Source organism: Taurulus bubalis (assembly GCF_910589615.1).
Source record: "Taurulus bubalis genome assembly, chromosome: 14".
NCBI lineage: Eukaryota > Metazoa > Chordata > Actinopteri > Perciformes > Cottidae > Taurulus > Taurulus bubalis.
In genome coordinates, this window is record NC_136602.1 from 26,163,882 (window position 1) to 26,308,060 (window position 144,179).

At 43.4% G+C, this 144,179-nt stretch overlaps 3 protein-coding genes across 5 annotated transcripts in view; 2 read left to right on the forward strand and 1 right to left on the reverse strand.

Annotated features, from left to right (window-relative positions):
• LOC306746858 (sodium- and chloride-dependent GABA transporter 3-like) overlaps positions 1-6,537 on the forward strand; it is a gene marked incomplete at both ends in the record, with an annotated part of 18,165 nt that extends 11,628 nt beyond the window's left edge. The window contains 7 exons of the mRNA XM_079229837.1: positions 1,132-1,256; positions 1,373-1,485; positions 2,516-2,653; positions 2,732-2,834; positions 4,562-4,662; positions 6,134-6,304; positions 6,427-6,537. Of these exons, the coding sequence (XP_079085963.1) occupies positions 1,132-1,256; positions 1,373-1,485; positions 2,516-2,653; positions 2,732-2,834; positions 4,562-4,662; positions 6,134-6,304; positions 6,427-6,537 (862 nt within the window). The remainder of the gene's footprint in view (positions 1-1,131; positions 1,257-1,372; positions 1,486-2,515; positions 2,654-2,731; positions 2,835-4,561; positions 4,663-6,133; positions 6,305-6,426) is intronic.
• Positions 6,538-28,241: 21,704 nt separating this feature from the next.
• On the reverse strand, positions 28,242-112,789 carry rims1a (regulating synaptic membrane exocytosis 1a; the record flags this gene model as incomplete). Of its 3 annotated transcripts, none has more annotated exons than XM_079229580.1 (33): positions 28,242-28,454; positions 28,842-28,981; positions 29,662-29,763; positions 29,998-30,110; positions 31,173-31,338; positions 34,851-34,883; positions 35,663-35,874; positions 35,992-36,152; positions 36,525-36,643; positions 38,152-38,261; positions 40,846-40,911; positions 41,191-41,247; positions 42,723-42,806; positions 44,124-44,213; positions 47,287-47,343; positions 47,885-47,989; positions 48,518-48,683; positions 51,134-51,190; positions 51,496-51,643; positions 52,524-52,695; positions 54,865-54,995; positions 55,082-55,197; positions 56,091-56,137; positions 57,516-57,533; positions 58,788-58,911; positions 59,713-59,812; positions 59,897-60,010; positions 60,592-60,632; positions 66,950-67,635; positions 69,122-69,393; positions 87,131-87,341; positions 108,024-108,098; positions 112,629-112,789. In XM_079229580.1, 33 exons carry the CDS (start codon positions 112,787-112,789, stop codon positions 28,242-28,244), a joined length of 4,467 nt encoding a protein of 1,488 aa, XP_079085706.1. The 3 variants fall into 3 exon arrangements, with proteins under 3 accessions (XP_079085706.1, XP_079085704.1, XP_079085705.1); XM_079229578.1 differs by lacking the exons at positions 51,134-51,190; positions 57,516-57,533 and adding exons at positions 44,578-44,697; positions 46,022-46,099 and having other exon boundaries at positions 87,119-87,341; XM_079229579.1 differs by lacking the exon at positions 41,191-41,247 and adding an exon at positions 46,022-46,099 and having other exon boundaries at positions 87,119-87,341.
• Positions 112,790-136,648: 23,859 nt separating this feature from the next.
• The window catches only part of asrgl1 (asparaginase and isoaspartyl peptidase 1), a 15,936-nt gene continuing 8,405 nt past the window's right edge, over positions 136,649-144,179 (forward strand). Inside the window, exons 1-2 of the mRNA XM_079230086.1 lie at positions 136,649-136,721; positions 139,024-139,219. Of these exons, the coding sequence (XP_079086212.1) occupies positions 139,033-139,219 (187 nt within the window). The 5' untranslated portion in view covers positions 136,649-136,721; positions 139,024-139,032. The remainder of the gene's footprint in view (positions 136,722-139,023; positions 139,220-144,179) is intronic.

Below are 144,179 nucleotides of genomic sequence, written 5' to 3' on the forward strand. Positions count from 1 at the left end.
TTGGTACATGAGAAAATTAAAATGTCACAGATGTGCGTAAATGTGCCCAGATGGAAATTTTGGAGTTGTTCTCCAAATGTTCTCTGTTCTAAACCCTCTCTAACTTTGTTCTGCTTCACTTTATCAAAGTCAACCTTTACAGAGAGAATGTTCACATATTGAGCTATGATTTGGGTTAGAGAATGTTCACATATTGTGTTATGATTTGGGTTAGAGAATGTTCACATATTGTGTTATGATTTGGGTGAGAGAATGTTCACATATTGAGTTATGATTTGGGTTAGAGAATGTTCACATATTGAGCTATGATTTGGGTTAGAGAATGTTCACATATTGTGTTATGATTTGGGTTAGAGAATGTTTACATATTGAGCTATGATTTGGGTTAGAGTTGGACCTTGCAGATGCATCATTTCAAAGAAATAATCATCCTGAAAGTGCCTTTTAATTCTAGCTGTGTGTCATCTTCATTTACTCTTAACCAGTAACATATAGACTGATATTTACACATCTGAACAAAATCTCACATGTGTACCTTTTTATTATAACCAACATTATTCAAATAGCCCTAGTGGTGGCAGAGATACACTCTTTAGTTTGGGTATGCACTTTTTGAGCAGAGGCCTAAAAATAGGTTTGTTTTCAAAGTGTTTTAAACCTGCATTCTCTCTATTGGCAAACAGGGGGCAACTCTTCTGATTGCAAAAATAAGTCAGATTGTATAGAAGTCTATGAGAAAATTACTCTACTTCTCACCTGATGTAATCCCTCAGTAAACATCAAAAACATGAGTTTATGTCTCAATCTCTAGTTTCAAGTCTTCTCGATAGAGCATGAAGCAGGAAGACGTTCATGGCCTTGCACTCGGTTGATCACATGAAAGATGACGGCAATAGTTTCATCAATAAAGAAATGGGGCAAGGGAGTTCAACCGCTGCTTTCTTTCTGAGCTCCACACAGCAGGACAATACCTGTGTGGAGTGGGTGCATGTCAGATTGTCGGGTTGGGAAAGTGACAGAATCGGTCAGACACAGCCTCCCAATTCGAACCTGCCGTCCACCAGCTGGACGGCCGGGTCTCCGTCCTGTAGTCCTGTCGTCCTCTGTGTGCTAAGCTCTGTGTGTCTGCAGGGACAGTCTGTGGCTGTGTGCGCTCAACAGCGCCACCAGCTTCATCTCCGGCTTCGCCGTCTTCTCGGCTCTGGGCTTCATGGCCGAGAAACAGAGAATTCCCATCGACATGGTGGCTGATTCAGGTATGATTTGAATCCCACAGTGTCCATCTCAGACAGACACGGAACCCTCGCACATTTCCTGGAAAAGGACACAAATCAAACGCAAGACCGTTTAAATGTCTCTTCTGTGCCCCCAGGCCCTGGGCTTGCGTTCATTGTGTTTCCTCAGGCTGTGGCCATGATGCCCCTGCCTCAGCTGTGGGCCGCCTGCTTCTTCATGATGCTCATTCTGCTGGGACTGGACACACTGGTAAGACCAAGACAGAGTCTTATAGAAAGGAGAAAGACTACTGCAACTGTTTATGCTCAATCAGTGAAGACTTAAAGTTGACTGCAATATCTCAACAATTGGATGGATTGCCATGCATTTTGTACAGACAGTTGGCTGTACAAAATGGCTGAGTTGGCCCCGGATTTTTCCTCTTTTTAGTGAATGTCTTGACAACTATAAGATAGATTGTCATACAATGTGGTAAAGATATCCATGGTGCCTGCAGCATTATAATGACTTTTCTGATCCTCTGACTTTTCATCCAGCGTCACCATCAAGTCCAAATTGTTATTAAAAAGCCAGTAGATGCATTTAAGCCCCATAAAGAATAATGTGGTTAAAAGTAGGTGACCGTCTTTCAATCAGTCTGCATTTACCTTTAAATGAATAGTAGAGGGTATTTATCTATCACCCAACCCTTTCCTTATCAGAAATGATATGCTGTGTTATGACTTGTTCTGCTTTTCATTTCGTGTTTGTATTCAAGTTCTATTGCTGGGAAAAATACTTTTTAGCCTTTTTCTTGAAGTAAATATATATGGGTCGAAATTGACCCGTAACACCATAGATGTTACTATAGTTAATAATATTTAAATGAAAAAATAAAAACAAATCTATTTAAGAGATGTTCTAATACCCCTCAGTAATAGTCAGGGAACACAACAACCTTTTATTTATGTATATGATTCTCTTGAGGTTCATTTTACCATTTTTTTTTTTTTAATTGAAATCGAGGGAAGAAAAGGCCCAGATGCCCACACCAAAGAAATATTAAAAACTATATGTTCATGGATAAGGAAGCCTAACAAGGTAACCAAGAGATGATAAACAAATTGGATGATAGATAATTGTTTATAGTGTATTGTACAGCTGATTTAAGACATGGGTCAAAACCGACCCGTTAACACAAGAGATGCTAACAGAAAGCTAACACAAGAGATGCTAACACAAGAGATGCTGATAGAAAGCTAACACTTTCTTGTTTGTTGTCTGTTTGTTGGTGTGTTAGTTTGCAGGTCTGGAAACTATCACATCGTCACTGATCGACATGTTCCCGGGACAGTTGCGCAGACCCTGGCGCAGAGAAATCTTCCTCCTCTGCTTCTGCTCCATCAGCTTCATCATACAGATCTGTCTCACCACTCGGGTATGACACACAGGCCCACACACGCCAAGACATTCTGGAGGCGACGCCACATTAATGTACCTCTTCTGTGTTGTCCAGGGAGGAGTGTACGTCTTCCAGCTGATTGACTACTATGGTGCCAATGGAATATGCATCTTATTTGTGTCTGCTGTCCAGTGTGTGGCGGTCGGCTGGGCCTTTGGTAAGTGTGTTTAAATGAACCTGTAGCTCACAGGATGTAATGTCACTGCCCATGTAGAGAGCTATTCAAACCACAGGAACGTTGTGCGTTTTCACCAAAGGAACAAAAGGGCCACGTGAATCATTTTCATATTTGACGACTCCACACCTCACAGTTTACGACCAGTGCCAACACTTAGTGTCAATGCTTGAAGTAATCAAAGCAGCGCGGTAAGAGCGGTTACATGTTGACATCCAGGAATCTTGGCTGATTGCCCGGCAGCCTCAAAGTGACATAGATAGAGTCTACACACCTTGCCAAGTAATAGGCCCCATAATGTTTTCATTGAACATAAATCAGGATTTTGCAGAATCATCTTATATCAGCGTTTATGTATGTGGATAGAGTTGATCATTTTAAGATCCTTGATCATAGTTCCTGAACCCCAAAAATGTCCTCTTGTAGGTGAACACACAGTACGTTATGGCTGTGAGTTGTTTCACCGCTTTGTTGATGCATATAAGTGTTTAAACGAGGCAAACATTTGGAAAAACTTGTTCATAAAATATTTTAACAGACGTCAGTCAGGGCCATAATTACAATGCACCTCATTTCTGTGTTGGGATCAAATCTATGGAGCCTCAAAACTGAAAAAACATTGGAAAAGTTCATCAGAAACAGTGTTCAATTATTAGAGTTGTGTATTTAAGCAATAAGGTATGAGAGGCACTACTGTGTCTACAATAATGTACTGTTCAAGGGTTTGAACAAACATTATTGTAGACACAGTACTGCCTGGAGTGCCTTATTGCTTTTATTATACGGGTACCTGCGACTTTATAAATAGTAATAGTAAGCTCCAAACACAAGCTCAGCACAAAATAGTTGTAGCCACCAAACGTTGTGTATCGCATTTCAGCGACAGAGAAAATAGTCGCACATATGGGACTATAAAACTGACTGGTTGGAAGCAGGTGGAGGATGACACGCAGCCACCGATGTAAAGAAGTGCTCTCGCTGCTTCTGTCCGTCTTTTCTCCGTCATTTTTCTCCTCCATGATGTTTACAGAACTTGCCTCGCGTTGGGAAATTACCGACGTAATTATCTCTCACTAGAAATTATCACGATTTTGTGGTCAAACCCTTTTCATTCCTCATCTCATTTTAGGGAGGAAGTGACGTTGTGTTGTCGTTCGTTATGCTAGTGTGAGGGATGCTAAGTGAGCTTGCTAGCTGTTCCATTTGAGCTAACGTTGCTGTTAGCGAAGAGCCCCGTTGCAATACTGTGAACACTCAAGCAATACACCTGCAAGTTAAGGAAACCAACGTCTGAGTCGTTACTGCGGACGTTACAATATCAAAGTTTACACCAACATGTTTTAACTGTCAAGCTTGAAATGACAACTATCGGTCGCGCAATTTAAATCTAGCTGTTATTTTAAGTGCACTGATATGGAACGCTCTGAATGTAAACAGGCTGTACAGTACTTTATGGCTGAATAAACTACACCTCGTGACTCACTCTCAACCAATCAGAATGCTGGATTTGATCTACCCGTATTATAAAAAGATTTATACAATGATTTATAATTTCTTTCACATCAAATCTCTTTAAAAATAAATACATTTGGGACTCATATTTCAACAAGTGGTTCCAGGCCAATCTATGAGTGACATGCATCACGCTTGTACATCAGGAGTTCCTGTCATTTTGAATATTATTATATTATATATTATTAATCATACAGGAGCTGACCGCATGTGTGACGCGGTGGAAGTTATGACCGGACAGAGGCCGTGTGCTTTCTTCAAGCTGTGCTGGCGCTACTTCACCCCTCTGATCTGCACGGTGAGTTACACACCGCTGCAAGGGAAGCGACACGAGGATCAAGACACGCCGACAACGAGGTGCCAAGAGTCTACTGAAAGAGCTTTAGACACTAAAGCTCTTTTAGGACGACGCGGAAATGCAGTGATTTACCTGTTAGGAGACAATAGGAGACGTCTGGCTTATTACGATTGTTTTGACAAAAAATGAATCGCTAGCACTTTATAATAACTGCACATTTATAATTAGTAAAGCATGAGTAAACACTTAATTCAGCATTTATAAAGCATTGTTCCAACATGAACACTCATTACTCATTAGTATCCAATTCATAAACACAGTTATAAATGTTTTATTCTTTTTTTATTTTTTATAAAATGTTCAGGTTATGCTTTCAAACTTGTATCAAAAACGTTCATTTATGGGAGACGGAACATACAAAAATGTAACATGAAACAAAAAACAACTGATGGCAACACCCACGTCCCAATCCCCAAATAGATCTCGATATAATACACAAGGGAACATCTGTTTGGATCAGACGCCACCTTAAACCTGCATTCTCTATACTGACCAGTAGGGGAGAATTATTGATTTATTACCACATTGTAAACATGAGTTTATGGTCTCCATCTCTAGTTGCAAGTCTTCTTCAATACAGCATGATGTTCATTTAGTAAGTTATGGTCATTTAGAGTCAGACAGACCATAAAGCAAAGTATGCTTTAAGGCCTGTCTACCTTTTGATTGACAGTTCGATATTGCTACCAGCGCCATAGACGTCTCTACGTCACTCCACAGCGGTCCAAATATAAACACCTTCGTTCACTGGTTGCATAAAAACAAGATGGCGACGGCCAAAAAGCTAAATTGAGGCTTCAAAGCTGCAGTCCACAAACCAATGGGTGACGTCACGACGACTACGTCCACTTCTCATAAACAATCTATGTTTCAGATGACGAAGAGAAGAACAAAAACAAAATGGCAAGAATCATATTTGAGTGGGATGCAGAGAACACGAGCTTTAATGGAGGCTATTTCATACACTACTGGGGCTACAGACACATGTTTGACAGAAGAGTAAAATCCCGTACCGCCCTCTTTAAGACTGCATGCGCATTTATTTTCATTACTCAACTTTCATTTTATGCCAATATTGGCTCTGAAAACACAGACACTATGCTATCATATGCAAGAATATTGTGTTTTTTTATCATAATAGGCTAGTTGTGGTCTACTTTACTGGCAGATATCGGCTCAGAACTGGTTTTCATGGGGAAGTTTCCTGCTGCAAAATGTTGCAGCTGAGTACGACTACAGCTCCCTTTCACACAGAGATTCATGCCGGTTTTGCTTTTTCACACCGAACAGGAAAAACGGCAACGGCATGATGTGTGATTTCAGATGGCACGCCGGCATCACGGGGGGGAATCAGGCATGACGTTTACCGCGTGTTCACCGTATGAGTTTGCCGCTCTGTTTTTCCCTCAAGGTTTGCCTCTTCTGCTTCTTCCTGGACCACCAGACCCTGACGACCAGTGGCGGCTATCTGTACCCGGACTGGGCTTACGGGCTGGGCTGGCTCATGGCCCTCTCCTCCGTGGTTGCAATACCCATCTGGGCTGTCGTCAAGATCTGCCTCACAGAGGGCACCCTCAGACAGGCAAGAGCAGCGACATATCCTGCTTGCTTTTTTAAATTCTGCTGGACTTTTGTAATATGTCATTGCCCCCAATAGACGGTGTATTGATGTGACTAACCTCGTGGTTTTCCTGTCCTCAACAGCGCCTGCTGGTCCTGTGGCGTCCGGTCGTTGATCCTGTTTGTCCAGAGACAACCGAAGGACAAGAAGCGGAGATGAAACCAATGTCAGCACATTTACCCGGCATGTTATGAGGCAGTGACATGCACATGGATATGTGGAGGGCTATTACTGACTCTTTATAATATTCAGTGTAACTCAGTATTTCTAGTATACATTAAACATTATGAATGTAATGTTAAAAGTGTCTGCCGAATGAATGTGTGTACATTTACAAAGCATTCCACAGGGTATAGCTTTAATATTCAGATTTCAAAACTGCAGGAAACATTTTTTGAACCATGTCTGTCAGAACATGTCTCCTCCGTTTCCGTGCTAAGATGCACTGCAACACACAGACTGCGCTGCATGCTCTGCCAAGCCGAGGTCACATAATCGTTTTGTTTTTCTTTTTTTCTACTGATACATGAAGCTTAAACAGAGGACGCAAAAAGTACCACTTTAGGGGTCGTTCAAATTACACTTTTATAAACAGTTGTACATATTTTATAGAAAAGAAATGATGTACCTGTCAAGTCCAAGTGCCAAAGAGTTCCTGTTCAGACGTCATGTAATAAACCGTTTTAACTCATTCTCTCCTTGTCGCATTGCTGAACAATTATTTCAGCTTTAGAGAAGTTGGTGTGAGGGAAAAAAATCTTGTCAGTTAGGTCCAACCTCACGTCTACCTCCAGAATGTCAACCCAACAGGTTCATCCTGGGAACAACACACACTGCACTGTGTACATGTTGAACAGGTTTGATTGGAAAGTGCATGTTTTTTTTATTTTATAAACAGTGTCTTTTCTTTTTTTTATGTAATAGTCCTACACAGACTAGTCTAAATTAGTGAAAGTGAAAAAAAAAAAGTTTAAAAAAAAAGCAATTTATTGCTTTGGTGGACATGGATCCTGATCCGATGTGAGGTCCCGGGACAGGGGATGTCTATGCGTTCAGATTGGAAAGCCCTCCGAGGCAAATTTGTGATTTTGGGCTATACAAAATGAACTTTGAATTGAAAATGTTTTTTCTCTCACTCAGCACAAAAGCAGTGCTGATGGGACGTTTTCCACTAAAACCAAACTTAACTGGTTTTGTTCCCAAACCCAACTGTACGTCCAACCATGATGCTTTTCTCCTAAACTTAACCAAGTAACTTTTGTTTTGTAACTTAATGTTGACAACAACAAAAAGGTGTGCCAAGCTATGTCAAAAAAAAAACACTGACAAATGGTGTCCCTGTACACATGAGACTGTTTTGCTAAAGTAGACCAGGGCCCTATTTCTCATCTCTGGCTCTACAAAGTCGAGCAAATGTCCTATTATTCATCTTAAATTAGCGAGATGCTTGACGTCAGGCTAACTCTGTTCCTCCACACTGCGGTCAAGTGAGCCCACATCCGCCGAGTGAGCCGCAGTTGCAATTCTAAATGCACCTCTATTCAAGGTGTTACGGTACGGGGGTCAGCTCAATTCCCCAATATTCAAACAGCTATGAAAACAGATCCATAGACTTGTATATAAGTATTTCACTGCAGTCTTGTTCAGGATGACCTCTGCTATGCCCATGTACATGGCCTCCAAACATTACTGTACAGTTTTGGAGAAAATTTAATTCAAAGTCTGCTTAAATTTCATAATGATATTCACAATTTCACAATATCACAATATTCAAACAGCTATAAAAACAGATCCATAGACTTGTTTATACAAATTCCACTGCAGTCTTGTTCAAGGGGACCTCTGCTATGCCCATGTACATGGCCTCCAAACATTACTGTACAGTTTTGGAGAAAATTTAATTCAAAGTCTGCTTAAATTTCATAATGATATTCATAATTCCCCAATATTCAAACAGCTATAAAAACAGATCCATAGACTTGTATATAAAAATTACACTGCAGTCTTGTTCAGTCTTGTCTATTGTAATATTTTTTTTAATCAATCTGCTCGGAGTGCAAAACTCCTCGTTTAAAAAACTAGAATAAAAAGAAGACCCTTGGGCCCTACGTGATGCATGCCTGCGCGTAGGGCCGCCTCCCTCCCATCTCTCACGGTGCTAGGACACCTGTCACACTGAACTGGTGCTATACAGTGAACAATTCAGAGGAGTACCAATCACAGGTTCGAACCCGGCTAAGGACTAGAACCCGGAGTGTCCGTGTGACAGGCGAACGCCTAAACCTTCAGGCCACCGTGTTAGACAATATATGTTCATGTCAGTTTACTTTTATCTTAGCTGTATTGCTTTTGTTATGTATTAGTTGCTATGGGGACCTCCTCAGACACCTGGTGGAACATGACTGCCTCAGAAAAGTCAAAGGGAAGTTACAACTGTCATTTCTCTCTAATTTGTTTTAAGCATTCATCATAAATAAGACTGTCAAACTATCAACATACGTACCTTGTACATTTATTCAAATGATAGCAGTGAAGGATGTAGTCAACTCGGCTATGAAGATAATGAGGAAAACTAATTGTTGTCAGAACTGATGACGATGAACTAATAGTGAAAGCAGCACATGTCAATTGTTGATCAACTTTTACATAAAGGCACAACAGCAATGAAAACAACTGTCGTTTGACATTGCCTACATACAGGCCTACATTTACAATATAATAAAGGACAATGTAGTGAAATGTACTTCCTAAAGTACCTGATAGTATCGATATGCCATCTCTGAACAAATCGGCGCATTTATCCAGATACCTGACGTCTGGCTAGAATTAACGAGACGTTTCAGCGCGGATCAGCCGTGAAGAAACTGCGGTCAAGTGAGCCCACATCCGCCGAGTGAGCCGCAGTTGCAATTCTAAATGCACCTCTATTCAAGGTGTTACGGTACGGGGGCCAGCTCAATTCCCCAATATTCAAACAGCTATGAAAACAGATTCATAGACTTGTATATAAGTATTTCACTGCAGTCTTGTTCAGGATGACCTCTGCTATGCCCATGTGCATGGCCCCAAAACATTACTGTACAGTTTTGGAGAAAAGTGAATTCAAAGTCTGCTTGAATTTCATAATGATATTCACAATTTCACAATATCACAATATTCAAACAGCTATAAAAACAGATCCATAGACTTGTATACACAAATTCCACTGCAGTCTTGTTCAAGGGGACCTCTGCTATGCCCATGTACATGGCCTCCAAATATTAGTGTACAGTTTTGGAGAAAATTGAATTCAAAGTCTGCTTAAATTTCATAATGATATTCATAATTCCCCAATATTCAAATAGCTATGAAAACAGATCCATAGACTTGTATATAAGTATTTCACTGCAGTCTTGTTCAGGATGACCTCTGCTATGTCCATGTAAATGGCCTCCAAATAGCACTGTACAGTTTTGGGGAGAATTGAATTCAAAGTCTGCTTAAATTTCATAATGATATTCATAATTCCCCAATATTCAAATAGCTATAAAAACAGTTCCATAGACTTGTATATAAAAAATACACTGCAGTCTTGTTCAGTCTTGTCTATTGTAATATTTTTTTTAATCAATCTGCTCGGAGTGCAAAACTCCTCGTTTAAAAAACTAGAATAAAAAGAAGACCCTTGGGCCCTACGTGATGCATGCCTGCGCGTAGGGCCGCCTCCCTCCCATCTCTCACGGTGCTAGGACACCTGTCACACTGAACTGGTGCTATACAGTGAACAATTCAGAGGAGTACCAATCACAGGTTCGAACCCGGCTAAGGACTAGAACCCGGAGTGTCCGTGTGACAGGCGAACGCCTAAACCTTCAGGCCACCGTGTTAGACAATATATATCTATGTCAGTTTACTTTTATCTTAGCTGTATTGGTTTTGTTGTGTATTAGTTGCTATGGGAACCTCCTCAGACACCTGGTGGAACATGACTGCCTCAGAAAAGTCAAAGGGAAGTTGCAACTGTCATTTCTCTCTAATTTGTTTTAAGCATTCATCATAAATAAGACTGTCAAACTATCAACATACGTACCTTGTACATTTATTCAAATGATAGCAGTGAAGGACGTAGTCAACTCGGCTATGAAGATAATGAGGAAAACTAATTGTTGTCAGAACTGATGACGATGAACTAATAGTGAAAGCAGCACATGTCAATTGTTGATCAACTTTTACATAAAGACACAACAGCAATGAAAACAACTCTCGTTTGACATTGCCTACATACAGGCCTACATTTACAATATAATAAAGGACAATATAGTGAAATGTACTTCCTAAAGTACCTGATAGTATCGATATGCCATCTCTGAACAAATCACAGACCCAAGAAGTCAAGCAGCAGATGTTTATTTTTTGGTTGAGGAAATCAGGTGGCCTAGCTTAAGTGATCAATATACATTTATTAGTTATTATTTTTTTATGAAAATGTTTCTGATTGTTTGTTTTGTTTGCTCCATTGTCTTTACTGCGGTCAAGTGAGCCCACATCCGCCGAGTGAGCCGCAGTTGCAATTCTAAATGCACCTCTATTCAAGGTGTTACGGTACGGGGGCCAGCTCAATTCCCCAATATTCAAACAGCTATGGAAACAGATCCATATACTTGTATATAAATATTTCACTGCAGTCTTGTTCAGGATGACCTCTGCTATGTCCATGTACATGGCCTCCAAATAGTACTGTACAGTTTTGGAGAAAATTGAATTCAAAGTCTGCTTAAATTTCATAATGATATTCATAATTCCCCAATATTCAAACAGCTATAAAAACAGATCCATAGACTTGTATATAAAAAATTACACTGCAGTCTTGTTCAAGGGGACCTCTGCTTTGCCCATGTGCATGGCCCCAAAACATTACTGTACAGTTTTGGAGAAAAGTGAATTCAAAGTCTGCTTGAATTTCATAATGATATTCACAATTTCACAATATCACAATATTCAAACAGCTATAAAAACAGATCCATAGACTTGTATATACAAATTCCACTGCAGTCTTGTTCAAGGGGACCTCTGCTATGTCCATGTGCATGGCCTCCAAATAGTACTGTACAGTTTTGGAGAGAATTGAATTCAAAGTCTGCTTAAATTTCATAATGATATTCATAATTCCCCAATATTCAAACAGCTATAAAAACAGTTCCATAGACTTGTATATAAAAATTACACTGCAGTTTTGTTCAGTCTTGTCTATTGTAATATTTTTTTTAATCAATCTGCTCGGAGTGCAAAACTCCTCGTTTAAAAAACTAGAATAAAAAGAAGACCCTTGGGCCCTACGTGATGCATGCCTGCGCGTAGGGCCGCCTCCCTCCCATCTCTCACGGTGCTAGGACACCTGTCACACTGAACTGGTGCTATACAGTGAACAATTCAGAGGAGTACCAATCACAGGTTCGAACCCGGCTAAGGACTAGAACCCGGAGTGTCCGTGTGACAGGCGAACGCCTAAACCTTCAGGCCACCGTGTTAGACAATATATGTTCATGTCAGTTTACTTTTATCTTAGCTGTATTGGTTTTGTTATGTATTAGTTGCTATGGGAACCTCCTCAGACACCTGGTGGAACATGACTGCCTCAGAAAAGTCAAAGGGAAGTTACAACTGTCATTTCTCTCTAATTTGTTTTAAGCATTCATCATAAATAAGACTGTCAAACTATCAACATACGTACCTTGTACATTTATTTAAATGATAGCAGTGAAGGATGTAGTCAACTCGGCTATGAAGATAATGAGGAAAACTAATTGTTGTCAGAACTGATGACGATGAACTAATAGTGAAAGCAGCACATGTCAATTGTTGATCAACTTTTACATAAAGACACAACAGCAATGAAAACAACTGTCGTTTGACATTGCCTACATACAGGCCTACATTTACAACATAATAAAGGACAATATAGTGAAATGTACTTCCTAAAGTACCTGATAGTATCGATATGCCATCTCTGAACAAATCACAGACCCAAGAAGTCAAGCAGCAGATGTTTATTTTTTGGTTGAGGAAATCAGGTGGCCTAGCTTAAGTGATCAATATACATTTGTTAGTTTTATTTTTTATGAAAATGTTTCTGATTGTTTGTTTTGTTTGCTCCATTGTCTTTACTGCGGTCAAGTGAGCCCACATCCGCCGAGTGAGCCGCAGTTGCCATTCTAAATGCACCTCTATTCAAGGTGTTACGGTACGGGGGCCAGCTCAATTCCCCAATATTCAAACAGCTATGGAAACAGATCCATATACTTGTATATAAATATTTCACTGCAGTCTTGTTCAGGATGACCTCTGCTATGTCCATGTACATGGCCTCCAAATAGTACTGTACAGTTTTGGAGAAAATTGAATTCAAAGTCTGCTTAAATTTCATAATGATATTCATAATTCCCCAATATTCAAACAGCTATAAAAACAGATCCATAGACTTGTATATAAAAAATTACACTGCAGTCTTGTTCAAGGGGACCTCTGCTTTGCCCATGTGCATGGCCCCAAAACATTACTGTACAGTTTTGGAGAAAAGTGAATTCAAAGTCTGCTTGAATTTCATAATGATATTCACAATTTCACAATATCACAATATTCAAACAGCTATGGAAACAGATCCATATACTTGTATATAAATATTTCACTGCAGTCTTGTTCAGGATGACCTCTGCTATGTCCATGTGCATGGCCTCAAAACATCACTGTACAGTTTTGGAGAACATTGAATTCAAAGTCTGCTTAAACTTCATAATGATATTCATAATTCCCCAATATTCAAACAGCTAGAAAAACAGTTCCATAGACTTGTATATAAAAATTACACTGCAGTCTTGTTCAGGGTGATCTCTGCTATGCCCATGTACATGGCCTCCAAATAGTACTGTACAGTTTTGGAGAAAAGTGAATTCAAAGTCTGCTTGAATTTCATAATGATATTCATAATTCCCCAATATTTAAACAGCTATAAAAACAGTTCCATAGACTTGTATATAAAAATTACACTGCAGTCTTGTTCAAGGGGACCTCTGCTATGTCCATGTACATGGCCTCCAAATAGTACTGTACAGTTTTGGAGAGAATTGAATTCAAAGTCTGCTTAAATTTCATAATGATATTCATAATTCCCCAATATTTAAACAGCTATAAAAACAGTTCCATAGACTTGTATATAAAAATTACACTGCAGTCTTGTTCAGGATGACCTCTGCTATGTCCATGTACATGGCCTCCAAATAGTACTGTACAGTTTTGGAGAGAATTGAATTCAAAGTCTGCTTGAATTTCATAATGATATTCACAATTTCACAATATCACAATATTCAAAGAGCTATAAAAACAGATCCATAGACTTGTATGTAAAAATTACACTGCAGTCTTGTTCAGTCTTGTCTATTGTAATATTTTTTTTAATCAATCTGCTCGGAGTGCAAAACTCCTCGTTTAAAAAACTAGAATAAAAAGAAGACCCTTGGGCCCTACGTGATGCATGCCTGCGCGTAGGGCCGCCTCCCTCCCATCTCTCACGGTGCTAGGACACCTGTCACACTGAACTGGTGCTATACAGTGAACAATTCAGAGGAGTACCAATCACAGGTTCGAACCCGGCTAAGGACTAGAACCCGGAGTGTCCGTGTGACAGGCGAACGCCTAAACCTCCAGGCCACCGTGTTAGACAATATATGTCTATGTCAGTTTACTTTTATCTTAGCTGTATTGGTTTTGTTATGTATTAGTTGCTATGGGAACCTCCTCAGACACCTGGTGGAACATGACTGGCTCAGAAAAGTCAAAGGGAAGTTACAACTGTCATTTCTCTCTAATTTGTTTCAAGCATTCATCATAAATAAGACTGTCAAACTATCAACATACGTACCTTTTACATTTATTCAAATAATAGCAGTGAAGGATGTAGTCAACTCGGCTATGAAGATAATGAGGAAAACTAATTGTTGTCAGAACTGATGACGATGAACTAATAGTGAAAGCAGCACATGTCAATTGTTGATCAACTTTTACATAAAGACACAACAGCAATGAAAACAACTGTCGTTTGACATTGCCTACATACAGGCCTACATTTACAATATAATAAAGGACAATGTAGTGAAATGTACTTCCTAAAGTACCTGATAGTATCGATATGCCATCTCTGAACAAATCACAGACCCAAGAAGTCAAGCAGCAGATGTTTATTTTTTGGTTGAGGAAATCAGGTGGCCTAGCTTAAGTGATCAATATACATTTATTAGTTATTATTTTTTTATGAAAATGTTTCTGATTGTTTGTTTTGTTTGCTCCATTGTCTTTACTGCGGTCAAGTGAGCCCACATCCGCCGAGTGAGCCGCAGTTGCAATTCTAAATGCACCTCTATTCAAGATGTTACGGTACGGGGGCCAGCTCAATTCCCCAATATTCAAACAGCTATGGAAACAGATCCATATACTTGTATATAAGTATTTCACTGCAGTCTTGTTCAGGATGACCTCTGCTATGTCCATGTACATGGCCTCCAAATAGTACTGTACAGTTTTGGAGAAAATTGAATTCAAAGTCTGCTTAAATTTCATAATGATATTCATAATTCCCCAATATTCAAACAGCTATAAAAACAGATCCATAGACTTGTATATAAAAAATTACACTGCAGTCTTGTTCAAGGGGACCTCTGCTTTGCCCATGTGCATGGCCCCAAAACATTACTGTACAGTTTTGGAGAAAAGTGAATTCAAAGTCTGCTTGAATTTCATAATGATATTCACAATTTCACAATATCACAATATTCAAACAGCTATAAAAACAGATCCATAGACTTGTATATACAAATTCCACTGCAGTCTTGTTCAAGGGGACCTCTGCTATGTCCATGTACATGGCCTCCAAATAGTACTGTACAGTTTTGGAGAGAATTGAATTCAAAGTCTGCTTAAATTTCATAATGATATTCATAATTCCCCAATATTCAAACAGCTATAAAAACAGTTCCATAGACTTGTATGTAAAAATTACACTGCAGTCTTGTTCAGTCTTGTCTATTGTAATATTTTTTTTAATCAATCTGCTCGGACTGCAAAACTCCTCGTTTAAAAAACTAGAATAAAAAGAAGACCCTTGGGCCCTACGTGATGCATGCCTGCGCGTAGGGCCGCCTCCCTCCCATCTCTCACGGTGCTAGGACACCTGTCACACTGAACTGGTGCTATACAGTGAACAATTCAGAGGAGTACCAATCACAGGTTCGAACCCGGCTAAGGACTAGAACCCGGAGTGTCCGTGTGACAGGCGAACGCCTAAACCTTCAGGCCACCGTGTTAGACAATATATGTTCATGTCAGTTTACTTTTATCTTAGCTGTATTGCTTTTGTTATGTATTAGTTGCTATGGGGACCTCCTCAGACACCTGGTGGAACATGACTGCCTCAGAAAAGTCAAAGGTAAGTTACAACTGTCATTTCTCTCTAATTTGTTTTAAGCATTCATCATAAATAAGACTGTCAAACTATCAACATACGTACCTTGTACATTTATTCAAATGATAGCAGTGAAGGATGTAGTCAACTCGGCTATGAAGATAATGAGGAAAACTAATTGTTGTCAGAACTGATGACGATGAACTAATAGTGAAAGCAGCACATGTCAATTGTTGAACAACTTTTACATAAAGGCACAACAGCAATGAAAACAACTGTCGTTTGACATTGCCTACATACAGGCCTACATTTACAATATAATAAAGGACAATATAGTGAAATGTACTTCCTAAAGTACCTGATAGTATCGATATGCCATCTCTGAACAAATCACAGACCCAAGAAGTCAAGCAGCAGATGTTTATTTTTTGGTCGAGGAAATCAGGTGGCCTAGCTAAGTGATCAATATACATTTATTAGTTTTATTTTTTATGAAAATGTTTCTGATTGTTTGTTTTGTTTGCTCCATTGTCTTTACTGCGGTCAAGTGAGCCCACATCCGCCGAGTGAGCCGCAGTTGCAATTCTAAATGCACCTCTATTCAAGGTGTTACGGTACGGGGGCCAGCTCAATTTCCCAATATTCAAACAGCTATAAAAACAGATCCATATACTTGTATATAAGTATTTCACTGCAGTCTTGTTCAGGATGACCTCTGCTATGCCCATGTACATGGCCTCCAAATAGTACTGTACAGTTTTGGAGAAAAGTGAATTCAAAGTCTGCTTGAATTTCATAATGATTTTCACAATTTCACAATATCACAATATTCAAACAGCTATAAAAACAGATCCATAGACTTGTATATAAAAATTACACTGCAGTCTTGTTCAGGATGACCTCTGCTATGTCCATGTGCATGGCCTCAAAACATTACTGTACAGTTTTGGAGAACATTGAATTCAAAGTCTGCTTAAACTTCATAATGATATTCATAATTCCCCAATATTCAAACAGCTATAAAAACAGTTCCATAGACTTGTATATAAAAATTACACTGCAGTCTTGTTCAAGGTGACCTCTGCTATGTCCATGTACATGGCCTCCAAATAGTACTGTACAGTTTTGGAGAAAATTGAATTCAAAGTCTGCTTAAATTTCATAATGATATTCATAATTCCCCAATATTCAAACAGCTATAAAAACAGATCCATAGACTTGTATATACAAATTCCACTGCAGTCTTGTTCAAGGGGACCTCTGCTTTGCCCATGTAAATGGCCTCAAAACATTACTGTACAGTTTTGGAGAAAAGTGAATTCAAAGTCTGCTTGAATTTCATAATGATATTCACAATTTCACAATATCACAATATTCAAACAGCTATAAAAACAGATCCATAGACTTGTATATACAAATTCCACTGCAGTCTTGTTCAGGATGACCTCTGCTATGCCCATGTGCATAGCCTCCAAATAGTACTGTACAGTTTTGGAGAGAATTGAATTCAAAGTCTGCTTAAATTTCATAATGATATTCATAATTTCACAATATTCAAACAGCTATAAAAACAGTTCCATAGACTTGTATATAAAAAATACACTGCAGTCTTGTTCAGGATGACCTCTGCTATGTCCATGTACATGGCCTCCAAATATAACTGTACAGTTTTGGAGAAAAGTGAATTCAAAGTCTGCTTGAATTTCATAATGATATTCACAATTTCACAATATCACAGTATTCAAACAGCTATAAAAACAGATCCATAGACTTGTATATACACATTCCACTGCAGTCTTGTTCAGGGTGACCTCTGCTATGTCCATGTACATGGCCTCCAAATAGTACTGTACAGTTTTGGAGAAAATTGAATTCAAAGTCTGCTTAAATTTCATGATATTCATAATTCCCCAATATTCAAACAGCTATAAAAACAGATCCATAGACTTGTATACACAAATTCCACTGCAGTCTTGTTCAAGGGGACCTCTGCTTTGCCCATGTAAATGGCCTCAAAACATTACTGTACAGTTTTGGAGAAAAGTGAATTCAAAGTCTGCTTGAATTTCATAATGATATTCACAATTTCACAATATCACAATATTCAAACAGCTATAAAAAACAGATCCATAGACTTGTATATAAGTATTCCACTGCAGTCTTGTTCAGGATGACCTCTGCTTTGCCCATGTAAATGGCCTCAAAACATTACTGTACAGTTTTGGAGAAAAGTGAATTCAAAGTCTGCTTGAATTTCATAATGATATTCACAATTTCACAATATCACAATATTCAAACAGCTATAAAAACAGATCCATAGACTTGTATATACAAATTCCACTGCAGTCTTGTTCAGGATGACCTCTGCTATGCCCATGTGCATGGCCTCCAAATAGTACTGTACAGTTTTGGAGAGAATTGAATTCAAAGTCTGCTTAAATTTCATAATGATATTCATAATTTCACAATATTCAAAGAGCTATAAAAACAGTTCCATAGACTTGTATATAAAAAATACACTGCAGTCTTGTTCAGGATGACCTCTGCTATGTCCATGTACATGGCCTCCAAATATAACTGTACAGTTTTGGAGAAAAGTGAATTCAAAGTCTGCTTGAATTTCATAATGATATTCACAATTTCACAATATCACAATATTCAAACAGCTATAAAAACAGATCCGTAGACTTGTATATACACATTCCACTGCAGTCTTGTTCAAGGGGACCTCTGCTATGCCCATGTACATGGCCTCCAAAAATAACTGTACAGTTTTGGAGAAAATTGAATTCAAAGTCTGCTTAAATTTCATAATGATATTCATAATTCCCCAATATTTAAACAGCTATAAAAACAGTTCCATAGACTTGTATATAAAAATTACACTGCAGTCTTGTTCAGGATGACCTCTGCTATGTCCATGTACATGGCCTCCAAATAGTACTGTACAGTTTTGGAGAAAAGTGAATTCAAAGTCTGCTTGAATTTCATAATGATATTCACAATTTCACAATATCACAATATTCAAACAGCTATAAAAACAGATCCATAGACTTGTATATACACATTCCACTGCAGACTTGTTCAAGGGGACCTCTACTATGTCCATGTACATGGCCTCCAAAAATAACTGTACAGTTTTGGAGAAAATGTAATTCAAAGTCTGCTTAAATTTCATAATGATATTCATAATTCCCCAATATTTAAACAGCTATAAAAACAGTTCCATAGACTTGTATATAAAAATTACACTGCAGTCTTGTTCAGGATGACCTCTGCTATGCCCATGTACATGGCCTCCAAATAGTACTGTACAGTTTTGGAGAGAATTGAATTCAAAGTCTGCTTGAATTTCATAATGATATTCACAATTTCACAATATCACAATATTCAAAGAGCTATAAAAACAGATCCATAGACTTGTATGTAAAAATTCCACTGCAGTCTTGTTCAGTCTTGTCTATTGTAATATTTTTTTTAATCAATCTGCTCGGAGTGCAAAACTCCTCGTTTAAAAAACTAGAATAAAAAGAAGACCCTTGGGCCCTACGTGATGCATGCCTGCGCGTAGGGCCGCCTCCCTCCCATCTCTCACGGTGCTAGGACACCTGTCACACTGAACTGGTGCTATACAGTGAACAATTCAGAGGAGTACCAATCACAGGTTCGAACCCGGCTAAGGACTAGAACCCGGAGTGTCCGTGTGACAGGCGAACGCCTAAACCTTCAGGCCACCGTGTTAGACAATATATGTTCATGTCAGTTTACTTTTATCTTAGCTGTATTGGTTTTGTTATGTATTAGTTGCTATGGGAACCTCCTCAGACACCTGGTGGAACATGACTGCCTCAGAAAAGTCAAAGGGAAGTTACAACTGTCATTTCTCTCTAATTTGTTTTAAGCATTCATCATAAATAAGACTGTCAAACTATCAACATACGTACCTTGTACATTTATTCAAATGATAGCAGTGAAGGATGTAGTCAACTCGGCTATGAAGATAATGAGGAAAACTAATTGTTGTCAGAACTGATGACGATGAACTAATAGTGAAAGCAGCACATGTCAATTGTTGATCAACTTTTACATAAAGGCACAACAGCAATGAAAACAACTCTCGTTTGACATTGCCTACATACAGGCCTACATTTACAATATAATAAAGGACAATATAGTGAAATGTACTTCCTAAAGTACCTGATAGTATCGATATGCCATCTCTGAACAAATCACAGACCCAAGAAGTCAAGCAGCAGATGTTTATTTTTTGGTTGAGGAAATCAGGTGGCCTAGCTTAAGTGATCAATATACATTTATTAGTTTTATTTTTTATGAAAATGTTTCTGATTGTTTGTTTTGTTTGCTCCATTGTCTTTACTGCGGTCAAGTGAGCCCACATCCGCCGAGTGAGCCGCAGTTGCCATTCTAAATGCACCTCTATTCAAGGTGTTACGGTACGGGGGCCAGCTCAATTCCCCAATATTCAAACAGCTATGGAAACAGATCCATATACTTGTATATAAATATTTCACTGCAGTCTTGTTCAGGGTGACCTCTGCTATGTCCATGTGCATGGCCTCCAAATAGTACTGTACAGTTTTGGAGAAAATTGAATTCAAAGTCTGCTTAAATTTCATAATGATATTCATAATTCCCCAATATTCAAACAGCTATAAAAACAGATCCATAGACTTGTATATACAAATTCCACTGCAGTCTTGTTCAAGGGGACCTCTGCTTTGCCCATGTAAATGGCCTCAAAACATTACTGTACAGTTTTGGAGAAAAGTGAATTCAAAGTCTGCTTGAATTTCATAATGATATTCACAATTTCACAATATCACAATATTCAAACAGCTATAAAAACAGATCCATAGACTTGTATATACAAATTCCACTGCAGTCTTGTTCAGGATGACCTCTGCTATGCCCATGTGCATGGCCTCCAAATAGTACTGTACAGTTTTGGAGAGAATTGAATTCAAAGTCTGCTTAAATTTCATAATGATATTCATAATTCCCCAATATTCAAACAGCTATAAAAACAGTTCCATAGACTTGTATATAAAAATTACACTGCAGTCTTGTTCAGGGTGACCTCTGCTATGTCCATGTCCATGGCCTCCAAATAGTACTGTACAGTTTTGGAGAAAATTGAATTCAAAGTCTGCTTAAATTTCATAATGATATTCATAATTCCCCAATATTCAAACAGCTATAAAAACAGATCCATAGACTTGTATATACAAATTCCACTGCAGTCTTGTTCAAGGGGACCTCTGCTTTGCCCATGTAAATGGCCTCAAAACATTAGTGTACAGTTTTGGAGAAAAGTGAATTCAAAGTCTGCTTGAATTTCATAATGATATTCACAATTTCACAATATCACAATATTCAAACAGCTATAAAAACAGATCCATAGACTTGTATATACAAATTCCACTGCAGTCTTGTTCAGGATGACCTCTGCTATGCCCATGTGCATGGCCTCCAAATAGTACTGTACAGTTTTGGAGAGAATTGAATTCAAAGTCTGCTTAAATTTCCTAATGATATTCATAATTCCCCAATATTTAAACAGCTATAAAAACAGTTCCATAGACTTGCATATAAAAATTACACTGCAGTCTTGTTCAGGATGACCTCTGCTATGTCCATGTACATGGCCCCAAAATATTACTGTACAGTTTTGGAGAAAAGTGAATTAGTGAACTAACAAATGTATATTGATCACTTAAGCTAGGCCACCTGATTTCCTCAACCAAAAAATAAACATCTGCTGCTTGACTTCTTGGGTCTGTGATTTGTTCAGAGATGGCATATCGATACTATCAGGTACTTTAGGAAGTACATTTCACTATATTGTCCTTTATTATATTGTAAATGTAGGCCTGTATGTAGGCAATGTCAAACGAGAGTTGTTTTCATTGCTGTTGTGCCTTTATGTAAAAGTTGATCAACAATTGACATGTGCTGCTTTCACTATTAGTTCATCGTCATCAGTTCTGACAACAATTAGTTTTCCTCATTATCTTCATAGCCGAGTTGACTACATCCTTCACTGCTATCATTTGAATAAATGTAAAAGGTGCGTATGTTGATAGTTTGACAGTCTTATTTATGATGAATGCTTAAAACAAATTAGAGAGAAATGACAGTTGTAACTTCCCTTTGACTTTTCTGAGGCAGTCATGTTCCACCAGGTGTCTGAGGAGGTCCCCATAGCAACTAATACATAACAAAACCAATACAGCTAAGATAAAAGTAAACTGACATGAACATATATTGTCTAACACGGTGGCCTGAAGGTTTAGGTGTTCGCCTGTCACACGGACACTCCGGGTTCTAGTCCTTAGCCGGGTTCGAACCTGTGATTGGTACTCCTCTGAATTGTTCACTGTATAGCACCAGTTCAGTGTGACAGGTGTCCTAGCACCGTGAGAGATGGGAGGGAGGCGGCCCTACGCGCAGGCATGCATCACGTAGGGCCCAAGGGTCTTCTTTTTATTCTATTTTTAAACAAGGAGTTTTGCACTCCGAGCAGATTGATTAAAAAAAATATTACAATAGACAAGACTGAACAAGACTGCAGTGTAATTCTTATATACAAGTCTATGGAACTGTTTTTATAGCTGTTTGAATATTGGGGAACTATGAATATCATTATGAAATTTAAGCAGACTTTGAATTCAATTTTCTCCAAAACTGCACAGTAATGTTTTGAGGCCATGCACATAGAGGTGCATTTAGAATTGCAACTGCGGCTCACTCGGCGGATGTGGGCTCACTTGACCGCAGTTTCTTCACGGCTGATCCGCGCTGAAACGTCTCGTTAATTCTAGCCAGACGTCAGTTATCTGGATAAATGCGCCGCTCCTCTTCAGAAGGATAATAATGGAGCACTGACACCACCATGTTCTAACAGTACAATGGACAATAAACTCAGAGGAACCTCTTTTTTTTTCTCCGCTGAGAAGCAGGAGATGATCATGAAGTCATATGAGGAAGTCAGTACCGTAGTCATTCACAGCAAACGCATTGCAAATATTCCAACGTTTTTGCAACATTGTTGCCGTGAACGCAACTTTAACTCCGCCCCCTCTGAGAGACATAAGCGTCGCAAATATATCAGACAAGTTAAATGCGTCAGTGTTGGGAAAATGTATCGGCACATTTTAAGTGTTTCATCACCCAAATCAATCAGATTATATTAATCTAAATGTGTAGTAAACAAATTAATATATACTTATACTTATATATACTATATATGAGGATACACAGTGAAATCCACAGTGTTGAATATGCAGTGTCAAAGTCCATTGTCTTTGTCTGAATAACAGAACCAAATCTGAGTTTTTGGCTGCAGGTAAGAAATTGAAAATGTTTGGCTATTGTAGATTTGGGTTTCTAGTGACTTCAAGTCAACTATGAAGTACAATCGATATATTCCTAACATAATGAATTGTTTATTATTGTGTTTAAGTTGGTGGAATCCATTCTTACTAAGACATCTGGTGGGGAACTGATAATAAATGAAAACAACAAGTCCTTTGTGGAAGAAAGCAGAAGGAGAATGGTGAACTTTCAGCTGACGTGACAGAGAAACATGGGTCATTTACTAATTGTTTTTTAGTTGGCTTTTGTGTTCTCAATCTCTTATTAAATCCTGGAAATATGACTGAAACATAATTTCTTCTTTAATCTTTAATCACCGCCCAGACAGGTGAAAGAAATGTATGCCAGAGGAATTGTGGCCTTATTCCCCCACCTCAGTGACCCGTAATCTAAGAATGGCTATGTGAGTTAAACACAGTCATGGTTGTGGTTATGTGAAATGCTGTTTTGAAAAAGTATTCTACCAGAGCATGTTTTTCCAATTTTAAATGTTACTAATAAAGTGTTTTGTTATCCTCCAAGGAGCATTATCATGAAGAGAGTGGGACAGGGTACCTTGCCTGGAGGATTAAAACTATTGATCGATGCACTGCCAAAGACAGACGACCATCATTTGGAGGTAATTCTGTAGTAATACTGGAAGAATGTATGCAGAACAAAGCCGTCACGAGATCAGTGATTGCCTTTTGCTGCACATTTTTCTCCAGCCAATAATAAACAAAACATTGTTCTTAAAACTTAGGTCAAATCTAAGTTACCTAAAGTGTTTAAAAATGCACATGGTTGTGATCAGTATTGATAATAAAGTATGTTTCATATTGTGTGGAATCAGCCATCTGCTGATGACCTGTCTGGAGGAGCAGCTGTCAGACGAGAGTCCCAGTTTGTTCTAACTGAGCGACGACGGATGCAAAGAAGCATCTGACTGATGAAACATTGTGCTGATGAGGACACGATCAAGAAGAAGAAACTGACATTGTGTCTATCGCCGCAACAGGATCCTTGACCCCACCAGTATTGCACATAAATGATCTGTTTTACTTTAAACCATGCTATGTTCAAAGGCAGTGTGGAACGGCAGGTAGTGATGTGTCCTTTCGTGTCGAGGCTTCGATGCGCGTGTCGAGTAACCAGGTAGATTTCGGTGACGCGTATCGAGGCTTGTGTCGATGACGTATGCGGTGAGGTTGGAGCCTCTGAGCCGCTCGGACCACGCGACTGATCCAGAAAATGGTTCGTGGGTTTGCCGTGCGATTTGAAATATAAGAGGCAGCGAAACTCAATGGATTTCCTTCCTCTCTAACAGCTTCATCTGTGCCTGTGAAAGGGTATTTTATAAAGCAGGTGAAATAGTCTAAAAAAGCCCAGCACTGTGGAAAAGGTCTTATTTTTACTTAAAAAATTGGACACATCAACATGGACTAGCGGAGCCGAGGCTCAAACCACCGATCCTCTGACTGAAAGTCAGATATTCTAACCTCTGACCCACAGTCACATCACAACCCTCTCCCAATTGGTTTCGAGTTTTGATTTTGACCCCGCCATTATATCATAACGATAGACACAATATTAATTAGTTAATAATTGATGTATTGGCGTCACAAACATAATTTATTCCATTTAAAGCTTCACACACCAAAGCCATGGTGTCGTTATGATCACTCTGCCTGTTTTACATGTATTGTCCACTTGGTGGCGCAGGAGAGCAGATGAAGCTCCGTGAAGCTTCGGCCCATGAGCGAACCGATTGGATGGAAAGCTTCAAAGCTTCAGGAAGCTTCATCTCGCATCACTAACGCAGATTCCTCCTTGTACATTGTCCCTTATTGCCATTTTATGCAGATCTAAGATCATTGTTTTGATTGTTGGGCTGCTCAATAAAGAGATGTGAGATGCATTATTTTGTGGTAACTGATGATTTTTCTTGTCAATGAATGGTATGTTTTTAAAAAAGCTATATTTAAAACTAATTTGATGTAATTTTACACTCTCCAGAGTCATTTAACCGGTAGTATTAAATGTGATTAACACTAGGCAGTGCTACATTTTTACTCTATATAGAGTTGGTTTAACTCTAAAGTGTCAACACTTGGGCAAGAGTTCATTTAACACCATTTCCGATTGGGACCAAATACACTCGGCAATAGTGTTACATTTAAGTCTTTAAGTGTTACTTTAACACTGCAAAATGTACTGTGTATATGTACAATATGCGTATATTCATGTATGTGTAGATTACCATATAACTAGGAGTTTGAATATGTGTATGGGCGGATCAGTATGTATGTATTATTCATAATCAGAAATCCAATCAAGTGAAGCAGTGAAAATAAATTGTGTGTGATTCTCTGTATTCTTTTCACGATCACCTTAATCATTTCCTACAATAATGATATGTGTGATGTACTAGTAACACTGTTTTGAGTACTTTCAACACACTGAAAATTAGCCTGCTAACTCAGTTAGCCAGGTACGAAGAATAGGACCCTGGTGCTGCCAATGACCTTCAGAGGTCACATCATTAGTTGCATGCGGTCCATCTGTGTGCAACAGAGAGGACATTCTTTGCTCTGAGGATTCAGCTTAACGTGCTCCTTTCTTTAGACATTTGTGAAAAACAATGTTTTCATTTCTCTTCACCAGTTTTGACCATTTAGTGTAGTTTTTAACAGAGAATACAAATCAAACTCCATTTTAATTCCAGGTCGTAAGGCAACAACATAGGAAACATCTCCAAGGTGAATTCTTGTGGAAGGCACTGCAATGGGAAGAAAAGGTCCATCTTGAATTCTTCCTGTTTTCTTCCAGCACTGAAACATAAAGTGTCACATGGACATGCTACCTTCTTCACAATAATTTGAGACCACTCTGTTCCGAAAAAAGCCATGATCTTCTTCCACACAGTCTTTTATTTGTAAATAATAAAAATGAACTCTTGAATATAAAACATACACATCGGTAGAGCCACATCTGTTGTACAAACAAGAACTGTTGCAGTGAATACTTTAGTCTTTCGTCTAAAATCGTGGTTTGGGAGTGGGGCGGGGAGCCATGGGCTGTAAACAATCAGTATTCCTGGAGTAATACTGACAAAGGAAAGGGCGGCCGGCCACACCGCCGAGGGTTTTTCAACAGAAACATCCGCAAAATATGTCTGCAAAAAAAAAAATCACAATTCTCATTGGCTTTAGAAGTCCAGTCCAAACCGATAGTGATAAACAGGGGGAGGGAAGAAAAGTTGGTTCCAATTGGTTCGGCTTGTTTTTTTTTCTGCAACTGGGACAAAAAAAACAAACAAAAAAGGCCCGTTAAGCGCCCCCTTGTGGCTCGGTGCCGCTCAGCAGCTCGAGCACATCCACAGGACGCAAATTCCCCTCGACGAGACCAGGAATGTTTGTGTGTCAGCGATGTTCCGTGTGTTCATAACTCGGCTTCAAGCCGCTCGTCCCGGGTTGTATGTACAAGGTGTGCATGTGTGCGTGTGAGACGGGTGTCTGCTCAGATACACTCTTTATATTCATATATCTATATCTTTATAACTTCTGTCAAACTCATAATTATACTTCATATACATTTAGCTGTTATACACACATTCTCTATCTCTGTCTCGAGCCCCGACGGTTCAGACACCGACACCCTCGAAGAAACGCCAGGGGGCTCCAGTAAGACCAGTGCTAGAACAGCACTGGTTTTCAAAAGGAAGAAACAACTCAAATCCAAAAGATCATTTTTTTTGTTCCGGAGACTTCCTAACGAGGATATTTAGACCCAGGATGGAAGGCGCGGCCTGGGCGGGGTTTGAACCCCCTCTCCTGGTTACCTGCCGAGGGGGCGGGGGGATGGCTTGTCTTTTCTCGGTTTGTATTCATATTCAGTACGAGCAAACTGTACAAGAACATGCAACATACAAGCTGGCCTAAAGGTATGTGGAACTAACACACACACGGTCTAGTCCTGTTTTTTTCTTCCTGTTTTTTTTATTTATTTTTTTTAGAATCGTTCGTTCATTTGTCTCGTATTTTTTTTATCATACAAAAAAAAAGAAGAAAAAAAAAGTAGAAAAAAATAAATAAAAATAGAAAACGAACATAACGAAAGAAACGTGCATGCGGCTTCGAGCCGGGGGCGGGGCTGGGGGCGGGGCTTAACCCCTGAGTCATGCTGCTGCTCCCTCATAGGGGGCGGGGGGATAATAATAAAATAATAGAATAATAAAATAGTCAATTTGGCATCTACTCTGTTACTCTGTCCAAAATGAAGGATGGATCCTTCCTTGTGCTTGGGTTCATCCGTCACAACAAGCCAACGCTGTGCACGTGTGTGTGCCGGCTGCCTTCGTCTAACGAGCGAAACCCCAACCGCTGCCTCTTCCCGCTCGTTTGCGACGTCGCCACGGTAACGGCGGCAGAGATACGCCACTCTTCCCCCGCAGCTTAGCAGCACGCTCTACTCTGATTGGCTGCAGGACTCCATTTTTGACTCCATACCGATATCGGGCCGATACTGACTCAAATAGCTGGATTGGATAACTGTGACAATTTAGTTTGATGTTTGTACACTAAATATTACATCCTGGAATTTTAAGTTTTGACCAATGTGTTGCTGCATTAAACAGTGATGCACACAGCTTATTGATTAAACACTGGCAGAGGATCGGTACTCGGCGTCGGCGGTGCGTCCCTATAGCTCTCGGGGCTGCACCAGAAAGAAAGGAGAAAAGAAAAGAAAGAAAAGCATCAGCGAGAGGTGAAGAATGTTGGACAGCATCCTCACTGTTGCTGCAGCTGCAGACGAGAGAAACAAAGAAAGCAAAGCGTGGAAAAAACAAAGCGGCGTACGGACGAGGAAAGAGGGAAGGTGTGAGACGTGATTGTCGGACTCCAGCTAGGCTTTGATTGGCTAGTTCTGTCTCTCCCTCTCTCTCTCTCTCTCTCTCTCTCTCCTTCATTCTCGTTCCATTGGTTGACTGCGGGCCCGTCGTTCTCCCCCTCTGCTCAGTCCCGGTCCCGTAGCTGTGGTCCGTTATTTAGTCTTTAAGGGATATTGAAAGGGGTTCGGGTCGCCGCTCGGTCACTAGGACCGAACGCCCGGTCCTGAGCTGTCCAGTGACGTCTGAGACGCCAGCCGCGTGAGCGGAGCTAACGTAGGGTCCACCAATGAGGACGGCGGAAACAGTTTGTACCAGCCAATCACCGTGCTCGAGAGGTCCAGCTCCTCCAATAAGATCTGTGCTACGCCCATAAAGCATTTGTGGTCCAATCGTCCGTAGTCGCCCCATACGATCACCTAGAGGAGAGAACGGGAGGGACGAGTTAGGAGACTGAAACATGTACAAGTTAACATCAGTTCATCCCTTTCAGGGTTATTCGAGTTTAAATACAGTTCAGGTTCAACCATGGTTTACAGGTTTAATCCTGGTTTAACTCCAATTTAAATCAGGTTTATTATTGTTATTCACACTGCCCCTTTAAATTGGCTTCTCAAATCAGTTTGGTTGACTCAATTCTTAAATCTACAGCTCTGGCATAGAGGCAACTACACTGCGATGATCTGTTAAACCATAACCGAAAAGCTTTGACTTCATACAATAATCAAAATATTTGTTATGGGCTTTCTCACTACAAAGTGAGCAGTGGTTGGTCGTTGTCTATTTGAGGTTAAAGTGCAGGTTACCTGAAGCACCCGGCCCTGGGGACTCTCCTCGAAGAGCAGCTGCTGCTGGTAGAGGGGCTCCAGGGTCTTCCGGGCAATCTTGGTTTTCTTTTTGGCTTTACAGGTTCCATTATCCAGCAGGTACACCTTGACGTAGGGAGCTGTGGGGGCGGGGTTTAGAGGGAGGGAAGGTGTGGGGGCGGGGTTTAGAGGGAGGGAAGGTGTGGGGGCGGGGTTTAGAGGGATGAAGGTGTGGAGGCGGGGTTTAGAGGGATGAAGGTGTGGGGGCGGGGTTTAGAGGGATGAAAGTGTGGGGGCGGGGTTTAGAGGGCGGGACGGTGTGGGGGCGGGGTTTAGAGGGATGAAGGTGTGGGGGCGGGGTTTAGAGGGATGAAGGTGTGGGGGCGGGGTTTAAAGGGAGGGAAGGTGTGGGGGCGGGGTTTAGAGGGATGAAGGTGTGGGGGCGGGGTTTAAAGGGAGGGAAGGTGTGGGGGCGGGGTTTAGAGGGATGAAGGTGTGGGGGCGGGGTTTAAAGGGATGAAAGTGTGGGGGCGGGGTTTAGAGGGAGGGAAGGTGTGGGGGCGGGGTTTAGAGGGATGAAGGTGTGGGGGCGGGGTTTAGAGGGAGGGAAGGTGTGGGGGCGGGGTTTAGAGGGAGGGAAGGTGTGGGGGCGGGGTTTAGAGGGAGGGAAGGTGTGGGGGCGGGGTTTAGAGGAAGGGAAAAGAGGGAGGACAGAGAGAACGATGGAGGGAGAAGTTTTTGTGTTGAATGTTTGTGTGCGTGCGTGTGTGCTTGTGTGCGTGCGTGCGTGCGTGCGTGTGTGTGTGTGTGTGTGTGTTACCTGGGAGGGATTTGGAGCCTTGTTTGGGGGTAAGGCCTCGTGCCCTGATCACCTCCACCTCCAGCTGACCTTTCTTATCCATCAAACCGATCTGAACATCACCTGTGTGTATGAAAGACATATTTTACACACCGCATCTGGAAGTATTGTAAAATCCGTCGACGCTTCCCGATAGGTCAATATGTAGAGGTTGCACACTTTAACTCCTCTCCAAGTTCTCTAATCAGCGCATACACAGTATGTACAGTTACGTTTTACGTGTATGATAGAATCATATATTTGTAGTTTTAATTTTTGCTTTACAAATACGAGGTGTCAAATGGAGCCATCGCTCACCCATGGCAGGCGTGGCCAGTGTCTGCCGGCCAACCAGCTGACCGGGGCCCAAACCGTCCAGGAAGTCACTGAATTGACTGTCGGCGCCCAACCGCATACCTGAGAAGATCAGACTGACACACACACACACACACACACACACACACACACACACACACACACACACACACACACACACACACACACACACACACACACACACACACACACACACACACACACACACACACACGATCCAATCATTCCTTCATATCAGAAGACGTGATTAAAGGTACAGTAATATGTTCGGAGAAATTAGTGTTTTTTTAATATGAGCAATAATAAGAGAAAACAGGGCTTTTGTGTGAGCAACTCCAGAGCTCTACGACACCTCATGTTAGTACAGAGACCAGAAAGAACTGTGTGTAGGAATCTATGTGTATAAACTACATGGTGCAAACAATACCGACGCTGCTGTATTCACGCCTGTATGACGTTATGAGTGCTAACGGAGCAGCTACAATGTTAGCCGATCGATCCGACCTCCATCCACAAATTATGAGTTTTAAAAGTTGTTTGCTTGACGTCTAGTGGAGAGAACTAACAAAGCATGAATGAAGACTATTTTACAAATCTGAATCATTACGTATGGATTCGGATTGTTAGCATGGAAAGTCAAGTTTACATAAAAAGTCGCTTAGAATTGAGGCTTTTAGACTAACACTACTAATGTTTTATTTACGGTAAATGGCAATAAAAACTAATTCTTTAGAATAGCCCTTATCACAACACGACTGCAATGGAGTTCAAATAAAGCACTCAATATGTTGTTGAAGTGTGGACTTCAAAATTATCATTATATTCACTATATGTGTCTACACTTCAACCACCTATTGACTGCGTCATTTCAAATCTGTGTGAAGAGGAAAATAAGAAGGATTGTGTCAAAAATACTTATGGCCCTGACAGTAATCCCATGCACTAGCACAACATATCCTGTCGCCATGTCCAAGTTTAGTTGAATGAACATTACAGGTCCGAGACGAAACTGAAAAAAAGGTGTGAATCAGTGAAGAAGTCGCAAATACAAATCATGTAGCTGTTTCAGCACCACGGACAGCGCTGTGGAGCCATCGCAGCCCAGTGGTGCTGCCGATGGTTAATGCTGCATGTGGGTCGGTGCTTGGCGTACGTACTTCCCCTCGGAGCTGTAGCTGTTCATGCTGCCATCGGTGGACTCTCTGCTGGCCTGCCGGTTCATGGTGGACCCTCCCCGCGGGTATTCCACCGCCATGCCCGTCTCCACGCTCCTCTGGATGCTGCTGCTGCCGGCGCCCTTACCCACCTTCTTCCCTGCCGGGGCTTTCATGGCAAGAAAGAGAATCCGTTAAATAACCGGACTCTGCACGCACCGTTTCTTCTTCTTCCTTTTAAACCGAGGCTCAGTTATCAGGCGTCTCATCGCACCTTCTCAAAGCTCCGGGGTTTGTACAGATATATGAAATAAACAAGGAACATAATACTTCATTTTGGCGTCAGCTCAAAGGGTGGTGACCCTGACAAGCCTGATAACTGTCGGCCGAGCTTCACTATAGCAGACCACCCCATGCAAATCCCACGCTGACCTCACCAACATCGCAAGAAATCATTTCGGTAACAAAATAAATACATAGCAGCCTTCAGGATGCTCGGAAATTGTGTAAACAAAAATTACATTTTTGGAAAATAGGTAGAAATATCGATGATGAGGTCACTGCGGGAAGAAAACATGACTAATGGCTTAGTCACTCCACCCAGAACTAGAATGCTTGGCAGGGATGTGAAGGTAATAACTTGGAAGGTTGAGGAAATCAAACATCTGTGCACATCTGGACTTAAAGGGGGAGTTCAGATCTTTTAAAAAGCCTTTCAGTCCACCGGTGTTTCAGATATAGTTCCTGCGTGAGCGTTAACTAAACAAGCAGACCACTGAGACGATGCTTTGGTTCAGGCTTTCTCCAAGAACTGAACTCGGCGGGGCAGAAGAGGAGGAAGGGAGCGTGAAGAGGAGGAAGGGAGCGTGAAGAGGAGCGTGAAGAAGAGGAAGGGAGCGTGAAGAGGAGGAAGGGAGCGTGAAGAAGAGCGTGAAGAAGAGGAAGGGAGCGTGAAGAGGAGGAAGGGAGCGTGAAGAGGAGCGTGAAGAAGAGGAAGGGAGCGTGAAGAGGAGGAAGGGAGCGTGAAGAAGAGGAAGGGAGCGTGAAGAGGAGGAAGGGAGCGTGAAGAAGAGGAAGGGAGCGTGAAGAAGAGGAAGGGAGCGTGAAGAGGAGGAAGGGAGCGTGAAGAGGAGGAAGGGAGCGTGAAGAGGAGGAAAGGAGCGTGAAGAGGAGGAAGGGAGCGTGAAGAAGAGGAAGGGAGCGTGAAGAAGAGGAAGGGAGCGTGAAGAGGAGGAAGGGAGCGTGAAGAGGAGGAAAGGAGCGTGAAGAGGAGGAAGGGAGCGTGAAGAGGAGGAAGGGAGCGTGAAGAGGAGGTGAAGAGGAGGAAGGGAGCGTGAAGATGAGGAAAGGAGCGTGAAGAGGAGGAAGGGAGCGTGAAGAGGAGCGTGAAGAGGAGGAAGGGAGCGTGAAGAGGAGGAAGGGAGCGTGAAGAGGAGGAAGGGAGCGTGAAGAAGAGGAAGGGAGCGTGAAGAAGAGGAAGGGAGCGTGAAGAAGAGGAAGGGAGCGTGAAGAAGAGGAAGGGAGCGTGAAGAGGAGGAAGGGAGCGTGAAGAGGAGGAAGGGAGCGTGAAGAGGAGGTGAAGAGGAGGAAGGGAGCGTGAAGAAGAGGAAGGGAGCGTGAAGAAGAGGAAGGGAGCGTGAAGAAGAGGAAGGGAGCGTGAAGAGGAGGAAGGGAGCGTGAAGAGGAGGAAGGGAGCGTGAAGAGGAGGTGAAGAGGAGGAAGGGAGCGTGAAGAGGAGGAAGGGAGCGTGAAGAGGAGGAAGGGAGCGTGAAGAAGAGGAAGGGAGCGTGAAGAGGAGGTGAAGAGGAGGAAGGGAGCGTGAAGAGGAGGAAGGGAGCGTGAAGAGGAGGTGAAGAGGAGGAAGGGAGCGTGAAGAGGAGGAAGGGAGCGTGAAGAGGAGGAAGGGAGCGTGAAGAGGAGGTGAAGAGGAGGAAGGGAGCGTGAAGAGGAGGAAGGGAGCGTGAAGAGGAGGAAGGGAGCGTGAAGAGGAGGTGAAGAGGAGGAAGGGAGCGTGAAGAGGAGGAAGGGAGCGTGAAGAGGAGGAAGGGAGCGTGAAGAAGAGGAAGGGAGCGTGAAGAGGAGGAAGGGAGCGTGAAGAGGAGGAAGGGAGCGTGAAGAGGAGGAAGGGAGCGTGAAGAGGAGGTGAAGAGGAGGAAGGGAGCGTGAAGAGGAGGAAGGGAGCGTGAAGAGGAGGAAGGGAGCGTGAAGAAGAGGAAGGGAGCGTGAAGAGGAGGTGAAGAGGAGGAAGGGAGCGTGAAGAGGAGGTGAAGAGGAGGAAGGGAGCGTGAAGAGGAGGAAGGGAGCGTGAAGAGGAGGAAGGGAGCGTGAAGAAGAGGAAGGGAGCGTGAAGAGGAGGTGAAGAGGAGGAAGGGAGCGTGAAGAGGAGGAAGGGAGCGTGAAGAGGAGGTGAAGAGGAGGAAGGGAGCGTGAAGAGGAGGAAGGGAGCGTGAAGAAGAGGAAGGGAGCGTGAAGAGGAGGTGAAGAGGAGGAAGGGAGCGTGAAGAGGAGGAAGGGAGCGTGAAGAGGAGGTGAAGAGGAGGAAGGGAGCGTGAAGAAGAGGAAGGGAGCGTGAAGAGGAGGTGAAGAGGAGGAAGGGAGCGTGAAGAAGAGGAAGGGAGCGTGAAGAGGAGGAAGGGAGCGTGAAGAGGAGGAAGGGAGCGTGAAGAGGAGGAAGGGAGCGTGAAGAGGAGGAAGGGAGCGTGAAGAGGAGGTGAAGAGGAGGAAGGGAGCGTGAAGAGGAGGAAGGGAGCGTGAAGAGGAGGAAGGGAGCGTGAAGAAGAGGAAGGGAGCGTGAAGAGGAGGTGAAGAGGAGGAAGGGAGCGTGAAGAGGAGGAAGGGAGCGTGAAGAGGAGGTGAAGAGGAGGAAGGGAGCGTGAAGAGGAGGTGAAGAGGAGGAAGGGAGCGTGAAGAAGAGGAAGGGAGCGTGAAGAAGAGGAAGGGAGCGTGAAGAGGAGGAAGGGAGCGTGAAGAAGAGGAAGGGAGCGTGAAGAGGAGGTGAAGAGGAGGAAGGGAGCGTGAAGAAGAGGAAGGGAGCGTGAAGAGGAGGAAGGGAGCGTGAAGAGGAGGAAGGGAGCGTGAAGAGGAGGAAGGGAGCGTGAAGAGGAGGAAGGGAGCGTGAAGAAGAGGAAGGGAGCGTGAAGAAGAGGAAGGGAGCGTGAAGAGGAGGAAGGGAGCGTGAAGAGGAGGAAGGGAGCGTGCCGGAGACCGAGGTCAGGGGCCGGGAACCTTTCAGTCTAACGGAGCTATTCTACAACTCTCCCTCTCTGCCATGACTCCTCTCTTTCTTTCTGTCTCTCTCTCTATGTCTATGTCTCTCTCTCTCTCTCTCTCTATGTGTCTCTCTCTCTCTCTCTATGTGTCTCTCTCTCTATGTCTATGTCTCTCTCTCTCTCTCTCTATGTGTCTCTCTCTCTCTATGTCTATGTCTCTCTCTCTCTCTGTATCTCTGTGCGTTCCGATGCTTTATTATTTAATTTAATCTCCACCAACATAAAGAAACACATCAGAGACATAACATTTAACAGCTGCTACATACATGTATTTAATCCTGCTATATAATACTATGTTTGGTTTATTATTCACCAATATTTCTGACCTATGAATCCTTAAGAATTAGCTGAAGTAAGTATCTGACTGTCTTTTTTCTGTCTGTCTGACTCTGTCTTTCAACTATTGCTTTACCTTTCTGTCTTTCCACCGCCTTACCCGCCGCCTCTGAAATAACACACAACAACAACAACAAAGCCAATAAACAACATCATCATAAACAACAGCAACACTGAATGCATAGAATGATCGAATGTGTTCCAGCGTTAGTGACCTGCTGAAGTCTCTATTGACAGCGTGTGAGCTTCGTTTTTTGACAAAAAATGCATAAAATACACTACAAAAATAATAACGCATGATGCAGCTTTTGATTCAAACCTGCTCTTTGAGCGTGTTCACATTTGACTGCACGGCCTCTGAGATTCAAGAGAGCTGTAATCGGTTAATAAGTCGTTAAAACTGGCAATAATTCGCCAAATTCAGGTTTAAGTTTATGACCTAAGAGCCCACTTAAGATGACTATGTAAGTGTAAAGATAAGATATACATCTGAGACTAATTATAATAATAATAACTATTATTATTAACAAAAAGATCTTGCAGACATGTTCAAATATTGGTTTCTGTGCCAAGAGGAGATGATTTCATTAAACTGAGGATGTGCAACGTGCATACAGTGCAATTTCTTCACAATAGGCTCAACCCTTATTGTAGTTTATTCTTATACTTTATTTATATTTTACATTTGCCCCCAAACACATTCTGTGTGTTGTCAAAACTCCACGGGTTAACCTTTGAGTGGCGACCAGACACCATGACTTGCTGGTGATTCTCGGATGAAACGACACACACAGTGACGTTTAGAAGGAGTCCTCAGTGAGGTGTGTGTGGTAGTGTGTGTGTGTTTGTGTGTGGTTGCGTTGCCGTGTGTGTGACCGTTCCTCTGACCCGTCTGGCTGAGTTGCGAGGTGCTCCGGCTGCGTCTGGACGGCAGGATGGCGACGACGCGCTGGCTGAGGCTCGAGCGCCGCTTCTTGATGCCGCTGCCCAGGCTCCCGAGCGCCGTGTCCGATTGGCTGCCGTCGACGTGCTCCATGCCGTAGATCTCGCCGCTCACGCTGGTGCTCTTCATCATGTTGCGGCCCGTCGCTCGCATGGCCCTGGTGATCGTCAAGTTCAATTCATGGGACTCAATATGGCGAAAAATAAACGGAATTGATCCACAAGAAAAAGCAAAGTGAGCGAGTTTGAGAGTGTGTGTGTGTGTGTGTGTGTACCTGAAGCGTCCCCGGGGTCTCTCCGACTGGATGGACATGTAGCTGGTGCTACTGATGCGAGAGGCACTGCTGGTTCGAGAGATGGCTGACACGTCGCTGACATCGCTGTCCGAGGACTTATGGGACATGTTCTCGCTGCTCCGCCTCTGGTCCTTGTAGAGCTGCGGGAAACACACGGCACAGCAGGCCGGGCTCAGACTGCGGTCGCAGCAATGGAGACGGGTGGAAACACCTGTGCTTTTTTTTTTTGTGACAAGGAATTATGTCCTTTTATGTCTTTTCTTAACGACGTTTCCTCGATGGAAAAAAACGCCATGAGGTCAAAGAGAGATGTGGAGAAGACCAAAGCCTCGGAGGGGGAATCATTGAAGAGTTTTTGCGTTCAGATAATTTGATCAGTTCTTATCATGGCTGCCACTTCCAGCAACATTATGGCACTTCCGCTCTGGCTCTCCCTCCATTCTCCCTCCGAGTCGGTTTCAAAGTCAGCCCCCCCCCAAAATAAACACAATAAAGTCACAGCTGTGGCCCACCTCCCGCTTATTCTTGAGGGCTCGGTCCAGGTCCTGTTGGCTGGAGGTGGTGGCAGCTGACGCCCGGTTGGAATGGACCCTCATCTGGAGCTGACGAACACACTCCTCTGCTACCAGGGCTACACACACACACACACACAATACGAGAAACTCTTAAATCCGACACCGCACTGCAAGTCGACCCTATTTGCTGTCCTGACAAGCTGCACACACCAACACTGATCCAGCATGGAACATCAACCTGTGTACTGATTCATCTGCAGGTCAAACAGCGAGGGTCAGATTTCAATAAATAGCAGCAACGGTTACGCAACTTTCTATTCTTTTTACACAGACTATTTCTTGGCAGAGGGCAGCGACTTCCCGGGAGTCTTGTCTCCAACTGTGAGGTTGCCAGGCAACCAGCAGATGCTATAGAAAGAAACAGCACCGGTCCCCAAAAACAAAGTGTCCAGCACAATGCCCCGCTGACTTTCAGCTGGCCTGTTCGGACCCCTCAAAGAGACAGTGGGATGTTTTAAAGCTGGTTGTAAGAGGTACATAGTCGAGATATTAATACAGTAGAGGACTTGTGGTTGAGAGTTCAGTCAGATTCACCAAAGTCACACCAAAGGAAACACGAGCCATTAGCCTGTCGAGGCAGAGGGGAAATGACTGGTTCTGTCAAAGGAGTCTAGTGGCTTAGGAGAGAGCATAGATGGATATAAAGGTAGGGCTGGGCGGTATGACCACGAATTCATATCACTGCATTTTGTAAGATTCTGGCGGTTTCACGGTATTTCACGGTATTTTTATCCTGAGCAAACACATTCATTCATTGACGCCGAAAAGGACCGCTGGCCAACTGAACAGCTGTTGTGAATGGTGAGCAGCTGTTTGTACATCGGTACATAGAGGGTGTTAGGAAGCTAAACTGGAGGGACTTAGGACCCAGGGGAATGTAGGTGAACAAAAAAACAGACCGGAAGGGTTCGTTCCTGCGACACAGTTTCTTTTTGTTGCGATAGTTGACGAGCTCTACCCAGCATGCAGTTCGGCGGTGTAATTTTATAAATGTACAATTATTAGTGTTACAAACTGTTGTGTCGTGATGTTTTACCCGGTTAAACAGCGTTAGTTGTGGGTTATTAATTGTTGTTATAAAGTTACAACCATGTCACCTAAGTAGCTCTGACCGCTGCGCCTCAGCGGTGAAAAGTAAATGATGCTGCCTGCCGAAGAGCGACAACAGTTGTTACGGCTACGCACCGGTATGACGGTACATGAAAGATTCATACCGTATGGAAATTTGAAACTGATATACCGGTTTACCGCACAGCCCTGGGCTCAGGTTCCCTGTTTGTGGGCATGTGAAGTGGTGAATATTGTAAATATGACGTACACGTAAACTGATTTTTTAGGTGTCTAAAATACATTTAGCTAGTGCCCTCCGTCCACAGCAGTACATCACTTTGCTCTCGTGCTGTTCTGTGCCGAGCGCCATCTACTGCATCAACTATAATACAAACTCTCTCTTTAAACCAAAATTTGGTGTGTAGGTTTGAGATAATAATAATAATGTCTGAATTCCACTGCATCAGTCCACTAAAGTGGTTCATGCTTCCCTTTAGCACACAACCAGACGTACCTTGTTCTACAGAGCTGCTCTTGGAGGGAAGCTGAGGGAGTTGCCTCACTCTGCGGGCGGAGGAGGACGTCACTGAGGAGGACAGAGACGCACCACCTTGGAGGTGGCCCCTGACACCAGATGATAGTGATGGTGAAGAGAGGGTGGGGGACAAGGAGAGGGAGAAAGATATGGGGGGTGAAAAAAAGAGAGAAAATGAAATTAAAGTCAATATTTGTGTGACACTGCAGCTTCGGTCGTCCCTCGCTGGATGGAGTTCACATGTCTGGAGTTATTCCGATCAGCATCATTTCAAGTTGCTGAAAGTCACCTGAAGGAACACAAAAAACAACAACCAATGGAACCCGCGGTCATTCCACCATTCTTATCTTAAGATGAGCAACATCCAAAATGTAAAGTTGCATTCACAAAATGAAGCGACAATGTGGCTAAAGGGGGGAAAAGTATACGCCGTGGAAATGAAAGAACAGCAAGTTCAGAGTGAAGCTGGTTCCGGGGTCGACGGTGAGGATCCTGTTGCAGGAAGAGCAGCAAATGAAGGTTAAGACGGAGGAGAACACAGAGAAGGTGAAAGCCTTCAAGCACAAACCCCACCGCGCTGCAGGCAGCCATTCATCAGGGATCCATTCTCCCGTTTCACCCTGAACTGCTATAATGACGTCATCAACTCAATGTCTTCTGGCACGGTGCCAATCAAGGCCATTGCATATTCTTATGATGATGATAATAATAATAATAAAAGGATTACATGTTTGAAATAAGATAGAACTTTATTGTTCCCTTCTTGTGCCGGAGTTTGATCAAAGATTACAACAGAAGAATAACAAAAAATAGAAAAGAATACAAATATAAAAAAATATATATACATGCATATATACATATACATATATACATGTGTCATAGAGTTATAATGATTAAGTGTAAAAGAGGTAAATCTAGTAATATATATAAATATATATATATAATATGTATAATTAGTAATACTAACACCACTGCCTGAAATGTGTGTATTATGTCTTCATCTTTACATGGAGACATCAACATTTCCATTGGAACAAACTTCCGTTACAAAATTGCAATTTCATACTTTCCATCCGCTCTGCCGTTATACTTCTGAATGAAGAGAATACTCTGCTCAAATCTATGATGTGTGCGTTTTACACGTAACTTACAGATCCGCTCCAAGTGTACACACATTGCCTTGACGACATGTACACAACATATACACACACACACACACACACACACACACACACGGCAGCAGCGTCCGAGGGTTGTGATGTCACAGAAACACACACACAAAACACGTAAACGCATGAGGGAGTGAGAAAGCAGCCCTGTCTGTGTGTGTGTGTGTGTGTGTGTGTGCATGCGTGTGTGTGTGTGTGTTCCCCCCCACACACAGTATCCATCAACTGGTTATCCTAAAGGGCCACTCATTCTAGGGAGATCCCCTTACCAAGGGGCCGCAATGGGGCCTTCTTTCCTCTGGAGCCCCTTAAGATGGAGGTGGGCTTGATTCTGGTATGCACACACACACACACACACACACACACACACACACACACACACACACACACACGAGTGACATACAAACCCAAAGCACACAGTGTGGAAGCAGCAGCGTGTGAACAAAATAATGGGAAGAAAGGTCGGGGTCGAGGGAAAATAGAGAGAGAAAAAAAAGCAAAAGAATACAAATAAATAAAAAGGTAATCCAAATCATGTGAGATTCAAGTTAAACTATTGGATGGATAACAATCAATGTTTGTACAATGTCTCCCCACAGGATGAAGTCTAATATTCATTTTATATAACACTTCCACCGGGTCTACTTTTTAATTTGCACAATACTTAGCATAATGTGACAAAAGTAGGCTCTGCAAACCGGATGACAGTCCCATCCTCAAACTGTACTTTGGGTGTAATGCTATTGTAATTCACAAATGTTAGCAATTAGCATGCTCAGAACATAATAAACATTATCTCTAAACATTGACCAGCCGGCAACCACTGGGACGGAAAAGTGAAGCCAATGCAGAAGTGCCTTAAACCTGCATTCTCTCTAATGGCCATGAGGGGGCGACTGAGGGAAAACAATGCTACTTGCTTTATTTCTTCAGTAAACATTGTGAACATGAGTTTATGTCTCAATCTCTAGTTTCAAGTCTGAACATGATGTTCATTTAGTAAATTATGGTCATTTAGAGTCAAATAGCCCATAAAGCAGGGGATGCTTTAGGGCGGGGCTACAAGTGATTGACAGGTCGCTACCACGGCGTCGTCAGGTGTGAAAGTTATCTCTGTTTTCATCTTAGAACTTTAAACCCTTCACAGTTAATTTAAACCGTTTTTGGGCGCCTACAAATCTCTTAATCAGCACTTAGCTCCACCCTCTCACATCACTTCCTGTTTGCTAGAATGGCGGTCGAGAAAGTTAAGATGGTCACAACACTAATGACCGTAATTTGTTAGAATCTACCTGCGTATGAACTAAGAATAAACTTAAGTGCCTCAAGCTACATACATGTTTTTAGCTGAATCGCAGCAGTGAATATTTCATTCCCCACATCCCCATGTAATGGTAACAAAAAGATGGCTGAGCGGGGTTTGAAAAGATATATATTGTGATCTCAAGCTCCCGTCTGGTACGCTACTGGTTGACATGTGCTGAGCCGGCAGTACATGCCTTACCTGCCACTGTCTGGGAGCTTCCTGCCGAGAGCGTGACACCCGGGTGTCTCCAGGGTCCGAGGCTGCCTGGAGAATGGCGGATGAGTAAAAGGGAACAATACACAAAAGAAAGAAAAGGATGGATGGATGAGAGGATGGAAGAGAGCACGACGGAGGAGACATGGTTTAGATTTAGAGCAGCCCGACTGTCAGGGGTTTGTCATCGGCCTTTTACGTTTACCACCCGGAAAACAGGAAATAGGGGGCATGCCGTGATGAATGCTGTGATTGTGATATGAATAAGGGGTCACACACTCATGCCTCATCTGGAACTGTGCGAGTGTGTGTGTGTAGTTGTTTGTGTACCTCCTCTTTGTACTGAGGTGAATTAAAGTCTCTTGAGAAGGAAGTAGCATCCATATTCTCCATTCACGGACACGAGGATGACAAGGATGATACAGGCACCGCCACACACACACACACACACACACACATCATGAATTCTAAGTCACTGCTGAGCACTTTGCCTTGAAAAGAAGAGAGCCTTCTTAAAGACTGAGCGGAGAAGGCGAGCACACAGAAGCAGCAGATGGCGAGTCCCAGAACGAAAAGCGCACTCGGAAAGACGGCAGGGAAGCGAACTCAAGGAGGCGGGGTTTCACAACATCACCAGCACAATCTACTCAGTTCAGGAGAGAACAACTGACTGAAGAACGCGAAGGAAGGACAGGAAAAGCAACAGCACAAAAACCTCGGCACCAACAACCAGGGACGAAGAACTATCGCTACAACTCTGCAACAGAGTACAAACCAGAAAGACACACCCACAAGCGGAAGAACCGTACAAGCAACCCGCTGCACAATGTGAGTGACACGGACCAAAACAAAGTGGAACTTGCCTCGACAGGTCCTACATTGTAAACCCTGTTCACTCTCACTGTGTCCAGCTCATTGACCACACACCAGAAATGAAGGCGTAGCGATAGGAGGCTAAATGGAAACATAGTCAGGGATAGCTTGTGATTTTATCTTGTTTTTGTCAAAACTAATTAAATGAAGAGAAACCCTGCAGTTGCAATTGCTGCTATTATTGGTTTCAAGGAAATAACAATTGAAATATGAGCAAATTTAAACTACCTAGGGGTATAGGATTATCTGCCTGTTTTGTCGAGAAGATTGATAGCACACCAATGTTGATGTTAAACATGAAGCAAAAGCCAAGGTATATTAGCGTAGCCTAGCATAAAGATATGAAATAGGGGTAAAACGGTTGTGGGTATGTTTTTAGTTATGTCTCATTCAATTATTGTTCCATTAGCTTAGAGTCTTTATGCTAAGCTAAGCTAACCTTCGCTTGGCTGTAGCTTCATATTCAAGAGGACAAATATGAGGACGTTATGGATCTTCTCATCCAACAGTGAGCAAGTAAGCGAAAAAAGGGTATTTTCCCAAAATGTTTAAAGGCGTATGAAAATTCGAGAATCAGCCACTTTCCTTTTGTACTAAATTTGGATAACATAAATCAGATTAAGCTCTTCGTTCTTCATGATGCAAGATAAAGTCGTAGTAGAAAGAGTAGAAAGAGTTGGAATAGTTGTAGTTCTCGACCAGCTAATCAGAGACACCACAACTCAGCAGAGAGATCAGAGCTGCAGAAGGTAGAGCTTGACGTCTGCCAGAACCCAACAAGGCCCAAAGAACCCAGAGTATTTCTGTCGGTTCCTTACAATGCTAGGGTGGGGGTGGGGGGCACTTGGGGACAATTCGCTTTGTAAAAAAACTAAAAACTTGTATCAGACTTCAACAAAACATTTTCGGGGTTTGCTTAATAATGGCATCAGATTTGAAGGCATTAGTCAAGCTCTACAGGAAGCGACTGGGGGTCCACAAACGGGTACCTGTCATCTTCAGGGGACGCATGCTGGATAAGAATCCTGGGGCTTGCCGGACGTCTCCGGGGCAGGGAATGGGACAAAGATCTTCTATGTGTACACATACAAAATATATCACCCATATGACCAAATCAACAAACCATTAGAAAATCAGAAAGCCACGCTGTTCCATCACTGCACGTATATTTCCTGGCAACCTGGGGGGCAGAACACCTGACCTACAATAACGTGGTTTAAAGAAATAAGTATAGCTCTGCCAAGGAGGTTATGTCAAGGGAGAACTCATTCAATTTCGGGAGTGCAAGTCGAATGACGGGGCGGATACACATTATGTTCCCTGTTCAGTAACATGATGAGATGGCGCATGGCCTTGGCGGAGATCTGCTCTCTGAGTGCCCTACTCCTTACCTCCGCCAAGGAGGTCATACTTTCTGTTTGTCAGGGATTACTGACAAGATCCTGGCCCGATTTTCACAACATTTGGTGGAAGCATGAAGCATGAACCAAGGAAGAACTCGTACAATTTTCGAGCGGATACATGAAGAATCTTTAAAATTTTGTCTTGGCGTGGGTCTCCCCTTTTAGTTGTTTTTAGATTTGTTGCCAACAAAATGTCAACAATAAACCTGCGACTTCCAGGATGAAGATGACCGGGAGGAGGACCCTCCTCTCTTACACTGCAGTCACACTGGGTAGTTATCGCTTGACAAGTCAACGCCATGTGTGGACAGGATGAATCATTACAGGGACCCACAACTCGTTCAACGTACACATAGCGTGAGAGTGTCCTCATAAAATAGACTTGAATACATTGCAACACATCCTTCAAGGTATTTGATTACATTCTGGGTATGGTGAAGCAAGAAAGCAGCCCTGGCAGCAGAAATCCCAGGATCAAGCAGGATTAGCTATTATAAAAAAAAAAAGAAAGCTAGCAAATTAGATGCATGAGTGGTTGAAGGGTTGATTCCACTCGAGGAGTCGGGACTGTGTGAAACTAAGCAGGGTGATCTTATCTTTAGATGCAGTGATTAAGCAAGGTGTACAGGAAGAGGTGCACCGATTCTGTCGGTAGGGTGCCAATCTGTGACGGGTCAACGAAGGCGTCTCGGTGATGGGAATAAATGATAGGAAATTTGGGGGAAATATTGCTGTGAGTACTTGAACAAATGCAAATATTACTAAGGATGTGTCAGTTTTAGAAAATCGTTGCACCTTCATACACAGCTTGAGGATTGTGGCGAAACATGGGAGCTGCAGGGCGAAAACATAACAGAATAGTAGAGTAGTGTACATCGAAGTGAGGATATTCTTCAGATAGGACCATTCAGAGGGGAAAGAACTACAAAGACCAGGAAAGGTAGAGGGTGAGAGACTACTGGAGCACTACAGGAGAGAGGCTGGTACCTTTCAGTCTCTGCTGAGGGGGCGTGATAGTCTGGAGTCAGACAGTTGGCGCTAGCGCTCCTAACCCTGTCCAGAGCAGGCTGCAGATCACTAGAGGCACCACAGCACAACATGCCAATCCAATGGAGATGGAGGAAGAGGAGGAAGAGGAGGAGGAGGAGGAGGAGGAGGAGGAGGAGGAGGAGGAAGGGACAGACACGGAGAGAAAAAACAATGGACAAACAGAAGAAAAAAAAAAAAGGTTTTAAAAAAAAGTCCAGGTTAGATTCCCAAGGTCATAAAGCTAGACTGAGAACTAAACCATGACCGGCTGGCGTCTGTGAGTTGTCTTGGTTGTCATGGAGATGGGGTGGGAGTGGAAACCTGTGTGTTTTTGCCGATTGCAAAGGATGGAACGCTCTCCGCACTTTGTGTGTGAAACCTTTCCGCCGCGGCCCGCGTGTGTGTGTCTTACCTAACGGTCGCCTCGTCTGTGAACATTACGACGCAGCGAGTCGTGATGGAGCCGCGCGTTGCCACGACTACGCGCGATCCCGCGACAGAGCTTATCTTTCGGCATGCAGGCGGCGAGGAGCTAGTCACAGGATGATACATTTCAGAAACATGCATGCGCTTGCAAACGAAAACAACAACAAAAAAATACGCTCAGATCGGAAAAGGAATCTGTGAAGCTCCTGCCGCTGGAGAAGATACTCACGCATATTAGAGCAGATGTCCGCTCTGATATCGGAGATGATCAACATTTACTTCAATAAAGAGGATTGTGTGCTTCTCAACAGGTTGAGGAAGAAAACAAAAAAAATCACACTGGCACCACAAACTGCGTAAAGGCCTCAGTATGCTTCAGACAAAGTGCTCGTCCAGTCGTTTAACAATGTTTTCAAAGACCATTTCCGACATGATTGTTTTTGCTACCCATTATTACACCCATTATTCTTGGAAAGGGGAATTGGAGAGGCTTCTCTGGAAGACCCAATGCCGGGCGCCCCTAGTCCTGGACGTGAAAGTCACATTTGTTTTCTCCTCGACAGTTTTAAGGCGACTCGTAGTTTCCCACTTCCGCAGCTTGGAGGGGAAGGAAACTGTCCCAGTTTGATTAAGAGTAGAGAAGACGAGCACCTGCTTTAGAAGACATGCGGTTCTTTGATTAAATATAAATCTACTAGCGAGCTTCTGGTCAGTTTTAGAGGAAGTCATGGTGTTTGTTCACAGATCCAACGACAGTGTTTTGAACTCTGACTGGATCTTCCCCATTGGATTGACTTGGGTATTGTAGTATCTATAGTCCTACTTGCCAGACAGACACAGTAGACATGGTTTCACAGAAATTATGCTGAAAATAAATATAATTATAGGATGTTTCTATTTTCAATCTATAGGTAAAAGAATATATATATTTTAGTGGCATGATACTTCCAAAATTGATTATTGGCATTGAGACAGTTACTTTCAGTAGAATAATCTTTCTGAAAATGTATGTTTAAATATGCAAATGAGGGATTGTTTTGAAGTATGTGCTAATTTGCAAACATTTCCAGAACAGACATTTTAACATTTAAAATGCTTGCTTCATTTTGTCGACATAAAAGATTCAACGGTTTGCAGAGAGGGAGTTTGGGATTTGTCTTTGCATCACGGCAAGAATCAGAAAATACTGTTACTATCAGAAGAAAAAAGAGGTAAACTAAATGTGTTTTTGTGTCACATGCTTTCTGGAATTGAATGTTTGAATGTGCAAATGAGACATGATCTAAAACTAACTTTTGGTGAGTATAAAATAAATCTACGGACGCAAATAGACAAAATAAACGTGTATTTTGAGGAATGAAGCATTGGTGATGTATTTTATCCTGCAGTGTAAGACACGTTGTTTGAAGCGCACTGACCCGGGGACTTACCTGTTGGTATGTTTGCGGGTGCCGTTGAACAAAAGCGGCATCTTAGGGGGCAGTGTGTTATTGTGCCTAGTAGATCTCCTGGTGTTAGCATGCATGCAGCAGATGGAAGGAGGAAAATGGGAGGAATGGATGACAGGAGGAAAAAGAAAGGAGAGAAAAGTTTTATAGGTCTAAAAAGGTGCCAACTTATCCAGTGATTTTATTGAATACGTCGTCCGTAATGAAGCTTATTTGAAGATATATTTCGCTCATCAGCTGATGACCTTCCTCGTAAAATCACTGGCTAAGCTCGTAGGTTTCTTTATTGCAGTGTAAGCATTTACAACTACAGCACACGAGCAGAAGAACTCTCATCTCTACTGACACGCTTCAAAAGCCCCTCCTAAAGCAATCTAAGCCCCACTGGAGGGCAGCATGTGACGTGCACATGTCGAATGACACCAAAGGTCTAGACGTCTCCAACTGTATTTGTTTTTGATGGGAGCAGATGTGCAGAGACGAGAGCTGTAGGAAAGCAGCGAGCTGAGGATGAGACGCAGTCGGAATAATGCCAGCATGGCCCTGTGGCGCCCTCTTGTGGATCTGAGGCAGCAGTACAAGTCAACAGCCCGCTCTTTGGGCTCCCTTTCCCTCCCTGTTTGTTTTCACTTTTCCTCCAATTACATTATTAAAGAAAATACAAAAACAAGGCTTGCTTATTCCAACTCATGCTACTTTCCTGGCTGTCCACGTGTTTCTTGCTGTCAATAAGCCACATGAACAGACCAAAACTGACACGAATGTGTATTAATCCGCAGCTGAAAATAGTCCCTCGACAAATGCACTTTTTTGTCGAAAACTACAATGCCCAGCTGTAAATTGTGTGCCTTTTCTTTTTTATTCAAACTGTATACTATTTCCTGACTACTTTAGAGTCATCAGTAGAAACAAACAGACTTGGGGCAGAGAGCCACAGAGAAGGGAAGTGGAAGAGTATAGAGATGGAAAATGAATTGTTTGGGACTTTTTTGTAGACTATCGCCTTATCTTTTAAGTCCAGTTAACAATTTTACTTTTACTTTGTATGTGTGTGTTTTTTTGCATTACATTGGAACTGAACATTATGAAGCAATTATGTTCCGTTTAAAGTCAAAGAGTCTCTTTTACCCCCTTTTTTTTGGACAATTCCATAGAGACACAAAATCTTGCAAAAAAGCACTACGCACACACAACTACAACTGAACCCGAAAGCCCAAAAAGTAAAAGTCGTGAATGGCCGGGTTTACCTGGTGTGGAGGCAATCGGCACTTTTGCCTCGCATTGACTGGATCAGGATGACCTCACTGTGGTTATCATGGGGATGGATGACACATTGGGAAATCAACAACAGTTAAAATAACAAAAACAACAGAAGAGCAGAAGGAGCAGAGGGTGAATAGGAAAGAGGAGCTGTGGCTGAACTCAGAAACGCCACAGATTGTTGTGACCAACGCCGTTTAGTCAAAAACACTCTGAAGTCACTTTGTGCGATATCAAAATCAGCGGAGAGAACCAAACGCGGTTCCCGGACAACTAGAAAACAGGAATAGGAAAAAGAGAAATTCGGCGAGAGCACGGGCAGGAAAAAGAAATCAGGAAACTTTCTTTTTTTTATGATAACAGTGAACAAAAAAGTACAATTTTAGAAAATGTCATGATCTCGTTTACACTTACATGTTGTAACAGAACAAAGCAGACACACAGTTTTGCACAAAACTCTCAAACTATCTCATTGCACACACGAAACACAAACGGTCAGAGATGTTTGTTTTCTGCTTGTTTTTCGCCAACAGAGCAACTCTGATGACGTTTACGGTCTAATCAGCAACGAGCCGGTGCTCTCACCTGTCATCCAGGTACTCCTCCTCCTGATGGCGACCCCTGGCGCCGTCGTAGTGGCGGGTCGGAGAGCGGGAGCGGCGCGTGTGAGGAAGCTCGTCATCCAGACTCCTGAAAGACGGAAGGAAGGTTCCCGTCAGGTTAGCGGTCAGGCGGTATTGCAGCAGACTCTTGGCGGGCCTCGTTTGGCTCGGGCCAGTAAAAGCAGCGCTGGCAGCACTGTGTGTTCTGCATCAGACAGACGTTTCATTAGTAGATGGACTCCGTTTGCTGGCTTCCAACAAACTCCCTCTCTCGTCCTCTCTTCCTCCACCACCTTGCTTTTACCTCTTACACAAGTCTCAATATCTTCCCACCAGGCGGCTATTGGTCTTTCATTGTGCATTGTTAGACTTCAGGCCATGCCAACCGCCTGAATTGAGTAAAATACGTACTATATTTGGCTAAATTATGCCCATTTGGAGCGAAAGGGAACTAATTGCATTTGCAAACTTTTGACAGACGGACAAACAGCTTAATTGATTTAGGGCGTGTGTCTCTCTAAATCTCTCCAGCCCTGTTCTTCCTCAAACGGACTCATGTTCTTAATGCTTCTAAAAGAGGACAACACTTTCACATTTGGGTACGTTGCTCCTTCACCTCTGCGCGGGGACGTTGGGCGGCCGGGACCGCGTGCGGCCCGGGTCCTCGCGGTGCGGCGAGACCGAGCGGGAGCGGATGTGGTGGGCGGGCGTCCTCTGCTGGTCCGGCACCTCCAGGGTGGACGTGGACTCCCGCTGCCGCTCCCTGCCACGCCCGTCCGCTGCTGGGTGGGAAATGGCGGTACACACACACACACATATATATATATATATAAACACACACTCATGAGAAGAAGTAAATACGGCCTAAATAGAGGGAACTATTCAGTAGTTTGTAGTGGAAATGTACAGCCCTGATCCACAGACTACATCCACCTCTGCAGCTATTAGCATTAGCATTCGCAAAACTGCCAGGCACCCAAAAACATAGGAAAGTATACATTATAAACTATATTTCATCCTAAGACTTGCATTAAATCAAACTTTTCCATTTTTTTGTGAACACATGCTAATATGAATATATTCATGTGTGGCGACGACAGCAGGAAAGTCTGTCTCAAGGAAGCAGACTATTTAAAGACCGGCCTAATAATAGAGCAGCAGCTGGCTTTTTGTCAGTACCGTGTCCTGTATTTTTTTAAATGTAGTGAAATAAAAAGAATAATTTAAAAGCCGTTCTCTCTCTTTGGTGGTGCATCGGAAATATATCCGAAGATAAAAATACAAACAAAGAGACTGATCGGGGATCAGGGATCTGTGGGGCCGCGTCAGGCTTTGTTCGCGGTCCCATGGCCGCTGGTTCCGTTCTCCAAAAAGAACAGAACCTCACCGCTCACAGCGGGCCGGCCGCTGGGCTTTAAGTGCTCCCAAGGTTTTCCATTTATCCCTGCCACGCATGGGGATTAAAAGAAAAAAGTTGGTCGAAGGGTGTATTTTCTCCATCCCTTCTGTCCCCCTTTCTTAACTCGGGTGCTCGTGAACTAGAAACACGGATCCATAGTGGGGTTGGACTGACAACATCGGTGAACTTGAGCAGTTCTAAGGGACCGTTTGGATTTGGTCGCCTCCAGTTGGAGAAACAGAGAGAACCAAAACGTATTCCAGACGTCTAGACACGCATCCTGACCCGCCAGACGCTTTGTCACATGGAAGCATCTGATTGGGTAAATACTCTCCAGTTCTGATAGAGGTGATGCTACAGCAGCATCTACGCTAACCGTTTTAGCATTTAACGGACAGTCCGGCTGCCGGAAGCTCCTCGCTGATTGGTCCAGTCGCTGGCTGCGCGCACACGCACACACACACACACACACACACACACACACACACACACACACACACACACACGCACACGCACACGCACACGCACACGCGTCAGCTGGAGCCGGACCAGATGGATTTATGAGAGTTAAGGGATTCCGTGAATCTCTCGTGATGTCGCAAGAATTCAGCCGTGGTGCAATTTAAATCATCTAAAAAAATCTGTTAAAGTGTATGATATAGTATTTTCTGACGGGGAACTGATATAGCCGTTTATATCCGAAGCTACAAGACTGTGGACCAGCAACTCCCACATTGTGTGAGGTAAAAAGTCTCTTTTTGTCAAAGGAGTCTGGTGGTTTTGGATATAAAGACAACGTTCTCCCTCAGAACTGAAGGAGAAACGGTGAAAATATTCTAAATACAGCATCCAATTCAACTTTTTTTTTTATTGAGTCAAAGAATATGTTTTGCTGCTGCCCTCGTCCTCAGTAGTACAACATGAAGTATTCAGTATTCCCACCAGAAATGTACTGCCAAGGTACCAAGTGTCTGAAACAGATAACATAACTATGAAATCCAGGATGATTATATTTTTCACTTTGATATAGAATTTGATTAAATATGCAGGTATAATGGTATTAAATCCTGGAAATAAATAAATAGTAATAAGATCAACCCGATTCTTATAATAGCCCAAATCAACAAATCTGTATACCAGTCCAACCCGACCACACACTCAGACAAACACTCAGACACGTGCACACACACACACACACACACACACACACACACACACACACACACACGAACAAGAGGCAGAGTGCTTCAACATACACAGAAATAAGTGATCTTTTATATTTTAGATGGAGTTTTCCACCATGATGGTTTGTCCCCACGGCAACATGTAGCTTATGACATGATAGTGTTTCCCATTCACATGATCCGGTCCTATCGCTACATCTATTTACATTTTTTAGATTTTCAATCCTATTTCAAGTCATTTGCTGACAGCGTTTTAAAATAACAGCACTGTCAGAGGTACAATACAAAGATTTTATGTCACATAAAGACTTAAAGTGTCAGTTTGCACTCAGTCACTGTTATGCGTCATTAATAATATTTTTTTCTCTCCATTCATTTCAATGCAATAAAACTCATTTTAACTCAGCTTTTCTTTAGTTTCTGTCAGGTGGTGGAACATTTGCTTACAAGCGAAAGGTCCTTCATGAGTTACATTTTGTGCCAAAATCACGGGACGCATTTTGGAACAAAACGCATGCCATGCAAAAAAATTAAAAATAATGCCGACACCTGCAGCCAGCCAAAGCAACGGCTCATAAACAAACGCCACGGAGAGAGAGCAGTTTGAGGGAAACACTGACGGTAATACTGGGAAACAATCCCCACCCACCTTTAGACACTACTGCTGTACCTTCATCAAATTCAGGCTCTGTTACACGCTGAGAACCTAAACGTCACACACACACACACACAGACATGTATACATGACACACACACATATACACATGCACGTATCCAGGCACGAGAGCAGTGTTAAAGGGAAGGGTGGGGGAAAACATTCACATTGAAATACTTTGGCACAATCCTCTCTCTCTTAAAACAGTGAAGCGCACACACACACACACACACACACACACACACACACACACACACACACACACACACACACACACACACACACACACACACACACACACACACACACACAGGGTTATGCATAAATACATAGAATAAAGGCGTTGGCAGACTTACGCTGCAGCTTCTTGCCGGGGGCGTCAGTGTGTCGGCGGGGCAGGAAGGGGGAGGGCCTCGGCAGCGGGATGGAGGAGACGTCGTGGGTCTGCAGCGGGTACCAGTGCGGCTTGTCGTCCAGCAAGGCCGTCTCCAGCTCGATCAGGATCTGCTCAAGTCAGAACCCACATGGGGATAAAAAGGTTTTGCTGACGCGTCGTGACCAGTAGAAGCTGTTTATGAAAATACATATGATACATGTGCTGCTCAAAATATCTGCTGGCTGGCATTTTAGTGGAAGTGGTGCGTTGCATGTTTTGCACGGCAAAGTTTAAAGCTGCATTCATTGTTTTGGGGGGGGACAAAAAGGCAAACATGCTAGCAGACATAGAGCAACCTGCTCAATCATTTGGAGTCATTTTTGTGTGCAGGTGATAAATATAGGTCCAATATTTTGTGTAAATGATTCAAATCATCGGTCGAGAGTCAAAAGTTATTTAGTTAAATCCCTGAACTTCTTTTTCTTTAGTCGCATCACTGTTATAGTGTTTTAGCAAATGCTTTTATTTTTATTTATTTATACATTTGAAGCGTACCAGTATATGTTTGTGGTTGTATATTCTATGTAGTATATGTTGCCCCATTAATACATGAGCATTCCTCCCTTTGTGTGGATGAATATGGATTGAAGCAGAATATTTTGTTAAATAAAACGGTTCTGTGAATTTTGTAAAGGATTTCATCTTTTTCATTTTTTACTTTTGGACTAACACCGAGTTAAAACTGAATATGAAAATAAATAAATAAACCAGCTAAATAAAAAATAGCTGCACAGCATTCGAATGTTGATTTAGACATTTGAATGTCAACTTTATGAATGAAACTATTTGGTACAAATACACTGAAAAAATCCCCGATAGCAGTATTGTTCTTGCATAAGGTATTTAAATGTGGGTCCTACAGGTGAAACACAAAAAGGAAAGGTAGGCCTACTTACAGGACTAAAAAGACTGTGTGTGTGTGTGTGTGTGTGTGTGTGTGTGTGGTACCTCTCCCATGAAGGTGCTGTCCTCGTCCGGTGACCTGGGTTGATCCCATATCGTGAGCTCCAGCATGTGGTTGCGGAAATCCCTGCGGTGGACGTGAGGGTAGACGAACGTCTGGTTCCACTTGGGCTCACACGTCCTCTTCATCGTTTTCGTCCTCCGTTTGCTCTTGTCACTGCGTTACCAAACACAGACACTCAAGCCAAAAGTTCAAAGGATGCTGGTTTACACTAAAGACGGAAGGTAAATTATCCTTTTTCAACCGTCAAGCAACGTTTCACACAACATGTCGAGGACTTCTTTTGAAGTAAATTGAAAGTGTACTTTTTTTGGCAAGTTTGCAAAGTCACAGTGTTATCTGCTGTAACTTAGAAGGGTATTTCCAATTCTTTTAGGCGGGTTGCATGGGGTACATTAGTGGATGGCGGTCGACCCGCCCCCCAGGTTGGAGCAGCAGCCATGGAGTAAAGTAATGCACTGCTGTGGACGACGGGCAGCTGCAAAATGGATTTCAGACGCCTAAAAAAAAATCAATACCAGTTTAAGTGTATGCTATATTTGGAACTGAAGTTGTTACGTCCACTTATGCTTTCTTCCAAGCCACAAGAATCCTTTTGGCGAAAACAGACACGTCACCTCGCATCGACGCCGAGTTGCTGGCTCTACCGCTGCCTCCATCGCTGAGGGTTGGGCTTTTGTGACTGAGCTTTTTTTCCGGATTCATCAGAGTCACACAATAACACAACAAATCCATGCGGAGGCAGACCAGCACTCCCGAGTCCGGCCAGGTAAAAGGAGCCCGGTGTCTGGTGGTAACGTACAGCGCTGAGGACACTCGACACACCCGACACTTAGACGGCCTCTGACCTTTGTTCGTTCCTCAGCCGTACGGGAACTTTGCTGTTGCTTCAAACTCCATCGACTCTCATGATACACTGACTGTGGAGAAGGAGCTCGTCCAACCCGAACCTCCAACCATTTGACCTGTTCCTTTAAGGAGGACTCTCGATCTCTCTCAGTCAGCCGGGGTTGCTGATCGCTTGTCCCGACTTGCCTTCTTCTCGTTTGCACGAATTTGAATTTCAGGGCTCCAATGAACCGAAAAATATGGACGCAAGCTTTAAATCCAGGCTTTAAGCCTCTGAACCCAAAGCAGTTTTGGGGCCTTGATTTATTTTCACTGCAATATATAAAAGTCCTTCACCTCTATGGAAACAGAACAATTATGGGTAGAAGTAGAGAGAACTCTTTAGTGCAGTAAAACACAGATATGATGCCATAGATCATAAAAAAGTTGAATTTCTTTGATAATTTCTTTTACAAAAATTGGCAAACAATGGAATCTATAGAAACAACTTGTTTTCCAAGTTGCCACAAGTGTTACCAATGTTATAAGAAATGGAGGCTCAACATGTCATACACATTAAACTATTTACATCTTTACAACCTCCACTTACAGCCTCTCCTCTCCTCTCCTCTCCTCTCCCCTCTCCTCCTCTCTTCCTCTCCTCCTCTCCCCTCCCCTCCTCTCCCCTCCTCTCCTTTCCTCTCCTCCCCTCCTCCCCTCTCCTCTCCTCCTCTCCCCTCCTCTCCTCTCCTCTCCTCTCCTCCTCCTCCCCTCCTCCTCTCCTCTCCTCCTCTCCTCCTCCCCTCCCCTCCTCTCCTCTCCTCCCCTCCTCTCCTTTCCTCTCCTCTCCTCCTCCTCCTCCCCTCCTCCCCTCTCCTCCCCTCCTCTCCTCCTCCTCCTCTCCTCTCCTCTCCTCTCCTCTCCTCCTCTCCCCTCCTATCCTATCCTCTCCTTCTCTCCTCCCCTCCCCTCCCCTCCTCTCCTCTCCTCCTATCCTCCTCTCCTCCTCTCCCCTCCTCTCCTCCTCTCCTCCCCTCCTCTCCTCTCCTCTCTGTATTCAGCAGCTTGAGGTTCAGTCAAAGTTTAATTTAATTTGTGTGACTGTTGTTCTTTGGCAAATCAATCATGGCTTCCTAGTTGCGCTCAGAATTAATTTTTTTTACAGAATCTGGTGAAAGCAAACGGTTTATGTAAATGAGGCATGTTAACCTTCGTTCTGGTTACTTTATTTCACATACTAAATATGACGACTCTGATTTCTGGCTATGATAAACGGTGTAGCTTTGGCGATTCTTTGAAGAAAACACTTCCATCCCCGGCGGGTTTGGGGGATCAGAGCGTTGAAAGCATGTTGGTGATGTCATAGATTGTGCATTTGTGTAGTTTCCACACTATGGGGACTGGAGATGCAACGGTTCTTGTGTTGTTCTGGATGGTGTGAACGCACCACCTAGACTGCTTTTAATCCGGAGGACTCCCTTTGGAGGGGCGGCTTACCTGCGGTCAGGGAGGAAGTACATTTTGACGTAGGGGCTCCTCGGCCGCCCGTCAGGCCGGAGAGGAAGCTCTGCGGTCTGCAGCACGTTGACTATTAGCTGATGACCCGCTTTGTCGTACCAGAGCTTCACCTGGGGAAACACAGAGGAAACATCCTGATCCCTGGACTTCGTTTGAACGCATCAACGGCGCCAACGCTCACAAAGCACACACTCACTGAGAGCCGCCCGGGCATTAACTGAGGAGCGTCTTGAAGCATCCCAGGACTGGAGGGAGACAGGACATTTAAGGATGGTCTCTCCATCTTCTGGGACTCAAAAGAACTGGAACCTGCTTCAAATACAGAAGGGGGGGGGAATTGAAAAAAGAGAATGTCATCTCTATTTCTGACCGCAAAAAGAGGAAAATACAGAAAATACTGTAGTCAGTGTGTTCATATCTACGTAATATCTAACATCCATGCCTTTCTTTGGGAAACATAAAAGGACCGCAGCTCACCTGCCAGGATGACAAATTACCAAGCTTCTGTCCTACTTTGAGTCTCATGTTCATGTTGAGGCCTCGGATGTCTAAATGTGGTCTTATCATCTACTATTAGTTAAGAGATGGATTTGTACATTGGTGAGTAGTTAGTTAACTACTCAGTAGTAGTTAGTTAACTACTCAGTAGTAGTTAGTTAACTACTCAGTAGTAGTTAGTTAACTACTCACCAATGACCAATGAACTGCAGTGACCATATTTGGAACCCATCTCTTAAGTTCACTAATTAACCCATTAAATCTTGAATATCAGAAAGTAAACAGAAATGTAATTAAGGATTTAACATAAGTTATTTCAAGTGGTTAATCAATTATTCCAGCTTGAATGTGGATTGTACAGATGAGATACAACGTGTTCATCGGTGCTTCAGAGGTGTTTATGGACATAAATCTGAAATGGACAGATGCTAAGCTAAGCTAATCACCTCCACAGAGCACAGACATTTTTGTTGATCAAATGTTTTAATTAAATTTGAAATGAATTCATCATCACCTGCAATACATCAAATCAAAACCATCTCCATTTAATATAGAAGTAGTTTTATGCATCAAACATGTAAATTATTCTAAAATAACAAAAATAAAAAGGAAAAAACTGTTTTGTACAAGACATCAAATCCGCCATAAGAGATTCAGACAGACGTAGAAATGCATGGATGTCCCAGCATCCCACAGCAGATACCTACTAGATTCTAATGGAGGGTGGGACGTGTCGGGGATTCTTGGGATATCACTGGAAAAGAAGCAGAAAGGCAGCGTCAGCCTCTCATCGAGCGTCTAGCGGGGTCAAACACAGCGAGTAGAGTTCTCGATGCACAGGCATACATGCATAAAGATGTAGTAGTAGTTAAGTGGAAGAAAGTAGCACTGCGATTCAAAGTTATTTGGAGATTCAAATGTTGTGTGGTTAAAATAAGAAAACCATGGAAAAGCAGAAGGCAGATGTGAGTAGAGCCAAGTTCCTCTCACGACTGCAGTGTTTCCCATTCAGACATTCTGATCTGAAATAGTAATGGATGGGAACCGGTTGCTCAATTCTGTCCACACCACCATCTTTTCTTATCCACCACCACCACTACAATTAAGAATCCCACGGACACACTAGAATCCACTGCACTGCTCATCTAATATATAGAAAGCATGGCATGTTGTGTAACACATATCAGTGTAATTTTCTTTTTTTTTTAAATTCAACTTGATTATTATGATTTATTTTGCCCCACCAGCAATATTTGCAGGAGGTTTTGTCAGTGTTTGTTTGTAGGACATGAGAAGGCAGTATGTTAAGATGCCTTGAATAGTGAAATTTACACTTAATCACAATCTTTCTGAGCGATAGATGAGAAGATGGATACCACTCTCATGTCTGTGTATTAAGTTCAAGGCCAGAATTGGGACGTGGCTAACCTAGCTTAGCATAAAGACCGGAAGGTGAACAGCCTCCTAGCTTCAGAGCTAACATGCAAACATAAGATATCCATCTTCTCATTTCATCCTGGGAAAGAAAGCAAATAAGTATATTTTCCCATTTTTTTTAAACTTTTTCAAGTTTTTAAAATTTAAACTTTTGATTTCAAGTACAAATATTACACTGATAAGTGTTTCCTGGACCCTAGGTTGCCTTGGAGGGCCATTCCAAAATAAAACAAATGTAAAACATGTAAATGAAATAAAATGAAAATATTCCTTGCTTTATGAATCCCAACGTCCCAACTTTCAAACCATATGAGAGTAAAAAAGAAATAAGCATTTCTTATTTGACACTGTAAGGGCTGGATTTCACTTTGGGATCCTAAGACTTAACCAGGAATGCAAAAAGAGGAATTCCAGACGCTGCACAAACAGTTTAAAACGCTTGCAAAAGCAATGCTACATTGATGGACATTTCCCATCGGCCATTTTGCATCCCTTGAACGTTTGGTTCAATTCAATTAGAGACGACAAACTGCAGCAGGTTTCGCAAAAGCCAATATTTGCATAATTTGGCCTCCCAACTAATCAGGATTCAGTTCAGTTCATTTAGGGAGGCAAAATGGCACCAGCAAAACAAAAGATATTTCCATAAGCGTGAGAGGATTAAGGGGTCCTAATAAAATGGGCAGATTACTTACTGATATTTTCTATAAACCCTTCGCGAGTGTTTGGAGAGAAATTAATACATTCAACTATTTTTCCCATCAAAGAGTACATTGAGTTAAATGTTAAGAAAGGCTGCAGGAGCTTTAAGAAACAGTGAGGACGTTTACTGTGAAATATAAACCCGTTACAACACCTTACTCACATCTTACTCACAACAATAGCAAAGCAAAGATCCTGAAACTCAACCTGCACATGTGTCACTCGTTGTTCTACGTGGAAGTATCCAAAAATATTGTAAGGATATTATTTGGAAACTACAGACCTGTAAAATGAAGCACTAACTATGTATAGATGTTCCAGAGGTAAAGTTGAATGTGTCTTGGTATTATAGTGTAAACACCTTATCGATAAATATGTGGCTATGGTTAAATTTAAATAAACTTCCCACACACTGAATGCATCATTCGTCTAAGCGTTCATTCTCAGAGCTTCACACAAACTGAACTAATCCCACAATAGTTTACTGGAAAAGAAACCTGACGATTTATCATCAATAGCAAAACATATATATTGAGTATTTGTGACATTTAAAGAAATGATATCCAGACATAAATCATTAAGTTAGCATTAGCTCAAAATAAATTCATCATTTCAGTCATGATAGATATTTCCTGTCTGTATGAAATAATGAAATTCGTCCATAATCCAGCATCCACCACCTCATACTCCGTCATTCTGTTAAATAAAGTTATATTTGAATAAGCCCATGAAGGCCGACCGGTCATTTTAGAGAGAACATAGGAACCATTATGTGTCTTAAATACATAATGATACATAATCATGGCTAGAAATGATGCATTCTTTTAAATCAGCCACTTTTCAAACTGCAGAAAAACTATTGCACTCACAAATATAATCACAACCGGCTTGGTTGAGTTTTACATTTACATATTAACGGATAAATATCTGAAATAAACACTTTTTCAAAGGGGACACGCAAGACAAAAAACTGAGACGCTCCCGTTATAAAACTTGGCAGCGTGAGTTGCAGGCTATTTTTTTTGGGGGGGGATTAATTTTGAATGCAGTCACAGTCAGAATACAAACAAACGTCCCGTCTCCGGTCGGCCAACTCTGAGTCAGTAAACACAGCCTGGTTACATAGGAGTTCAATCCAATGCGACATTTAGACTTCCGACTAACTCAGAACCAAAGGGATGCATTATTCTTTTCTTTTTTTTTTTACAAATATCAGAATCCGACACTGCCGGGCGCATGAGGGTGTGTTTTTATTCCTGACTCACCCAATAGGCCTGGATACCACCAGCTCCACTTGAGGCTCGGCTTGAGATTCCAGGATGATGTTGTAAACTTCCTTCATGGTCGCCCCCGGTAACAGCTTCCCGTTCCACTGCAGAACTTCATCCCCTGGAATCGGGACACGCGTGTAAAACGTTTGGCGTGAGTCAGGGATTCAAACCAATTTAGGGACCTTTCATCTGCATTGCATATATATATTTTCGTTTTTGTCACCAAATCCCATGAGAAGACCAAAACCAACAACACGTTACTCCTTTTCCTCACAACCCGTTCATGCCAGGTCACAAATGTAAAAAAATAAATTAAATTAATGGGTTTTTTTTACAGGCTTTGTAGTTTCCTAAAGCAGCACTGTAGCTTTCAAGCAAACGCCACTCAAACGCGAGGGAACGGTGCATTGGTTGGGGACTATTTTAAGACGCGCAGTGATACACGTTTGACTTTGTCAGGGAGCATTCGGGCAGCAGGGTTGGAGTCACAATAAACCGTGTGTTCATACATTAGTAATGAAGGAATATGTCACTAAGTGCAACAGTGTGGCTCATTGATCTGTTGTAATAGTGGTTGGACGACAATAGAGCAGAGCACAAAGGGATAACATCAGAATTTGATACACACAATCCTTGTAATAAATGTCTCATTTGTCTCTTTATACGACATTTGTTGACAATTACAAACATATTGATTATTAACCGTCTTAACCAATGGCGCTAATTAAAGATATGAAACCACAAAGCTACAACAAACACAATGTATTGAGCCAAACCGCCCTGTTAATCTAACACATTGCATTTGAAGTGCAGCATAGACATCTCAAACTGATTTTAAGGCGTCGTGATGCTTTTTAAAGGTTTGTCTTTTTCCCCCGTCTTTGCGTGGCGGTTGTGTAACAGCGGCGGGTCAGACTACCTGCTCTGAGATGTCCCACCACGTCAGCCAGGCTTCCCTTCTTGACTTTAGTGATGAAGGCACCTAATCTCCCTGACTCCGTTATTCTGCCTCCCACCACCTAGAGAGAGAGAGAGAGAGATTTTTGTCACAGATCCATCATGCGTGACATTAAAATAATAATAGCTTTGCTGCCCGCTCTGACCTTTAACCCCAGCAGCGCTCCGGCTTCTTTTGGCATGGTGGCGCTCCTCTTGCTGAGGGTGATTCGTCCGAGTAGATGGTCTCCCTCCTTGGATGGCTGCCAGGTGACGGGATGCTGCGACGGGGGAGACGGCAGACATTTACCCCAAATATATAGACAAGGAAACGCAAGATCGGCCGGAGGAACGTCAACAGTTTAAATGTGGTGACATTCTGCATGTTCTGATCCGGATTAAGTGTCTTCCCGTCTTCTCGCTAAGCTTCCTGTGTGAAATATAAATTTAACATGCCAAAGTGTGCCTTTAAAATAGTTGTCTGATATGCATATGTGCCAAAGGTGCATTGCATTTCCATTTCAGTAATAACGTAATGCGTGTCCGGTTTCTTTAAAAGCCAGCGTTTGATGGACTTTGCAACAGTTGGCAGCTTTTCCTAGAAATACATTAGCTCAAGTTTGCGACTGGTACACACAGCAGTCCTTTGGCGTTGAGTTGGAAAAAGCCTTTTTTCATTTGCTGGAGTAAACACCTGGTCTGGAAAGTCTGTCCGTAGAAAACTCACTTGTTACATTGACGGATTCCACCAACACTCTTCTCATCTCCTTTAAAAAGGCAAAGTAAAAGCCACCGCTCCATGCTGATCGGCAAACTTAAAAGGGGAATATGATCCAAATAAAAAATGTCAAAATGGACTTACATGCCATACGGTGGGGTCATGTGGGTAGCACTCCCAGTCGCCTGCAAGAGAAAAGAGACTGGCTCAGAATGTGTGGATGAAGCCGAGTCCTCCTTCATACATTCACACGTACGCATACAGGAGGAGCTGTATACACTGCACATACCAGCCAGCGTCCTCAAACACAGCCCAGGCACATGTGGAAGGTATTTGTTTACAGTGAAGAGGGTTAGGTTTATTGAATCTTCAAGCCTGAGCTAGAATTATGAATGTAATCACCACAGTGGTAGTGATGATACCAAAACTAGTTTAAAATGCTTAAAATCACTCCCAGAAATGATGTTGTGGAATTACTCCAATCTGGTGTTGTGAGGCAAAATTAAGAGTTGCAGAAAATAATTCATATTATTTGCATTTATTGATGCTTTCTGCCACAATAATATCAAACAACTTGAGGAATTACATTTTCAGTAAGTCAAAAACGTTTAAATTAGATCGGGTTCTGTCCATCTGTCTGATTTACTGCAACCAAATCCATGTACTACAAAACTCTGTGAACAAATGTGAAGGCCATGTGTGTGGGTGGGCGTGTTATGATGAATTATTTTTCTTTTTTTTGCTCTACCTTCCTGTCACTGTATGCATTACTACAGCAAACAGATCAACACACACACAACATTTTTTAAAAATACTAGTCTGCTGATCCCTGTCGTCATATTGTGCACATTCTCTAACAAAGTACATGTAAAAATGTGATTATATTGATATATGTATAAATCTAATTATTGTATTTACTTATTCTGTCTTTAAATGATTTATTATTAAATTAATTTAATAATTAAATCACAATTTTATTCTTTTTATCTGAAAATGGAATTTGAAAAAAATATGAAAATGAATCAAAAACATACAAAAAATATGTAAAAACAATATTTATATGTATTACATTTTTGATAAAAAACTTTTTTTTCCGTTAAATTTAAAGATGTGTTATCTGTTAGCCATCTAAAAAATATATTATAATAACATGAAAGCAGAGCAGTGGTAGGAGCTCCGACTGGCCAGGCTCATGCTAACACAACAGATGTGAATAGGAATTCTATGCCACTAAATGTGCGACTTCAAAGTGACCTGAAAGTTAATTATGGACCTTTGAAATAATTTTACAAAACAATCTCTAATCAAGTCCACTTACCAGCTTCTTCCAAAGCTCATACAGTCTCGTACCGTCATCAGTGGATGGATCCTGCTAAAGCGGCAAGACCTGCAATGCAATCTCAACAGATCCATCCCTGTGACGGCCCAGAACGCTCCATTGCAGAAAGCTTCAGACACAGCTGGTAAGTGTATTTAATGTAGAGATAGTTTTGCTATAATGGGCTCCATGGCACAGTTTCCCATCAATTCAATAGGTGATTGTATTAATGCTGCGCTACAGCCAGAGTAAACTGGATGCACGCAAACACGACTTCATGACAATTTCTTTCAGTATCACCCGTGACAGACAGGAACTGGGTGTATTTCTCTCATGTTCAGTGGGATATTTCAGAGAATTACACACAGTATCTTCTATTGTTCAACCCCGTCTCCTGCTTCAGTCCAAAAGACACAGCCTCCTCCGTACACGCGGGCCGAGGGGCGGCGTTGGAGACGGCACTGTTATGACACGGACTAAAACAGAGCCAAGCGTGCCTAGGAGCCAGGAGGCTGTGAGGCTAACGGGTTGTGACAACTTATAGTGACGTTACGTAACCTCAAAGCCAACGCTCCGGCGATGGACAACTGAGCTCTCCGCTTCACGACCCCAGTGTGGTTTTGTGGGTTGGCCACCTGGGTGAATGTGTGTTCTTATGTTTTAGACCTAAGAGAAGTCACTATGGGGTCAGGACACTTGAAAACTGATACATTGATACTTGTTTGATTAGAATTCGAATAACCTTTATTAGCCAACTATGTGAGCACAAACAAGGAACTTCAGTTGTTTTCCCGCTCAATGTACTTACATGGAAATATAATTATTAATTATAAGGAATAAAGGCATCAAAGCTGGACCAATTACTTTAAAGAATGCACAGGACTGTTATGCAAGAGCAGAAAACTGGAGAAAAAAAAACTAAATCAGAGAAAATACTTGAGCACAACACAGAGTTTACTTTCCACAGCACCGTCTTAAAATGGAATATCTGCGCTTTGACCAGTAAATGTCCATTAACCGTTAGCTAAACCTCTCCCTCTATCAGAGACTCCTCAGTCAAAGCTTTGGGCAGCTCTTTTCTCTCCAGCCTTTCCAAAACCCAAAAAACAGAAGGGCAAAAGTGTAAGGAACACTTTCTGCTCAAACAAAAGCTGCAAACTTTAGCATATCCAGCTAGCTAGCTTACTATAGCGGTTAGCTTACACTTCTTCCAAGGTCATGAAGCAACTTATTAGCACATTTATTGTGTAGTATGTCCACATGAAACCTCCTGGGTGCGATCAGCGACTCTATCCTGTTCTTTATTGGGTTAGAGGACGTCTACTCGTCAGCCAACAGTAGCTTTGATAGCATTGCTTTAGCTAAACACATCAGTTACTCTTCATCCTAAATTAAAACATAGCTGTTTGAAAAAACAAACTATGTAAGAATAAAGTAGGACAGCATGTAGACCAAGCAGCTAAGGTAACAAAGAGTGTTATGTTAGACCAAAATAACTGCTTTCCTAATTTTCCTTATAATTCTTAAGGCCTTTACACACTGTTTTGTTGTGCTATTAATTATCATGAATACTTTTCCAAGCGACAGTCCTGAACAAGATACATTTTTCTGAGGTATCAGATTAATTCACATTGTGTGAAATGGACATATTCAAAATGTACACAGTAGAGTAGAAGAATTCGGAGGCGCCATAGGTCCGGGCGACAAATTTAATTACTTCTTTCAACTTTTACAAAGGTAGTGCAGACCAGATCCACTCAGGTAGAAACCTTTGTTTCTGCCGACTGCCAAGTGTCCTAAAACGTGTATTCCCTTTACTGACCAGCAGGGGGCGAACCCTCCAGCTGCAAAAAGAAGTCTGAATGTATAGAAGTCTATGAGAAAATGAGCCTGCTTCTCACTTGATTTATTACCTCAGTAAACTGTAAACATGAGTTTATGGCTCAATCGCTAGTTTCAAGTCTTCTTCAATACAGCATGATGATCATTTAATTAATGGTATGCTTTAGGGCGGGCTTACTGTGATTGACAGGTCACAGCCTAAATATGGTAACTTCTGTTCATCGGTTGCGAAAAAAACAACATGGCGACTGCCGTAACCCAAGATGGTGGAAGCGAAATTGCTACAAAACAGCAGTCCACAGACCAATGGGTGACATCACAATGATGATGTCCACTTCTTATATACAGTCTATGGATCAACTCCTTCCAATTTTTCACAATAAAAGCCCTGGACATATACACTGTGTAATTGTTTAGCGAAGGAATCTGAAATACAATAAGAGCATTTTGCTAGCTAGAAGCTCAATAAAACCACGTAGCCTACAGTAGCTTAGGCTATACAACAATTTGACATAGTTACTAAGTGCTGTAGAATTTGGGTGTCTATCAAAAGGTTGACAAACTCTGGGATAAGCAAAAGTTGTAAATCAAGGCATCATGATGTATTATCATATTTGTGTTGTGCTTTTTCCTGCCTTCCTTCCTATCTGAGGATGAGTTAGTAGTGTGTAGGAGGATACTAAACAGATCATAATAGGATCTACTGTACTGTGACTGCATATATGTGTGTGTGTGTGTGTGTGTGTGTGTGTGTGTGTGTGTGTGTGTGTGTGTGTGTGTGTTTCCCTAAGCTGATCTCACAATGATTTACATGCCTGGACGCTTCTCGGCTGCCAGCATGCTCATCTCGGAGCTGACCTGGCTTCAGTCTCAAGCTAAAAAAGGAAGCAGCGTCTCGCTGCCACGCCGCTGTTGTTTAAAAAAAACTTGGCCCGACAGAACACTCATCCTAAACCTCCACTTGGTCGATGTCAAAGGGGTCCTGGTCTGGTCCGGGCCGGCTGGTGCTGCGTGCGACGCTCCCTCGTTCTCTTGACCAATCAAAGGCACACAAACAACTTTTTCCATCGTGACCGACCTTGTGAGTTTTCTTTTTGTGGAAGAGACAGAATTATAGATTGTGTTTAAGTAGTGGACTTAGTTTTTTTGCAAGCAGTCGATCTAAGTGACCATAAGTTGGACTAAAGAGGAGTGACGTAGTAGAGATGTTGTATACGGCTCTGAAAATGACCTGTCAATCACGAGGTAGCCCCGCCCTAAAGCATACCCTTTTATTTCTTATTTCCTTTTATTTTTTTATTTAGCTTTCTGACTGTTTTAATGTTTTCTTAACTGTTTTAAATCCTGTTTTCTCTGCATTATGTTTTGATGCTTTTAATGTTTTTATGTGAAGCACTTTGAATCGCCTTGAAATGCTATACAAATAAACTTGCCTTGCCTTGTCATACCCCGCTTTATGGTCTATTTGACTCTAAATGGAGCATAATTTATAAAAAATGAACATCATGCTGCATTGAAGAAGACTTGAAACTAAAGATTAAGACCAGAAACTCATGTTTAAAATGTTTACTGGGGGAATAAATCAAGAGAGAAGTAGAGTAATTTTCTCATAGACTTCTATACACGTTAGATTTATTTTTGCGCCATGAGGAGTCGCCCCCTTATGGCCATTAAAAAGAATGCAGCTTAAGGCTTTTCCTCACTGGCCTCACTTTAAAGAAGGTTCTCGCAAGGAGGTCAACTAGAATCAGAATAGGAGAGCGCCATCCCGCCCTTATGGATGCTAGCAGTGAGCTAGAGGAGTCTTTGGAGTGCTTAGAGAAGTGACGTGGCCCAGCTTGGACATGACATTAAAGTGTGTTCTCGGGCTTGGAGACATAGTTGGCAATGTGATGCCACATGCGGGATCAACTGGGGTCAAACTGCCCCATCACACACACACACACACACACACACACACACACACACACACACACACACACACACACACACACACTAACGTGCACACGCATGTACGCTCAGTGTGGGACACCCCCTCCCCCCCTCCCCCCTGCCCCTCGGGGCTCAGCTGAAAACAATACAATCTGACACACGAGGAAGCATTCAGATACCCGCTGGGCTCACGTGCACATGTTAGCGTGCACGCTGCTCACGCTGATGTTCAGATACCATTGAGGAAGCTTCTGAGACGCTTGTGTTTTCCAGTGGTTGAGGTGCGTAATACTGCGGATTTTAAGACATTTTAAGAAACGCTGTTGAGAAGCAGAGCAGTCTTACCTGGTCTGATCACTGAACCCACAGGGGCAAAGAAGAGAGGATTCAAATCTGACTGAAGACGGCACACTGAGGCTAAATAACGCTCTCAAACTTCTTACATTCATCTCCCATGATGCAGCAGTAACGTGAAAGTGTTCAATCACACACACAAAATGCATTGCCTCATAACGCATACATTGCAATGATTAAACCCAAATAGAGTGCAAGTGTGTGAAATAAATTGCACAATATCATTGTCTGTAAAATATAGCAGGAGACGCTCTGCTCCCGCGTGCCTTGAGGAAAGTAACTAAAGGAACATTGAATCCGTTCACAAAACATTCTGCAGGAATCACTCCTCTGTACTATCTCTATTGTGAAGTTCACCAACTTTTATTCAACAATGCAAAGCATTTTGTAAAACTATTTTGCATTCACCTCCAGCAACCTTTCTTAAACAATAGCCACTCTGCTGTAGCGGTAGCTAGCTTGGTAGAGACTCTCTTTTTCTCTTGCTTGGCTGTGGATTGAAGTTGATTTGACTCCATACTTACAAAAGAGATAATTAAGTATGCTTAAAGAGACAGTATACGCAGACAAAAAAAACATCAGATTTTGTGTGCCGTAGGTGTACACTATTGTCCCACAATGCACTGCACAGAGGAAGCTGCTCAAAGCTGCAGAGAAACCCCTTCCTCTGTTGGCATTCTTTAAATGACACTTAAAATGGAAGCTCAGATTATTTTTAAAACGTACAGCACGTTGAGCTCCGTGGTCTATAGGAAATGTGCGATACAAATTAAGATTATTGTTATTATTATGTCATGTCGTATCAGTTTAGCACGTGATCTGAGAGATATGTGCGTGTGGTGATTTAGACTTGTTTTGTGTCGACGTGTCGTTAAAAGTACCTACTAAGTGTAAGAAGCTGCCATGAAGCAGTGGTGAACTTTCTCGAAATATAAAATTACCTCAGATATCTCATTTGATGGATAAACAAATGAATGACCTGACAGACGTCGATACTTTCCACACCCTCCCCTGGGGGACAGGAAAGGTAGTTTGTTTCCTGACATCGTCTCTCACCTCTCTCGCTGACACTTTCGATCTCTCCGTCCTCGCAGCTGCTGTACTCGGGCGTGGTCCCTCCCTCCTCCTCCGAGCTGCTGACGCTGGTCTGCCTCTTCCCTCCGGCGCCCATCCCCCGCTTCGACTTGTAGGGCCTCGGCGGCGGCGGGCGTAGGGACTCCGATTGGTCGGAGCTCAGCGAGTCGTTGCGCAGCATGCTCTCGGCCTTTTCCCGTTTGGTCCGTCTCACCACGGGCCCCTGGCCCAGGGCCGAGCCGGGAGGCTCTCTGAGTTCGGGGAGAATGGTCTGCTGGGCGAGGGTGTGCTCGTGCGGCCCGGCGACCCCACCCACCGTCCTCTGTCCGGGCCGCACGCCGTCCCCGGCCTCCCCTCCCACGCCCCCAACGCGACCCTGTGCGGCTGCAGGGTGGCCCCGGCCTCCAGGTGGGACCGGCCCCGCTTGGCGAGGGGGGCCCCCGCTGTGGTCCATGTGGTGGTAACCCCCCTCTTCTGTCCGCCTTACCCCGCCGACTCCTCCCACAGGGTCGTGGTCCAGAGAGCGGCCCTTCGACAGCCGCCGGCTCTCCCTGCGCTCCCTGGAATCCCCCCGGAGGTCCCGGTCCATGGAGACCTGGGTCTGCAGTCTAGGCTGACCCAGCCGGCGCTCTCCCCGACCATTTCCTCCGCCTCCCCTTCCATTTCTCCTGGGGAGCGATCAATATTTGGAGGGAGAGAGGAAAAAAACATTTAATGGTCAACATCGGTGGTCCAGTGACACATTCTACGATCCAGTGTGTTCTTCCATTACAATCAGAACGGCAGAGGAAACAGTGACACAGGCCGCTTACTTAGAGAGCTGTATATAAGACGTGAATGATGAATGCAGGATGATGCTCGATAACATAAATATTAACATATTCTACAAGGACTGTTTTCTTCCTGGTGGCTGAGAGGACGCAATTTAACAGAGTTAGTCAAACTCTGCCTGTGATGAACAGAATAGCAGCCGCCTCCGGCGGAGCCTATCAGGAAGTGTGTCTTAAACCCGCATTATTCCCAATGGCCAGCAGGGGGCAACTCTTCAAAGTCCCGTTAGATGTATAGAAGTCTATGAGAAAATTACTCAACTTCTCCCTTGATGTATAACAGGGTTCAACACATTTTGACTAATGGATTTCCATGACTTTAAACCAAATTTCCATGGCCAAACATTTTGTGAAATCTGGGTGTAAACAGTAAAAAGTGAGTAAATGTAGTATTTAAACTAACAATGAGAATACAAAGCATACAGTAAACCTTAAATGACTCAAATGAATGAGACAATAGTTTGATGAAAAGAATAAACATTTATATAGATGCCTGTATGTATGCCTGCTTATATTTTGAGCGTCTTTCTTTTAAAAGCATATTCATTATTTCAAACTCAGCGTAAATGAACGACATGAACACATGAATATAACACATTTACATGACTTTTAGAAAACTTTGGGGTTATTCCAGGTCTAAAATAACCATTTTAAAATGACATGACTTTTCCCGGTTTTCCATGACCGTACAAACCCTGTTATTATCCCAGTAAACATTGTAAACATGAGTTTATCGTCTCAGTCTCTAGTTTTAAGTCTTCTTCAACACAGTACGGTGTTTATTTAGTAAATTATGCTCCATTTATAGTAAAAATATAATATGAAGAAGGGTACGCTTTAGGGTGGGGCTACCTTGTGATTGACAGGCTGCTACCACGGCGGTCTAGGTGTTGCCTGTATTTTTGTCTTCGAACATTAACCTCACAGTGTGTTTTCAGTTAATTGTAACATTTAAAAAGGTCTCATTCAGCATTTGGTTGAATTTAACTCCACCCTCTTGTGTCACTTCAGGTTCCAAAAAAAAAAAGATTGCGACGGTCCAAAATGCTGAACTAGAGGATTCAAAACCGTAGTCCTACGGGTAATTTTCTCATAGACTTCTATACAATCTGACTTATTTTTGCCACCAGAGGAGTCGCCCCCTGCTGGCCATTAGAAAGAATGCAGGGTTAAGGTCAGATTGGCTTCACCTTTCCGACCCCGAGGTTGCCGCCTGGTTAAATAATGTAAAATGTTGGTATAGTGTGTAATACGTCTTCTGCATCACTTTAGCTAAACGGAACATTTCAATACGTCTTGTCCAACAACAATTGCTTCAGCTTACGTGTCTCGGGGCGGCTCGCTGCGCGACCGGGCGTCGGCGCCGGGCCCGGCCCCGGGGGCGCCCAGTCGGTTGGGGTCTTGGATCGCGGCGGTGGAGCCCGGAGGGGCTTGGGAGCGAGACCGAAGCTTCTGGTCGCCGAGCGCCTGGCACACGGACGGCTCGCTGACGGCCGACCCGAGGCCGGCGAGCTTCCCGGCCGGACCGGTGAACCACTCGCCCGGCTTGGTCAGGAGCTCCTGCTGCTTCCGGCAGTTATTACACACCCAGATCACCTAGTTTAGGAAAAAGAAGAGATTAGATTTGAAGAGAATTGGTTTGTCTGAGGTACGTAATGCGGCCGACGCTGGTATCACAGTGATGGTTCCAACAGGCAGCAGCCCAACACCTTGCCAACCAAAAAGCCTGGCTTCAATCGCAGTGACTGTGAAACAGGAAATGGAACATTGCACTTCCTAAAGAGCTGCACTGCTGCCAATGAGTGGTCCAGGGGAGAAAAAAAGGCTTTCATGGAAGTTTTTTCTCTTTTTTTCTAAGATCATAAGATGGCAGTTCTAGCGGGGAGCAGCTTGGCTTCCACTGTGGGCTGCGTCTGGCCTCCAAATGGAAGCACACAACGCCAACTGGATAACGAGAGGAGTTTTAAGTCGCTTGCCAAAGCAGAATCTCCCGTCTTCTTGCTTTCTATTTGTCCCGTCACACATATGTACACCGACTATACGTTGGCTGCGTTCGCACGCTACAGCGGAGAGTCCAATTTCTGATTTCATTATGTTTTTTACGCTGTCTACAGTGCTCACACTTGAAATCATTCTTTCACATCGTTGTTCCCCAAAGAAACTTTGATTCACTGGCAGATTTTTTTAAGTTGATCAATAACGAGTTGATGAGCGTCAATACAGAGACAAGAACGATATTTTTGGTACTTTAAATGCCACATACATTTCCAAACTTATTTTTTTGTTCATTTACCTAAAAAACAAGCCACACCAGGCAGAGTTTAGGAACAACTCAATCAGTTAACAGGAGAATAAAACGGCCCAAATTTTGCTAATGGACTGCATCAAAGTATTTCCCCTTAAACAAACATACCAAAAAAAATCCAAATGATTGCTATTGACCCAACAACAAATCAATAAAATAATGGCAGATAAATAATAAATCTGATCCTTAATTACAGGCCTAGCAGTGATCCCAACCTTTATTCTACTTCAGGGAAAGACTTTTTTTTTTTTTTAAGAATCATAACTCACGGTCAAATTACCAGTTATTCCTGCAGCTTTTGACAGCATCTCACACTCTTCCTCAGTTTTGCAAGTCAGTGCACAAAACACACGCAGCTCTTTCTGGTCCAGCCCACCGTCTGCCTCCCAGCGACTAGCAACACTGCAGAATGCTGCCTCCAAGAGGCTTCAAGTCCAAATTGGCTCTTCCATCAGTTATTTCCCTAACTTTAATCATGTTTTTGTTGTATTAATATTCATATTTAAATGTAATCAAAAAAGTATCTTCTCCTTGAGCTCAGTGGACTCCACCCACTGAGGGGGGATGTGTTGAAAGCTCTGGAATTTAGGAACCAGTCCAAGGCCTCGTTGTTTACGGTGACAAACAAGTTTTAGAGAGGAACGGATGATTAACTGAATATGAATATGTTCTTGCATATTAAGATACACAGAGTGCTGGTTGTTGTGCTACAAAACGGGACATGTGACCTACATGTGACGACTCAGAACATGTTTGTTTTTTTGACAATTGTTCATTTCTCCGACTGATTGGCAAACGATTCCGATCTACTCGGCTTTCACCGACCTGGTGGCATCATGAGACGATAAGCTGATTACACACACGGAACTGAGGCGCATTAAACACAAGCGCGGCGATGAGCGGACGCGGGGGTTAAGGCCAAGAACTGGAGAAGAGGATTCATCCGGAAAGAGCAGGAGGGCCTGCAGTGCGAACGCGGCCCGTGCGGTCGTCCTCGTCCTCTGTTGACGACGGATGGGGGGGATGAAAGAGAGGGAGGAGGATGGAGGACGAGGAGGTTAGAGTCGGTCCCTCTCCTCCAGCCACCAGGGTTCTCATTACTCCTGAACACTCCCCGATGACTCCTTAAAAGAGAGCTAAAATAAAACACTCTGGCATCGGCTAACTCCCCCCCCCCATTCTACTTCTCCCTCCTCCAGATTGCTTTTGATTAAAGCTACAAAAGCCGAGGAGAAAAACAGCTTTACACCAACGCGGCTATATTTATCCTGCCAAACACCCCAGCACCACCAGGGAGAGGGAGAATGTGTGCTCTCTCACACACACACACACACACACACACACACACAGCAAAGAAAGCAAAACACTGCCTCATGTGGGACATCATAGCTTTGGTGAAAACATCCACCAATCTGTTATTTTTCTGCAGCCAGACCGACGAGGTGGACGCGGCAGCCAGATGGAGCCGCAGCGCCGCCCACCAACAGGACAGGAAGTGAGGACTTTGAACGCATCCTTTAGGAATTTGATTGTAGATTCTGAATTTAGTTCTGGCATTTCATCTCACCGAACAGAGAAACGACTTCTGATTTCAAAACGCTGTCCGCAAAGTGACACTTCCAGAAATTGTTCAGTGCTGGAATATATATATATATATATATATATATATATATATATATATATATATATATATATATATATATATATATATTTTTTTTTTTATTTTTTTTTTTTAAAGGGCTGCAACTAGTAATAATTGTTTTGTGCCCATCACAAGTTGCCAAAGTGTAAACTGCAAATTACTAGTTTTGTTCAAAACCCTAAACTATTAGATTCACGATTACGCAAAGCAGACAAATAATAAATAATCCTCATATTTGAGACACTGGAACCGTGAATCATTTGACTTGTTTGCTTGATAAATGGGCGACGAAAGCAGTGAACCATTTATCAGAATTGTTTTGGAGTAATCTTCCGTCAATCAACTGATAGTTTAGGGTTTCCACTGGAAACGCAACTACTTAAATGTACCTCAAGCACAATCTTGAGGTACAAGTACGAACGACTCGGGGTCGTACGGCTCGTTGTCAAGGTTGTGTGCTTCTTTCACCGAGACATGTCAAGATGTCTGAAAAAGGCACGTGGAAAACATTTTTAAAAGCTTAACAATTGCTTAATTGTGATATAATGCATTGCTAAATATCACTATCTTAAATTTAAAGTAGTAGTGCAGTGCTTTGTAGCGAGGATTTTGATGAAGCTCCACCTAGTACAGCTGCAACATTCAACAAGAAACGCAAAGAAGTCATTCCAAATCATACTTTTATTAAGTACATTTTGCAAAAATCCTGAGAACACAGTGTTGTACTTTTTACTCGAGTAAGAAATCTGCACGCTTCTGTCCACCGTGCTGTACGCTGACTGACTGTGTGGCAACTTCAGAACTGTGATGGTAAATAACCACAACTCACATGTGGTCAACTCCACACTTATTGTGAATACAGAATAACAAAAAAAATATATAAAAAGATTCATATTTCTCATTCTGCAGGTCATTTCTTGGATGCAAAGGAATTCAAACTCAATGAGATGTAAACCAGATTCATAGGACGTGTACTTATGTTTCTTAAAGTTAAGCTCAAAAGACTGCAGAACCGACTTCTGGATGTTAATGTTCAGTTAGTTTTATTTGTTTTGCCTCCTGAATGTGGTCTAGAAATAAAGCAAAAACAACCACATGCAACTGATCTGCAATATAACTATAAACACATTACAGAAACAGGAAAAACTCAATAGAAATAATTTTCTCAAAAGAAATATAGACTCCCAGTAGGAATGTATAAATAATAAATGGCGTGCAAACCAGTTGACCACCCACAAAACTGTTTTTTTAAGTAACTTTTGTCGATAATTTGTCCCTGTACTCTTTAAGGAACTACTCGGAGAAAGTAAAACCAAATGTGGTGTCCTGGAAACCTAAACTTTTGATGTCTTTCCTCCGGAAAGGTAACGCTCGCCGTGTAAACTCAACAGCTCTGACCGTGCCACTTGGCATAGCAGTTCCTATACGGCATTAAACACAGGGGCACCTGGCAGCTTTGGCATATCCAGGACGTCATCTGGTGTCTCCCATGGTCTCTGCAGTGGCTGCACTGCATGCTCCCAACAACCTGGTACCACTTGGTCGGCTGGATGACCGCAGGGAGGTGCTCCCATGATGTCGAGTTTGGCTTGTATCGTCTCGGCCTGTATCTCCGTTGGTCACAATTGCAGCAGCCGCCGCACCTTGGTCGCCTGAAAACGGGTGCTCTATATTGCCGGTATCCCCTGGCCTGGTAGGGGTGGAACCCAGCAGCTCTCCTGGCTCCCCTCCGACGAGACCTGGTCCACGAAGCTCGGAGGGGTGGGGACCAGGGTGATGCAGGGGATGAGAACGGGACACTAGGAGATGGACGCAGATCCACATGGGAAGAATGGGCAGAACACCACCATTCTTCTTCATCATCATCATCATCATCATCATCATCAGCAGCAGCAGCGCTTGCAGCTAAAGGATTCTTCTCCTCTTGACTGAAACTACACACACACACACACACACACACACACACACACAGGGATTAATTCATTAAAAAAACGAACTAACTAGCAGTGGAGGTGCAACAGGAGTCTTCTACATAATGCTGCTACAAGAAGAGGGAGCCTGGTTCCAGACCTCACCACATACATTTTAAAAGAAATCTAGAATAAGAGTAAAATGTATACTGCCAATTCAGACGGATAGTAAGGTAACCAATAGGTACTGGAGCTCGTCGAAATTCAAGAATTGTTTTTAATTAGCTGATTATACACGAGCAAATATTCTACTGTGTTTGTCAATAAGCTAACACTAAAAAACAAAAAAGGCACATAACGTTTAAACACTCATAAATGTTGTATAATAAACTACACAAATGTTGCAATATTGTCCGACACAAAGTAACGGCGCTGGTTTACGTTACCTTTCAAGAAGCTACGGCTAGCTAGCATCATGCTAGCTAGAATCAAGCTAGCCAGCTAACGCTCATTAGCATAGCCAGCCCCTTACACGAGCACATAACCTAACTTAGATAGTTAATTCTGAGACTATGCAGGTCAAATGTAACACAGTGACATACATATTAGTGGCCAAACTCCCAGTACAGAAAGCGAACTGGCGCTTAATGCGCAATGGTTTTCATTCGTAATTGCCCATGACTTGCTCTCAGTTGCTAGGTGAAGACGGTGCTAGCTAGCTAGTTAGCCACCCATAAAGAGCTGCTGGATGTAGCCGCACTTACTCTTCCCACTCGGACTCCATCGTTGTTCCGGGCACGTCGGCGTCGTCTGCGAAGCGCCAGTCGGCGGCGCGGTCCGCGTAGCGCTCACCCCACGCGGGCTTCTCGTTCACGAGAAGGATTTTGACACGTTTGCCTGACATTTTGTTTCGTTGGCGGAGGATTCAAGTGCAACGAGTCGCGTCCACAAGGTTCACGCACCTGCTGCGTGACGTGACCTGTCTGCTGCGGACACACGCTCAGCTCGACCCCTGACGCCGGATGACGACCGGAGACAGCGCGTGTACTTCTTCTTCTGTGGTTTTTAATGTCACCCAAATGTTTTTCCATCATTATTTATTGTATTTAATAGTACTATAGTATTCTGTTTCAAATAGTCTGAATAGGACCAGATTCATAGTTGTATACAGTACATGAGTATACAGTATAATATTAAGTTATCATACTGAGAACGAGTAGCCATACTTTCTGTGTTTTATGTTTCCACGTTCGAACTCTATAGTATTCCTTTTGGTATTTTTGCTGTGCTATTTGTATAGTATTTTTATCATTTTTCTTTTGCAATTTGTTGTGCCAAGACAATGTTCTGTTTGTCACAACAAGTAACACTTCATTCTGTGTTTGAATGCAACATAAATCATTATTAATATTATTAGTTGGTGCTCTAGTTCAGTAAATTAGTTTATAGGGTTGATATTTTCTCATTCAATTACTCAATCTGATTTATCTTCATCAGAGTATACAACACAGTCAAATCAAGGGCAGGTTTAGGAGTGTATATACACTGTTGTTTTTGTAAAAAAACTAAAAACCTTGAACTTGAGCTTCTCAAATCACACAGTCATCTGTTCCGTTGTTAACATGCACATTTTGATGAAAGCAGCAGAAATGAAGCCGAACGTGCGCTGACCTCCGTCTCTCCTTTTAAACTCCTGCCCTATCCGAACCACTTTAGCCTAAGTTCTTAGTTTATTGGGCAATACAACCAAAACGATGACATATCTGGACATTATCTTAACGGTGTTCAACGTCACCATTGTAACATGTCTCTGCATCAACTGTAAATCTGATGTATGTCTGTGCTGCAAAGCCAAAATACATGATCCTGACAAAAAAATGAAAAATAACTGAAATGGTTTAGTTAAAGTTCTACGCCATGTTTCGGGTTAGCTTGTCACGCCTGTCCTCTCTACGAGTCCATGTCATTCCCTGCAGAAGCAGTTTTGTGGGTGTCACCTTGTTTGTTTTGGCGAGGCGCCGTCAGAGTGCGTTGATACCGGCAGAACAAACGGCCAGCGTTGTGGACATGGAGCGCCGAGCTGTTATTTTTATAAGAGACTCCCTTAAGCCCATAGTAATCCCTGTATTAGATCACACTATGATGGTGAAATAAGCACCAGAGAGGAGGAAACACACACAGACACACACACATTATCATACAAACCATACGTACAATCAAATATATGCACGAGCAGCGATGCATAGATGCAAACGCCTGCTCTGATCCATACACACACACACACACACACACACACACATACACACACGTGCAAAGTGTCACATGACCACAGTAAGACCCCCCCTCTAGATGAGTTAGTGAGTGAAGAAGAGAGCCTGAGAGAGAGAATAGCATCTCCACAGATGGAAACTAGGACACCAAACCCCTGTGTGTGTGTGTGTGTGTTTGTTTTTTTTGCGTTCTGCTGCATCTGCCTGTGTGTGTGTGTGTGTGTGTGTGTTTTCATCTGTGCATGTGTCTATTTGCGTCTGTTGAGGAGCCCTCATGTGTGTGTGCCTTCACTGCTCCTGTGGAGGGCCTGCATGGTGCGTTTGGGTGCATACGATACAGTGGAGCAAAGACAAATCCAGCGCTGATGGAGTTTATGGGAAAATAGGAGGATGTTGAAAGAATTTTCCAGGACGTCTTATTTTGTTTTCTCTCTCCATGTGTTTTCCCAGTGACTGGAACATTTTGTCAAATGGTTTCCGGGTTTTCCAAAACGCAGGGGAAAACCCTGGGAAAGGAACTTGTCAGACCAGAACTTTCCGTGTAGTTTGTCTTAAGTTAAGCCGACATCTCCAGACAGCATCACTAAAAGGGATTTAACAGCCTTAAAATAATGATAGTTGTCGTCATTCTGTCACAGAGGATATCCAAGCGTGTCCCATAGCCACAGATTGGTGGGTACAACCCAGCAGGTGTGACCACGTGTACCCTAAAAGGGTAGAGGAGGCTCAACGAAGTATTGCGTCATCCGACGACAGCTTGACGTATGGCAGCGGCGGCGCGTGAGGGCGGGCGCCGTAACCCGGCCGTCTATAAATCCCGCGCTAAGGATGAAAGACGGCCACAAAGGAGATTAGTGTCCACATCCGCTAATGAGGTAATATATCAGCACAGCGCGGCACCCGCAGTAAAACACACACACACACACACACACACACACACACGTATATACCGAACACACACACACACACACACACACACACACACACACACACAAACACCGGCACAGAAAGCTCACACACCAATAAGTGCGTTTGCAGACGCCAAAGTGCAACGGGTTTGTACTGTAACACGTGGAACACGAGTCCTACAAGCAGGCACAATGCATGATGGGTAACACACACTCTCTCTCTCACCAAACACACACACACTATTGGTAATAAGATGAAGACTTTATGGACATGCATGGATGTCAGGGTGTGGGTAGTCATAATGCTGCACTTCCCCTTTTCCACCACTGAATGTCTCTATTTAGCAAATGTAGCACCAAGTAATGAGTGTGTGTGTGTGTGTGTGTGTGTGTGTGTGTGTGTGTGTGTGTGTGTGTGTGTGTGTGTGTGTGTGTGTGCGTGCGTGCGTGTGTGTGTGTGTGTGTGTAGATGAAAGACTAAAACAGAGATTACTTTTGTGTTGATTGTTAAAATAACCTTTGCAGTAACTGAGACACAAAGTCTTCATCACCACAGTAGTCCTTTAAATAATGAGGGAGTTCACAAATTTGCCAAAGACATCAAACGGCCTTAGCCATGTTGACTTTTTTGCAACCAATACTCAGAAGTTACTGGAGGAGTGACGTAGTGACACCTTATACGACTCTGGCAGCGACCTGTCAATCACTCTCAACCCACCCTAAATGGATCATAATTTTTGTTGTTTATTTTTTTTTTTAATGTTTATTTTTGCGACCAGAGGAGTCGCCCCCTGCTGGTCAGTGGAGAGAATGCTCGTTTTAAGACACTTCCACATTGGCTTCACTCGACAGAACCGGAGGTTGCCGCCTGATGTACATGTAGACATCTAGAATGTCAATACATACTGTATGTCCCATTGAACATAGAATGCAATGGGGAAGAAACAGTTTTCTAACTTTAAAGCTATGGATCCTGAAGTTAAAGCATTTAAAGTGGAAACAGATATCCCAAATGGATTATGGAGTTATCAGACCCACATTCGAAACTTCTTAAAGTTTTGTAACCACAGAAATATCTTCCTGATGAAAGTCGTAGACATTTAAACGAAGGTAACTAAGGTTTGTATGACTTTGCCAAAAGTTATTCCTCATTTTTCGTGCATTTTCCAGCAACACGTGTCGTTACATGACTATAGTCTTCTTCAAAATAAACTCCCTTATTCACAAGAAACAACTTTGTTAGGTGCAACCAAACTTTCGGAAAAGATTGTCCTCTGGGTTTAAAGAACTCCGGAAGTGGCGTGACTTCAGTACAGAGGTTGCGTGACTAATACATCAACGTTGACTTCTCGTTTCACATGAGGCCCGAACAGCGGCGTCCTGGAGGAACGCTGCATGGGACAACATGGAGCTCTCTGTCTCGGCAAACAAAGTTCATTTGAGCACGTGAACGTGTCTTCCTTGTAGCTGTGTGTGAACGACAGAGTGTGTGTGTGTGTGTGTGTGTTTTTCTTGTGTCAGCCGGCTTTCGTAAGGGAGTGTATACGGCAACAACCAGGAGAGAGAGATGGCCCCCTTAAGACCAGTCAATGAGAGATGGACGTGGAGACGGACGCAGCTAGCGAGACGGCGATCAATAGTAATCATGAGGCGCTGTGGCGTTAACAGCAGATGACACATCGCTCAGGCTTCTTCTAGAGCGCTGCACCCCGACACAAAGCGGCACGGACACATCATTCCTTGTAGGCTTTTGAAATCGATAGATATACATTTGCACAAGTAGGCACATGGTAAGATTGTTTCCCCGTATTTTTTATTTGGGCCTTTATTTGATAGCTCATTCCTCTCACGGAGCGGGACGGTCACGGTGGCTAAAGCGCAGGGAGCCGTGTCAACTTCCATCGCGGCCAACAGACACAGGGTTAGTGGCATCGTGACCCAGACCAAAGGAAACCAGCTCGGCACTCTGTGATGCTTGGAGCAAACCTACGCAAGCATGACACAGACTTGTCCCCATGACACAGACTTGTCGTCATGGTTGACACGCAACCATGGCGTCGACGTGGCGGCAAGAAGGTTGAACGGTCATGTGATGGATGAACACCGCGGGCCGACGGTGACAAATCCCTAAAAGGGAGACAGGACGGGGTGAGGGAGAGAAACTGCTTTGATGCCGGGAAGACGGTCAGAAAAGGTCCATCCATCCATCCATCCATCCATGGATGGATCATTCCAGATGTTGTATGAGGATACGCTGCTTTAAGTGTCTACGGCGTTGATCAGTGCCTCTGGTAGGCGCTACAGAGCACTGTACGCCAAAACATCTGCACTATCTGCACTTTGACTACTGTATTTAATGTCTTTTTTTAATTGATCTTGTTTACTGTATATTGTGTGTATAAGTGCGAAGAGCAAAGTGAAACGGGAGTCAAATTCCATGTATGTGCAAACTTACATGGCCATTAAAGCTGATTCTGATTCTGATGAAGTCGTTTTGTTGCTCAAACCTAACTAAGTTCACGTCTTCTGCTCAACCTAATCAAGTAGTTTTCTTCCCTAAACCCAAATGAGTTGTTACCTGTGAAGACGGTAGTTTATTTTGAAAAGACTGTACGCGTGTAACGGCCGGAAATTGACACGTGCTTCTGGAATGTCTTTGGAAAACGCCTGTAAAGTGAGGAGTGACTTTTTATAAGATATCATACGAAAAGTTGCATGAAACGTTGCATTAGGATATTAGGATTTGTTGCTGTGGTTAACAACATCAGTGGATACAGTCATTCTGAATCAGAACTAAAGAGTCTAAAAACAGCTGAGCAGTGTGAGTTATAGCCCCATAAAAGCACAGATCACTCCTCAGAAATACATCCCTGGACATTACAATTAGAGAGAAGGAGGTGTGTGTGTGTGTGTGTGTGTGTGTGTGTGTGTGTGTGTGTGTGTGTGTGTGTGTGTGTGTGTGTGTGTGTGTGTGAGAAAAAGAAGCACACCGCACTCCTGAGTCTCCCACGAGAAGAGGAATATCAAGACTTCAAAAGCGGCCCTTTCTGTGAGAAACACTTGGCTCCATTGCAACAACACACACTCATCTCTCCATGAGAGCTCAGCCACCGCTGCAGATAATGAGCCCTGAATATGATTAGCACCTCACACGAGGCTGCATGCGCCACACACTGTGCATCGCTACGCGTATTACAACTTTATTTATCTCTCTATCGTCGGCTCTCACAGATGTTCTTTTGAAGGCAAGGCAGCGCCCTCACCGCAGGTCACTCACTCAAAATGAATACGCTGTAAAGAAAAGATGACGTTCGTGAGAGAAAATGTATCGGCCGTTAAAGCTTACATTCTCTTTTTTGGTGTCCCAGAACTTTTTTAATAACACGAATAATCAAAAAGCAAGCCGTAGAGAATATAACCTTGGACGCTATGTTGTGTGGTTAAGTCCATGTGTCTCAATTATTGAAGAGAGCTTACGGTAAGTGACCTGCTTATGTAAGACCAGCTGGCATCAAGACCACTGAAAGTCAACAAACTATGAACATTAGCACAACTAGCTCAATCAAAGACCAGAACCGGCAGAAACCAGTTTGTTTTTTATGTTTTTGAGACTTTCATATAAATAGATAAGGCACCATCTTGAACACAGTCTCCAGTTTGCTTACTAGATCCATGGACTGAAGAAATTAAAAAAACTAAAGCTCACACCATCTGCAGGAAGCCCAAACAAAACTGACTGGTCCCGCTGTTTCAAGTTGTATATAAATATAGTTCATGTGCCACATATTCCCAGGGACTGACCTCAAAGACCCACGTAAACCCAGTTTAAAAAGCACTGTATTCAATAAAAGTGATTTTGGTTGTTAGTTATTATTAAGGCCACTGGAACACTGTTACACAACGTTTAACCTACAACTAGTAAAAAACAGCTTGAAACCATTGCATGAGAGTCTAGGGAGCAGAGCTTGATAGCTGTCCGCTGCTGGCCGATGCTACGCTATTATTTTCCAGCAGTGGTGTATAAAGTACCCATGTTGAAGATAACTGTGTTGGCTGTGATCCATCCACATATATTATGTTCAAAATAATATATTGTACCTAAGTATACTCTTGCATCCACTATGAACTTATCATCATAATTCTACAAAAAGCAATATGACACTATGAAGGAGTTTTAACAGTGTGGTTATAAGTTTGCTCATTCCACCCGGTACCGGGCCGTGGGTCCCTTGGTATCGGTCTGTGGGTCCCTTGGTACCGGTCCGTGGGTCCCTTGGTACCGGGCCGTGGGGCCCTTGGTACCGGGCCGCACAGAAAGTTAAATTAAATTTAAAAAATCAAAGCCGGAAAGATGTTTTATTGTGAAAAATGACCGATACATCCGTCTGTGGTAACCTCAGACGTAACCTCTTGATACATGTCAAGATGTTACGTTACCCTAAAAATGAAACTTAAAAGTCTGTTTAAATTTTGCTGGTGTTCTGGATTAAAACCAAGGCAGAGTATCCTGAGATCGCCAAAAAAACACAAAAACCTGCCTCCATTTTCAACATCCTGTCTTTGTGCAGCGGGTTATAAGTTAAGCAGTAGACTGGACTAAAGGTTTAGTTAAGACTAGAGTCAGTAGACTGGAGTAAAGGTTTAGTTAAGACTAGAGTCAGTAGACTGGACTAAAGGTTTAGTTAGGAGTAGAGTCAGTAGACTGGACTAAAGGTTTAGTTAGGAGTAGAGTCAGTAGACTGGACTAAAGGTTTAGTTAGGAGTAGAGTCAGTAGACTGGACTAAAGGTTTAGTTAGGAGTAGAGTCAGTAGACTGGAGTAAAGGTTTAGTTAGGAGTAGAGTCAGTAGACTGGACTAAAGGTTTAGTTAAGACTAGAGTCAGTAGACTGGACTAAAGGTTTAGTTAGGAGTAGAGTCAGTAGACTGGACTAAAGGTTTAGTTAGGAGTAGAGTCAGTAGACTGGACTAAAGGTTTAGTTAGCAGTAGAGTCAGTAGACTGGACTAAAGGTTTAGTTAGGAGTAGAGTCAGTAGACTGGACTAAAGGTTTAGTTAGGAGTAGAGTCAGTAGACTGGACTAAAGGTTTAGTTAGGACTAGAGTCAGTAGACTGGACTAAAGGTTTAGTTAGGAGTAGAGTCAGTAGACTGGAGTAAAGGTTTAGTTAAGAGTAGAGTCAGTAGACTGGACTAAAGGTTTAGTTAGCAGTAGAGTCAGTAGACTGGACTAAAGGTTTAGTTAGGAGTAGAGTCAGTAGACTGGACTAAAGGTTTAGTTAGGAGTAGAGTCAGTAGACTGGACTAAAGGTTTAGTTAAGAGTAGAGTCAGTAGACTGGACTAAAGGTTTAGTTAGGAGTAGAGTCAGTAGACTGGACTAAAGGTTTAGTTAGGAGTAGAGTCAGTAGACTGGACTAAAGGTTTAGTTAGGAGTAGAGTCAGTAGACTGGAGTAAAGGTTTAGTTAGCAGTAGAGTCAGTAGACTGGAGTAAAGGTTTAGTTAAGAGTAGAGTCAGTAGACTGGACTAAAGGTTTAGTTAGCAGTAGAGTCAGTAGACTGGACTAAAGGTTTAGTTAGGAGTAGAGTCAGTAGACTGGACTAAAGGTTTAGTTAGGAGTAGAGTCAGTAGACTGGACTAAAGGTTTAGTTAGGAGTAGAGTCAGTAGACTGGACTAAAGGTTTAGTTAGGAGTAGAGTCAGTAGACTGGACTAAAGGTTTAGTTAGGAGTAGAGTCAGTAGACTGGAGTAAAGGTTTAGTTAGCAGTAGAGTCAGTAGACTGGACTAAAGGTTTAGTTAGGAGTAGAGTCAGTAGACTGGACATAAGAACACACGTCAGGTGTCGTAGTCTCCTGTCTCCCGAGGTCGGACCCGGTCCGTGAACATATTGTCTTCACGTAACCGGTCCGTGACGAATAAAGGTTTGTGACGCTGGACTAGAGGATGTAGAGGAAAATGCAGAACATTGTGATCCGCAAAACCTGCTTGGTGGAGTCTGTGTTCCACCACAGTCCCGGATGTTTTTGTTTTTTTCTAAAGATGAATTTGATTTTGTAGCGAGTAACGAAGGTTTCAGGGGAAATGTATCGGAGTAAAAGTAACAGTTTTCTTTGCAAAATGTAGTGAAGTAAAAGTAAAAGTAAACAGAAATATAAATAGTAAAGTAGAGTACAGATATCCAAAAAAACTACTTAAGTAGTATTTCTACTTTGTTACTGTACACCACTGTTTTCCAGTCTGCATTTGAGGGGCGGGACTACGCAAAGGGTTGATTAAATGTTGAAATTAACCGATTACCCATTTCTATGGGGACCTCTTGGATCTCTCTCATGGACGCCTGGGTGTGTCGGGAATGTCCGCGCCCACACTTTTACTTTCACTTTGAGTATTTCGTTTGAGTAGAGTGGAAAAAGTCGGCAGAGTAACTTTGCATTTTTGGAGCGTGGGTGCCAGGCAAGATGAATCAATTCACAAGTAATTAAATGAATCCAAGCTATACAGCCAGCGCTACATACGGCCTCCATTCTGCCAAAACTTTCCTCTTTAGAGCCAGTGATTGTTGGTCGGAGCTTTAGCAGGGGAGTGAGACTACAGCACACCAAAGCACTCTTGGACAGCCGCGGCGTTCGAGCCCAGCCAAGTATCATCGAAGTGCCGGTTTGGCAGCTGCCCTGAGGGAAAGCAGCCAAGGCCAAGTACGGTTCTAAACCTGACACAACTACACAAGCAGGGGAAGGTGTTAAAGGCCGCTGGGAACGTTTTCTCCAGCAGTATCATTTCGGATGATTCTGCCCAACTCCTGTTTAACCGGGCCACACGACAGAGGTCGTTCTCTTTGCAGCTATGGAGCAGGCCAACACACCAATGTATGTGTCACCAACCCCAAGAAACAGGACAGATGGTTAAGGGTCCAAGTCCAAGGTCAACCACATGCTTCTCCGCTGTGGCAGTGGAATAGGTTGCTTTGATGCGGTTTGCTTGGGGTCTGGGGTCCGATGGGTTCACGCATCAAACGCAGCAATCGTTTGATATTTGGCGATATTGGTTCATTAGTTAAGAGAGTTTTCACTTTCTGGAGTCTCGGCTGGTGCACAGTGATGCCAAGACCCCAGATAGTCACTGCGTCCGTAAACCAAAACAAAAGACATAACATATCTTTTGTTGTTTGTTTATGTGATCTACCTATGAGGTCCAAGTTGTGTCCATGCATCAAATGCATGCTGGGTATCAGTAGTTATGTAAAACAACGGATGAATGGATTGTTTTACTCTGGATGATGTAGTAATATTCAACCAGGAAGGCTCCTGCTGCTGCTTATTGTTACTAGTACTACTGACACAACGTGAGAGAGTAACAGACACATGGACAGACAGACAGACTGATAGGGGCACACATACATACAGTCTGAACCCACTAAGATGGATTGTTTTCAAGGTTGCAGGCAGAGTTATGAAGTCCAGAAAAGACACACACAAAAGAAACACAGCACTCACCACTTTGTCCTCCTGCAGCCCCAGTCAGCCATCCATGTATGATGAAAAGAAAGACAGAGAGAATGTGAGCAAAGATGATATCTGAAAGCATGGCAATGATCCTACAGCCCAACCAGCAACAACCACGGTAACACACAGATATTTCACTTTCCAATGGCGGTACAATTACTGAGCAGATAAGAACATGCTGCCACTCTTTTGAGCCAGATTTAAGTTGAAATGTTCAACTAAAGATATGAACTCTTGGTAGTCGGAGACATGGTGCAAATCACAGTCTCTGGTTTCAAAGTCACACACCATTGGAAAAATGAATATGTGGATTTTCAGAATTATGAGCGATTATGTGATTGTTCAAATCCTCTCCTCTGCTGTCACTGAGTCACGCGGAGCGGAGGAGAGACGGGAAAGGAAGGGTCACGTTGTTGGTAGCAGAGCCGGACTGGGCTGGTCTCCGCCCAAATGTGCTACTTTTGATCAAGATGGTAGATGAAATTAGTGAAAATAATATTAACAAGCAAGCTGTCATTGCAGGATAAAAAACAGAGAAACCAAATTCAGTGCTGACGGATTCTGCGTTTTTAGCTGAGTAGGATCAGAGAACATTGGGGTCAAAACCTGGAGCTGGAAGTGAAGTGAAGTAGCACCGGTGCGTTTTAGGTGGAGTGAGACGATCTTTTTAATGCTGCATTGTTCTCAGTTCCAGTCACATGGAGACTTACTGCAGGAGGCAATTTGGCCGTGTGTGCTCGGATTAATTTGGCATGCAGTTAACACACCAGTCATAATTTTGTGTTCGTAAAAACTCAAAACTCAAGGTTAAAAGAACAACAAGATGAGGTTATTTTTAAGAATGGTTTAACTTTTTAGGAAATTAGTGTATTTCGGTTGAAGGGTTAGATGAGACGCCTGTTGCCGTATTAGCCTAGCTTAGCGAGAGACTAGAATCAGGGGGAAACCAGCCTGTTTTTCTCTAAAGTCCACAATTATGACGACCAAAACCTGTAAAGCTCACTATGATCACGTTTTATATTGTTTGTTTCACAAATAAACAAATGTAAAAATGATAATCAGAGCTGGAGTTAGGTGGTAAGCTAGCTTAGCACAGGCTAAACATAGACCTAGGCTGCTAGCACCTTTTAAGTTTTTAACACAAACAGAAATGTGAACACAACTTCTTGCCAAACTCAAATTTAACCGACCATCCATGGTAGGTTTATTTTTTCACTTTGAAGAGAGGCTAGCTGTTAAGCATAGAAAGCATAGAAAGCATACGCATAGAAACAGAAGCAAATGTCAAGAAATTTGTATTTTAAATGTGTTTCATGAAATATTAAACTATTATCTTCATAGTGCTTGGACAAACAACCAAGGTTGTCGTTTTTTATTCTGGTACAGTGTCAAATTTCCAAACTGTATTATTTCTTTTAGTTATTTTTCTCATCATAAAATGAACACTGTGAAGACACATCTCTACCATTACGCAATAACAACAGTATCGTATTAAGAAATACATACAAACATGTACGAGTCTGTGAGGATGTTGTATACTTCTGTGTGTGTGTGTGTGTGTGTGTGTGTGTGTGTGTGTGTGTGTGTGTGTGTGTGTGTGTAAACAAGTGCAAAATCCACCTTTCAAAGACCTTCTCCCGCTGAATGCAGCCGCCCCAACACAGCACCCAGGACCCCTCAGCTGAACTCTCCCCGTGTCAGGCAGTAACTAATTAGGACGTACTTTTGAGCGGGTGTGTGTTTGTGCAAGCGTGAGGTCATTAAATGCCACGCCGGCGATGTAGGGAGGGCGGGCGGGAGAGGGGACGTCACCCGATGCCAACGCACACGCACCTACACCCCGCTGTGTGTGTATAGGGCACCTCCGGAACCCCTGGGAGACCGAGACAGAGTGGGAGACCCCCCCCCATCCGTCCACAGCTCAGTCTAATGCCCAATTAACCTTTACCAGCTCCTGCTTGGGTCACACACACACACACACACACACACACACACACACACACACACACACACACACACGGATCACATTCACACACATGGTTGGAGGCACACGTAAATACACACAGGGTCGGTGTCGATACCGTACACACACACACATCCACAGCACACTATACACTTAAATACACACATAGAGACACACGTATGTGCCACGGTTCATCACCTCCACCTGAGCTGTAACACCTGAGGCCCTGCTATGGCCTGATTGGACACGGCTGAATGTGCTATACGTGTATGAAGTGCCAATTTTTGATTTCATGATGGATTTGAACTTTTTTTTTACCGGACCAATTCAAACAACAGTTGGTCCAGACCGTTAACTGTCATACCATGAATGAAATAATAATCTAGAGATCATATTTAAAATGATTAGCCAAAAGTCAAACATGTCTATGGATATTTCAATAAATAACCCCGTAAATTAAATACAAACACATGGAGTTGGATGTGAAAGAAAACTTAGCGCTTTCTTTGACTGACTGATTATTAAAGGAAAAGTATAAAGCTGTATATTTATTCAACAGACAATCTTATTCATTATTTTTGACTCGTCTGATAACTTTTTCCCGCCCATATTGTTTTCCCCTTAGTGGGAGGAGTCACGACAAATCCACACAAAGTTCATCTGAGTGATCAACTAGATCCTCTCCATGATGAAAACCCTTCTCTCCTGATGGGAGTGGGCTCTCCTACGACGACAAAGCCACCCCAACCACAGGGAGGCAAAGGCTCACTGGATGGTTTGATGGCTCTGGCCTTCCCGGTCAGAACATCCCATAACGTCCCGTACCGGCTCTCTTACCGTGTTGGACCGGAGCGACACTCGCCCCCCGCAGCGGGCGCAGAACTTGGTCTGGCAGTACGAGCACAGGTTCCCGCAGCCGTCTGCGAACTTGGTCTTGTGGCAGATGCCGCAGGTCGGCGCGTCGTCCCGGTGGACGGTGGAGCCTGCCGCCACCGTGGCCTGCCGAATCACCGTCTCCCGGTAGCTGGACAACTGCTGCTGGATTCCTCTGGGGAGGAAAGCAAACAGGACGGGAACATGAACGCTTTGGCGTCTTTTAAAGTGGATTGTGCTTTTAAATGAGTGTGATGACGTTGAGGCTGTCCTCGACAAATGAGATTCAACTAACAAACCAAACGACTGGACGATGGAATTTGACGTATCTGTAACAGGGAATGTCAGACACACTCTGATCAGTAGGTTTCATGACTTTAAACCAAATGTCATGACAAACATTTAGTGAAGTCTGGGTGTAAACAGTAAAAAGTGAGTAAATGTAGTATTTAAACTAACAATGAGAATACAAAGCATACAGTAAACCTTAAATGACTCAAATGAATGAGACAATAGTTTGATTAAAAGAATAAACATTTATATAGATGCCTGCTTATGTTTTGAGTCTTTCTTTTAAAAGCATATTCATTATTTCAAACTCAGCGTGAATGAACACATTTACATGACCTTTACAAAACTTTTGGGATTTTCTTTTTTTCAAGGACTTTTCCAGTCCTGGAAATAACCATTTTATAATTCCATGACTTTTCCAGGTTTTCCATGACCGTAAGAACCCTGCTGTAAAACTGAGTTTCTCCACAAAGAATCACCACTTTAAATCTTGTGTTTACCAGACAAACACATAATACAGACAGATGAAGTTGTCAATGTAAAGGTACTGGGGTGTAGACCATTGGCTAACACTACTGCCTTTATGAAAAATTGATGAAACATGGCAGCGGCCGTAATCCAAGATGGAATAAAATCTCACGGCAATCCACCCAATAGGTGCTGAGATATTTCTGTAAAAAAGCGGTGGAACAATTTGACCAACCAGCCAACCTTTCCATTTCTATAGCTACTGTGAATAAATATAGAACAATTTGAAGAAATTAATTAGTTCAAAATGCAATGAAAAATCATTGCCATTAGTTTCAGCATTCAATAGCAATTTCATAGACTGTAACCGACTGCAGATCAAGTTAAAGAAACAATGAAAGAAACAATAAAAAGTAGAAAATAATGGAAGAGTTTTTAATCGGATAAGTAATAAATAAGTATATATATATATATATATATATATATATATATATATATATATATAAAGGGGAGGAGAAGTGACCTAAAACCGGAGAGCGAAGAGAGACAATCGCTGCATTAAGTCCAGTCGATATCACTGCTCTCAGTGCTGTTTGTGTGTTTTGGTGCAATCAAGTTTTTTTTGTGTCCACTATTGTTTCAGGCTGCAGACACAAGGACTCAAATCGATACGAGAGAGAGAGAGAGAGAGAGAGAGAGAGAGTATTGGTTTTTATCTAAGGCGTTACAGTATGTTGATTAATTGGATTTCACACCATGGAGATCGGGGAGGGAGCAAACAGACCAAAGAAGACGCAGAACTGATGGGCTCAGCATCCCAGGGAGGAGCGGAGATGTCCATGCATTTGTATTTTGAAGTCTAGCGATCATTTAAGATCAAGTACGAAAAGGGCAGGGGACAGAAGGAAAACAAATCACACATAGCATGTTCTGTGCATGCCTACATATATGTAGCTTCAAAAATAAAAGACTGCAAAGAGAGTAAAAATTAAGGAGGAGAGAGGGGAACAATGGGAGGAGAGAAGAAAAATAAAAAATGGTAGAGGTGGAGGAGAAGATTGGAGTAGAGAATAGGACACTGGACACAGCATACCAATAGAAAGGTAAGGAATACAAAGAGAGGAAAGGAGACGAGAGAGGGGAAAGAGGCGACCCTCACTCACTTCACTACCTTGTGTCCTAAGCATAACACTATCCAGCAGCCTCAGGCCATCAAATTGGCAAAAAAACTATCAAATTATACACAACAAACTACATAATTGAACTGAAATGACCCAAACACAACACAAACTGAACGGTTATGTGGCCCTGAAACACTTGACCCTTTAGCTGAGTGAAACATTGACAATGTACACACTCAGCTGTCGAAACGGACACGGACAAACATGGCCGCCAAGAGAAGACAAACTGCCTTCCGTCAGCAGAAAAAAACAGCTCTCCCGGCAACAAAATATGTATTTGCTTTTACGCCTCCTTCCGTCTGTGTTCAATCATTTTATGTGTCTATGTTCTGAAGGATAGTGCGAGTTTGTAATCTCATGACTCTTCCTTTTGGTTTTCTGGTCAAATGCAATAGCTTATTAGCTTTTGCTTAGACATGCTAATAAAGAGCAAATATAAGAGGAAGAAAATAAGGAACTGGAGAGGAGAGGATGAGAAATGAGGAAAGAGGGACAAAGTGGAACAGGAAGAGGAGAAAGTGTAGAAGGTACGTTCTACAGGAAGAGGAGAAAGGAGACATTAGGAGAGGAGAGGGAAAGAGAAGAGGGGATGACGGACAAAAAGAGGAGAGGAGAAGGAAAAAGGAGAGGAAGGGATACAAATAAAAAAGTTTAGGTTAAGGGGAGGAGGAGAAGAAAGGAGAAAGGGACATTAGAGTGAAAGAGAGGGGAGGATTGTTAAAAGAAAAGAAGAGAGGTGAAGGTGAAGAATTGAGGAAGAGAGGAGAGGAAACAGGAGGAGAGGAGAGGAGGGGAGGAGGGAAACAGAAAGTAGAGGGGGAATAGAATTAAAGCAGAGGAAATTGTAAAGGAAATGGTGGAAGGAGAGAAAGAAGAGGAGGAAAGGAGAGGTGGAGATAAAACACGTCTTTATTAGTGGTTGTGCAGGTTTGATGAGGAGCTATCCTATTGAAATAAAAGTAGAACTGCTCCTTTAACATGTTGGCCTTTCCCCCAATTCATCATTTAAAAGAGCTAAAGCTAAAGATGACAAAAGTGATGGAATTAAACACATGAGTTTGTGTTTAGACGCAGCATATAACTCTGAATATGCGTTTGGCAATTTACAAAATGCACAGTACCACATCATGAGTAGAAAAAGCACATAGATAGAGAAATGTCTCCAAAGTGTAAAAGCTGACACAGCTCTCCCTCCGTCACTGAGCATTCACCCTGACGAGACATCCAAAGCGCTCCACATCGTTTGCCTCTGGCTGCAGTACTTACAGACTGGGAGTCAGCGGTGCAGCTTCCTCCCCCATCGGCCCAGATGTTAAAAAACTACAAATCCCAGCAGTAGAGCTAAAGGCCTAAAAAAAGGAAGTCCAACATCCAGTGGTTCGATACAGAAATTAGCGCTGCTCCATTGCGTGTAACGGGACAATCTGTTTCTCTAAATACGCCGGGAAGAAAAACCCTTCAGAGACTCCATGACCCAGTGGGTGAAACTCTACCTGCCCCCCCCCCCCCCCCCCCCCCCCCCCCCCCACCCCCCCCCCCCCCCCACACACACACACACACACACACACACACACCATCTTCGTTCTTGTAATCTCCACACCAAAACAACATCCACACATTTGCACGCTCACTAACACATGTGCGCGTGCAAACACACCCCGTTGACACACACACTTCCTGGGAGCGATCGCCAAAAGGTCACAGCGAGGTCACCTGCTGCTGCGGCGCCGCAGGACTCACTTCCTGATCCTCGACTCTCACTGTCTCTCCCCGACCCCTGGCCTCCGTTCACAGCCTCACCAAGTTGGTCCAACGTACAGTACGTGCTGACAGGTAGAGCCAGTGTGATCGACTATATGTTTATTGATCAATACTATATCGGTTGTTTGTGGGTAGGGCTGCAACTAACGGTTATTTTCATAATCGACTAATCTATTGACTATTTTTTCCGATTAATCGACTAATCTAATGGCTATTTCCCATAACAAATTAAAATAATGACTCAAAATATTGGAATGTGAAATTCAAATGTATTTGAGTAACAAGATCTGAACATCATCATAACAAATAAATTAAATAGTAATACAAATTAAAGTGCAAACATGCTTTGAAAGTCAAGAAAAAGTACAAATAAAGTTTTAAAAGTAACTCAAAATAGCAATCAAGCCTCTGAAAGTGCAAAATAACTAAAGAATAACTGGGCTGCAAGTGACATTCAAAGTCCAAAAGTAAAACAATAGTCCATCCTACCCGACAATTAAAGTGCAAGTAAAAAAATGACTTATTGCAGTCCCACGTCTTGCTGCTGCTAAACACACAATTTACACACGTTTTAAATTGTAGTGCAGAAACGTGAGCATCTTGACATGCTCTGTAGTGCATTGCAATGCCGAAGGAAAATTACCGGTAGCTCTGAATCTTTTTATTATATACGATGCGTCGACGATAAAAATACACGTCGACTAATCGTTGCAGCCCTATTTGTGGGAAGGAACAGAATTGTTTATGATATTCAACATGAATATGCAACTCTGGCTCCTACTAAATGACCTTCCCCGTACAATTAAACTGCATTCTCAATTAAAATTGAAAATTGTTTGGTTTCACACAAGACTCGAACAATGGTCTCCTGGGTGAGTGTCCTGTGTCTGTTTGATACTTACATCCATCCCAACCTCCTCATTTTGGGCACTTCAACTGACTTTAATTGGAAACCTATTTGTGGTATGTCAAAAACATATTTAATCAGAAATACAGTTTCCCTCAAATAATCATAATTGATAATACTAGGAGGGAAATCTTTAGGAGACAGGGATGGAATATGAGGAGTTAAACCTGTATGTTTTGTTTTATTATTGGTGTCTTGTTAGTTATTTCAGAGGCATTTCTGTGGTGGCTTCAATCCAAAATAACTTCTATTGGTATTAGGCGTAATAAATCCATGTTGGCTGGATGTGACTACACTCAATCTTAAATGCATAAAGGCACTCGGGACATTCCTTCATCCTGAATACACCTCAGCTCTTAATGTCATTATCCTGATTCTCTTATTGGGTTCATCGGGTTTTTTGATTATTTCCAAACCTCTTTACGTCTATCTTCCAAATCTGATGCCCGTTACCTCTTTCTGTAGTTTTTCTACTCTATTTTTCTTTTTCTATTATCTCATGGCACCGTTCCAACTTTAAAAAAGAAGATTTCTTATATATATTTATGTATGCTCGGCCCATTTGCAAATCCTAAATGGAAGTAGAATATCACAGTTGTTTAGTAAGACAAAACTGCTAATGAAGAATGAAACATAAATGTGTGAGCAGGTCTTTTCTTAAAATATGTAAACGTGATGAGAGAGGATCCGAATAAAAGGATCATAGGTGACGACCGTTGTAGCGGCTAACTTCTGTATGAAGTAAACCGACTTACTGCAAGTCATGGAGGTTTTACAGTAACGTCTACAACACACAGTGGAGTCGTCACGTTACAAAGCGTAGAGACCCAGAGTAAATTTGTAAAATTCCACTTCCTTTCTTCTCCTCCTTGGAGTACCAAGTATCGTGGAATTAGCTAGCTAGCTAACGAGTGGACAGCTGCCTAGTTAGCGAGCTTGCTAACGCTGCCATGCTACGCTGCTTACAGCAAATGAGCAGACCGGTGGGCTGTTGGCCAGCAGTCCCTCGCGCTTCACCTCGACGTCGCTCTGGGAAAGGACAAGCTAACCCTAACCATAACAAGTAACAACAATTACCAGTTTCTTTAGTGTTAGCAAATGAGCACGGAAAAAACGTTCAATGTCTGTTCTGTCTCGTAATACAACATTGCAAAAATCGTCGCCATTTTGGATTACATTGGCTCCACTCGGCAGACTGCCGCCTGCCCTCAACATGCTAACCGTTAGCCTTTTGTCACGCAACATGCTATAGTGAGTATCAGAGGCAATAATCTACCGTGGATACATGTCTTATTAGGTGTCTCTGTTCTCCTCAGTGAACATAAACCATGTAGGCAACGGACAATTCAACACAAATGCGTCTTACCGCTGTGAGTGTGTGTGTGCGTTTCGTGCCAAAGTAGTGCATACTGAATAGAAGCAAACAATGAGATCAGGAGAAGGAAATACACACAATCAGTTAACCACAACAAGCCATCAGATTCACTCTCGCAGGTGATCAAAATAAATGTGGAGGGAGGAGCGTGATGGAGAAAACAGAGCGAGCTCATGAAGAAAATGCAGGGTAATATCCATATTCAAATGTGGTAAGACACAAGGTTAAAGCAAAGTGAGCATAAAAGCTCCACTTTCCCCATATGCAAACACATAAACACACTCCACTCTTCCATCAAAACGCTCCATGCCTTCACTCTTGAACATAAGCAATGAACCCTGTGTGTGGGTGCGTGTAAAAAAAGAAGAAGAAGAAACAACAACAACATTAACATTTAGTGTATCTTAAGATGTGCATCACTAACAAGCTCTGCACTCACACAGAGAGAAACCGAAGCTTTGTACATGAGAATGTAAATGAAACTAGAACACTGAATAAAGGTTCCCTCATTTAGCTTGGTGCAAAAAAACGGTAAAAACAATTATCTGAATGAAAGTGGAAAGCAAAGTAAATCAATTTAGTAGGATTTTATTAAATAAAATGTTAATTTTCACTAAGTGCAATTATCTGTATATTGCTAACTTTTCCAAGGAAATATACGTTTTTTTAATTAATTGAAATAAATGCCAAAAGAGACCTCTTTGTTGTGCAATCGGTGCACTGACTGTGAAGCATTGTTATTGTGAATATGCAAATGAACAACATCCGAGAGCTGCTAAATACTCTTCTCTACAAGACATGTACGACTGAGGAGTCCTTCAATGTTAGGTTTCTCAAAGAAAGTCAACATTTTACTTTTTAGACTTTGCGAATTGTTAGTTTTACATTCAGTTAATTTGAGCAAATTGATGTGTCTATGTTTATGAGATACTGACAACTAAAGGCTGGCATTATTCCATATTTGTATTACTGTCAACCAACTAAACTTGCTCCCTGCTTGTACATCTCATAGAAGTTGTAGTTTAAGTTGGTTAAACTTAACCAACTATACAATTAGTTGTTTTTGTCAGAAAACAATTAATTTATAGCAGCCTTTTGACCGTTATCAATAAAGCACGTGACGCACGGCGCTGTGGCTTCAATCTGAAAAAATGGGTGTATAGTTGTTTTTGTTTTTTTAAATTCAGTACATTTCTTAAAACAGCTGGGCGCTGTAGTTTTTAACAAACATTGTTGAATTTTGAAAGTTGTGCTCTAGTGAGTATTTCCGGCAGCAGCATTGAGTCAAAATAAATGACATTGTGTGTGTGTGTTCGTGGTAATAAATACATGTCACCCACTGGTGTGTTTTTAATACTGTTTGGACAACAAATGTGTTCTATGCTGCAGAAGCTGCTCTGAAAGCTTTGCAAGCTCCACACTGGAAGAGGTTAAACCGAACTACCAGAGGGAGAACAATCAAGCTACTAAGAACAAGTAGCTGAAGCTATATTGGAGAAAAAAAGAAAATTAATGAAGAAAGAAAAATAGGTCACATTCCAGTAAAGATGCCACTAGATTGAGTGTCTGCTTGTTCACAGGTCATACATAAACCCCCCAAAAAGAAATACTCCACAATAAAAATATTGAAAAAAAATTGTGTGGCTGCTCCAAGCGCTTCAAGTTGAAAATCTGTGTATTTTTCTGTAAAGAAAGCACTCTGTGGACACGGGCAACAGTTTTGTAACATTTGACTCGTACAATCTCAATCAGTCTTCAACTTGCTGAGCGATAAGACGCGGTCGCCATGGGAACACTGAGCGACGCCCCGCCCTCTTGCACACGCAGGCTCTGTGTGTGTCTATGTGTGTGACTGCTAACACAGCAACCCAGCCGCCATGCAAAAAGCTTGGTCTTGTATGTTTCCCCAAACCACGAATACGTCGAATACGTCGAATACGTCAATGTTTTTGCGTTTGCAAACGACGGGATACATCGAGGGTCCGTTATTGAAAGTTGAAGGTCCGCTAAGCAGAGGACAGGTCAAACCAGCACAGGACTTTCACCCAGGAAGCCGCAGTCCGTGTCAAATCAAAAGTAAATGTGAAGTGAACGCGTGTTTCTTTGCGTCGTATAAGAAAGTGGAGGTTGCTATTATGCTGGTTCCTTTGTTGCTGTTGTTGATTTGTTACATTATCATTTAAACAGAAAACATGATCATTCTTCTAGCGCTAACCTATTAATGTTGTTGTCTGAACTTGACCGTTGTGAGTGTGAATGTGACACGAGGCTAATATAAAAACGCATTAATTAAACCTATTTTTTGGTTTATAAACATCGTCATTGGACGTAAATCTTGGTGTGAAGAAACATACAATGCCAACATTTGCTGGTTTCATTGGAAACAAACTGCGCGACGAGCCACAAATCAACACACTTTAACATTAGCTGTACTTTAATAACCCTGTAAAGTAAATGTAATTACCCTGCTGTACTAAATGTGCTACACAAATAAAGTTTGCCTTGCTTAGTCAAACACTGATATATCTTAATCCTCTGTGCCATAGAGCTCCATTAAAAGCATTAAAAACACATAAATGAAGTACGGCATGACGGGTGACATAGCTTTATGACCAGGAACACACACTGTAGTTTATCCTAAATCAATCACACATAAATATCAGCCATGGCCAAGCGAATCTACTGAAATGAGCAAAAGCCGCGGTCAGCTGGCATCACTACAGTCAGCGCAACAGAAAGGTATTAAGATAAGACCGAAAGATGATGGGTGCCAAACAAACCATTAATTCAGTAAATGGTCACAGTTGGGGCCCCTGAGAGCCACTAACACTAACCAGATCTCTGTTAATCCACGGATAAAAGAAAATATATATATTTTGAGGTGTTTTTAGATATGGTTGATTCAGCCTTTTCCTTGGGGATTTGTTGACGATAAGAAAAATGCAGCTAAACACCGGCTTAGTAATAATAATCAACACATTTCATGAGCTGGCTTCTGATCACTTTCAACCGACCACGACTCGAAAAGTACATTATTCTCATATTTGAAGGAACAATCCTCATTGCGTCTCCACTGCATTCTCACCGCTAACGACATCAAGGTTATTTCGCAAAGCTTCCTTTCAATTTTATCAATTGCTTCCCAAAATGGATTTGGGCCGCTCTCTCCCAGAGCCTGAATCCTCAATCAAAGCTTAAAGCTCCAGTTAAACAACTCCCCCCAAAAAAGTTAAGGACCCCTCTGCTTGACGTACAGTCGATGTGTCTAAAAATAAAGCAGATAAAAGAGCTGAGTCCTTCAGTCCTTGAGCGTCATTACTGCTGCTGAGCCAAACGGGCTCTTTCATAAAGCAGGAGGCGGGGCTTCAGGATTGGAGTTTGGGAGCCAGCTTCGACTCTTCCCCCGTAGTGACTCAGGCCTCTGTGTGGCCGAGTGTGAGTCACTCCTCCTGGTTCCTGGGTCGATATTCAAAAGGCAGCCAGACATGAATCAAATAACAATGAGTCAGTGTCAGAGAAAATCACTTCGTGGCCATTTAGAAATTAAGAACTCCGTCCCGTTCCCATTTGTTCCCCAACACTTATTTTTTAAAGTAACTCCCGGTCCCTTGTTACTCAGCTCTGCTGTGAGAAGCTTTGAGGAAAGACCTTGACAAGTTTTCTTTCTCTGCAACTCAAACTGTCTCCCTCTCAGCATCCTCTTTGCCTTCCCAGTCCTGTCTTTTAATCTAGTCTCCACACACACACACACACACACACACACACACACACACACACACACACACACACACACACACACATTTACTGTCGAGGAGACATCTAGAAGATTGATTGGAACTCATTTTGCGTCCTATATTAGACGAGTATTAAAAAGTTTCCTCCCTCTCATGCTATTTGTGAAATTGAATGGAAGGTAAAATGCATGGCAGGATTAGAAATGGGTTTCCGGTCTGCAGCAACTGTGTGTGTGTGTGTGTGTGTGTGTGTGTGTGTGTGTGTGTGTGTGTGTGTGTGAGTGAGCGTGTGTCTTTGTGTGTATGTGTGCATACAGAAAATGGATTTGTTTGCATGCAAGGGAGATCCACCTACACTTTAACACCTTATTATTTGCAGAAAAAGAGTTTATCGCCATTCTAGGATTACAAAACTGGCCTCCTCTGCTGTCAGAGCTACCATGGAGCCCACACTGTCACTAACTGCACTCCCTGAAGAAATATGTTTTGGTAAATTGAAAAAGAGACGCAGACAAAAGAGTCTACAATATGTGTTTGAAGGATTTATCCGGGATGCCAAACTGATTGAGCAGTAAAAACTGTTTGAAAAGATAAAGATAGAAGCTAGAGTGTAAAAGTGAAAGCAGTGAAATGAATGAGCAACCGTGTTCCTGTAAAGCCGCGTCGGTCTTTATTCACTGTTACAATCATTAAAAAGCACAGAATGTGTGTATACCTTCAGTAGCTAGCGTAGCATAGACATGCTAACATCACCTTTGCCTTACTGGGAGATAAAATAACTTTTTGGTAATAATTGTCATAATAAAAAAACATTGTACTAACACTCAAATCTACAGTAATTGAACCTGCATCAATTGTTTTTTGGGGGGTGGGAGATAATTAGCAAGCTGTGAACGCAGCATATAATCTTTAAGTTAGCGTGTTAGCTAACTGTTTTTAAACACATCCAGCAGACACAGCCACGCAACGATTATCTGGAGTCGTGTTTCTGGCCACCTGGTGAATGTAAGTCCAATATTCTCTCTCCTGTGAACTCTGTTCTGGCTCTTTAGCTGCTAAACGCTCCACTGTGTCGTGTTTACAGCTATGTTTTGTTTTATTTAGTCTTCCTCCTGTGTCAAACGCCCTTGGTAGTTTCATCATATTTGGTCAAACTCATTCGGTTTTCTTTAGTCAGGGTTTTAGTTATTAGTTATTCATTGCAATTCTACTTAAAATAGAAACCTCTGCATGAAGAATTTGATGGACGTGATTATTTCCTACAGTACAATTAGCCTTTTCAGTGCCTGTATGATGTGTTTCTCCTGTGGCCTGGCTGCTCAGCATATGGCAGCAGGGACACGGAGAACCTCTCGCCCTCTAGTTGTCTGTCTGTGCCAAGCTCTGTTGTTCCTCCTCCATCCCGTCCCTTCCCCTCACCCTCACTTCCGTCAGAGAAGTCTCCATGCTGAGCTGCTCGGATGTACTCTCACTCTCCCCTCCCCCACCCCTCCCATCATCCTCCCATCCCTTCCTGATATCACACTCTCTCCGCTATATGGATAGTTTTTACAACTCATTGGTGAGGAGGCACTTGTCTGCCTTCTCTTTAATAATCGTCTCTAATAATGTTTTTAAAGCATTGAAAGATTTGGTTATAACATATACTAAAGAAGAACAGATTAGTTTTTTGGGGGAATTCCCAACAGAGACGAAAAGTGATGACTCATGTCGATGCTGACAGTTGTGATTTAATGCGGTACGAGTGGATGTGATGCCTTCAACTAGCTCACCAAACCAACTCCCTCCTGTGCGTCTCCTGCACTTTTCTCCTTCCTCTTCGCCTCCTTCCTCTTCACTCCCTCCTCCACTCTTCCTCCTCTTTCTATGGATGTGCCTCACCCCTCGTCCTCGCTCCTTCGCTGCCGTTTTTTCCGCCCGTTCTGCTTTTTAAATGCTGCTCGCTATCAGGAAATGTGTGATTCTCAGTTGCTGATATCGTCACTGCCCCGTCTCTGTCTCTCCAGCAGTAATTGGCCAAAATACAAAAAATACAACCAAAGTCACTTTCCCGTAGTGTTTATAGTTCATATCAGACCTTCTCACCGTAGAGCAAAGTGCTTCTCCTCATGTTTTATTTATGTTTGCCCCTACAGGATGAGGCTCTCCAACAGCAGCTCATAGTTTACCACAAACTCAGTGCTTATAATCCCCTTATACTTGATCCCATTGCACTTCAGGTAAAAGGTAATGAGCACCCCATGTGCTGCTGCACGCATGCTGGAGCTGTGGATGCACAGCATGTCAGCTGGGATGAGGGAAGGCTGGTTTGGATCCAGGGACAACCTCCCGTTCTGAGAAGTGAAGCCAATTCAAAGGTGTTTTCAACTTGCATTCTCTCTACTGGCCAGCAGGGGGGCGACTCCTCTGGTTGCAAAATGAAGTCAGATGGTATGGAAGTCTCTGAGAAAATGCCCCAACTTCTCAATTGAACTGCCGTCATGAACGTCCACATGTCCTCACTTTGCCGACACAAGATAACTATGTGCCGCGTCATAACCGTTTAACAAAACTCATGGTTTATTGTTGTCTGCTGTCTTTTTGTGTGTAAGATGTTCGTACAGAAACAACATAAATGAACTAGCAGGTTGCAAAAAGAAGTCTGATTGTATACAGTCTCTAGTTTTGAGTCTTCTTCAATACAGCATGATGATCATTTAGTAAATAATATGCTTTAGGGTGGGGCTATCTTGTGATTGACAGGTCGCTACCGCTACCAGAACCGTATATAGCGTTTCTACGTCACTCCTCCACAGTCCAAATATGGTCACTTACATTTCACGGGTTGCAAAAAGCCAAGATGGCGACAGCCAGAACGCCGAACTCAAGGCTTCAAACCGGCAGTCCACAAACCAGCGGGTGACATCAAGAGGACTAATTCCACTTCTTATTTACAGTCTATGGGTGGTTTAGGAAGGTAGCTCGAAGCATGCACTGTGTTACCACGTTATGTCAATGAGCCAACAGCAACAGCCTCAACCTTCCCCTTTAAATAGACGGCCCAGACTGTCCATAGCCCACAGGAGGCCGTTCGTCAGCTCTAGTCGGGTTCTGTCAGCTCCGAACCCCGTCGCCATTCGCACCGGAGTGGATGTTCAAGAGCACGGCGGCTGCGGGATGATAGCAATTACCACCAAATGGAAAGAAAGTGGGCGAAGAGGAGTGCTTGAGAACACACTTAGCTCTGTCACGCACACTTGATTTATTTGAGTGCACACAACAATATATGAACACACACACACACACACTTGTAATTGGACAAATACCTAAGGAAGCCTATTTTTGGATCACGTTTAAGATGAGACGAAGCACCAAGTGTAGAAGAGGAAAGAGAGAAACGAAAAAAAGAGCGAGCTCCGAGATATCAAGAAATTAAATATAAGATAGATGGAACAAAAGATAGAGATGAGAAGAAAAACAGAGAAAGAGGAGAGAGAGAGAGACAGAGGGATGGAGAGCGGAATGAGAGAGAGAGAGAGAAAGACAGGAGGGACAGATGGAGAGAGCACCAGAGCCAACAGCAGAGCTAAGTGGGTAGTGTGCTCCCCAGACAGCGCTCCATATGGCCTGGCAACGCCATACACAGCCAGGCAGCACAAACACACACACACACACAGCGTGTATCCACGCGGACACACACACACATAGCATGTATGCACACAGACACACGCAAACAGCATGTATACACACAGACACACACGGACATACACAGATACCCGAATACTCCTCGACACACAATCACACGTAGCGTGTATTCCCACATTGCCATGTACACTCTACTTTTGTATTAAGAGGTTGTTCAAAATGCGACATTTAGCGTGCAAACTATTGGTGGTGGTTGCGGCAGCGACTCATGTGCCCTGATTCATTCGGTGAAGAGAAGCAGTGTTTTGCTTTGTCAACTTATCTTCATACAGCTTGTAAAATATCTTACTAAAAGTTATTCCTCATTTTATGTGCATTTTCGTAAGCAACTTCTCCTCGTTACATTATCTTGGTCTTTTAAAAATAAACTTCCTTCATCGCAGTAAATTCAGTTTCTAACTTTGTTAGGTTCAGGACAATTTAATGAAAAACTTAGTGAGGTTGAGGTCAGGCGGCAACCTCTGGTTCTGCAGAGTGAAGTCAATGCGGAAAGGTCTTACGGCATGCAGTACCTCTACTGACCAGCAGGGGGCAACTCCTCTGGTGGCAAAAAGAAGTCAGATTGTATAGAAGTCTCTGAGAAACTTCTCACTTCATTTATTACCTCAGTAAACATTGTAAACATGGCCTCAATCTCTAGTTTCGAGTTTTCTTCAATACAGCATGATGTTCAGTTCGTAAGTTATGATCCATTTAGAGTCAAACAGACCATAAAGCAACGTATGCTTTAGGGCAGGCGTTCTGTGATTGACAGTATACGACGTCTCTACGTCAGTCCACCGTCCACCGCATTCCAAATATGGTAATTTCTGTTCATTGGTTGTAAAAAACAGCAACATGGCGACGGCCATAAGTAATCGCCAAACTTAAGGCTTCAAAACGGCAATCCACAAACTATCGGGCGACGTCACGAAGACTACGTCCACTTCCTATAAACAATCTCTGGTTGAGACAACAAACCCACTTATTTGTTTTGTCTGAAACGTAAACGTTGGCTTCCTCGAGCAAATTATTTCTGTGATTTGGAAAGGACCTGTGTCCAAAACAAGACAGGTCTGATTGCAGCCGAGTCCAATAGCTTGCTAGCTTGCTAGCATAATAAAGCTTGCTAGCATAATAAAGCTTACTAGCTTGATAGCTTGCTAGCATAACAAAGCTTGCTATCTTCACAAAACTCACTGGCTTCTAGCAAGCAATTCAACATCCACTGATGCCAATACTAGCTGGCAAGGATGCCGGTAGAGGAACGTATAGTGGAACTTTGCACTGCGTTCATTAAAATCCCTTTGCCAAATTGCCAGATTTGCCATTTTTGCCGTGGGCGAGGTGGCTCTGCATAAACTCACACACACTCACACACAAAAATGTAGCCTTGAACTGCCACCATGAGCGTCCACATGTCTCACTTAGCCAACCCCAAAATGTATTACCAAATACCCACCCAACGAGCGCACATCCGAACAGTTGAGCATTTGGGTCCAGCCCTAGGTAAAATCAGACAGGTGGTCTGACTGCTCATGTTTGTTCCATCAGACTCCATCACAATATCGCCGCGTTCCCAATGTTGTTAACTACTATCGGATGTATTTTTTGTTTTTTAAATAAGCATCATAAATGTGTAAATCCTCAGCATGTATACTCTACACTGTGTGATAATAGAACGTTGTGTTCACACCATCAATTCATAAAATTCCTTCCTATTCAGTAAAGATGGAAATCTCAAGCGTGCAGAAATGTAAGTGAGAGTGTGTCAAGTCCCTCCCCCCGGGGTCCCCGCTGCAGCAGAGGCTCATGGGAAGACCAGGATAACAGCCAATCCCTAAAGGAAGTGAGGAAGTGACTCCTCGACATTCCCTGGGGGTCACGAGGTTACTACGGGGATGCTGGGCCGTCGCCATGGTACCTTGCTTTCAGAGGACACCTGGCACCAATCAGCATTTAGCGTTGTGGAGTGTAAACATCTTTACACCGCATTACATCCACGGTGCCTTTACAGCGGCGACCAGAAGATCCTGTGAAGCTCCTATTCAACCCATTTCATCTCAGGAGTTATATTTTGTGACCACGATACACTGGAATACAAAACGACTGCATTTACATACAACATACAAGACCAAATAACATAGGGAAAATGCTCATTTAAAGATGCATTCAGTAACACAAGGTCGTTAATGACACACGTTGTTGCATATGGGGATTAACTACAGCTGAAGGATTACTTGTTCCCCTGCAGACTCGGAAACATCTGCAGCTTCTGGGCTTTTTATAAGTTCAAAAACCCAGAGAGATGGACTCAAAAGTACTCAGTGGTCAAGTTGAGAACAGGCCGTCCTCTCTGAGCGCTTTGAGATCGCCAGCAGCTCCATTAGCGGCTCACCAGAAGTCCGTTCTGTCTCTACTGAGCCCATCAACCTGACGAACGTCTGGCAAGAACTGACCGGCAGCAGCCAGGTTTCCCTGCCCACTTTATTTCCTACAGACTGAATGATTCTGTGAATAAACATTATGCCTTGAGAAACACACAGCGGACAGCCTGCCATCCAGGGTTTCCCTGAGCTGATTGAAATGAGTAAAGGAATGACCAAAGCTCTCCATTATGAGCTCTCCCACCGCAGATGTCGCCGAACCCACCCGACCCGTCTGGCAGTTTTTTGCCGTGCCATTGCCATTCACTTCCATTTAACTTTTAAAAGCAGCTTTCTTGTATTGTTTCATATTGCAATATATATTGCAGAAAATAAAATATTGCAATGTCAGTATATTTTGCATTATCGTGCAGCCCTAATTCATAACTACATGGTGAGGTTTTTGTATTATTATAAGTAATAAAGGGAGGGATTCTCTCGTTATTACTCTGACATAAAATACAAATTGTTTTTTTTAAAGCCAACGGGTAGGCATGTCGGAATCACCATGCTGCACCGCCACATTCCTACGGTAGCCCAGAGCGGACAAACCAAACAAGCAACTAGAGCAGGGGTGGGCAAACGTTTTGTCTCAGGGTGTACAGTGAGTTTTAAAATTTGACAGACGGGCCGGGCCAGTATCAGATGGATGGAGAGTGTGTGTGTGAACTAATATAAACTAAAAGTAAAAGCCATTAACTAAAAAAGTAAAGAAAACGTATATTTAATTTCAGTGGGAACAGTGTTGTTGGTCAACCTTTTTTGCCAGTGCATCAACGTTTGGTGACAGTTTGGGTGTGGCAATCCTCAGGATAAATCGGAGGTGTTCATCAGTGAATGCAATGGTTCTCAAGATCTAAGAGCTATTAGAGTGGGGAGTGGGATCAACTGAACCGCCGGGTATTGCAGGAAAAAGGCAAAATGAATGCCCTTTACTCCAATTTGGACAATTTTGTACCAATATTCGACAGGCCGGATTAAAAAGCCCAACAGACCGTAGTTTGCCCATACCTGCTCTAGAGACCACCATAGGTTCTCCTACACGTTTGGAAAGGGAGGGGTAAGCTGAGGGGTATTCAGTTGGTTGCAATCTGCAACCTCACCACTAGAAGCCACTAAATCTTGCACACTGCTACTTTAACAAGTCAAGTCAAGTGTATTCAGGAAGCCCAACATCCATGAATGTGCCTCGAGGAGCTTAACAGTCCTCGTGGTTTATAGAATCCCTTCATAGACACACCGCTATCTCAGTCCCACCTCAGGGGCCTCTGCAGAAGGACTACTGCAGGAATACTGACTGCATAACGTCTGGTGAATAATGTGGGGGAATACTGACCGGAGAGGCACAGATTGTATAACGTTATAAACAGGGGGCCATGTTGTGGGATTCCTCAGAGAAGCAGATGTGCTCCAGCTGACTTCCTCTGTAATCCCACCTCACTCTCGGTTCCAACAACACACGCACACACACACACACACACACACACACACATACAGTGCACACAAAGAGAACATAAACAAGCTTTATCCTTTGATCATTGTGCGGCAGGGGGAAAAAAGAAAAAAGACACTGCCGGCTGCAGAGGTCACTGCGAATAGAAACACGTGGAAACTCACATTTTGATGCGCAAATAAGCCAGCGGGGACAGAGACGCTCATTTGACATCAAGGAGTGTTTCAAATATAACTTGCAATTCAAGTATTCAAGTCTGTGTATAAACAACCACTGATCAAGTAACCACACACACACACACACACACACACACACACACACACACACACACACACACACACACACACACACACACAGCAGTGAAGGAAGACGATCATTGACCCTAGAAGAATGAGTTTATGAAGAATGGCTCCTGACCAACCCATCAAGCATCCAATCCCCACTAATTGGAGACGAGATGGGAGGCGATGCTTCAGTGAAAGATAACCTCTGAACACCTGCATTCTCGGTATGACGTTACTTGGCAAGCTTGCAAAGGGATGGAAGCGAGTCTACAAGTTTAGAGGAATATAGAAGTAAAGAGGTTGGCCCCACTGAGTATTTGTTATAATGTAGATTTGCATATGAAAGTGTACTTTAAACAATTAAATCAATGTTATTGACATTTTACTGGGGTCTCCTCGATAATTTCAAGAGAAATAAATATTTGGAATAAATATAAAAAAAATGGACTTTGCTCATGTGAAATAGCATGAAATACTACAGTACCCATGAATCTCAGGAGCCATGGCTATAAATGTGTTGCCACTGTGACAGGATTGGGAGATCTATCGCATTCTGATCGCTTTGCTGTCACACTTGGTAACAAACGCAGACGCACCGATCGACCGGTCTCATATGTTCGTATTATTTTGCAGGTCATATTTACACACCCGCTGCATTGCATGATGGTTCGTGTGGACTTGCGGCACAATGTCACACGTCACACACACGTCACACACACGTCACACACACATCATATTGTCGGTGAGTGAAAGTGATGAATGTGGGTTCGGGTAAGCTTCCTAGAGCATATCATGGATTCAGACAGGCGGGTCAAAATTTGAAAGCAGCATTCAGAGTAAGTTGCGTAATGTTAACGAGTACATATAAGTATATATATTATATATACTTATATGTTACACTTGTTTTCTTCTGGGAAAGTAAAACATGTTAGATAAAGTGGGATATACTGCAATTCACTTTCACCCAGAGGCTCTTTTTTTATTTAGAAATGTTTTTACTGTGTGTGTAATGCGCAGGAGTGATGTAGAGATGCTTGATATGGCTTTGGTCAAATTAATTACTGTTACATCCCTTTGTGACAGATAGAATCCCTGATACTGTGCGACACTATTAACACTAAAAACAGCCTTTTATTGTAGTCTGATTTAAAGTGGGAAAAAGTCACATTTTGGGTGGGGTATGCCATGAAAACTTTTAGCTAGCTTGAGCTCGACGGGTTTGACAGGCTTTAGCTCGTCCAAGGAGTGATACAGAAACAGCGCAAATGAAGAATAAAGACGTGGCATTTCAAAAAGTCGCACAAATCTTTCATGATGAGTTTAACTTTAGTCAACTTGTGCATTCCATACTAGCCTTCGAGGAAAAAGTAGCTAAAGTAGTAAACAGAGGAAGCTACAGCTTATTAGCACCACTCATTTTTATATAACCCTTCACAAAAGCGGACGGTTGGTCGACAGTTAAGAGACAGGAGTTCATGGTACAAAGTCTCTTGAATGAGCTGCGTTGTTCTGTTCGTGACCAATTGAGCTATACAGTAGCAGCAGCTAGCTTGGAGAGCAGTAGAGGCTAGTGTAGCCGGCTAGTGTGTGGTTAGCTCTTGTGCCACAGTTGTTTTTTGGGGGGATTTACTGTGGGAAAGTATAACTAGTTATTTACTATATGTCAAATATCACAATGTCACGGATGGCCAACTGTTTTTCCAAGCTCATGTGAAATCCCAGATACAAGTGAGAAGACATTGAACTGAAACATGTGGTGCGCGCACATGATGGAAAGTCATTCCTCCAGATGAGCAGCTTGGCAGGAGAGCTGAGCAAACCATGAGACACAAAGAGCATCTGAATCCAGCCTGAGCCAATTCTATGGAGGAGGACGACAACATTAGCTAAACTGTAATGACTCAACCGGATCTGGACTGGATTTATCACGCTGGCCATGTCCGACTCTACTGCGGAAGTAGTTTCTGTCTGATAAATGATGGACAGTGACTGGGCTTCTGTGTGTGTGTGTGTGTGTGTGTGTGTGTGTGTGTGTGTGCGTGTGTGTGTGTGTGTGTGTGTGTGTGTGTGTGTGTGTGTGTGTGGTTACTTGATCAGTGGTTGTTTATACACAGACTTGAATTGCAAATTATGGATGTTAACTCACTCTGAGGGTAAAGAAGTGTGGCTTTGATGAAATATTTTTTCCTGTGACACAAACTGAGGTATATTCTCTAAATATAAATCTAAAATGAGGAGTTCAATTTAAGAGGACCATAATAATGGCTTGAGTCACGCTTTCGAAAGAGAGGTAACAGAGCACGAGTGTATCTTTTGTACTGTTGACTCATCCAAGGTGTGGAATAGATTTCACAACAATAACATGAATGTGAGGCAAAGGAAGAGACTGCCAGCCCTTGGTTGGAGGTTGTTTTGGGCCATTAAAAATCATTTTAAAGGGGACATAGCAAACATTCTCTCACGCAAGTTTGGTAGGTCTATGTATTGTAATTGTGCTTTTATGTATTTTATTCTATGTATGTCTTTTGTATTATCTGGACCTTGAGTCTGTAATAAAAGTTTGATCGCAGTTTTTCAGTGCTTGTGCACACACATGGGTATCTTCTGCGGTAGCTACCGATCCGAAAAACGTGAAACAAGAAAACCCATTCAGATCTGGCTTCCTATGTCACATGCAGGCTCATTAGAACCAGCCAGGCGGCAACCTCCGGTTCTGCCGAGTGAAGCCAATGCGGAAGTCAAAATCGTGACTTCTCTCTACTGACCAGCAGGGGGCGACTCACAAAAAGAAGACTAAGAAAATGACCCTACTTTTTACTTGATTTATTACCTCTGTAAACATTGTAAACATAGGTTTCATGGTCTCAATCTCTAGTTCAAAGTCTTTAATACAGCATGATGTTCATTTGGTAAATTACGGTCCAATTTCGAGTAAAATAGACAATAAAGCAGAGTATACTTTAGGATGAGATTAATGTGATCGACAGGTCGCTACCAGAGACGGATACGGCTTCTCTACATCCCTCCTCCGCATTCCAAGTATGGCAACTTCTGTTCATTGGTTGCGGAAGAAAAAAAAAACATGCCGATGGCAGTAATTTAAGATGGTGACGGCAAAATCGGCAAACTTGAGACTTCAAACTGGCAGTCCACAAACCAATGTGACGTCACGATGACCAGGTCCACTTCTTGTATACAGCCTATGGAACCAGCGCACCGTATTTTCCTCGCAAACCAAATATGTCCCCTTTAAATTCCATATCAACCAGGTGATACAGAGTGAGTGGTTGACAAAGACCACGGTTGCAACTTACCGGACGTCATTTTGCTGCGGAGGTTTCTTCTGCCCAACCAGGTTCAGCGTTCTTGCTTGGATTGGCTTCTCTTCTCTGAAACACATAGTTAGGAAAGTGTTAAAGACTCTTGCATTTCTGTAGATTTGTTTTTGGACAGAATGAAGCTCTGACTTTCTGCCTCTCTTATGTTAATAAGAATTTAAAATAGCTGAATATGAGCCAGGCTAGTCTGTCCAGACTGCCCAGTTAGCTCTGGGTTTAATTATATTATGCTAAGCTTTCCTAGGAGTAACTGCTAGCTTTCAAATGTCAATATCCTCATATCCTCATAAAACCTTGTGCAGTAAGGCTTGAGTTGGCTCTGATTATGTTCTCCCGCTTAATGAATTGTCGCAGAGTTATGATTTAAAAGCATAGAGGCTCAGTGCAGCTATTTTGCGTCGCCTGGGTTTGAAAGACATTCTCGTTTAGACTCTCACTGCGGTGTCACGGGTACCTTTAGGCGTTAAAGACCGGCTTTAAACAACAATGACGTGCTTTCGATGCGTCCACGGACACATTCGCTGTGCGATTGGAAACCGTCTCATCCATAAACATGAACAGTGGGCTCTGATCATTCAGATCACAGAGGAAACGCAAGAGAGAAATCCCCGTCAACGCCCACGGTGCCTAAAACAGGCATGTCTTTTTTATCTGCAACACACTGTGGGTACCCTTCTCATTATTAGACGCTTTCTGCACATTGGGAATCCTGAAAGGGACAGATATGCTACTTTTTCCTCAAATTATGTCATTTTTAAATTATAGGTCTAGATTATAACTGGAGTTTGGTGTTTAATTACAAGATTAAAAAAGAGCTTTTATTTTTTGTGGTATTCATTTTTCAGCTTTTTCTTTGTAATTCAACACATTTTTGGATTTCGAATCGTGTTGCAGTGTTTCAGATGTCCATTGGTTTCCATTCACTTGAAATGCAGATTGAAAAGTCTATTAGCTTATAAGAATAATGTTCCTGAGACAAATATAAATGCACAGTTTGCTAAGACATTTTCAGTCTGTGTGAAAATGAATGGAAGCCAAGGGACGTCTGAAAATGTAAGACTAATGTCTTAAGTACCATCAGTAGGATTTACAAAATGTTTTTCTGTGACGTGATTTGGACCGCTGTCAGCGCCAAAACTGACTTTATTATACAGATCCACATTCAATTGTCATCATAAAAATGCTGTGCTTTTAATTTCCGATCCCTGGGCTCATGATTCATAACATAAAGATGATCTGAATCTGTTCCCACACGTGCATGTTGTGTAATTTAGGGGAAAAGACAAGACTGGACTTGTATCATAGATCTGTGTAATGGCAAACATCTGGCGATACGATTTATCATGATACAGGGGTTACGATTCAATATGTATATTGCGATACTGAAAGCAAGGCAATATATCGTGTTATTGTCAATAAAAAACAAACATATCCATAAAAAACATTTTTAAATATCTAATCTGAACAGTGGGGTCTGCATTTATCACAGTACCCGTAATTTACATCCAACATGACAGCTACTTATTGTGCAATCTGAGCCATCCCCAAACCTTTCCCTTAAAGGTCTGGTTTATTTTTTCTCAGAGAGATTCAACTCTTGACAATAAGTAAAAGCCTGACTTTAAGATGTTGTATTTGATTTTGTGAGATGTTTCCTAGCTCTCTGGAGTTTCTCTACAGATGACAACATTGTTTTTATTGAATCACGTCTAGATCCGCTAAAAAATCTAAAGTAAAGTCGCTCATCTAGACGAGGAAGCAACAGACGCACAAATATACTTGAATACACATCTGCTTTTGTAGCGGATGTGTATTCATTCCAGAGAGTAAGGTTAATACTGACATTTAAGCAACAGTTCACCCCTGAAAAAAAAAAAGTATTGGATAACAAAGTGTCTTTGCCCCTGCCAAACACATAACTGCCACACATCATATCTTGTGAATAAATATTTCAGACACACTAACTGTTAATCAAGATGATTTTGGAGTGAGCTTCCTAGTTTTGTAGGTATTGGCCGTCGAGACATTGACCCTCTCTTCAAAATAGTAGGACCGGATGGCCCTCAAAGCACCAATGTAATACTTTTTTTTTAACTCAACAACAATGTCTTTTTCATGAATTTTATGAACCGGTTATTCAAGATAATTCACAGAACGTGGGAACTAGTTTCTTTCTCACAAACTACTCCCGCTAACCGAACTGAAATGAGTAACACAACTAGTTTAGCGAGCGCCACTGAGCTAGCGCCACTGAGCTAGCGAACGTTACAGCTCGGCCCGACCAGGACGCCATGAACAAGCAGAGAGCCTTCTAGCTCCATTATATTAGAGAGAAGGCGGACATCTTTACGGCCGATATCTCCAACACTCTGCAGCTCACACCAAAACAATCCAGACTGGTAAATAGCATGACATGTAAGAGGAAATATGTGTACTTCTGATTTTGGGGTGAACTTTCCCTTTAAAAGATTGCAATGCAATGCAAAAGCATACAGCTGCTGACTTCAGTTCCATTGATCACTTGTGCTTGGCTGTATCAATCAAATGCACGCGTCTTTAGGGGAACTCTTATCTTGCTCACGCAGTGAGGGAACGCTCCTCGAGGATGCTTTGTTATGTGGCCGTGGGGAGGAGCTTTACTGTACTCTGCTCCTGTACTTTCCATTTATGTAACTGGGATTTAGGCTTTTAAAAGAAGGGAGGTCATTTACAGTTTATCCATCTGTCTTTGTGTAAATCACACACCACTTTACCGCACGGTGATTACGGACAGGACGCCACAGTTTCTCTCCCGTTACATCATCGTCGCTGTGGCCGTACACCGACAGGGAGTGACGCGTACACAGATCCTGTGATCCTGCATGCTTTAACAGCTGATGGCGAGCGTATAAGAGCGGTGCATCCTCAGCCTCTCTGCATTACAACCCACACGGCCCTACTGCTAGTACACTCACCATGCATGTATTAGTCAACCAGTGCAGTGCAGATCGTAAAGACACGCGCGCACACACCGCTTCGCAATCTCCATCCAAACAGTGATGAGAGGGGATGGGGACGGCGCAGAAGCCAATATAGGTTAAGACATGCATGTGCTGACAGCCTGCCTTTATTTTGCAGCCGCCACAGTGCGATACGAGTGAATCCACGGCCACTCTCTCTACTGAAAATGATGCATAGCCACTTAGAGCCAGAGCTCATGTGTTGGACATTTCCTTCTTTTAGATGCAATGAATCGATCTTCCGTTTCCAGCGCCGGGCTATCAGTCCGGCGCACACAGAGGCTTAAAATAGAACAAGGATGTAAAAAAGAAAAAGAAAAAGAAGCTAGAGGAGCGCCTCGCTTAGGTGGGTTCGGTTTATATCTCTCTATCTGCCCCGGCCGTGCGTGCAGCTCCAATGCAGAAAAAAGAAACGCGGGGAAAAGGCATCGACTTGATGCGTTCTCTGGGTCCTGAGGAAGCGGGGGCGGGCGGTTGTGGGTCCGTTTTCTTTCTTTTTTCGCACCGGATTCGGGGGGGGGACAAATCAAATCTGTAGGAGGCCTCTCTCTCTGCATGCATGTATGGAGGAGGATGCACGCCGTGGATAAAAGTCACTCCATGATGCAAAATGACATTACACACACACACAGCCCCCCCTGTTATAGGCCTACTGGTTCTATAACAGCCTGTGCGAACTGCTCCTCTGCAAGAGCACTGGCCTACATACGGCGCATACGGCTGAGAAAAAGGCTCAACCGCACCCCAGGAGCTGAAGACAGCAGCTGTTGAGATTGGATGCTGCACAGATAAAAGCCAACAGGGAGGGTTCTACTTCCACTACCCCCTTAAAGCCGAGGCCTTCTGTGAGCAGGGGGGGGGGGGGGGGGCACCCACCGTGAAGATGAAACATCCAAGGGAAAAAGTCCAAGTCCAAGTGAATGACATGCGGTGACATTAAGGGAGACAGGTGCCCGATGAGGAAATCGGTTTTGTCGTCTTGAGTGGCGTGTGATGCCGCTGATGATGATGATTATGATGATGATGATGATGATGATGATGATGATGATGATGATGATGATGATGATGATGAGGCACGCAAGGTTGACACGCCCCTTTCATCCTTCCCACCATCCTCTCCTTCTTCCTCCCTCCTGAGCAAAGTTACAGCCTCTCTTGCAGGAGCGGTGGAGTGGACCTGGTGTACGCTGCTTGTTCTCTCTGGCACCACAGCTGTAGCCTGCATGGGCCTGGAGTGAGTGAGTGAGTGTGTGTGTGTGTGGGGGGGATGAAACACACACACACACACACACACACACACACACACACACACACACACACACACACAAGTGGACACACATGGGCTACACAGCTACACACGCATGGTCGGATACAGTGGAGTGATGCTGGAAACGTCTCATCCACAAGAGAGAACCAAGGTGGACCTTCAGAACGGATTTAGCCCAGACCCAGTAACGCTCTCTCTCTGTCGCTCTCTCTCTCTCTCTCTCTCTCTCTCACACACACGCACACACGCACGCGCACACACACACACACACACACACACACACACACACACTTCCCCTCTCTATCTCCCCCTTACTTTGTCATGGCCTCCTCTTTCGCCTCCTCCTCCCGTTGCCGAGCCAGCACCGCCATGATGATCTTCCTCTCGTCCTCCGTCAGATGGCTCAGGTCCGGTTCCGGGATGGCCGGGGCGACCGGTGGGCGCGGGCCGCCCCGAGGGCCCACCGAGGCGAACATCTTCCCCACCACCTCCCCTCCCTCCCTCCCTATATCCTCCTCCTCCTCTTCCTCCTCCTCCTCCTCCTCGCCTCGGTCGGGATCACGGATAGAAAACCCGCTGGCGGAGCCCACGGATCACGACATGACCCACGGACAAAGCGGCGGTTGGAGCGACTGATGCGGAGTTCCCATGGCGGCGGTGACGGGCACCCAGGGCGGCGGCAGCGGCAGAGTCGGCGCTAGCTGCGGCAGTAGCGGCAGCGGTGACGGCGGCGGCGGCGGCGGCGGCAGCGGCGGTAGCGCGTCGGTTCCCGGTTGCCGCTTTCAGCCTCCTCTCCTCCTCCTCCTCCTCGTCCTCCTCCTCCTCCTCCCTCCCGCTGCTCCGCGGTCTTCTCCCCCCTCCCACCCCCCTCCCACCGCCCGCCCGCCCGCCTCTCCCCTCCGCCACCTCCGTATTACGGGGAGTCCATATCTCCGGCGGTCGGTCGGCGACGATGGCACACGGGAGGAGGATCTCGCTTCCTTCCTTCCTTCCTTCCTTACTTCCTTGAGGCCGGGGCAGAGAGAGGTGGGTGCGGGGTGGGGGGTGAGGGGGAAAAGGGGGTCCGGTCCTCTGGAGGCGGCTCAGGTCTCCGTCGGTCCGGTGGTCCGGCTGCGGGGCGAGGCGGCGACTTCTTGTTTTGCAGCGCCGCCGCTGCTGCTGCTGCTGATGCTGATGCTGCTGTCAGGGAGACGGAACCGTCAATGGGACCGCAGCCCCTCAAGCGCGTGCACTTCTCCTGCGGCGGGAGCGCGCAGCTCTCATTTGAGAATGGGGGCTCCACTCAGCGTCGAGATGCGCGTTCACGTCAGCCTATAAGCACACTCAGTAAATAAAGGGCTCCTCGAGGGTGCATTGTGGAGTTTGTAGGACCATAACTCATGGACGTTTGGAAATGGAGGTCCGTTAAGACTATTTATATATTTTTTGTTCATAACACTACAGGCATAAACATGCACTGTTCAATTTTTTTATTTTTGACTATTTTTGCTTCCATAACATGTCTTCTTAGTCGAAGGAAAGCATAACAAATACATAATTAGGTGTTCATCAGAATCAGAATATGTTGCATACACAATATGAGATAAATATAAAAACAACAGAGACAAAAACACAATTAAGACAACAGTAGTGCAAATAGTGCACATGGAGGTGTCTGATTAATTTACTACTACTACTATTTATTACTTTGTCTATTTTATTTTAGATTTGGTTCTACTGAATTCACCAAACGTTAGAATTAGATAATGCATTATTTGCATATATAAACATAAAAATGTAAGTGATCAACTGGGTAAGTTTCATGGTGATAAATCACAAATCACGGGATGGCTTTTGCCATGTTTTGTCAATAGTTATGTTTAAATTAATGAAAATATGAGAATAAAAAAAAAGGAATTTGCGATTAAAGTCTTGCTTAGTTTAAAGGTGCTAAATTATAATTATATTTCAGAGCACATCCATTGCCTCCACACGGCTCTCGGCATGGCCGTGTGAAATAGGTCAAAATAAACTGGAATTAGTAATGTGAAAGAAATAGTGAATTTAAGTCTGAAGAACCCTTTTCCAGTATTGTATGAAACCCTTCGCAGTGAGAGTGTTTGCACCCTCCTCCTCCTCCTCCTCCTCCTCCTCCTCCTCCTCCTCCTCCTCCTCCTCCTCCTCCTCTTCCTCCTCCTCTCTCCCACCAATCCTTGCGTGTTAGGATGACGCGCATCCCCTTTTTTTCTTCTTCCTCCCTCCCGCCCTCCCTCCCTCTCTCTCCCTCCACTCCTTCCTTCTGTCCTTCCTCCTTATCCATCCTTCCAGCAGTCGCCCCCCCCCCCCCCCCCCCCCCCCCACACACACACTTCCTCATGCTGAAAAACATTCTGAATGGAGCCTGGGGTTTACCACACATACAGCCGTGCACATATATGGCTATAGGGTGACATTTACAGTATGTCAGCGTGCAACATTTTAATTACTGGCAGTGTGGAGAGAGGGGCCCCCCGAAAACATTACAATTCTCTCACACACACACACACACACACACACACACACACACACACACACACACACACACACACACACACACACACACACACACTGTGACCAAGACTGTGCCACGTGTAAATCAAACAAGCCGCAATAGACTAGATAATTAATTGTGTCACATTCGTCTAAATTTAGAAACAAATGTGCTTTAGTGGACTATTTTTAGCCAGAAATCCAGATTTGGTGAAGGCCGAAGTCTGAAATGCATAACAGTCACAGTCGACCAGGATTTGGTATGGAAATTGCCAACATTTTACACAGCTAGTACCAAAACTAGACTATGCCACGTTTTTATGAGACCCTGCAGGTCCTATACACACTGCACTGTAAGGTCCAGGTCAACAGTGTCGCTGTAGGTTCACAGTAAATCTTTTTGTTTCAGCACCACGGTCAGCTCACTGAAAAGCCGCAGAGGGGAAGGGAGGAACATGGAGCACTGCAGCTGTGAGGCTGGAGCCTGCAGGAGCATGTTGGCAGAACAGGCTTAGCTCAAACCCTTCATCATCACCACCATCATCATCATCATCATCATCTCATAACATGCCCAAACTGACAAACAATTCCCTGACTATTACTGCGGGCATGCAACAAAGCATACACTTGGTTGAAGTTCTTATTTAGGGCAGCGATGCTCAGGGAGAAGCCAAACACTTCACACATGCAGCTGCAATGTCACATTTTTAATTATTAATTTTCTTTCAGATTTATCTCACTTTTCAAGAAAGCTTGGAACAGTTCCCTTCATCGGCACGGGCAGTTCCACTGAAAAGGCATCCGGCTGCTTCAGCGACTTTGTCTCCGCACGTTGGAATAGTTTTGATGACATGTGCTGTTCTACATGCAGTCACATATTCACAGACTTTCTTCCCCGAATTATCAACTTGTTGCTCGTATATAATGTTTAACTTCCAGTCTATCCTGTGCTTGTGGTTATTGGATTGGCATGAAATAAAGCAATCCAAAATAAAATGTAAACTATAGGCAATTTTGACGTTGTTGTAAAAGAAAAAAAAGGTAGACCTGTATTTGAAAACAAAACAAAATATGTACTGTGTACATAGAGTAAAAAAACATACTATTACGACTTATAATACTACAACTATGTAATAATAATAATAACACATATTATTGTTGTTATTAATAATTATTATTATACTGAACATCTTAAATCATATAGTAAAGGGTTGACCTCTTACTTAGAGGGATTTTTCAATTTGTAAAAAAAGGGGGAAATATTACTTTTAGCATTCCTCAGTAAAAGCCCAGAGGCCAATATTAAATGTAAAATTCAGCAAAGGAAGAGAAAACATATTTTCCTTCATTAAACATATGCAAACAGTCTCTTTGATCTCATTTGCATCCAATAAAACACACTGAAGGCTGACTGCTGCGCGTTAGTCTGTATTTTATTATGAAAGTGCGCGCGTCATATCCCGGAAACGATGTTGCTTAATCCCATGTTTACGACTGGTCGCCGTGTTTATGTTGGTGGGATTGAAGCTGGAAGCAAATACGACATGTCTTCAGGTTCAGCAGGTGCACTGAGCATTTTCATACAGACATTTTTATTTTATTTTTGCGGTTAATTTGTGCGTTTTACACGTAACGTCAGGTGGGTTTCATTCGCAGTGACGTTATGGTTTTATACCGCGGCTGATCCAAAACAGCCTTCTCCCCCTGCGCCTATGCAGCGCAATATAAATACAGCACACTTACGCGCCTCTCGTTTAATACACATCCCAATGTATATTTATATCCTATAACGTTAACTGCTGCTTGCGCCACTCGTTCATTAATGTTCCTTCCACGGGGGCGTGCGGTGCGCGAGACCCAACGGCGTCGGTTTGCATATGGTCCAGGAACTAGTCACGACCAAAGTTTGCACAATATATTTGCAAACTCACTCGTATTATTATCTGTAATAGTATAGAAACTTGGCAATGGATTTTTCACTCTTCTAGTATAATACTATGTTCGTCGCCCAGAAAAGTGAAAAATCAATTTCCCTGTTTTCCAATGCGCCCTCGAGACTGCGAGTCGGAAAGTGGGTCAGAAACACTCCGTGTAAGCTACTGAAACACGCCGGGAAATAACTAAGCCTCATGTTAAATATTATAGTATTTCGTTTGGTCTCAGCATTGATATTGTTGACCCTTTTGTGTTTTGTAGATAGGAAAATACCACCCAAAAAGAAAAGGGATATACGAAGTGTTTTCACCCAGAGGGTAAGTAGTCAAGAAGCCAGGTCGTTATAGTTAGCTAGTAGTAGACTAACTACCCACACATGGGGACCATATCATAACACCAAGAGGGAGGACACTGGGCTGTGAATAGCTGCATAGGAGGGGTGCAGTTTGATTTTATTAAGTGTGAAGAGAGGGGATGTGACCTTTTTACTGTAATTGATCTCCTTGGAGCATACCCTGCTTAATCAATTAATTAATATCTATTTTTTTATTTGTAATATGTATCTTATATATATTATACATGTGTAATATATTATTAATATGTCATTATTAATTGTAATTAACAATTAATTAATATGTCATTTTTTATGTATTTTATATATATATATACTTATATATTTATATAGATACACATATAGTTGCAAACAATTCAGTTCAAAGTAAAATCTTAAGTTATGAATCTTAGCATTTCCCTCAGTCAAATTGATGTAACTTTACTGTGAATAAATAATAAACTAATAAAGATTGCTCGTTAGAGCCTCAAAACTGAATTACATCTCATGGTTAACCAATACGGAGAAATCGGAGCCAGTGGATCATTTCAAAAAGTCCTGCCGAGAGGCGGGCAGCAGAGCGCTGAAGGCCCGGTGCAAGCAGGGCCTCAACCCAACAGTAGTATTCAGAGAACGTCAACTTTCAGTTGTGAGTTTTCTCATCAAGTACAGAGAAGAACGCGTATTGAGAAACGGCCGCTGTAGACATCTGAACGCTGATTGGCCAAGACTCGACACATCAAAGATGTTTTATTGCGAAGATCACGACATCAGATTTTCTCCGTGTCTCACTCCAATCTCAGAAACGCTGGCCGGTCAGTGCACATATTTTGATTTCAAAACAGTGAATTTCGCCGAAAGGTGACAAGTTTGCAGGTATGCAAAGAGGAGGACAAATGCGCATCTGGCTTAATGCTGTGCTGGGCATTGAAAATCTGGACTGTCCGGCCTAAATCCGGACGTCTGGTCACCCTACCAGACAGTGCAAACCTGCATTACTTTGAAATGCATTCAGGAAACTCAGAAATCCAGTGAAGATGCAGTGCAGGATGAGGAAGCAGGTCTAACTCACGGCATTTTGTTAATAATTACCATGCATTAGCAATGAAATTGAAAGACGTTTGGGGAATCTGACCTTATGTCAGCACTTTTGGATTGTGAATTATTGCTATCAAAAAGCCCAGGTCGTTGTTAGTTAGCTAGTAGTAGGCTAACTACCCACAGAGTGCAAACCTGCATTGTTTTGAAATGCATTCAGGAAACTCAGAAATCCAGTGAAGATGCAGTGCAGGGCTTCAGGTCAGGTCTTACATTGATTCTGTGTTGAGGTGCATTATCATGGCTGACAGTGTAAACATTGTCTACCTGTTTTAAGTGAATTATTATTATGTTAAAACATGCATGTGCAGCCTAGGCTACGTTTTCTTTGCTCGTTAGGGAACAGTCAGTTGACCGTCAAGGAAGTTAGTGTAGCAGTGTCTGGACACGGGGAGTGAACCATACCAGCCTGATCCCAAACTCATCGAAATACAGCAACTTCAGCACAAGAAGTTACGGTTCAGGCAAAGTGGTATAGTCAGTATGTGTGGCTGCATTATAGCGCTACAGTGAAAAAGGTACTTTGTTTTGAGCGTGTCAAAGCATGCACCATCAAACAGACCACTGGAAAAAAAGAATGACCCGGCCTTCTGGTTAAATGGTTTTAGTAATTGGTAAAATGCCATTGAAAGCTCTAATCGCCATCATGCGAGTAAAGCACACCATCATACTGTAACAACAAATGCATTGGAGAAAACGCCTGTTTACACCCAACTACTAAGTGCAATGGCTAAAACACAGCAGGAGGCAAGGCACTGTCTCATTACAATAATTGGATGCATGAGTATCTTGCTAGACAGGGGCTTGCCTTTAGAGCAGGGGTTCTTAACCTTTTTGACCTCGGGGCCCAACTTTTCAAGTACAAAGTGCCCCGGGGCCCATTCAAATATTAACACTGTATTGGTTTAATAAATAATTGATCACACTCTTGGTTTGATTTGTATTCAATAACAAAATCAAATCTACCTACAGTTCAACAAGCAAAAACCTTGTCAAATAAATGACATGATGCAATGTGATCATCACAAAGACATTTATTGATCATGTGTATGTAAACCTGCACAGACAACAAGTCATGGAACAAATCAAGCTGATAGAATAACTCATTTAAAAGCTCAAGTCAGGCGTATTAACACAAAAATAACTAATAATTTGATTGTTCAACAAAAACAAGGGAGATTAAAAAAAGAGAAAAAAAATTTAAATTTGATAAATAATATGTGGTAATAAAATAAATACACTGCACAATTATTAGGAAAGTAGTTTTTTTTTAGCATTAATTGTATTATTGAACTACTACAGTGCTCTCAGTCAATCCAAAATGTTAAACCTCAAACCTGAATATTTAAGAGATTATCTGTGTGTTCACAATTATTGGGCAACTATTAGTGTGCAGACAACTGTGCACACAATTCCAAATACTAATTTTCAAATGAAATAAACTGTAAATAACATTTAAATAAAGTGCAAAATAAAATATAGCCTTATGATGTGAATGATATGCTTCAGCAGTCTTCATGTTTGCAGAACCAGAAGTTGCTCTTCACAGCACAGGCTAGCGTTAGCCTCCACACAGGCTCAGGGCTCTGTCTCGTTTCCTCCGTTCACAAAGCTCTACTTCATGAAGTCAGGATTATACTTCACAAACATTTAGACCTTAAATAGCTGACTGACGCATTACCGCCACCAAGTGGTGGGAAGCTGTATTGTAACTGAGCGTCTCGTGGATAACAGTATTAGGCTCGTTCGTTAGAGCTGGAGCCTGGAATCCAGACAGAGCAGCGGCCGCAGCAGGAGGCGTTGACAAAAAACTGCAATCAAGTCGGACAGTTGTCAGCTGCCTTCAAAGTAGACACAGGAAGTCACAGAAAAAAGTACTTCCTGTTAGTTCCGAACTTTTTTTTACTTGTGGTTTACAGATCACGTTTGGATTTATTATATGTGTTTATAAATATATATTTATGTAAAAATGAGTGTGTAGCTGCATCCTTTGGTATTTTTATGTCTGCCTGTGAAATACATTACTACTGGTTTAGATATGTGTTATGTAAATAAGATTTTGTATTAGCAACCACACAAGATGTGTTTTTAGATTAAACATGAGACGAATAGTCAATAATCGAGGGTTAAGTATTACAACTACACATAAAATAAGAATTTTCTACAACACGTGGTATTTGCTGTCAGATCTAAGAGCCAATCAGTGCTCTGATGTGGCGACAGCCAGGCGTTTCCCATCATGCACTGGGCCACGCAGTCGTTGGAAAGCAACTGCAGCGGTTGACTCTGAAATCGACAGCGACTTGATCTCGTGAGAGTATCGTTGACCACGTGTGCATGACGTCAGAGCAAGTCGGGAGCAAGTCGGACACAAATCTAACCGGCATGCCGGCTTGCCGATCGCCGCCGATCGATTCTGCGCAGAACTGGCTCATCTCGAACGAGCCTTACATCTCTGCTGTCTTCAATTCATTACTATGCGTTCCTGCAGCCCTCGCGGCCCACAGGTGGAAAACGGGACGTTTTTGACGGCTCTCTAGGGCCCTCTAGGTGGCGCTCGCGGCCCACTAAGAATCACTGCTTTTTTCTGCATAACATTAGACTAGAACAAGGGTGTCAAACATACGGCCTGTGGGCCGGATCCGGCCCGCCAGGGGGTCCAGTCCGGCCCGTGGGATAATTGTTAAAATTTGAAGAAAAAAAAACATTTGAAAAAAAACCCCTCCCTGAGTTGGGACTCAAACCACTGATCCTCTGATTGTAAGACGGACATAATAACCATTGAGCCACAGCCACAACTGATTGCAACTCTGACTGTACTAAACATATTGCCCAACTGCGAGGGAATCTGCAGAGGAGAGCCCAGGCAGGTAAACAGTGGGCTGATGTCTGAATTGTTGGTCTTTATGTTTCTAGTTTATTGTAGAAATACCTTAAAATAGGGTTTATCATCCAAAAACCTTCACCAATGATTTAAACATAGAGAAATATTGTCATTATGTATGCGTTATTATGCTGTGATTTTACTGGTCCGGCCCACTTGAGATCAACATGGGCAGCATGCGGCCCCTTCACTGCCAGGCGGATGTGCTCGTTTCCTCAGCTGAAGCTGAGTGGAGTTTCAGTGCGTTAAAAAGGTTAAAAACCTGGCTGAGGTCAACCATGTCCCAGCAGCGGCTGAACAATGTCTCTGTAGGCCATGTGCATCAAGCTGCTCTGGACAAGATTGATCTTAAAGATGTAGGCCAACAGTTCATCTCTGTGAATGATAGACAGAGGTATCTTTTTGGTGTATTTAAATAAGACATCAAAAGAAACAGAAAGAAAAGTAGCTAATTATTGCATAAAGGAGGAAAGCACTTTATTTATAGCCTATTTAGTGATGCAGAATATATTTATTAATAAAAATGTAAAAAATGTTTTATGTCTTATTTCACTGCACAACTAGGAAAGGTGTTTTATATATATTTTGGATATAGAATATACTGTTACTGTATATTGGCATTTTTGTAAAACGTGTTTTATTCATTATTATTTATTTGGTGCAGAATTGTTTTTGTATTCAAACTAAGGTTGTATCACTGTTATTATGTTTTAATCAGTTCCAAGTGACAAATGTTAATATATTTGAATAAAGTTTGCCTGCTCAACATAAGATCAACTAAGTTGTTTCTCTGGCGGGGGGAGGGGCAGTGTTCCTACCAATGCTGAGCCCAAACCTACCGCTCGCACTGCGAGGTAAACTGTCACTCAAGCTGCAGGCTCGCATTTATTCATTTGATTTTGCAACTGTTCACTGAAATAGCCGGTTTCAATAAAACTACTTGTGACATGTCATATTTGGCTTTGACTTTGACTGAATATTTGCTCTCACTTTGCAGAATAAATGTCGGGATATATATCGTATATCGATATTCAGCCTAAATATATCGGGATATGACTTTTGGTCCATATCGCCCAGCCCTACTACTTAGGTCCCCTCACTTGCACTTGTCCCCTGCGAGATTGTCTTGTGTTTTGGAACCAAGCGCTCCAGTGTTGTTGTGTGAAGTAAAGGATTCTGAGTTTGCTACCTCTGTCTCGTGAGTCGTGCTTCTGGGTCCTAGTCCTTCTAGCCGTTACATTACAATCTGGCCAATTATGGACCCAGCACCTTCTGCAGTAAGCCGGTTCGAGAGGATCGAGAATGCCCTCCAGCAGCACGAGGCGCAGATGGTCAGCTTTGCTGCGGAGACAGGGCAGTCTGCAGCAGTCCAGGAGCAGGCTATGACGGTGATGACCGCCCAGATGCTACAACTGACGACGGCCCTGACCCAGCTGGTAGCCGCTGCGCCGTCTCCTGCCTCTCCACCTCCAGCCTCTCCACCTCCGGCCTCACCGGCGCCTGTCCCAACACACGAGCCTCGTGTGGGTACCCCGGAGCGCTACGCTGGAGAACCTGAGGGCTGCAACCCATACATCACAAACTGCTCCATCCTGTTCTCTCTGCAGCCCCACACCTTCGCCTCGGAGGAGGCTAAGGTAGCCTTCACCATCAACCACCTGACTGACAGAGCGCAACTGTGGGGTACCGCTGAATGGGAGAGACGCACGCCGGCCTGCTCTTCGTTCCTGTTTTCTGCGGAGCTTCATAAAGTTTTCGGGGCGGTTTCCAAGGGCCCAGATCCAAGCGGGGGACTAGCGGAGCTGCGTCAGGGAGACCGGACTGTGGTGGATTATGCCTTGGAGTTTCGAACAAGAGCACGCCTTAGCGACTGTAATGAGGCAGCACAGTGCGAGGTGTTCTTGACTGGGCTAGCGGAGTATGTTAAGGATGAACTGATCTCTTTTGATTTGCCTGCCAGTTTGGATGGCTTAATAGAATTGACTTCCCGAGTGGACAGACGCATCCAGGCAAGGCAACAGGAGCGACGCAAGGGGGAGACAGATCGCCACGCTTTCACTCGACGTCGAGCCCCTCCGGCAACCACCAGCATCACCTCGGCCTCTCAACCAGTGGAGGTTGAACCCATGGAGGTAGGGCGCACCAGTCTCACCCGCGAGGAGCGGGAGCGCCGTCGCCGGGGAGGTCTTTGCCTGTACTGTGGCCAGGCTGGTCACTTCGTATCCCGGTGCCCAGTAAAAGACATGGCTCGCCCGTAACAGGGGCGGTACTGCTGAGCCGAACCACAAGACTCTCTCCCAACCAAAGACCCCTTTTCCACGCTCAGCTGCTACTCGCGAACGGATCACAGACCCTATCTACATTCATTGACTCTGGTGCTGATGACAGCTTCATTGACGAGGACCTAGTCCGTCAGCTGGGTATCGAGCGGGTACCGCTGCCATGCCCTGTTCCTGCTAACGCTCTGGACGGCCACCTACTGGGGACAGTGACTCACCAGACCGCACCAGTTCGTATGCTCCTGTCGGGTAACCACCTGGAGACCATTCGGTTTCTTATCCTGCGGTCACAACAGCATCCACTAATCCTGGGACACCCCTGGCTCCGTCGCCATAACCCCCACATCGACTGGGCCACAGGGGCCATCAGGGAGTGGAGTGCATCATGCCATCTGATTTGCCTGAAACAAGCTGCTGCAGTTCCGCAGTCAGCTTGCCCCAGCTCTGCGTCGGATCTGTCAGGAGTGCCTACGGAGTACCATGACTTTCGGGAGGTATTCAGTAAGGTCAAGGCCGCATCCCTGCCCCCACATCGTTCCTACGACTGCTGCATTAACCTGCAACCAGGCACCACCCCCCCCCCCCAGGGGTCGTCTCTACTCCTTATCGGCACCTGAGAGAGAGGCCATGGAGGCGTATATCAGTTCCTCCCTAGCTGCTGGGATCATCCGTCCCTCTTCTTCACCTGCAGGTGCGGGGTTCTTCTTCGTAGGGAAGAAGGACAAGTCACTTAGGCCATGCATTGACTACAGGGGCCTCAATGACATTACCATCAAGAACCGCTACCCACTCCCACTCATCTCTTCTGCCTTTGAGTTGCTGCGAGGGGCTACCATCTATGCCCCCATGCCCCTGTGGCCCATCGACTGGGCCACAGGGGCCATCATGGAGTGGAGTGCATCATGTCATCTGATCTGCCTGAAACAAGCTGCTGCATTAGGACACTGAACTCTCGGCAAGCCAGATGGTCTGTTTTTTTTTAACCCGGTTTAACTTTTCCCTCTGTTACCGGCCCGGAACCCGTAACGTCACGCTGGACGCCCTGTCACGCCAGTTTGTGGACGAGGGGGATTCCACCCCTGGCACTGACTAGTTCCTGTCTGCCCCTGTTCTGGTTGCCTCCATCACCTGGGAGGTAGAGGAGAGAGTCAAGGCTGCCCTGGAGGCCCAGCCTGGGCCGAGCTCCTGTCCCCCTGACCGCCTGTTCGTTCCCCAGACCCTGAGGTCCGAGGTCCATAGCTTCAAGCTCACTTGCCATCCTGGGAGACAGCGTACTAGGGATGCCTTGCAGCAGAGGTTCTGGTGGGCTACTCTGGAGAAGGACACCCGGGAATTCGTCAACGCCTGTCCTGTCTGCAACCGGCACAAACCCTCCCACCAGGCTCCCGCTGGTTTCCTGCAACCTCTGTCTGTGCGTCATCGGCCCTGGTCTCACATCTCCCTGGACTTTGTGACCAGTTTCCCGCTGTCCAACAAGCATACCACCATCCTAACGGTGGCAGATTGGTTCAGCAAGATGGCCCACTTTGTGCCCCTGCCCAAGCTCCCCTCGGCCAAGGAGGCTGCTGAGCTGGTTCTGCTGCATGTCTTCCGGCTTCATGGTCTTCCTACGGATGTAGTCTCCGACCGGGGTCCTCAGTTCAGGTCAGTCTTCTGGAGGGAGTTCTGCACACTCATCGGGGCCACAGCCAGCCTGTCATCTGGATTCCACCCACAGTCTAATGGCCAGACTGAGAGCAAGAACCAGGAGATGGCCCCTCGGTCCAGGCTTTCGTCCACCGCTGCTACCGTACCTGGGCCAAGGCCAGAGTTGCGCTCCTCAGCTCAGCCAACCGTTACTCCGCAGCGGCCAACCGGAGCCGCTCCAAGGCCCCCATCTACTGTCTATTGTCTTGTGTTTTGGAACCAAGCTCTCCAGTGTTGTGTGAAGTAAAGGATTCTGAGTTTGCTACCTCTGTCTCGTGAGTCGTGCTTCTGGGTCCTAGTCCTTCTAACCGTCCTGTAAAGCATAAACAAACAATATAACTACTGTATCCACAGCTGTATGTGCGCATGGTCCATTTCTCCCATACACATACAAGTGCACACACACACAATATTAATGTGTCCACTGTTTCAGAAGCTACCCAAACTAACAATATACCTAAACTTACCCAGTTTTTTGATCCCAACCAGGGGTTCTTGGATTTAAAATCCTCTTTTTGTTTGACAGTCCACGGGTCAGGCCAGTCATTATTGATGTCTAAAGGAAGAACAACAAAAGTTATTTAATTATAGGCTATAAAGGGTAACAATGACCACAGCCTATTCAAAAGTGTAAAGTTGTCACCCTATTAATCCGCATTTTTTGATTTTAGCCCCCAAATAGTCAATTACACATGATGTAGCTGTAGCTTTATCAGTGGCTGTGTCAATACAAAGTGTGAAAACTCTTCTATGAAAAGGCGTTATAACGTGACTCAATGTTGCACACAAATTAGACCAAAACACAGACAAACCTTGTGCCCTCTTCAATCAGCTGCTAAGTAAACAACATAATATATAAAATAAAAGTACCCGTTTTTATAATTTACCCAAATTCATGGATTCCACATGACGCCCCTATGCTTAAGTGTCGCTATATTTGTGCCAGAATCTGGCTGTGCGTCGCACAAGGTCAAAATGCCCTTGATGCTGTATGTGCTGTTGGCTGTAAAAACAGTCGCCAAAGTAGCCCAGATAAAAGATTTTATTCATCCTAAAATTGGGAGATCGGTGGAATAAATGGCTGGCTTCAATTCGAAGGGACCACTGGCAGCCAACATCTACCCTCAGATTGTGCAGTCTCCTATAAGTTAGCACTAGCTACATTTTACCTCAATTTATCTAGCTAGTGCTACCTAGCTAATTTTTTTTTAATCTCACAGGACAATGCTGACAATCCAAAACATTAGTTAACTTCAGTTGCCATAGCTAACGTTACAATTAAGCAGTTAGCTGTGTCACGTCACCAAACACACAATGATCTTAAAGTTATGTTAGCTAACATTAGCTAGTTGCTAATGTTCTTTAGATTGTATAGTACCTAGCTGTGCTCTTGAAAAGCCTTCAGGCTATCTCTGGTGTATGAGTATGGATTTTGTGTACAAGATAAATGTAAATGTCGGGAAAAGAAAGTTGGGGCAGACGCTTAGCATATTTTAAGGGACAAAATAAAGTTGAAAGTAATTAATATGGATCGCAGCCAATAATTGATGTATTTTCCAAATGTCTTTCTGTCTCATTAAGGTGTGCTGTGTTCATTGCCATGACTGTGTTTGCTATCATAGCTAATGAAAAGGAATCCTCCTCGCCAGGATATTCCTTGAGTGTTCAAGAATTGACAGAACAGGTTATATTACAGTTAAGGTTATTTATTTAGCAATTACACACAAACATGAAATGCATACCTACAAGGCCTTGGACTCAGCTCACCTGATGGTCTGCTCTGCATACAGTCTGCACACAGCCAGCACACCCCCAGAATGAGAGTGGGCCTCGTTCTCCAAGAACAATGGATATTTATCCCATTTCTGTGATACTCCCCCTTATCTGACTTTCATATTTGTCTCAGTCTTAGTAGCGAAAAAGGGAGCTGAGTACGTCTGTAATTCAGACATCTAGCTGACATCAGCAGCAAAGACAGTCTCTCTGTATCTAATCTGTTCAGCCAAGGTAAAGAGCGACTGAGAACTTGACCAGTTGTGGCTCCTCAGCTTCGCTCAGCTTTCGAGACACATTCTTTAGTATAAGTGGGACATGAAACTTTAGTCAAAGTAAGGCAGTACAACATATAAATCATTAAATTCTCTTCAGTCCCCCTTTTGACCTCGGTTTTTACTGAGGTCAACTATACAGCTCAACACAATGATTTCTACAGCACAACAATGTCTTGGAACAGTGAGTCATAGTGCTCATCTAATTGAGCCATCGGAGCATACACGGATTCATGAAGGGGATCAAATTGACTCATTTGATAAGCGGGAGGGGCTATTGGCATCTTTCCTTCAATGGCTGTCACGATGATACGGTTGCACAATGAGCGGAGAATGGATTTATTTAGACAGTTTATCTACTATTACCTCATACGGTTCCCACCAGATGGCATGCAAGTTATCTTTATCGTTTCTTACCACTTCAGTTTCTGGATTTAACAGCCAACCGTGACATTCATACATTTCTGACAATTGCTTGGGGTACACAAAATCTGTGGGCGTTTACCGAGTACGAACATGAATCAAACCTTCATTAAAAACCTGGGTCTTACACCCTAACAGTTTCTTGCTGTTGATGAGATGCGGATTGGCACTCCGTTGTTGGAGGGGAGAACCGTTCCTCTCCCACCCCCTTTGGTCTTCTTCTTTCTTCTGTGACTCAGGGTAGACTGCCTGAGTCACGATGGACACTGGTGCGAGGATTATTCTGCCTCTTTTGCACTCCGTGTCTGAAGCGCAGGGCCTCTTTTGGTGGCCGGCGCTGGAGCACACTGGGAGAGGTGGTACCACACTTCTCCTTTTCCTTTGAGCCGCACGGCGTGCGAGGTCCTCTCGGTGACCTCGAACGGTCCCGTCCACCGTGGCTCCGTCCACTTCCGCTTGAGCACCTTGAGGAGGACGTGAGTGGTCGGGGCGGTCTCTGGTATCAGTTCTGTCTCCTCCGGCGGGCTCTTGGGTTGTCTGTCAAATCTGGAACGCATACAGTTGACCAATGCATAATATTCTTTGTGTGGGAGGTGTTTCATACTCACTTCCTCCAAGCATGGCTGCCCTGGTCCTGGAAATGGAGTACCTGTGTGTAACTCAAACGGGGTGTAACCAGTGGATGAGTTAACCGACATGCGCACTGACTTGAGGGCTATCGGCAGTGCCACCACCCAGGTCAGCTTTCTATCCCTGCATATCTTTCCCAGCTTTGATTTCAAACTCCTGTTCATTCTCTCTACCTTTCCCTGCGACTGAGGATGGCACACGGACCCAAATCGGTGTTTCAAGCCCAACAATTGCTCCACGAGTTGGAGATCTTTGTTCTTAAAATGGGTCCCATTATCGGATCGTATCTTCCTAGGAAACCCATGTGTTGGAATGTAGTGGTTCACCAGTGCTTTAATAACCGAGGACGCATCCTCCCGGCGACAGGGGTACGCTTCAGGCCAGCCGGTGTATGCATCCACCAGCACCAGCAAGTAACGTTGCCCCCCCCACACTTTCCAACATGTCAGTATAATCCATTACTACTTCCTGTCCAGGAAGTTTTGGTATTCTTTGTTTGCCGCTGCCCACTCGCACTGTGGGTCTTATATTTGGGTCTTGTATAGTCTCTGTCATGAATGGATGCCACCACGATGAAAGAAGTCGCTTAACTTCTTTTTGAGCAAAATGTCCTGGTCCATGTGCTTCTGAAATCAAGTCTCTCAGTAACTTGGCTGGGGGATGGGCAGACCCTCAGTGGACAGCCACAGACCTTCTTCAGGGTGTTTGTAGCAACAGCCATTTGTGAATAATGTCAGTTCGGGATCTTTTAAAACTTCTGACTCTAATTTTTCTGACGCTTTTATTTCTGTAGCTACTCTTTTCTCACAGCAATGTGGAGAGCCCTCCCCCATTCCTTCGGCAGCATTCACTCCCTCATGAGTGTATGTGATGTTGGCCTGTGTGATTATCTGTTCAATTCGGTTCTGTCGTACGGATGTCAGCGTGAAAGACTTGCCAGTAACATACGCCACTGTGCTGTGTGATGTTATAATGGTCAGTGGATGTCTCAGCACTATGTGTGATGTTTTTAAAATGATCTTTGCAAGTCCTGCGGCGTACTGAGTGCATGATGGGTGCCTTTTCTCAAAGGTTCCAACAAAATAGAAGTGTACAACAAAATGTGTCTCTCTCCCCCCTTGTTCTGAAAAAGCACACCGGAAACAGAATCTGCTTCCTCAGAAACATCCAGATAGAAGGGAATGGTATAGTCTGGGCATTTGAGCTGCACATTCGTGATCCTCTCGTTCGCAACCGTGTGTTCGGGAAACTATACAATGTTGTAACGTAGATACAGCAATACATGCGAACGCAATCCGAAAAATGCATGTCAAAGGAGACCACTCCACACCAGGAAACGGCGATGGTTGTCAATCTGTGGCCTCTGAGGCCGTCTTAGTCATTGGGCCTAAATCTTTGGCTTGATATGAGGCAGCGATGGCAAGAGTGACATGCGGAAAGGAACTCTCAGAGCAATACTGTTCCTTCTGGAACGGGTCTAAATTTACAGAGAAAACCACACCCTCTGGCCCTGCGTACAAATGAGACAGGGGGAGGGACCACTGCTGGCCCTCCAGATGTTCAGCAAACCAGTCCTGGTAAAGCAAGTCACCTGTCCTGTCATAATTGAGAGTACAGTGGAAAGGGTCAATTGGTGGGGTGTAGGGTCTTTAACCAGGGCAACCACTGCTGGAACAGGTGCATCCCTGAGGTAAAACCCGGGTCATCATTGAGTATTTTAGCCCAATAAATGTCTGTTACCGCATCCAACGGCCGACTGATCGGTTGTGCTCCCGCTGCGAGCTGCGCCATTATCAGGTCCATCATAGGAAATTGTGAGTCTTCATCCGAAGAACTGTGGTACGTCTGCCCATCAGGAAATGTCAATATCAACCCGTCAGGGGAACAGTGAATGAGAGACGACGACTGAATGAGTAAGTCTCGGCCCAAAAGATTTATAGGGCAGCACGGTGCATAAATGAGTCTATGTTCATGAATCTGGCTTGATAGCTGAATGAGAACAGGCTTGGTAAATGACATGCTCGTAGAAGTCCCAGAGAAACCGGAAAGGTCAACACTGTCATCAGACAGTTCGACCCCTGGTGGCAGATGAGTGATAGATGTGTATCGTGCTCCAGTATCAACCATAAAGTCAACTCCGGTGTCATTCACCAGCACACTGAGGCACGGTGCAGCCAACCCCGGTGCCTCCCAATTTCCCGGGCCTCCTTATTGTTTTGGCTGCCACGGCACCCAAGCTGGATACTGGGCGGTCGGAGCGGTCTGGGGAGCAGTGGGGACCGGCATGGGGACAGGTGCTACAGCGGCGGGAGGTGGAGCCATCATCACGTACTGCACCTGAGGCTGCACCTGTTGCGGGGCAGACTGCTGTGGATTGGTGCAGTCTCGCTTGAAGTGACCAGGCTGACCACAGGAATAACACCTGTATCCACGGCCCGGCCCTCTGTTTTGCTGGCCTCGACCTCTACCCCCCTCCAACTTATTTTTCTTATCGTGCTGTTGCTCGGCTGCTTGCTCAGCCGGGGGAGTGGGAGCGGGTGCCGCAGTCACTGGTGCCATGACAGGTAAATTTCGTTTATCTTTTTTTATTATCTGAGGCCTTCTGCTGCTCTTCCGCGAGTTGTAATTTTACCAAGCGTAATGTGAGATCAGCTGAGTCGTCTTTAGCTTTTTCCTCCCTCTCATCCTCAGCATGCTGACGCATGTGAGCGCAGACATGAGAGGACCAGCGGAGGTGGTCAGCCCCATGCATGTCCGGGTTACGTTCCATAGCTTTGCGCACAGAGTCAGGACAACCACGAAGAACTCCACTGCAGAAAGCGTGGCCATGAAGAGGAGAAGAGGACGTATCTTCACCTACTGCGCGAACAAATTCTGCTCGGCACCTAGAGATGAATGCCATAGGGGTCTCGTCGGCTTTAAACGCATACGTTAGTTGGTGTAAATGGGACGTGGGAGTCGGGAACGTGCTACGTACAATGTGGCCTATAGCGGTGGCTAACGTTGTGTCAATTGGCGTGTCTACTGGGATTGTGCTTAGATGCAGCTGAGAGTTTGCAGTGTTCCAGTCCGCTGTGGACATTGAATGACTTAAAATGCTAACAATGTCACCAGCTGTGACGATGGTACCAGACGTTAAGCGCAACAGCTCCATCATGAAACCATTTCCTCCTTCTGTTATTGAGGGGAGAGACTTGGTGATGCAAGACAGATCAGACATGGAGTATGGTTTGTATTGCAAAGCCCCGGTGGGTGTTGGGAGCAAAGGCGCCATTACTGGGAGTTGTTTTTTATTTAGCGCTTGACGAGGAGTGGTATTAATAGTTTGCATGTCACTCCAATCAACCTCGTCAGCCTCAGACGGTGTCTCTGTTTGAGGTGCAATGTGTATTCTTCGTTGTGTCATCACTTGATTAAGCTCATCTGCAAAGGAGGGGGCCTTGTGTTCTGACTTCTGTTTAGGGGCGTGGGGAGCGGCTCTAGCTATCATAGCAGGAGGAGTTTTATAGCGCGTGCTTGTTACAGGCAGTTCGCATGGGGAGGTGGCTGGAATACTAGAGAAGGATACAACCCCCCACTGGGTTTAATGTCAATTAAATCCAGTACTGTGTTTTTTATGTACTGGTCTCTGTTTGGCGCAGAGACGCACCCAGAGCGAGACTCCGAATTGCGGATCTCACTTCTTTACAGCTTGCTGCTCTCCCTAATTGTCTGCGTCTCGCCGGACTGAGGGGCAATGTTTTTTCCTCCGCGATCCGAGCGAGTTTCGTCACTATCATGCGCTCCGCATGACCACATGTGTCAAACAAACACTTCATCTCCGCATTCTCGGGGAACAATCCCTGAGCTTGCAATTTCAACACAACTCCCAACAACTTTTCTCTCAGCTTTCCTTTTTTCTTTTCATCGCTCTCCGCCTCCACGTGAGCGTTCAAGGAAGCTGACACTTGTGTGCCAAAATCCTGGTCAGAGTCTCTAATGATGTCAAAGTCAAACCCTTCTTCTTCTCTACTGAACTCGCCTTCCATTGTACCACAGACTTTTCAAAACTATGTCAACTTAAAGTCTGTTTTTTCGGAAAATTCTCAAATAGTACGGGGCAGGTTTTTAACTGATCCGGGCGTGAACACTCAGCAGGTATGGAATTCACCCGAGTTGCTGAGCCGAACACCCTCTCAGTTCACACTACCAGCCGTATTTATTCAACAATTTCTCCTTTTTCAAACTTTTATTACCAGCAAAATTACAACAGGGAAATGTTTTAGTAATTTACAACCTAATAGACTGACAATTGATCTACTTCAACAGGCGACAACCTTGTGTTAACACCGTTAGGTTTCCAGTTGTCCGCTGATTCAATCAATTCCAATCTCAAGCACACGCATTCAGACACATCGCAATCAAGCACATAAAAATCACACTGCAATTAAGCAAATAAAAATCACACTGCAATTAAAGCACATAAAAAATCACACTGCAATTAAGCACATGGAAAAAAACACACTGCAATTGTTAAGATGAGGACACGTGCGCCTACGTTCCTTCACCAATACTGCTCGTACGACCGCTTGTCAATCTTTTAGCAAGATCACAAACCGATCACAAACAGGGAAGTTTCAACGACAACCGCTGTCTTGGGGTTTCACCTGACGCACCGCAAAGCAAAAGGAGGATTTCACCGACAACCGCTGTCGTGAGGCTTCCCAAACCTACCGCAGGAGTTTTTCACCGATAACCGCTATCGTGAGGGTCACACCAAACCTATACCAAAGCAGGATTCTTTCACCGATAACCGCTATCGTGAGGCTTCCCAAACCTACCGCAGGATTCTTTCACTGATAATCGCAATCGTGAGGCTTCCCAAACCTACCGCAAAGCAAAGCAATTTATATATAAATTTACAACTCATATGCACTTCATGTATTTATCAATATTATAAATTTAGAAAACGGCGAATTCCAAAAATCTCTCCGACAAATAAACTGAAGCTCAATTGACTTCTCAACCTTTTTAGAAGGGCTGGGTACCCGTTTGGTTTCCCGGAGAGTTGAAGAAATCCACCTCGGTAACCTGTTCGTCAATCACGTCAGGGTCACCAACTGAAAAGGAATCCTCCTTGCCAGGATATTCCTCGAGTGTTCAAGAATTGACAGAACAGGTTATATTACAGTTAAGGTTATTTATTTAGCAATTACACACATACATGAAATACATACCTACAAGGCCTTGGACTCAGCCAAGGTCAAGAGCGACTGAGAACTTGACCAGTTGTGGCTTCTCAGCTTCGCTCAGCTTTCGAGACACATTCTTTAGTACAAGTGGGACATGAAACTTTAGTCAAAGTAAGGCAGTACAACATATAAATCATTAAATTCTCTTCACTAACTAGCACCACTAGAATCAGAAAATGCTAGACTTAATAATTCTACATTTTAAAAACTATAAACCGAAAACAAAATCTTATAATATAGAAGTGAGACCCACCGTTATTGACGTCTTCATCTCCTTCCCTGTCGGCATCCTCTTCAACGAGGGAGGGGGACGGAGTGAGCGCGGGCGCTGGGCTGATGTTAACGGAGCTAACAGTTAGCAGCTCCGGTGTAGCCTCACTATCAGTAGCTGAGCTGCTGGCTGATGTAGTTTCGCGAGGACGTTTGCAATTTTAAAAAGAAATTGTTGTTTGAATGGCTCGCTTTATCTTACCTGTTCATTACGTTTTTGTAAAGGGTAATAATTCAAAGTAAATTAACAAATTTGTCTATAGGCAAAACATTTTTGCTTATTAAGACCCGCCCCTACTCTGCCTCTGATTGGCTTATCATCAGTTCTCTCCACTCGCGCTAAAAACCTAACCAATCTAACCAGCGCAGACATCGAGTACTAGCCAATTAGAGGCAGAGTAGGGCGGGTCATGACTCGTGCCTTCACTATCCTATGAAATAACATTGAGCCACTACTACAGGGGTATTCAACTCAAATTCAGCAAGGTCCAGTTCGAGAGAATTTCCTCAAGCAAAGGTCTGGAACATCACAATAATGTCACATTTGTGCTATATGATTTTGTGCTATGTGTATTGAAGTAGCCAACCGTTTTAACGTCTGAATAGTGTCAACAAAAGACTGTCAAATTCAATAAAGTTAAATTAGTTAACATCTATAATATTTATTATTACAGATTTTCCATTTAACTGGAATAATTATAAATAATACATTATCTAATAATACATACAGACTATATAAATTAATTCAATAAATAAAATAAAGTCGTTAATTTTAGAAATATTAATTAAACTGAATTGTCCTGCCGCTTCAAATTCAGTTTATTCTGGCGTCAAATGATGTCAATCAAAAGAGCTAAGATATTATATTCTTGTCATCTAAAAAGAGAAATGTGTGTGCAGGGCCTTTACCTGGTTATTAAATCACTTGTTTCAGCTCATTTCTCCTCTGTAAACATCAGTGTTGGTCAGTTAGTTCATGTATTAGGGTTCTGTGATCATATTAATTCATGTGTTAGGGTTCTGTCATCATATTAATTCATGTGTTAGGGTTCTGATCATATTGGGCTTTAGGTTTATTTTTCTGTGCCTTAATTTCGGATGCGAGTCGGTCCATGTGCTTTGTCTCGTAGTGGCGCTTCACATCGCTGATTTTAATATCGCTGAACATGAGTCGCACTGCTCTTGAACTGATTGTGGGAATAATAAACATCACTCCAGTCACTACAGTCACTCCATTCTTGGTGAAAGGCTCTGGTTAAGCGGCCCACATTTCTCTTTTTGGAGCGCCAAGTGAAATAATTTCTCTGATTCACGTACTTTTTTCAACTATCTGATCTCTCTCCTGTCGCTCCATGTGTGTGAATATGGCACAAGAGTCGAGGGCGGGGCTTAACGGAATACACACATGTGATTGGTCGAGTGTGTGAGAGGATTTACAAGGCATGTGTTTCCTGGACCAATGAACGAGAGCCGCAAAGGCAGTAAAAGCTGCGCCGGTGAAATAGAAGCGATCCATCAACAGTTAATAATTCGGAAATAATAATTGGATTTTGGTCCAGTGTCCACAGACAACAGCGACTGGGTCCGGACCCGGACCGCCTGTGAGTGACCCATGCACTGCTAAATAATGTGCACCAGGCACCAGCGGTGATTGAGAAGTGGGTATACGCAATGCTGACTGAAAAATAAGTGGGTATACGGCGTATACCTGCATATACCCTGGACTACACCACTGCCGAGTGCCATATGTTTCTGGAAACCTACGATTCTTGTGATTCCAGCTGTGTGACCCGTTTCAAGATCAGACCACCACAGCAGCTACAAACCAGACTTTTGTCAGACAACAAACAAACAAACAATAGCAAAATCCAGGCAACTCACCGATGACGCCTCATATTTATCCATAAATCCATAACATTCCAACAAAAATGTCGTCGTTACGTCGTAAAGGTCCAATAAACACATGATTACAACCATAAATATCCACGAACTGGCGTTGCATCATTTCATATCAGCTGGAAGATATGAAAGAATAACGTTTTGTTTTTAGAAGAAAAGCAAGTTTGCATGAGAGCATGAGTACGTACTTGTGATACGTTAAGTACATTTTCCTGATACATATTTTTACTGATGCAAGGAAAGCTTATTTACAGAATGCATTTAAAAATATGTTATACAATGCATCAAAAAGGGAAATGTTGAACAAAATGCCAGAAATAAAATGTAATAGCCCGAGAGCATTTTTAAAGAAATTAAAAAGATCAAAAACAGATCATCACTGTAATGGTCAAATATAGTAGTGTCATGTTATAGAAAAATATAACTAAGTTGATCAGGAGTTTTATAAAAGAGTGATTTAGTCAAGTGGAAAAGTGTAACGGCCCGATAACCCAAGGACCCAAAAGCACAACTCAGGAAGGCAGAGGTACAGAATATGATTCTTTTACTTAACAGGTGACTACAGGTTACACACAAGGAATGCTGGAGAGCTAGGTTCAAAACACAAGACAATCTGGCAGGGGACAAGTGCAAGTGAGGGGACCTAAGTAGTGACGACTAATGAGGGGATGTGCTAAAGGTGAGACAGGGATGGGCCAGGTGCAAGAAATGAGGGCTGACGAGGAGGGAGTGACTGATGAAGGGGGCGTGAGGCAGGATCTGAAATGACAGGACAGTTAGAATACAGACAGGCAGACAGGATGAAAATAACTTAAAGAAAAGTGTGGCGCTGAACCGTGACAGAAAAGTACTGAGTAGACAGGGATGCTCTCTTATGATCAATACCAATACGATTGATTAATCAGATAAGGAGCTGACCCTTCAGGACGAAGGAGAGGTAACTTATTCTTTAAAGTTCTCGTAGAAACCACGACTCCTCCCTTTTCTTTGTCTGACTGGTTTAGGGGCGTAACCCTCATGTTGTATAAATAATGCTGTGACTTCTGTGTTGTTGAATCTTGTGTCACTGCTCTGAGTAGCTGCTGCATACCTTTCCTTCTTGCAAGGAATAAACGGACAGAGACGACTTCTTTCCTCCTTGACAGATTGACAGAGAAAATCTTCCATCACATCACATACTAGACAGGTATGTAGGTGCAGTATTTAGGGTTTAGTCAGAGGCAGTTGGGAGCATGTTGTTCTTGTTGTTGTTGTTGAAAACAGAGGCAGTAATGCAGAAAATAAATGAAGCTCAAACTCTATGCATTCTAGGTGTAGTTATTCAATATATTTTTTGTCATATGCACAGATAACAGACAGTTACTCTGTACAATGAAACGCTTATTTTGCTGGATCTTCCTTACCCACAGAATTACAATAAGAGCTGTTCACCAGCCTGATGGCCTGCGGGTAGAAACTGTTTGTGAGTCTTGTGGTTATGGATTCAGGCCTCAACCTGAACAGCCATATCAAGACAATTACATAATCAGCCTACTATCACCTGAAGAATAAATCAAGGGTTAGAGGACTTATGTCTCAACAGGATTTGGAGAAACTTGTCCATGCTTTTATTTTCAGGAGCCTTGACACGGGCCTCTGTAAAAAGTCGATCAGAACGCTGCAGCCCGAGTCGTCACTAAGACCAGGAAAGTGGATTACATCACTCCAGTTGTTAATAAAGCACTGAATGGTTTAGGGCCCTGCATGTTGGTCAAGCTCCCACACTTTTTTATAAAGTAACTGCATGATGACAATGTACTTGCAAACAGCCACATATGTCTACCCTGTCATGGACACATTTAAAGTAGAGTAAATAGATTGTAATTACATAGTGATTATAAATTGTATATTTTCAGAAAGACATTAAGTCCCTTTCTCAACAACATATTTTATTTGATGGGTAAAGTATTTGGATAACTAAATTATGCAAATAATATCCACCCTGCAATGGAAAATTTGCTGACAGGGTAGACAATGACATAGTGGACATTTTTGGCTAATGTTAGCATTTATTGAGCACCTGATGGACCTTCAGTTAGCAACATGATTCAGTTAGCAAGGTGACTGTGTACTGTTTAACAAATAGATTTTGAATTTGTGATAGGTTTTTATATTAATAGATATTTCACTATGACAGAGTGGACATGGTAATCTTGACAACATAACACTGCACACGATAATAGGATGAAAACTACGATATACAAGTGTAAATACTTAGTCTGCAACATGCAACTGTTTCAGCCTCCAGTGAAGAAAAACACATTAGTGGTAGTGATGTCACTGAAAACATGAGAGGTTTTCTTAAAGGGGAAGTTACTCCATAATGACAGGGTGGACAGCAATGTCAGGGACACGTGAAAAATATTCAATATGATTATGAAAATAGAATATACATGATCAAAATGACTCATGACTTGTTGTGGACAATAAAACCATCATTTTTGGGGGGATTTAATATCATTTAACCATCTATTACACACACTGTAGTTAGCAGAGCAGTGTGTTGGACATGCAACAATCACGTACAGCAAATGAAACAAAACAGTATAAGATAATGAAAACACATTTTAAGAGACTTATCATTGTATTTCTATGTGTGTAAATGTTTGGCAATTTATAAAAGCACCTCAGAGTTTCATTATTCTGTTACATTTTCATAATAACTGAGTGATTCTGATGAGGACACCAGAGGCACTTTATAGTGATATTGACCCACCTGCTGCAACCTTATGAACCATCCCGACCCCTCGGGTCGTCTGGGACGGGTCTACTTTCTGTTCCAAGAGTCAGAACTAAACATGGAGAAGCAGCGTTCAGTTTTTCTGCTCCACATATCTGGAACCAGGTCCCTGAAAGCTGCAGGTCTGCTGAGACCCTCAGCTCCTTTAAGTCCACATTGAAGACGTTTCTGTTTGCTGCTGCCTTTAACTGAACCAGATTCAATTACTGCATCTCACTACTGCATTTTATTTCTTAAACTGCACTGCAACTTTTATTCATTTATTTTGCTTTTTGACTGTTTTTTATGTTTTAATGAATGTTCATAATTGTTTTTTTGTGAGAAAAATGTACTCGACACAAAGTGGTAAAATCATTGATCAGGACATTTATTCGTTGCAAGGAAGTAGCAGAGAAGAATTACACAACATGGTTTGTGAATTGCGTATCCTGGACTGCTCAATGAACGAGCAGAGGGATGTCAGTTAAATACTTTAAGCTAAACAATCAACAGAGGCCCCTGTGACGTCTTTAGATTGGCAGCGGCATGTTCATGTGATAACAAGGAACTGCCTGTTCCTCAGACAGAGACAAATGGTCTCCGGACTTAATCAAGTAGTTTGCCAATGAGAAGTCACAAGCCTTTACACAGTATATGATTAATAAACAGAACATATGATTATTAATATAACAGTAACAATAATAACCTTGCCTTGCCTTGCCTCAACCAGGTGATTGACATGTTTCCAGTGGTGGTGGTCCACGGAGGGGCTGCTAAGGTCCCGAAGGAGCGCTCCGAAAAGTTTATGTTGGGGGTGTGCTCCTCAGCCCGCACAGGGTACGCCGTGCTCCGGGGGGGAGGCAGCAGCATGGACGCCGTGGTGGAGGCCGTGAACCACATGGAGAACGACCCCACCTTCAATGCAGGTAATGTAAAAAAACATGTAGCCCTTTAAGCCCTCACCCTAAACCCTAATCCTATTTATTGTGTTGTGTTTAGAGGTTGTACACAGGGATTATGTATTATTGTAGCCCTGATGTTTATGTTTAATTTGATACCTAACATGTTTTATTTTATTTATACCATGTTTTTTTCTTGATTTGTACCTTGTGACCTGATATAAAAGGGTCCCCGCTAGGGCTCAACAGGATTTATTAAAGACATACGCAGTGGGATGTCACTTCCTCTCCCCTGTATCTAAATCTGAATGCTTGTCACATGTTCTACACGTGTTTCAGGTTCATTTGCATGCGTTTTGGTTTCACATACAGGCAGTATATCAGTTCATCTTATGACCTAAGTATATAATAATCACAATATATATGATTCCTTTTTGTCATACTTTCATTTTCCACATTTCAATAAGATGACCGTGAGAGTTTGGAGTTGTTTGCGGCATTATTAATAATACCTTCCAAAACATGTATTTCTTTCTTCTTATTGTAGCTCTTAAAGATAGTCATATTGTCTGTATTGTGTCCAACATTTTTTCTATCAGCAGGGCTGATATACCCATGTTAAAAAATTGCAGAACAATCTCAGCTGAGTAGAAGTGTTGTCTCTCACTACTTTCATCAAAATGAGAGAGGGACTGAGATGAAATAGGATTGAGAAATGGCTTCATACTCCAGACCAAGCTTCATGGGGTGTGTGCAAATGAAAAATGTATATTTACTATATATATTTGAGTCAAAATATGTACTATAGAAAAACGAACGATTCACAATGTTTACACAATGTGCATGTTTTAGTTTCAGTTTTGTTTTTTCAGGAACAGTTTTCAGAACAAGAACAACATATGTACTCTGTATGTATGTATGTATAAATGAATGTATGTATGTATGTATGTATGTATGTATTGAAAAGGAATCCTCCTCGCCAGGATATTCCTCGAGTGTTCAAGAATTGACAGAACAGGTTATATTACAGTTAAGGTTATTTATTTAGCAATTACACACAAACATGAAATGCATACCTACAAGGCCTTGGACTCAGCTTACCTGATGGTCTGCTCTGCATACAGTCTGCACACAGTCAGCACACCCCCAGAATGAGAGTGGGCCTCGTTCTCCAAGAACAATGGATATTTATCCCATTTCTGTGAGACTCCCCCTTATCTGACTTTCATATTTGTCTCAGTCTTAGTAGCGAAAAAGGGAGCTGAGTACGTCTGTAATTCAGACATCTAGCTGACATCAGCAGCAAAGACAGTCTCTCTGTATCTAATCTGTTCAGCCAAGGTCAAGAGCGACTGAGAACTTGACCAGTTGTGGCTCCTCAGCTTCGCTCAGCTTTCGAGACACATTCTTTAGTATAAGTGGGACATGAAACTTTAGTCAAAGTAAGGCAGTACAACATATAAATCATTAAATTCTCTTCAGTCCCCCTTTTGACCTCGGTTTTTACTGAGGTCAACTATACAGCTCAACACAATGATTTCTACAGCACAACAATGTCTTGGAACAGTGAGTCATATTGCTCATCTAATTGAGCCATCGGAGCATACACGGATTCATGAAGGGGATCAAATTGACTCATTTGATAAGCGGGAGGGGCTATTGGCATCTTTCCTTCAATGGCTGTCACGATGATACGGTTGCACAATGAGCGGAAAATGGATTTATTTAGACAGTTTATCTACTATTACCTCATACGGTTCCCACCAGATGGCATGCAAGTTATCTTTAACGTTTCTTACCACTTCAGTTTCTGGATTTAACAGCCAACCGTGACATTCATAAATTTCTGACAATTGCTTGGGGTACACAAAATCTAGTGGGCGTTTACCGAGTACGAACATGAATCAAACCTTCATTTAAAAACCTGGGTCTTACACCCTAACAGTTTCTTGCTGTTGATGAGATGCGGATTGGCACTCCGTTGTTGGAGGGGAGAACCGTTCCTCTCCCACCCCCTTTGGTCCTCTTCTTTCTTCTGTGACTCAGGGTAGACTGCCTGAGTCACGATGGACACTGGTGCGAGGATTATTCTGCCTCTTTTGCACTCCGTGTCTGAAGCGCAGGGCCTCTTTTGGTGGCCGGCGCTGGAGCACACTGGGAGAGGTGATACCACACTTCTCCTTTTCCTTTGAGCCGCACGGCGTGCGAGGTCCTCTCGGTGACCTCGAACGGTCCCGTCCACCGTGGCTCCGTCCACTTCCGCTTGAGCACCTTGAGGAGGACGTGAGTGGTCGGGGCGGTCTCTGGTATCAGTTCTGTCTCCTCCGGCGGGCTCTTGGGTTGTCTGTCAAATCTGGAACGCATACAGTTGACCAATGCATAATATTCTTTGTGTGGGAGGTGTTTCATACTCACTTCCTCCAAGCATGGCTGCCCTGGTCCTGGAAATGGAGTACCTGTGTGTAACTCAAACGGGGTGTAACCAGTGGATGAGTTAACCGACATGCGCACTGACATGAGGGCTATCGGCAGTGCCACCACCCAGGTCAGCTTTCTATCCCTGCATATCTTTCCCAGCTTTGATGTCAAACTCCTGTTCATTCTCTCTACCTTTCCCTGCGACTGAGGATGGTACACGGACCCAAATCGGTGTTTCAAGCCCAACAATTGCTCCACCAGTTGGAGATCTTTGTTCTTAAAATGGGTCCCATTATCGGATCGTATCTTCCTAGGAAACCCATGTGTTGGAATGTAGTGGTTCACCAGTGCTTTAATAACCGAGGACGCATCCTCCCGGCGACAGGGGTACGCTTCAGGCCAGCCGGTGTATGCATCCACCAGCACCAGCAAGTAACGTTGCCCCCACACACTTTCCAACATGTCAGTATAATCCATTACTACTTCCTGTCCAGGAAGTTTTGGTATTCTTTGTTTGCCGCTGCCCACTCGCACTGTGGGTCTTATATTTGGGTCTTGTATAGTCTCTGTCATGAATGGATGCCACCACGATGAAAGAAGTCGCTTAACTTCTTTTTGAGCAACATGTCCTGGTCCATGTGCTTCTGAAATCAAGTCTCTCAGTAACTTGGCTGGGGGATGGGCAGACCCTCAGTGGACTGCCACAGACCTTCTTCAGGGTGTTTGTAGCAACAGCCATCTGTGAATAATGTCAGTTCGGGATCTTTTAAAACTTCTGACTCTAATTTTTCTGACGCTTTTATTTCTGTAGCTACTCTTTTCTCACAGCAATGTGGAGAGCCCTCCCCCATTCCTTTGGCAGCATTCACTCCCTCATGAGTGTATGTGATGTTGGCTCGTGTGATTATCTGTTCAATTCGGTTCTGTCGTACGGATGTCAGCGTGAAAGACTTCCCAGTAACATACGCCACTGTGCTGTGTGAGGTTGTAATGGTCAGTGGATGTCTCAGCACTATGTTGGATTCCCTGTCTGCTCGTAAGTCTCCACCCCCGGTTTCCGCCCACTGCCACGCCCCTCTCCTTCATCCCAGCTGTTGTGCATTGCCTTGATCACCGGCAGGTGATTTAGGGACCACTGCATACCTGGCTCATTTGTCGGGTTGTTCCAGTTCCAGTCTGGTTTGCTTCTTCTGGTGAGAGTGGATCACAAGAGCGGTTGAGTTGCCCTCCCGACTCTGGAGCGGAATCAGTCTGGTGTGCTTCAAGAGCATTGACTACAAGAGCGGTTGAGTTGCCCTCCCGACTCTGGAGCGTAATCCGTCCGGCGTGCTTCAAGAGCAGCCTTCACAAGAGTGATTGAGTTGCCCTCCCGACTCTGGAGCAGGGGAGGTGGATCTCCTGTGTTCGCTGGACATTACCGTTGGTATTAGTTTGTCTATTCGTTGTGTTTTGTTTTGTCGCAATAAAGTCCGCCCTTGGAACTTGAACTGCTGCGTCTGTGCATTTGGGTCCTCAACACCACACCCTCTCTAACAGAACAACCCGACCAAAGATGACGGACCCAGCCGCCGCAGCAGCATCGCTTGCTGCAGATCAGCTGCAGGGGGCGGTTGCCTCGCAGGGCGCTCTCCTCGGCCAACACCAGCAGGTGTTGCAGGACTTACTGAACTCCCAGCGTACCATCGGGTCCTAGATGGAGGAGATCGGAGGCATGTTGCACAACCTCTCGTTGCGCCGCCCCGCCGCGGAACCGGTCCCGGAGGACGAGGAGTCCGCCTGCACCCGTGAGTCCTTTGTTCCCTCTCCTGCGCCTTATGGTGGAGCGTCTGGGGAGTACCGAGGGTTCATGCTCCAGTGTCGGTTTGTTTTCACCCAGCAGCCCCGCACGTACGCCTCGGACAATGCGAAGGTGGCATATACGGTGGGTTTGCTACGTGGTAAGGCGCTGGTCTGGGCTGAGGCGTGGCTCCACAGACGCTCTACTCGGGTCTCCTACGAGCGCTTCAAGGAGGCTTTCGAGAGCGTATTCGACCACCTGGTGTACACCCGGGACGTTGTACAGCGCCTGCTCAGTCTCCGCCAGGGGTCCACCAGCGCAGCAGAATACTCCGTGGATTTCCAGATTCTGGCGGCGGAGTCGGGATGGGGGAGTGAGGCGCTGAAGGGAATATACCGCTGCAGTCTGTCGGAGCTTCTGAGAGATGAACTGGCTGTCCGGGACGAACCGGATTCCTTAGAGGAGCTCATCGCTCTCACAGTCAGGATGGACAACCGTATTCGGGAACGCCGTCGGGAGAGGCACTACCGGTTTTCCAATCCGGTGCGTCAGTTTTCTTCCGCTGCCGGCTCTCAGCCCCCGAGCCCGGTCGGACGGTACGGCCAGACGCGCGCCCGCTCCCCTTCCTCGGCCCCTCCCCCGTTGGAACCGGAGCCGATGCAGCTCGGGCGGATTCATCTCTCTCAGGAGGAAAGAGAGAGACGCCTCCGCACAGGAAGCTGCCTGTACTGCGGGGAGTCGGGACACCGCAGGGCCGTGCGCTCCGCTCGGCCAAAAGAGAGAGCTCGTCAG